Source organism: Microcebus murinus, chromosome 5 (assembly GCF_040939455.1).
Source record: "Microcebus murinus isolate Inina chromosome 5, M.murinus_Inina_mat1.0, whole genome shotgun sequence".
Lineage (NCBI taxonomy): Eukaryota > Metazoa > Chordata > Mammalia > Primates > Cheirogaleidae > Microcebus > Microcebus murinus.
The window spans coordinates 70,155,244-70,285,735 of NC_134108.1; the positions used below are offsets into that span (position 1 = coordinate 70,155,244).

Genomic DNA, 130,492 nt, shown 5'->3' on the forward strand with positions numbered 1-130,492 from the left:
CTCGAGTATTCTCATATCTGCAAGGGGATAATTATGCCTATCTTGCAGGATATTACAAATATTGAGTAAGACAGTAGAGCAGGATAGAGAAGCAGTAGTTCTCTATAGTAGAGAAGCGATAGTAAAAAGCAAATCTACTGCAATAGTTGAGTTATACATTCTGTCAGCTTCAGTTTCGTCATCTGTAAAATGGAAACAACAAAATACCTAATAGCATCCTTGTGAGGATACAGTGAGTTAGTGTATGTAAAAAGCTTCAGCCAGAGTTTGACAAATGTTTATATTATTGGATAATGCACATAAAATATTTAGCAGAACGCTATGCTAAAGTAGAAGCTCAGAAATGACAATGTTATTATGCCTTTATTTTCTGCCTAAACATATCATGAAGAGAAAACTGTAATGTTTATTTCCATTGTCCTACAAATTAGGAATGTTGAGTATCCTTAAAACCACCTGTTTTAAAATGCCTCAAAACTTCTTACATCATGTCCAGATTGTCTCTACCAAACTCAGTCTGTTTCAATTCCCCCAATTTTCTGAGAATATGAAGCACAGGCTAAATTAAACTGATTCAGTGAAAGCTAAAGAAAATATACAAAGAGAGAGTATCAGTCCAGGATCAAAGATTTATAACAGAAAAATTTGGCAATCTCTACCAAAAATATCCTGGTACTTCTTGAAAAATCTCAATAAGGAAAAAAATGTTTTTCTAGTCACCAAATGAAAGATTTGTATAGCATTTTACTCAAAAATTGGAATTTTTATCCTGCAGCCAGGATACATTAAAGAAGAGAAAGCCCAATTGTACACACTACCATGAAAATGATTCCAGGTGCAACGAACCCTCAAGATTTATATAACTCAGCTCTTAATTTATTTCCTTTAATCCGCAAGATTTTTCCCAGCTTCTCAATTGCCAGCCACATGTTTCTCGATAAAGACCGTGGTGGCATCAAACTCCCAAATGAGATGCTGTGAGTGTCCTTCCTGAGAGGCCAACATAAAGTGTTAGTGTTTTTAATAATCATTTCTTTTGTGATATTTCCATGGAACAAAAAATAAGTGTCTAATGCCAAAACCTTGGTCTTCGGGCACAAAACTGCTTAATGTCCACATAGTTACTAGAAAGCTGGATTTTCAAACTTGGTGTTAATTTCATTCCCTGTATTTCAGAACATAGTAAGGAGCAGCCCTGGCATTGATGAGCAGCTACCTCATGGGTGTGACGCATCAAGCATGGGGAGATGGCACCTAATTAAAACGAAAATCCATTGCAATCTCAATATAGAAGCCTCTTTGAAAAAATAAAATACCCAATGAGCAATAGGCTCTTTTTATCTCTGTAATGAAGGAAAACAATATGAATCTGTGTAGATAACCATAAAGAAAAGGTCTATAATATAAAAAGTTTCAGTGAACAAAATGCAAACTCAGTTATTAGAAATCAAACTTTTAATAAACAGAAATAAGATTTTTATCTACCAGAATTTCTATTTTTACACCTGCCTGCTTGCACTCTTTTACATTCAGCCACTAAAGTTAAACAGAGATGACTGTACAAACAGATCGAAAAAATCTCTATTGCAATTGTTTTAAATTATATCCATAAAAAATAAACAATGTGAAAGTTCAACCAGATTGACACCATTAAAGCTTTCCTCTTAGAGATATGAGTAAGAATTCATTAGATTGGAAAGGCAATTTGTGAAATTTCTATATGAAAAACAATGATATAAATTTTCCCTTTAGATATTAAACATTAATTTGTAACATCCTCCTTTAAAATAGAAAAATGTATTTTATACCATCTGTTACTACCGAAAATTCCAGAAAAAGCCATTTTGTTACCTTCTTTGTGATGTTTGAGAGCCTTTAGAAATGTAAGCAGTAGTCATTTCTCATGGTGCAATCTGCGCTGAGAATGTATTTTTTAGACTAGACCATCCATATGAGCAACTTTTCACACGCTATGTGTGCAGCATTCATGTCAACATCAGGCAGAACAAACATGGCTTATGAGCAGACAGATCATTTCATGAGCAACATCCATAAAGCTCTGTAGTCTTCATGTATATTAGTGCCTCAGTATTGTCTTTATCCTTGCTACGGCTTAAGTTCTTTTTCTTTCTTTCTTTTTAATATGATCCCCAGCATTTTGATGTCATGTGTTTTGCCTTATGCAGCCATTTGGAGTACAGGTGTGCCACTGTGTTTTTGATGGAGTGTTGCTATCCCAGAGAGGTCCGTCCAAAACACAACCCCACACATGTAATCCAAATCCGAAGATGAGTCAACCATTGTGTCTTTGCTCTGGTACTTAAGAGAATTCTTTAAATACGTAATTCCACAGAATATAGGATTAGTAAAGCACACAATAGTTAAAGAATAATCTTGAACGTTAAAAGACCTCAGTCTTCCCCTAGGAATTTTCAAGGGAATTTTTTTTTTAATTCTAGTGCATCCTACTAGAGTTACAATCAATGTTGTCATAGTGCAGAAGTCTTACCTTAGTGAATAAACCGTCTTACTCATGCCTTATACCACCTCTAAAATGGGACCATTCCACAATACTGGTTGATTGATTTTCCAGGTCAGAACAAGAAGCTTACAAGAATTTCTTGCAATGAAAATATTCCCTAAAGTGTAGGTCAAGATTCTATCGATCCTGACAGATACACAACAAAATTCTGATTTCTTTGAAAATGTTTTAGTTTCTTATCACATGAAGAAAATGACCACTTTCAAAAAGTTAGCAGCAACAAAGGGAACAGCCTGGTTTTTAGGCTTAATCTGGGTATTATTTTCAAGACACACTTTAGCGAGAGTCTTTGAGGGCTCAGTCAGAGACGGGTCTCTGTCAGTGTTTATTTCTTAAATTGACACAGTTAAAAGGTGATTAGTGGAAAAGATGCTGAAAGAAAGGGTATAAATGGAAGGACAGGTGTCATATTCTTTGTGTTCTCATTTAGAGCTTGCACAGCCAATTCCATGATAGCAAGTTTGGCACTATGTGGGTGGCTGCCTGACTTCAAATGCTCAGCTGCTCTGGCTCCCGGGGCACTGACAGACTGTCTCCTCCACTTCGAAATCTTCAGATGAAGAGTCTGTGACCCTTTAAACAAAAAAAGCCTGAGCACCAGCTGGTGATTTAAAAAGTGCTATCTAAAGATACAAGAACTTTATGAAGAGTATCTGTACTTCACTCCATCGTATGCAGTCAGTTCCTTCTGTTATTCTTCTTGTTAGGAACCACCTTCCAGTCTATATCCTTTAATAGAAGTATACTCACAGACTGATAGAAGTTTAAAGCTGGGAGGAGCTTATAAACCATCTACCCCAAACTTCTTAGAAAATAAAAAAGTGAAAACACTTTCTTTGTAAACTGAAAAATTCTCCCTAAAAGTAGTATATTTTATTTTGTAGATGGGGACACCAATGATCAGAAAATTATGGCTTTTCTTTTATACTTTGGGTTGATAGATAACTGCATAATCAATTTTAACACTTCCATGCAAGGTTTTAATTACAAAGTTCACGTAATGTTTAGAATTAGTTCACGAATTCCATGACTTCTATTGCGAATGTATATTTTGAACTAGGAATTCAGGACTTCTTAGTGCACACAGCCTATAGTACAAGCAACACATGATTATGTTATACTTCAGACAAAGATGTTGTCAACCACAGCTAGAACACTTCACAAAATCTATCCTAATGGAAGAGGAAGTTAGCCACCAATATCATGTATTTTACAAAACGGATGCATTTTTGTCAAAGTGTTTTCTTTGGGTAAAAGTGAGAGTTTGATATAAAATGTTGTATGATATTTTAATACCAGAACTTTCCCAATGCCTTTGCCTAACAGTATCTGCGATCCAAAAAGCAGAAAGGCATAGGTGGCTGCCCAGCGTTGGGGGGGAGGGGTGCTGTCGGAGTTCCATGCCCAACTCCAAGGATCCCTAAACTGACTACAGTGGTACTGAGAGACAAGTGCCAACACCCTTTAACACGTGGTATCACACAGGGGGGCACAGGAAAGAGACAAAACTGCCAAACTAGGTTTGGCATCTCTGCCTCTACACCTTGGGCTTATCCGCAGTGCTCTCAGGTTTGCAGGAATGTAGGTGACACAATTGTTCATTTACTTCTGGAAGCCCATGGCATTTTCAACCACAGAACCTGGGACTGTGCATGAAAAGCCAGCGTGTACATGGGGCACAGCTCACAGAGGGATGGCTAGCAAGTGGAGTCTGGTGGAGTCTCAGGACCTGCTGGGATGTCGACTGAGCCCCCGTACTGTCTCACTCCTCCTCTTCCATTCCCAGAATGTTTCCCACCCTCTGCACAGACTGTAGATTCCCTGGCCCGGGCACACTCCAGCTCCTCTACTAAAACCCTCTCCAGGTCTGCCACAGCACCTCTCAGCTGTCACAACATGATGACATGACACGTTAAAGAAGAATGGGGTTAATTAGTGATCAGGGGTAGATAAGTGAAGAGAGAAGTTGAGAAACTCAGAAAGAAAAGAGGAAGGAAGTTTAACAGGGTTGATTTTACTCATACCTAAAAAACAAATGAAATGTCCTACTATAATTTGAATCTTTGTAGTTCCTCTACAGTTTTAACCATGGACATTGGCAATATTCGGAGGAAATGGATCAGAGTTTGGAGTGATTTTTCAAGTTATCAAATGAATGTGGCATGTAAGACAATCCTACGATTTTAAACAGTGAAACTGGACTATAGGGTACTTCAGTGACTTCCAAGGCACTGAGGATGCCAGATGTCCACTATCTTGTATTTCAGTGCCCAGCCCCCTTTTATTTGTTTTCTTTTACAATGTGGTAATGCTGGGGATGCATTGATGACAACTGTCAGCACATCAGCCATCCCCACCTTCCTGGTTACACTCTGCCTGGCAATTGCCAGGCTAAAATCCGGCAAACAGAACCCAGGAAATCAAGTGGCAGACCGGGGATAGACCTTACTTCTTAACTCTATCTTGTGGACAGAACTTTTACCCACCCTCTCACTCTCATGATTCTCTTTCATTTTATTTTATTTCCCCTTTTTGTTCTTATAATTCACACTTGAGCTGTTGTTTCTCTTCCATTTTAACAACTGAGGGGAAAGGCTGCATTGCATTACTTCAGCATCACATTGAGAAATTTAAAGCAAATATCCATTTTTATAACAAATTTTGTTCCATTTTACCTTCTAAGCCCATAAGGAGGATGAAAACTGGTTAATAGAGAGCCTGGACATTACTAGAGAGTGAATATCTCTCCCAGTGTGGTGCTTAGGATAAACATACATTCACATACTGTTTATTATACTTCAAAAATTTTCTAAAAAGTTTAGCGTGGGGAAAATTTTTCTAGCTGTATTTAGAGAGTGACCTGAGATGTGGGAAAGTTGTCTATTGCTTATGTTATTTTTTTCACCCACTTTTGAATTCTTTGAGGCTCCATTTCCCCGGAGTTCAGCAGAGATTGCCACCCACCTTGGCTCTTCCTGCCTCTGCTCCAACAGAACCTCTTTGTTGTTTTATCTAATCAGATTCAGAGGCCCTGCTATGGTTGGCCTGCTTGGATTTTTCAAGGAGGTTATATTTCTTATTTCCCAGGCTTCAGAAGAACTAAAAATAACTGGGTGAAAATCTGAAAGGCAAAGCTGCTCTATCTGCCAGCATTATAAGGAGATAGGATCAAGTTCAACCAAAAGAGAGTATATATCTGTTCTTCCGTGACAAAGCAAATTGTACCTGATACCAGTGTGGTAGCTAGAGCCTCTGGTTTGTTTATGTCTATATTTAATACACTTATTTTTTCTGATTTGTCTATTAAAAATATCCATACTAGCACCTAGTCTTTTGTGATGATCCTAAAAATGAAACTGCCCTTAAGTCATGTTGGACATCACCTTTGGGTACCTCATACTTTTTTTTAAATAATACATTTTAAATACCACCAACAGAATATGTTCCATCTGAATGGCCACTATCATGATTTGTGTACATAAGGCCACTTTTTACGTTTTAGTCTCATGCTAATTTTTTACCATTCAATGTAGAATCTCATCCAGAAACTTGAATAGTATGTGGCCCAAGACTCACTGTGAAGGATTTGCTAATCAAGTCAAGTAGTCTTTTAATGAGGTTTTGCTGGCAGAAATATCCATCTCCATGTTTTCTAAAGACGGATTATGCCCATGAAACATGGGTGAGGGAACATCTGTCATACATGAAAGATTTTGCTTTTTCATGTTTTATTTTTTAGAGCCATAAAAAATTAAGAGACTAAGTCAGGGGAAAAAGTTCAAAAAAGGAGTTTGTGTCATTAACTTTGCTGCTAGGGCGTCAGAGGGCATATAGGATTTCAGTTCTGAACTTACAAATATGTGAAACTGGAGATAATGAAAATAAATATTTAGTCATATTCCTAGTTGTCTTTTTGTAGAGGTTAACAGTTTCATACTGGAATTAAAGGCAAACAAACAGTGGTGAATTAAGAACTTTGTTCAAACTGCTTTCTTTGTCGTGTTCACAGTGATAATCCTGTCTTACAAAACCAAGCGATAAAAAAAGGTAAAAGACTCTCCAGGATAATACTAAAAAGTGCCATTGTTATTGGAAAGCATTTACACGCAACATGGAAATTTTAATGATAATTAAGTCATCTTAAAAATATAAATAGCTAACTTCAATCACCAGATTTGCCAAACTGCTTCCAATACAGTATCTGAACTAAGTCCCAATCAATGAGTCAGAATAATAAAATTGACTTCTTAAGTGGAAGGTGGGAGAGCAATGAGTTGGACTGTCAGCGCACAAGAACAGGGATCACAAAATCACTGGTAGAGATTCTGTGTTCTCTATGTGGTTTTGCAAACATTTTTCCCAGTTCTGACCATTTTTAAGCTCCATTAGGGAAAGGATGATCTCAATTCATAGCTCTCCTCCAGAGCCTATAAGTTACTGGCACATAATAGGTGCTCACAAAATATTTAAAGAAATGAATGTATGAACAGCCTGAGTAGAGATGGTATCATTTCCAGTGATATTTTAAGTGAGGAAAGTGAGAAATACAAAACTTTTTGTTAGCATTGATAAAATTTTACTTTCCCTCTCATTGTAAAATATTTTCCCAATCTAAAACTTTGTAAACAATGAAATAGAAAAATTAAGCTGTTATCTGCAAAACTGAAACCCTCTGTTACTGAATAGTTATTCAAGGCAACATTTTGTTTGAGAAAAAAGATGAACAGATTAGTAAGGAGCAGGAAATCTCTTAGAGGAATGTTCTGTGTCTGATATAAAGTGGGATAAAGAGAAGAGCATATGGTACAAATAGGCCACAAATAACTGACAAAATTTCAAAAATAAAAATGGTTGACATCTCCATTATTTTGCCTTGTTCAATAGCCCTAGTGCATATTTTCATTCCAAAGGGCTTGTGTTGCTGAAAAATACTTTTAAAGCATAAAAGTTTGTTCCAACCATGTTAGGTGTTTGGGAACAAAAGGCACAAATGCTTTTGCAAAATATTTCCATAGGTCCACCCTTGCTCACAGATTGACAGTTGGGATTATTCTCAAAATATTTTATGCAGTTCAAGTCATTTCAAAATGGGATCTTGCCACACAAAATTTTTAAATGCTTTATTTCCATGTTAAAAAGATGAAATAGTTCCTCAAATGTATTAAATGATTTTACATATTCAAAATTTCTCTTCTGTGTATATATACATAATTCTTCTATAATATATATGTAAACATATACAGAAGTAGTAGATTTTGAATAAAAAGATGACAAAGAGGAAAAAGTAGAAGTTCACTTCAGAAAGCATATGCTAAGTAGACCCATTTGAAATATCTAGGAAAACATATCAGACCCATTTTCTTAATTATTTTCCAAGCAAGTACATTAGCAACATTGTCTTGTATCTTAACAATCCTAAGAGATAAGTATTATAGTTATTTCTACATTACTAATAATAAAATTAATGTTTAATGAGGTAAAGCAACTTAATACCCAAGCCACTTAGCTGTAAATAAGATTTTGACCTTGTTCTGGTGACAAAGACATGGTTATTTCCACAACAGTCCAGTCATTTTTAAGCTTTGTTCCATGTGTAGTAGGGCATTTTGGCACAGATACTAATGGCTTAGATATCACTTGTATCCACTTCCTCCACAAACACACACAAACACACTTTCACAAACATATCTGTTTGACACCATTTATTTCCTTTTGTTTTACATGAGAGTGAGGGACAGAAAAAGTATAGATGGAGAGGATGAATGGTATCCTTTCCATTAGTAGACTGGATTTATCTAAAAGGCAAAGGCTATAGGCCAATGGAAATACTTAAATGTGCTTTGAGGAAAGTATAACATGGGAGAGAAGGCACTTATGCCTACCTGTCTTGGGCATCCATCACTGTTCTGGCATCCAAGGTTAGGGAGCTTTGATGTACCCTGAGACAGTACCTTTGGTCTGGATGTTGGTGTTTTCCTGATGGGCAGTGACAGCTGTGTACATGCTTCCTATGGCTTTGCAAGCAGCTACCAGAGACAAAGCAAAGCCAGGGCAGCAGAGGAGGAACAAGGCAGTGCCATTGGTGAGCATAGGTAAGGAATGTGGGGACAATTTGGAGGGAGGTTGTGTGGATCTACTAGATAGATAGATGATAGATAGATAGGTAGGTAGGTAGGTAGGTAGGTAGATAGATAGATAGATAGATAGATAGATAGATAGATAGATAGATAGATAGATATGTATATTACACTTAGAGCCTTAGGGTTCTCAGGAGGCTGTTTTGGGAATTGAGGAGGAGGCTTAGCAGGTGTATTCTGAACTTCTGTGACTGTTTCCACTAGATCCTCTCTATTTTCAAATGTTTTATAAATTCAGAATCCATGCATTATGTCATTTGAAAAATATTCTCCTGCCAAAAAAATGTAAATTATAAAACTAAACCATGACACCTCTCTTTTTCCAATTAAAATTGAATTTGAATACCCTTTAACAAGTTATTCAACAAAATAACTAGTAATGGATAAAGGAAGTTTTGGTGTAGCTTTGAGAGAGGTTGTTGTTGATAGTTTCATGGATTTTTTTAGCCAATTATTGATCTACAACTCTCAAAGATGCTTCATCTACTCCAACCATCTAAAAGGCAGTGCACAGTTTTTCATCCATGACTTATGTGCTCAAATTCAGATCTGCTTATGCACTTCCCTACTAGACATCTCCAATACACCTAAAATTCAATAATATAATGTATCAAAAATCTCTTTGGCTTATTTGGTCAATGGCCCCCTCCATCCATTCATCCAAGCTACAAAGCTCAATGTTATCATCAACTTCTCCCTCTACACCACCCATAGGTCACCATACCAATGCATTTTGCTTCTGAACAATCTCTCATATCCTCTTTCTCTCTCTCTCAGCCTCACTGTCCCTTCCTTTTAAAGGCTCTCATTATCTCTCGCCTGATCATAGTCGCCTACCTGGACTCCTTGTTGTCATTTCTCTCCTACTTACCAATCTCAACACACACAACAGAATTATTTTTTAAATACAGATATGATCATATCATCCCTCTATTTTTTTTAATCCTTCAGTATGAAAAAAATATTTATCATGGCATATAAAACCCTTCACACTCTACCCTAACTTTTCCAACTGAAACATGAACATCTGTTGACCTAGACAGGCTTGTTAATTGAAAGAAGTATAGCTAAAAAAGCAGGATAGGATATGTTGATTAGCTCACAGAAATCTTGGAAAGGTTGGAAAACAAAACTTATAAAAGGCTTTAAAAAAAAAAAAAGGTTAGGCAGAAAAACCAAAGCCAAAAGCAGACAACAGAACCAAGCCAGTTAAGACCACCGTTACTGCCACAACAAAACAATGCTACTGTGCTTTGGTGCCGCCACCACTGCTCTCTCTGGACACTGGATAAGGCACTGGCCCCCGCCACTACTGCCCCTGGAAACGGCAGTCCCAATGGTACAGTGAACAGCAGAAGAATTCTCTATTTTGTGTGTTTTTTTCCTTCCCTTTCCCCATCAGACTGGCAGAGCCAAAGTTAGATGTTTACTCCCTGCCCATAAAGAAGGTGGTAGGGGTTGCAAAAACAAGAGGCAGACCTTTCAACTTCATGGAGAGAGGCTGATCACAAAAAATGGAATCAGTTTCTGTACAACAGTAACAAAAAAATCAACAGCAATGCAAGCTATGTTTCAGTGTCTCAGGCTGTACAACATTCTCCAAAGAAGACATTCTCCAAAGAAGAGGCTCCCTCTGCCCCTTTCAAATGTTATTCTCAACATTTGTAAAGCTCTCTCCCTCTTTTCTAATAAGGAAGCACCTGTCTCTTCCTGTTCTAATGCTACCTCCTCTGTGAAACACTGGCTGGTACTTTTAGGCAAAGCCGATGCCTCTTTTATGGTGCCAGCACTTTATTGTAGCATTTCTCACAGTGTGTTGTGGTTATGTCATTTCACAATTCTATTTCCATCTCAACAGTAAGTTCCTCTCAACAGGAACTGTATCTTCTATCTCTGTACCTTCAGAGCCAAGCATGGTACCTGGAACAAAATGTGTTGTCAATAAAGTTGTTGAATAATTTTTGTGGCTCTCCTTGGAAGAATGTGTTGGCATCTACGGCTGACCCTAGAACACACTGGCCTCTATTGTCGGCACAGAGGCACCATCTTCCTCTTGTCCGGTGACAAAAACTGATAACTCCAGAACTTTACAAGACAATTGCAAGCCTGATGGCACTCCTGGCATGAACATTGGCCAGAAGCCTCAAAATCAGCTCCTCTCAACTCCATTCTCTGTTTTGAATTTCATTCTGGTGTGGTCTTTGGCATACTGCTACAGTTGCATCTCTACCAGAGTGTATGTACAATTGTGTTATTACCTAAACTAACTATGAGCTGGGTAGCACAGCACTCTTGTGAAAAGTTTTCCATTGTTTCCACAGATGAAGGTTAAAGCAATTTCAAGTCTACTCAAATCCTGTTGGATAATATTCATACACACTTAAATTAATATTGCCCTCTTGGTGCTACAAAGACAGTGAAAAAGCCCATTGTCTCTAACTATTTTTCACAGATTGCAAATGAGATAAAATTATTTAAACTCTTTAATATTGCATAATATGTCATTGTAACAATATAAAGATGTGATCGTTTTCAGCATGTATTATGGTTATTAAATTTCTAAAGAAAATAAATTATATGCAAAGTATTGAATTTTTGATCAATAATATAAGATAACATATAATTTATATGGTTAATAATAACTGAGAGGTAACCAAAAGCATCTGTGAGTAATGTTCATTGGCTTTAGGAGTGAACCTTTTAAAGTAATATAGATTCTTCAATAAACACAATTGTCAGTTGTCAGCTGGATGCCTCTTAGAGACACAGAGAACTATTATTCCTTAGACATTTGAGAGATAAGGGGCATGGTAAATATTCCACCAACATGAACCAAACTTGTTAAAAGGAAATTAAACTGGAACAGCTAACATTGGAAAGAGGAATGATACAATAGTTGAAATGGGGAAATTGTGTGAGAAATAATCATGCATGAATTCAGAGGGAAATGTAATTGTTCTATTGTTGTAAGAGTCAGTGATATATTGTTTTTACACACACTTAAATTCATTACGTCATTGCCCCAGTCACAGCTCTCACCAGTGTGCCTGGGCAGCTTTAGTACTCCTCAGGAAGTTATTGACAAAAGTGTTTAACCTGGGTTTTTGAAAAACTTTAAATTCTATATAGTCTTGCTTGAGTTCTGTCGTGATGTATTCTGCCAGTACAGAAGTGAACAGTATTTTTGTGAAACTGTTAAAGCGTATTATTTTCGTAAGTTCATTAATGATTAATCTAACTCATTTCCCTACTTCTGTCTCTAAATTGCATTCTCATCTTCACCTTGGGCCCCCACATTTGGTCTAGTACACCCCAAAAATCAAATAATACATGAGATTCCAGCCACAGGAAGAAATATTTTGATTCACTATGACCTAGATAAAGAAATAACAACGGAAAGAGGAAATTTTATTACAAATCTCAAACTGCATCTCTGCCATTCCCTATGTTATTATTAATTAGAGCATCATTACTTTGGTCCCCTACACAGCATGAAATCTTTATTGTAAACATAAAATAACTTACTTTATTTCATTTAACGTATAAATGTCCTCATAAGTTTACTGATCATTTCATATTCTGGATTTTTAAATAAAAAACTCTCACATTAGGAACTATCCGTGGAATAGGTGAAAACATGTGAAATGCAACCGTATTGAAAATAACATCTGAGAAAAGTAAAGGCTTCATTGCTTTTTTTCTGACTATAAATGGATTTGGATTTAAAATAGAAATAAAACATAGAAAACTTTAATTTTATCTCCAATAATTTATTTCTTCAAAAATAAATCTCAAGCAAAAATAACAAATTCTAGGCAATGGCAGTGTATACTTTGGTGTTTCATATATTAGTCTTTGTCCTTTCCTTTTATTGTAAACTTCAGAAAAGACTACATGTTTGACACGGATAACTAGAAAATATGATATATAATACTTTAAAGAAAATTTTAAAAAATCAAATATGACTCCTCAACCCAGATAACTTTGATGTATGTCCTGTGCAATTTTTCTACGAGATTATATAAAAATATTTGACAAGGTTTAAATTACAATTCTAAATTTGATAATTGAAATTCTATCATATTCTAAGATTTCAGTCTGTAAAGAAATTTTTAAAAATACTAATTAAAAAAAGGAAAAGGAAATAGCTTTTTGTTATTCAAAAGTTGCCAGAACCAAAAATGCAAAACAAACTCAGATTAGCAGTATATTCTAGTTGTGTTATCCAGACCATAAAAGGCCATTGATCTGAGCCAAAAGTGTACAATTCTCTTCTAATGATCAGATGTGACTATTCTCAGTAGCCTGTTCCCAATTGGTTTTCATTTCATTCTCTGCTAGCCCCTGCCAGCCCTGCATCTCTTCCCATGTGATTCTCCAGGCTGTGGCTCCACCACAGGGAGGGCTGGGAGTTCTCAGACCTCCCAAGTTAATCCTCCATGACGGTAGACATCTCTGGTCGCTGGTCTGCCATATTCCTGGTTTTGAAACAAACCCACTACATGTTTTGGTTCAAACAAAGTATATTCATGATGGTGACATTTCCAAGCTCTATAAAATAAGGTCCACCTCCACAGTTAAACCATAGCTGGGACTCCCTCATGAGAGGTCTTCACTATGAATCAGCCTATTGTCTCTTAGATTTACACAAAAAAAGTGTGTTTTAAACACCCAGGCTTATTCTGCACAACCAAAGAAACAGTCATGAAAGTAAACAGACAACCTACAGAATGGGAGAAAATTTTGCATCCTACTCATCTGATAAGGGGCTGATAACTAGAATATACTTAGAACTCATGAAAATCAGCACAAAAAAATCAAATAACCCTATTAAAAAGTGGGCAAAGGACTTGAACAGAAACTTTTCTAAAGAAGACAGAAGAATGGCCAACAAACATATGAAAAAATGCTCAACATCTCTAATCATCAGGGAAATGCAAATCAAAACCACAATGAGATATCACTTAACTCCAGTGAGAATGGCTTTTATCAAAAAGTCTCCAAACAATAAATGCTGGTGTGGATGCGGAGAGAGAGGAACACTCCTACACTGCTGTTGGGACTGCAAACTAGTTCAACCTCTGTGGAAAGCAATATGGAGATACCTTAAAGCGATACAAGTGAATCTACCATTTGATCCAGCAATCCCATTACTGGGCATCTACCCAAAAGATCCAATGACACTCTACAAAAAAGACACCTGCACTCGAATGTTTATAGCAGCACAATTCATAATTGCAAGGCTGTGGAAATGGCCCAAGTGCTCATCAATCCAAGAATGGATTAATAAAATGTGGTATATGTATACCATGGAATACTATTCAGCTCTAAGAAACAACAGTGATATAGCACATCTTATATTTTCCTGGTTAGAGCTGGAACCCATACTACTAAGTGAAGTATCCCAAGAATGGAAAAACAAGCACCACATATACTCACCAGCAAACTGGTATTAACTGAGCAGCACCTAAGTGGACACACAGGTACTACAGTAATAGGGTATTGGGCAGGGGGAAGGAGGAGGGGTGGGTATATACATACATAATGAGTGAGATGTGCACCATCTGGGGGATGGTCATGCTGGAAACTGAGACTTGTGGGGGGAGGGGGGAAAGGGCATTTATTAAAACCTTAAAATCTGTACCCCCATAATATGCCTTCAGAATTAAGACATACAATGAAAGAATTTTCTCATTGACGCAATATTTCTCCAGATTTAAAAAATCAACTTATTCATCCATTTCCTAGATCCTAGTCTATCTTAGGAGGCAAGAGAACCTGTGGGTTGAGTCTGAGCAACTGCGGAGCTGATGGAGATTTCACAGCTCCCATGTCTTTCATTGTACTACCTTAAGCATTCATCACTGCTATCACTGAAATTAGAGGGCGTAATAATGGATCACCACCTTTCTATTGGAACTATAATTAGCTTTTCCTGGAAATAATGTTCTTGCCCATGCTCAGACCAAAGAATAATCGTTCTACCTAATAAATACACAGGCGTGGATTAGAAGGTGGCAGTGGGTGGAGGTAGAAAATAAAGCATCACCCCCATATGCGCGACATCAATTCAAGATGTACTAACACTCACAAAGGTTTTAAGTTATGACTGAAACTATTAGAAGATAAAATTGGACCAATAGGCAATAATGATTCCAGTAGTTTCGACAACCATACATTGGCGTGATGCAAATGTTAACAACACAACACCCACCCTCAAAGAGTTTATAGTCTGGTAGGGAAAAGGGAGAAAGAGAAAGAGCACATAATAAGTAGATAGACAGATAAATAAATAAATAAAATTGTTAAAAAGTAAATAAAATAACATTTCTACTGGAGATATAAGCAAAGTTAAAAACTGTTGTTTCCAAAACGTGAAAGTATCAGAAGGCCACCAAAGACTTGAGTATGAGCATGAAATAAACCTGAATTGGATTGTTCTTTTGATGTTCTTACAGTTTTCCAAAAGTTAAATGGGTTCCTTCAATAAGGCAGTGGCGTTACAGCACGAATGCTACTCTTAATATTCTTGATTATTAGATGTGGAATAGTGCAGGTGGTAGATTATCCAGGAGATTTTCCTTCCTTTGGCTTTCACTGTTAGAAGCAGCTTGTTGCTCATTAAAACCTCCTGCAGAGGGCAAACGAGGGAGGGGATGGAGCTGAAATTCATTTTGGAACTTGTTAGAAGCATTGGTGAAAGGTTTGGTAGAATTGTAGAAACAGTCCCTATATATTTTCTTTTTTTCTTTCAAAGAACCCTTGTTTTTCATCAATGAGATTTATATGGTGACTAAAAAATGTACATGTGCTTTGACTTTCTGGATTAAGGAGTTCTTCAAAGAAAGACTTCACAAAAAAATCAAATTTTTCTCCCATTTCATATCAAATATCAATTTTTATTTTTCCTGTTAAGATTGATGACACAAGGAAAAACAAAAACAAATGAGTGTAATATTTCTCAACTTAGAGAACACAGTTTTTTGCACATGTAGCAAAACTATTTTTGTGTCTAAATGCCGTGTTTTCAGGTCAAAATTGACAAACCTGAAATATACTAATGCATTGAGCAAGTATGAGCAACGAAAGTCCAAAACTAATTTTTTAAATACCCAAATAATTACTTTAGAATAGTTTTTATTATCAACAAAGGAGCATGAATTGAAATAACAAAATCTCTGGTGAAGACGCTGTCATTGGCCTCCCTCATCCGACACCACACCCCCAAGGTCACTGCAGGTAAAGAGAATGATATTAGGTAGGAGCAGGCTGTACCTACGAGCAGTATGGAGGCTTCCAAAACTTGAGAGCCATTAGAAGATTAGAAAGTAAACCCAGTAAGACAGAACTGCCTTTAAAAATAGGACAGACTTGAAGAGAGGGACAATTGTACGCGGACATTTGTGAAGACTGAGGTTTGACTGTTTAAACAAATAGTCCATAAAAATAAACTATTAACTTAACCACAGAGTTGTGTTTCTATGAGTTTTAAGGCTTTTTCATAGCTGTGATGGCCCCTTCTGGTGTGCCAATAGGCAAATTAAAAATGTATTTTTATACCCTATATTGGAAGAAAGGTGCACACTAATAACAGGTATCAAATTATTGTTCACCACATACACTACAGGATGTGCTTCACAAAGAACAATGCCACAATAGCTAATGTGTATTGAGAATTATTTTGTATGAGGCACCATTAAAAATGTTATGTGTTTTAACCCAGTTAGTCCTCACAACACTATGGTATGGTGTAGACGCTATTACTGTACCTATTGAACCAATGAGGAATTTGGGCTGGGTAGAATCACATTTTAATTTAAACTTTTTGTGTAAGTCAAATATAATTTCTCTCAACCAGGCCCCAGCCTTACAGGGGTCCCTTTTGTCCACTGGTGGTTCCATCGGCTGGACAGAGTTTAGCTGGCCAGACCCACAGTTGAGGAGAGAAAGCACAAGCAGCCCACAGGCACTGGTAGAATTGCACTCCACCTTTAGTGGAGAGGATTTGGGTTGTTCAATGTCAACTCATGTGTTGGAGTATTTTTTATCTCCATGATTTGTCTTTAATTGTGGTAAAATGCACATACAGTAACATAAAATTTACCAGCTTAATCATTTTTAAGTGTACAGTTTAGTGCTAAGTACATTCACATTGCTGTGCAACCAATCTCCAGAAATCTTTTCATCTTGCAAGAGTGAAACTCTACACTCATTAAATAACAACTCCCCGTTCTCCCCTACCCCAGCCCCTGGCAACTACTATTTTACTTTCTGTCTCTATGAATTTGACTATTCTTGGTACCTCATATAAGTGAAATCACAGTATTGTATCTCTTTATGACTCATTTATTTCATGTGCCACAGTATTTTTGAAAACAAAATATGCTAATGCAAGAATATTAACAATCATTTTATAAGGAGGTTTTAAAATTATTATACAGAAAAGAGCAATGACAAGTGATGACTTTGTGTTATAACCCCAAATTATTTTAACTTATTGGGTTCTTGCATGTCTAATAATTTATCTAGAGCAAGAGAAATTTCAAATCAATACATGATACTTATGACTTAGCCAAAATACATATCAAAAATAGATATTTAAAATACAATTTATTATTAATAAGATAATTGATACATTTGAATCATCAGCTCCTGAGATATACAGTTTGTGAGACACATTTTACTATGTTTTATGAAGTATACACTATGTTCACTAAGAAATATACTGCAAGATATCGCTACGTTTTAATTTCATTTATTTCCTTTCTCTTGTTAATAGGTAGAATACTTTGTTGATTATGGACCCCACAAACCCAACTGAAATTAAATATTGTATTTCCAGAACAAGTAGTCAACACTACTTTGATTTTCAATTTTATTCTTAAAATAAAAATTGAGAGCACCAAAGTCAAAGAATAGCCTGATATTCTCACAACCCATCAGATAATTTTATTGTTAAAAATTATTTTTCTTCATTTATAAATGACATTAGGTAGATTGTGACTTTTTTAAAGGCTTTCTAAGAACAGGTTACAGTTCAAATTTTAAACAAATTTATTTTCAACAAAGCTTAAATTTTCTGCTCTACATTGTCCTTTCATGACCTCTGATGGTGAAAGTGTAAACTGACATCACAAATACCAACAGAAATATGCACAAATTCCATTTACCTTACTACTGAGGAACTTTTCCCTTCTTTTTATATTTATTTACTTTGAGAATGTAATAACCTCAATTATTCAACAATACAGAAATAATGTTGGACAATTTCATACTACTTTAAGGTGTTAAAAAAAAAAACCCTTTTATCCACAGCCTGTAAATCTGTAAATATGTTGCACTTTACATAGCAGAATGAACATTTTAGTGATACAGCAGCTTACTACTATGACTACCAGCTCTCAAATATAATTGAATAAAGTTTAGATAAATTGAAGCAATTATTTTAATTTACAAAATCATCACTCTTCCTAAATTCTGTAGGCATAAATAAGGAAGCATAATTGCATATTAAAACCTAAATTATTTCAACTTGTTTATTATTTCAACTTAGCTAATAAGATTATTGTCTAGGCCTGAGTTTCTCCCCAAAAGGCATCTGCATAGGTAATTTATCTGGGAATATGATCCCAAAGAGCAGGAATAGTTAAGGGCGTGTGTGTAAAAATAGGGATCTCTCTTGTGACTATCCAACTGAGGCTTGCCAGGGAATGTTCAAAACACCTTTACTTACCATAGATATTTCTAGCCACCATCAGATCTGCTGGGTCATCCAGCCCAAGCTTCCAGTAAGATTTTACTACTGCCTGGACCTGCTACAGACCGTTTTATTGCTCTGGATAACATTGAAGTCCAATAAATGGGTTGATACAGTACTCTGAAATATAGAATTATGCTGCCTCTAAAAAGACCCATCAATCACCACATGCCTCTTTCTTAGGTGGTAAGTTCAATGTGTAACAATTTTTTCATCTTTATCTTTTTTAATCATCTAAAACTTCACCAATGTGGCAGTACCCTAAAATTGTGTGGTATTTATCTCCACCATGCTCTGATGTGCATGTGCCTAATTAGGACATCTAGAATAATTTCCCCTTCTTATCAAGTTTAACCAGTACGATGCCATCAATATAGTAGACTGTCATTGTGTTCCCTGAAATGTCAAGGCAATCAAGTTTCCTTCAAAGTACATTGGGATCAAGTGCAGGAGAGTTAATACAGCCATGGGGGGAAACAGTGACATGAGCTGTTGTCCTACCCAGGTGCATGCTAACTGCTTTCGATGCCTTTCCAAAGAGGATTTAAAAGACCATATTTGCACTACTAAGTGCTATAAACTATATTGATCTCTTCCAGTTAAGAAAACATATCTAACATCCCAGCTGCAATTTGTGTTAGCACTTGTTTATGTTTACTATAGTCAAGCCATTGTCATCTAAGTTCCATCTATTTTTTGCATGATCCAAGTAGATTTAAAAAGGATATGCAGGGCTTCACTATCCCTACATCCTTTGTGGTGCTAGTCTCTGCCATTCCTCTCAGGAAGTGGTATTGTTTCTGATTTACCCACTTGGATGGGGGCGGGGTGTGTTCAGAGACCTCTACTTAGCCCTTCCTACAATAATGGCTCTACAGATCCAGGAACCAACATAAAAGTTCTTCCAGTTACGAAGTATAGTTAAAAATTTTATATATCCCAATTATTTATTTTGGGACTGGGGAAACAATCACAGGGGGGCCATAGACCCATTGTAACCTCTGTGAGACATACTAGGACTAGAACTCTGATTTTTTACCTGTCCTCCATAGGCTTCCACTCTAACTAGAGACCATAGTAGTTTTTCTGGTCCTCTGGTATTAGTGTTAGCTTCTACTCCTTATTCAACATTTGTCAAAAACTCCAAATATTCTTTCCTCAGTGAAATGTTACCCTGGTAAATGGTCACAGGCCCCTTTGTGGAAAGACAGGTTCACAAAAGACAGAGTGTTTATAATTATTTTTGTGACAATGCAGGGTCCTTCTTTAAGGGCACCCATCCTCTTTTTTAATTAATAAGATCTGTGTCCACCACACCTTTCACCTCTCACAAAAATCAACTAACGCTGGATAACAGACTTAAACCTAAGGTATGAAACTATTAGAATTCTAGAGGAAAATGTTGGAAACACTCTCCTAGACATCAGCCTAGGCAAAGAGTTTATGATGAAGTCCCCAAAGGCAATCACAGCAGCCACAAAAATAAATAAATGGGACATGATCAAACTACAAAGCTTCTGCACAGCCAAAGAAATACTCATGAAAGTAAACAGACAACCTACAGAATGGGAGAAAATTTTTGCATCCTACTCATCCGATAAGGGACTGATAACTAGAATATACTTAGAACTCACGAAAATCAGGAAGAAAAAATCAAATAACCCTATTAAAAAGTGGGCAAAGGACTTGAACAGAAACTTTTCTAAAGAAGACAGAAGAATGGCCAACAAACATATGAAAAAATGCTCAACATCTCTAATCATCAGGGAAATGCAAATCAAAACCACAATGAGATATCACTTAACTCCAGTGAGAATGGCTTTTATCAAAAAGTCTCTAACAAATGCTGGCATGGATGTGGAGAGAGAGGAACATTCCTACACTGCTGTTGGGACTGCAAACTAGTTCAACCTCTGTGGAAAGCAATATGGAGATACCTTAAAGTGATACAATTGAATCTACCATTTGATCCAGCAATCCCATTACTGGGCATCTACCCAAAAGATCCAATGACACTCTACAAAAAAGACACCTGCACTCGAATGTTTATAGCAGCACAATTCATAATTGCAAGGCTATGGAAACAGCCCAAGTGCCCATCAATCCAAGAATGGATTAATAAAATGTGGTATATGTATACCATGGAGTACTATTCAGCTCTAAGAAACAATGGCGATATAGCACATCTTATATTTTCCTGGTTAGAGCTGGAACCCATACTACTAAGTGAAGTATCCCAAGAATGGAAAAACAAGCACCACATATACTCACCAGCAAACTGGTATTAACTGAGCAGCACCTAAGTGGACACACAGGTACTACAGTAACAGGGTATTGGTCAGGGGGGAGAGGTGTGGGTATATACATACATAATGAGTGAGATGTGCACCATCTGGGGGATGGTCATGCTGGAAACTGAGACTTGTGGGGGGAGGGGGGAAAGGGCATTTATTGAAACCTTAAAATCTGTACCCCCATAATATGCCAAAATAAAATTTAAAAAGATCTGGGTCTATGAAATTATATAAATCTAGAAACCAGTTAATCAGTAATTATAACCATCTTGCCCTCTGACAGTTCAGTATCACCACATGGTGATACTTCATAACCCCACGGATACTAGTGAGACTAGTTCCATAGCAGCACCTCTGTGACCAACCCTGATCTGTGGAGGACAGACATCACCAAGCTTCTCAAAGATGCTGATGTCCTTCTCACCAGTGAATTCCTTTTTGCATTACTAAAGGGAATGTCTTCTCTGGGTCTTCTCAGGGAAAATTAAAGTGAGAGGTTCTAGATATCACATAACAAATGCACTCTAACATTTCCATTTCCATGAGCCTTCTCACGTCTTCCTTAATCCTAGGCCACAGCAATTTCAACATTTCTATCTCATTTTTGTGTTGGCCATTATCACATGAAGGCTTCAAGGAAACATCTCAGCAGAATATTAAGACCAACTCCAGGTGTCCTGACTAGGACATTGAGCCCCAAGTCATAGTGCGTGCTTCCATGTCAATAACTTTGTCTCTATACAGCCTTATTTTATTACCCCTACCTGGCAACACTCTCAAAATTCACTCCTACGTGTGTTACCTTGGTTCCTTTCAGTGTATATAATCTAGGACCTGCAATTCCTATAAGCCATTTCCTCTTGGAGAAATAATTATATTTCCATGCTCAGGTGTTTAGAGACCTGACCCACGTACTGGCATGGGGACAATGAATGCTGACAGGGCAGATCTTGAGGAGGACAAGCATTATCATGTGAATTTCCTTCTTCATATGAGGGTCTCCATGTCTTTTCAAGGTCTCCAGGCAAGAGGAGAATATTCTTCTTAGTGAGGAGAAGGGGACTGCCTCTACCATGTAGAGGGCTCAGGAAAATCTTAGAGTTCAAGATTCCTAGACTTATCCACCCAAATGTCCGTATTTTAAGTTCAGGGTTCCACTGTTTTCTACAAGGGCACGGATTCAGTACACCCAAAGAGGTTCAAGCTCAGTGTCCTTTGCAGCTGTTACATTCTTATGATTTGAACCTGGGCCTGATTTTCACCACAGACTCCCTTGCAACTGCAGCTGCAGTAAATGATGATTCCTTCAAATGCTAATAGAGGCTTTTGACTTTTACAATGTGTATTCATTTTGGCCAGCCTGAGTCATTCATTTTGTTTATTTCAAGGCATCCAAAGAAATTAATAAAATTCAGCCACCTTACAATACTAATAATTACCATTGCTACCATACCATTCAAGTTTAACCGTGAGTGTATGCATGAACCCTTCACATTCCACCTGTACTTCTACCCAACCAACCTCATGTGAGAATCTTAGTAATTACATGCCATTGATTATCACCACCCCATTTCCCATCAGCAGTGAGGTCTTCATTTCCATCTTTCTGGTGCATTATTCAGTTCCCAAATCTCATCCTAATGGTCTGCTTTCTAGGGATAATCCTAGTACTATCTATCTTTCCCAGGGTTTTCCTGTATGGAGAACATGAGGCATAGACCTGGATGAAAGTAATTTATTTGGAAATGGGTTGGCAAGTGGTAGAAGTGATGAACAAGAACAGTGATATAAAGGAGGAAAAGGCAATATCAGAATGTGTCATCAAGCCATTGCTGTGAACAACTAGTTCTGAATTATACAGAACATTTTGAGAAGTCTTATGAAATGTGTGTCAATACTGTTCACCCCAGGATCAGAAGGGAGAAGCATTTATTTGTCAGCTTCTCCCCCCATTGATCAAGGGTGGGCCCACAGAGCTTAGGTCCCCTACACTTCCTAGGTGCAAGCGTTGAGTACTGAATGGGTTGGTTCCCTTGAGGATCAGAAATGCCCCAGGGAGCAGAAAGCAAGAGGTTCACATGCAGGCTTAAGGCAGACTCACACCCTTGACTTATACCTGTGTGAAGCTAGTCAAAGCCCGGGTGGAACTGGTACCAGCAGCAGTGGCTAGAGGGCCACAAAGATGAGGCCATGAAGATCTGAATATGACATACAACCAGTCCAATGGAGCATGCAGAAAAATAGAGTATCAAGCATCAGAATCTGAACTAATAAAATATTAATAGCAGAGGTTAGAAAATGACCCTATATATGGTCTAGATGTGCTTAAGTTTACAGATTGTGACTGGATTAAAACTTGTTTCCAGCTAGAAGATATTATATTTATTTATCTTCATTAGAATCTCCTAACACATCAAAAGAGTGCTATTTTTAAATCCAAAACATCTAACTTAGAAAATAATAAATATAATTTCAAATGTTTACTTTGTTAGCATATTTTAATATAGTAAGCCTGAGTTCTAAAAGCTTCATTCAATAAACCAGTGATGTTTCACATGGGTCTGCCAATAAAGCTATTTATAGGCCAACATCCTTAATTTATGAATATTTATTTATAAACCAATACATTTACAGTAATTAGTATACAATATTTGTCAAACTTTAATTTCTTTATTTTGAGATATTAACAAAAATAAATTGGAAAGAAGCTATAATATTTTCTTCTTGCACCCACCTGATCTTGCTCAGACTCACCACCTAAGGTATGTGTATACAACTTTGGAGACTCTAAAAAAAAATAATTTCAGACTAATATTGTTATACTGGCATAGCCTAATAATTTGTTAATAATTAGATGAGTTTAATCCACATTTATATGTGCTAAAATCACATTTGCATATATACAAAGGCAAACATATTAATACTTAACTATTTCTCTAACTTGATGGTAAATTCATATATATATAATATATATTAATATACGTATATAGAAATTATGTGATCACCTGGGTTATGGAGCTATGGTTTAAAACAGCAGTTTTAGACAGCATTCTGAAGTTTTGGGGAGGTCCCTCTGAGGTCAGCAAAAAAGTAAAGGGAAAGGCCTCAAAACCGTCCCTCACCGGCATTCTAACCATAGCATCTCTGCTTTTATCTGTTTTATAGATTTCGCTTCTAAGAGTTTACTAGAAGAAAGAGTTCTGAGCCTAATTATATATTCATAAATTGACATAAAGAAGGCCTGATTTTCAAGAAGCATACTACTACAGATGGGTGGGAAAGCAACCTACTAGGCTATAGAACTGAAATCTCTCATTATTATCTTGTAGCTACACCAAACAAGGGTGAACATTACCTGCGGGCTACAAGGAAGCATTAATTTCACATTACAAATAACAATCAGGTTAGAAAGGCAACAAATCTCTGCAGGGAGTTAGGGGAATTATATGCTCAATCATCACTGTAATGGTACTTTTAGCTCAAGCAGAGGCTAAGAAGCAAAGCCAGCAGAATGCCTTCATAAGATATTAAAAGAACTGGAAAAAATATTTTTTTAAATGAACACATCAAAGATTTTATTCATCTCAGCATTTAAAAAAGAAAACTAATAAAATCATAAGTATTGTTCAAAGAACATTGAGGAGCTAGATATTTGTTTGTTTTTTCTTTTATTTCATCATATTATGGAGGTACAAATATTGTTAGGGTTACAAATATTGCCCCTGCCCTCTCCCTCCCCCCGGTATGTCCAATCCCCTGGTGGTGTGCATCACACACGTTATGGAAGCATACACCCCTTTCCTCCTCCCCACTCCCGCCTGCCCACCACCTGCTAAAAAGTTTTTTTTTTTTTTTTAACATTTTGGTTACATTGTATATCTTTGCCTCTCCCTAAGAAGGGTTAGAGTAATGCCCTTCCCCTCCAAAATGCTCACCACATCCCTAAGATTGGGTCCCCCCCCACACCGAATCTCTGGTGAGCATTGCCACCATTTGAAAACCGTAGTTTAAATCAGTCAGTACCAATTTGATGGTGAGTAGATGAAGAGCCCATTTTCCACGTCTTGTGTCACCTCACTTTGGATAACAGGCTTAAGCTTAATCCAGGATAGCATAAATGGTGCTAGCTCACAGTCATTTGTTAGGATTGAGTAATATTCCATTGTGAGCATATACCACATTTTAATTATCCACTCATGAATTGATGGGCTCTTGGGTTGTTTCCATGACTGTGCAATAGTGAATTGTGCTGCTATAAACGTTCGGGTGCAGATGTCTTTATAATAGAATGTCTTATGCTCTTTTGGGTAGATGCCCAACAATGCTATTGCAGGGTCAAATGGTATTTCTATTTCTAGCTGTTTGAGGTATCTCCAAATTCTTTTCAACAAAGGTTGCACTAATTTGCAGTCCCACCAGCAGTGTAGGAGTGTTCCTGTCTCTCTGCATCCTCACCAGCATTTGTTGTTTTGGGATTTCTTGATATAGGCCATTCTTACTGGGGTTAGGTGGTATCTCATTGTGGTTTTGATTTGCATTTCTCTAATAATTAGAGAAGTTGAGCATTTCTTTATATGTTTGCATGCCATTATTCTGTCTTCTTTGGAGAAGTTTCTTTTCATTTCCGTCGCCCATTTCTTGATGGGATTGTTTGATTTTTTTCTTGTTAATTTTTTTAAGTTCTAGATAGATTCTTGTTATTAAGCCTTTATCAGAGGTGTAGAGAGCAAATATTTTCTCCCACTATGTGGGTTGTCTATTTGCTCTACTGATGGTTTCCTTGGCTCTGCAGAAACTTTTTAATTTGATCAGATCCCATTGTTTATTTTTGATGCTGCGGTGATTGCCTTGGGGGTCTTCCTCAAAAATTCTTTGCCTAGGCCAACGTCTGATAGGGTTTTCCCAATATCTTCTTTTAGGATTCTTAAGGTTTCATGCCTTAAGTTTAAGTCTGTTATCCATCTTGAGTGAATTTTTGTGAGAGGTGAGAGGCAGGATCCTGATTTGCTCTTCTGCATGTAGCTAACCAGTTTTCCCAGCACCATTTATTGATGAGAGATTCTTTTCCCCAATGTATATTTTTGTCAGCTTTAACAAAGATTAGATTGCTGTATACTGATGGTTTCATCTCTGGTATCTCAGATCTATTCCAGATATCTATGTTTCTGTTCTTGTGCCAATACCATGCTGATTTAACTATTATTGCTTTATAGTGCAGCTTGAAGTCAGGAAGACTGATGCCTCCCAGTTTGTTCTTTTTATTTAAGATTGCTTTGGCTATCCGAGGTTTGTTCTGGTTCCATACGAAGTGAAGAATTATTTTTTCTAGATCTGTAAAGAATGCTGATGGTATTTTCATGGGGATTGCATTGATTCTGTAGATCACTTTAGGTAATATTGACATTTTAACTATATTGATTCTACCAATCCATGAACAAGGTAGATTTTTCCATCTGTTTAAATCTTCTGCAATTTCTTTTTTTAGTGTTTCGTAGTTCTCCTTGTATAAATCTTTTATATCTTTCGTTAAGTATACTCCTAGATATTTAATTTTCTTTGGGGCTATAGTAAAGGGTATTGCTTTTTTGATTTGAGTTTCTGCTTGATGGTTCTTGGCATATATGAAAGCTTCTGATTTGTGTATATTGATTTTATAACCTGAAACTTTACCAAATTCGGTTATCAAGTCTAGGAGTCTCTTGGAAGAGTCCATGGGATTTTCTAGGTATAATATCATATCATTGGCAAAGAGCGAGAGTTTGATTTCATCTGCCCCCACTTGAATGCTCTTAATACCCGTCTCCTGCCTAATTGCTATCGCTAGGACTTCAAGCACTATATTGAATAGGAGAGGAGATAGTGGGCACCCTTGTCTAGTTCTGGATTGAAGGGGGAAAGATTTCAATTTTTCTCCAATTAGAATGATATTAGCAGTGGGTTTGTCATAGATGGATTTAATAAGTTTAAGATATGAGCCATCTATGCCTATTTTGTTAAGAGTTTTTATCATAAAGGTGTATTGGACCTTGTCAAATGCTTTTTCTGCATCTATTGACAGAATCATATGGTCTTTGTTCTTGATTTTATGAAGTGAATTGCATTTATAGACTTGCATATGTTGAACCATCCTTGCATCTCTGGAATAAAGCCCACCTGGTCATGGTGAATTATTTTTTTGATGTGCTGGCTGAATCCTATTCACCAAAATTTTATTTAGGATTTTTGCATTTGTATTCATGAGGGATATTATTCTGTAATTTTCTTTTTTTTGTTGTGTCCTTTCCTGGCTTTGGTATCAAGGTGATATTGGCTTCATAGAATGAGTTAGGAAGGATACCATCCTTCTCAATGGTGTGGAATAGTTTCTGTAGTATAGGTATGAGTTCATCTTTGTATGTTTGGTAGAACTCTGAAGTGTAGCCATCTGGCCCAGGACTTTTCTGTTTGGGCAGGTTTTTAATTACAGTTTCAATTTCTGAGCTTGAGATTGATCTGTTTAGGAATTCTGTTGCCTCCTGCATGATCTTAGGGAGGTTGTATGAATCCAAGAATTTGTCCATTGTTTATCTTCGTTTTGTAGTTTTGGGGCATATAGTTTTCTATAATAGTCAAAAATAATGTTTTGTATTTCTTTAGTATCTGTTGTGATCTCTCCTTTTTCATTTCTTAAGTTTATTACAGTCCTTTCCCTGTAGGTCCTTGTCAATCTAGCAAGAGGGCCATCGATTTTGTTTATCTTTTCAAAAAACCAGCTTCTGGTTTTGTTGATTTTTAGTATAGTTCTTTTGTTCTCCATTTCATTCAGTTCTGCTTTGATCTTTGTTATTTCTTTTCTTCTATTAAGATTGGAAATTGTTTTCTCTTCTTTTTCCAATTCCTTGAGTTTATTCATTAGGTTGTCAGTATCTAAGCTTACTGTTTTTTGGATGTGAGCGTTAATTGCTATTAGTTTTCCTCTCAGGTAAGCTTTTTCTGTATCCCACAGGTTTTTGGTAAGAGGTATCACCATTATCATTTTGTTCGAAGAAATTCTCAATTTCCCTCTGAATTTCTTCCTTTACCCAATAATTTTTCAATAATAGATTGTTTAGTTTCTGGAAAATTTTAAATGTAGTGGATTAAAGGAAATATACTATTACCAAGATAATTTTCTAATGTACTTTTAGTATTAACTTTTGTATTCTAAATTTATATACAATTAACAAACTAAATTTGTATAAAATTAGCTATTGTATACTGTATTTATGTAAAATAAGGAATTGGGTTATAGGTTAAAACATGATTTTAAAAGAAGTTATTTTTCTTTAATTTTTCATTACTATATCAAACTTGACACATGGATGGGTAATCCTATAGATAAAAATCAAAGATTACTTTTTTGGTTTTAATTGAGGAAACACAGGATCTCCATTACAGTATTTTGCAATTTTCTTTTACTTTTTATTTTTAAATAGTAATAGATTTGCAGAAAGTTGAGGGAAATTGTACAGAAGTTATTCAGATTTCATCAATTTTACATGTGGTCACGTGTTTGTATTTCTTTGAAATTTAATCATAGATGTAGCTTGCTGTAACTGCTACCATATCAAGATACAGAGCAAAGATTTCCTATCTCTTCATAGCTACACTACCCCAGTGATATTTCATTGTGGTTTTAATTTGCATTTCCCTAATGGCTTGTGCTGTTGAGCATCTTTTCATGTGCTTATTTCCATTTTCATATCCTCTTTAATGAAATGCTTGTTCATATCTTTGGCTTATTTTCTAATTGTATTATTTTCATTCTTTACTATTATTTTGAGTATTCTTTATATATTCTAGATAGCAGCCCTTTATTAGCTATGTGGTGTGCAAATATTTTCTCCTAATCTTTAGCTTGTGTTTTCATCCTCTTACAGTGTCTATCACAGAGCAATAGTTTTTCTTTAATTTGATATATCAATTTTCGTGTTTTTCCATTTATATAATAATTATAAAACCACGTTGTTAATCACCTTCTTTAGAGACATAGCCAAATTCTTAATTACTGACATCCTCAGTGGCCATTGACTAAATTATTCAAGAATTATTTGAAAAACAGTTTCATAAGCTAAATCATCATCCATGGCCTCATGATATAATTGTAAACTAGCAGCTATGCATAGCCTAGGGAGAGAACATCTGTCTGTATTTCAGAAACATTTAAATCCTTATAAAGATGATTGTATAATTTCTCAATATTTTATTATGAATCATTATTCTTATTTTTCTTGGGAAAAAATATAACAGCTGAACCTTTGAACATTAGATTCTATATGAAAAAAAATTAGCAAAAATTTTAAATAATCAAAATAAAAGCAGTCAGGATATGGACAAATGGGTGAAAGCAAGCAATAACAATGACAAATGAAAAACAACAAAATAAATCGTTACATTTAATTTTCTTATTGCTAGAATACAATTTCTTCAGTGTCTTCCTTATTATCTATATCAGTGAAGAAAATCTCCCCTTCTGAAATAAAAAGTAAAGAAAAATGATTTTGTTAAATGGAACTATGTGTAACTAAATATGATTCAGTTCTCCTTAATCCAATTCCATAATGTTCTAGGTTTACACTCCATTTAACATTGCAGGTCTTGGCTGCAGCTATGTTGTCAATGTTGACTGAGTTCCCACCACTGTACTATTTGTTATGAAAAAAAATGCAGTATAAGGCTGAGGTATAATCTCACCACCTCCCAACCCACAAACCTCACTGGGGAGCTAGACAAACATCAAAAGTATATCAATATCAAGTTTCATATCATTCCAGGAAATACAAAAACACATGAGAAACCTGTAACAGTTATGAAGAGCTATCAAAGTAGGAATCTTTGATCCTATCCAGAATGATTTCACTACAGAACTAGCCAACTTATTTTGCCATTTCATTGACATTTTAGCTAGATACACATTTATCACAAGAGTTAGTATTACACAGTGTTTAAAATTATGGGTCATTAGGTCAATTTGTCAGAGTTGGAATCTTGGACATTTTCAAGAACAAGAGTAGAAGTAGAGAATTGTGTTAGGAGGCTAATGAAGCAGTTCAGGCAAGAGGAAATAATGCCTTGGACTTGGACATTAGTAATTAAGATGTAAAGAGGTGAACAGTGTAGAGACATATTTTGGAGGTAGCATAGATAAGTCTTAATTATGGACAAAATATGGAAGAGACGGAACTCCTAGATTTCTGTTTTGGTGACTGAGTGAGTGAAGGTACCACATAATGCAATAGGAAGTGTTGGAAGAGAAAGAAATCAGTGTTTGAGGAGGGCAGTAACATAAGACTTCCACGGAGTTAGAGATGCTTGTGAGATATCAAGTGGAGATGTGCTTTGGATAAGTTGGATAGGACCCCAGAGTTCAAAAGAGAAGTTAGAATTGAAGGCATATACTTGAGAGTTTTAAATACATACATGATATTTAAAGCCATGAGGATCAAACTGCCTAGAATAAGAATGTAAAAGATAACGAGAAGATATGAGTCTAGAAATGAGCCCTAACATTTCTAACATTTAGAAGTCAAGTAGAATAGATAGAGGAACAGTGAAAGACTCCCAAGGAGAGGCCATAAAAGTAGAAGAAAAATCAAGAAAGGGAGAGTGGACAACTGTATCAATTACAGATCAGGTAAGTTGATGGTGATGGTGTGTGTGTGTGTGTGTGTGTATGTATGTGTTGGATTTAGCAATGTGGAGAAAATTGATGACACTATCAAGAAAGGTTTTAGTACCTTGGTGTGGGTGGATTAGAAGGATTAGAAAGTCTGATGAAAGAGAAGTAAAGTGGAAATAATTCCTCAGAAAAGATTGGCAGGCAGGATTAAGAGAGGGAGAGAGAATTCCAATCCTTGGAAATACAGAACGAAGAGTGTTTTGAAAGTGGTATTTTAGGTGGGGATCTCAGGGCATGTTCCAATTCTGTTAGTTAGGAAGAGTCCTACAAATAGCCAGAAGTTGAAGATATAGTGAGACAGGCAAATGACCAGTGGAACAAGATCATTGAGAAGAAGAATGGGTTAAGGCTGCAGATCCTATGTGGGAAGATGAGTCTTTGGTAGAAGGTGGTACACTTCCTCCATTATGACACATGACAGATTAGGATGAGTGTAGATGCAGACACAGTTTATAGATATAGTGGAAAAATGATGAAGAAATTCCAGCCTCATGGGATCTATATTTTTTATTGAGGTATAAGCCCAGACCGTCTGTTCATAATGGATGTGGGATGTCAGGTGAGGGACAATGAAGGAAGAAGGGGCAAAGGTGACCAACTATCCCAGTTGACATGAGACTGAGAGGGTTCCTATGACTCCAGACTTTCAGTGAAAAAACCAGGGAAGTCTCAGGCAAGACGGGAAAGGTTACTCATTCTGGAATCATAGTAGGGTGGAGGAGTTATGAAATAGTCTCTGTATAGCATAAGAGTAGAATTTACTAGAGAAGCAAGTAAGATTGCAAGTGTTGAATGCCCAGTCTAAGTTGGTGACTATGAATTTAAAGGGTTAACTGTATACTGAGCAAGACTTTGACTTTACAAATTGTGGCTCAAGTGGAAAGGCTCCCAAACTTTCTTGGTTCATGGTACACTAAGTGCCACGGTAATATGTGTTATTATTCATATTTGTACTGTGGGGCACAGCTCCTGTCCTGTACACATTTGGATCGCAATAAACACTTGTCAAATGAAATGTTCAGGCTGGAAATAAGGTCCTGAACTATGTCTACCAGAAACAAACCCTTCAACTGTTGCAGATTTTACTTTCACTGTCCTAAATCTGTCCTCTGAAATTCCAGCTCATGTTGTGAGAAAGAAGAAAGAAGAAGAGTAGGTGGAAGGAAGAAAGGAAGAAGAAACAGAAAACAAAATCCAAGAAAGTAGTAAAATGCCACTAACAGAATGCGGTTTTGAAAAGTAGGGGTAGCGAGAAACCACAAAGATGTTCCAAGATGAGAAGCGATATCTTTCATAGGAATCTTGGGCTGGGCCAGGTGGCTCACCTGTAACCCTACCACTTTGGGAGGCCCAGGCAGGAAGATCACTTGAGTACAGGAGTTCAAGCTCAGCTGGAGCAATATAGCAAGACACCACCTCTAAAAAAAAAAAAAATCCTAAAAATTAGTCCAGCGTGGTGGTGCGTGCCTGTACTCCCAGCTTAGGGAGGCTGAAGCAGGAGGATTGCTTGAATCCAGGAGTTCAAAGTTGCAGTGAGCTACGATGACACCATGCCCTCTAGTTTGGGCAAACCCTGGCTCTAAACAAACAAACAAACAAAAGAATCTTGGTGTTTGTGTATTTTCAATTCCTCGTCCACTAGGTGGTGGAACAGAGTCGTTATCCTGACAACAAAGTTCTTTCTCAAAGGTTTGTGCTTCTCTCTCAACACCCACAGAGGGCTCTTTGCACCTGAAGGAAATCCAATGAATTCAATTTCTTCAAAGCTTCCGCTTGAAAAGCAGAGCGCTCAAATAACAATAGCCGGGAAGGCGGTAAGAAGCGAGGTGGACTACAGAAATGCAAGGACTAGAGGAGCTAAACTACATTTCCCGGAAGCCGTGGGCGGGGCGTACAACCCCCATGACGCCTCCCTACGGGTTCTCCAGCAACCGATTCGCTGTAGCCCACTTTTCTAAGCAGCGCAGAGAAAGCCAGAGGGCGTAACAGTGCAGCAGCAATGCTCTTATCCACCACAATATCCACCTGAGCCCTGGTTGTTCCAACCTTGTAAAGGGATTGGGAAACTAATGGCGGCCCTGTTGGCCCACGAGCCACGTGACCGTCCTGGATCATGTGACTCCGGAGGCTGCAGCCTGTTCCCCTGGCAACTGGCGGGCCGCACAGACCTTCCGGGAAAGCGCGGAATTCAGAGGCAGAGGTAGGTCCGAACTGGTCCTTTGCTTCCTACGCATATCACCATGGCCAAGGCCGTGCCTCTGATCCAATCCGACGGCTTTGGTTTTCGGGGTATATGTCTACGTCCAGACTCCACTGCAAATGTGTCTGTCTTCCCGCCAGTCCCCGAACGCGCGCTTCCCGGGGCCGGGCGCCGCCAGGCCGAGGACCTTTTAGTGGAGTCTGCCTCTGACCAAGACCTTCGGGCCAATTTCTCCATATCTTTGCCAACAGTGTTATTATCTGAGGACCTTAACCGCACCCACCCTGAACTGATCGAAAGTGCTAATGAGGGGAGGAGCTGTTATTCGGGGAAGGTATTGTCCCAGTCTCCAACCCCACCCCACCCCCACTCCCACCTTTGCAAAAGAAAGTTGGGGTTTAGCTGCCTCTAAGGGGTTAAAAGTCTAGAAGCTGCTGCAGACCTAAGGTTGGGTTCATTAAGGGAATAGAGGAGAGGTTTCGTTGCAAATCACTGGATACCACTTAAGATGTTAAGTGCATGCTTTTTGTTGGCTCCCCCCGCTTCAAAAGAAACTTAATTAGTGCTGATCTGTATACTCTGTTAACTAAGTATTTTTTATTTTAAGTATTCTGAATCTTAATAAATACTATTTGTGTATGTTTGGAAGCAACGCAATGTATGGAAACTGTCTTAACAAAACTATTAATATGGATTGGTAAAATAACAGGCTGAATGATAAGGCAGCACACACTTTGTGCTTTGCAAGAAAGAAACGGTCCTTTGGATTTGCTAATTTATAATTTTTAAGATTCTCTGGGAGGACCTGGTGTGTGTTTGAGAAGTATTAAGTAGCATACAAACACACAAATACAGGTTTAGGAAATATTGTAGAGACCACCCTTTAAAAATTGGATATGAACAGATGAAAATGTGATTCTGGACCCTGAATACAAGGCAGACTCTCAAAGATGCTTTTCCAAGTCAGTTTTCTTAATGATTTAAGAATCTCTTGACTAGTTTACTGGTTTATAATTGTGCATATATACTAAATCATAACAGAAATGTTTAAAGTTTGCTTGTTTCATGATGTGATGAATTTCCTCAAAAGATATTTTTATATCTCTTGTCATTTAGTGTTGCCAATGTTGTAAATACTTTAGCATGTTAACTTTGGAAAGTGAAAATTATTGATTATGGCCCGCTTTTCCAAAAAAGAGATGGATGAAGAGTTTGAACAGTTTATAAAAGAGGTAAGTTTGTGTTTTTAAAAGTGGTGTTGTTAATTTGTCTCAAAAACCTCATCCTTTAATTCTCTCTTTCACTTCAAAGATAAAGTTAATCCATCACCACACTGGGTCAGCACTGCCACCAGTTTATACCTGCATCCCCTCTAGCTTTCTCTCTTTTTTCTACTACCTGCTAGTTCAATACTACCAGGTCTTCTGGGCTACTACAACGTTTCCCAACTAATGTCCCAGCATTTCTCTCACCACACTTACCTGTTACATAAGTCTGACTGTGTTCCTCCCCAGTGCAAAATTCAATAGGTCTCCCATCACATGTAGAATAAAATCCAAGTTCCTTACCATGGTTAATAAAGCCTTTCATGATTTTGCTCATGTATACCTCACTGACTTTATATCACTCTTCCCCCTTATCCATTTTATTTATGCTACAGTGGTTTTTTTTCTCCCCCAGGCATTTTAAGCTCTTTTACCTTAGGGGCTTTGCACTGGCTGTTCCCTCTGCCAGTAATGCTGTTCCCTTATTCACCTGGCTGGTGCAGATCCTATCTTACATATCACAACTTCAGAGAGGTCTTTTCTGTTTATCCAGTAAAGAGTAACCACCAAGTCACTTATCAGTATACCATATATTTAATTCTTGTTATGGCACTAACATATTCATTACTTTTTCCTGTAGGTCTATTTTCTGCTTCCCATTATAAGGATGCATATGGTCTGTGTCCCAATGGCTGTGGATGTTTATTGCTGTATCTGCAGTACCTAATAGATGCTTAATAAATATATGCTGAATGAACAAATTAAATGGTTACACCACATTCTATGTATAGTTAGCTGTGCACCACATAAAGTCGTTTTTATCAATGATGGACCACATATACAACAGTGGTCACATAGGATTATAATGGGTCTGCCCTATGTAGGTGTACCTTTTTAAAAAATCTTTTGTACCATGTTTACCATACCATACCTTTTATGTGTTTAGATACACAAATACTTGCCATTGTGTTACAGTTGCCTACAGTATTCAATACAGTAACATGCTGTAGGGGTTTGTCATCGAGGATCAATAGGCTATACCATATAGCCTAGGTGTGTAGTTGGAGGCTGTACCAACTTGGTTTATATAAATACACTCTGATGTTCTCACAACAGTGAAATTGTCTGAGAAGGCATTTCTCAGAACATATCCCCATCATTAAGTGACTCATGACTATATTTACATAAAGGATGCTTATAGAGCATTCAAGAGAATCACATTTTAAACTATTATACTAACATTCTTATTCGTAAAAGGGACTTTAGTGTAGTAGGAAAAAACCCTCAGTTTCATCATTTAATAGGAAAAGTAACACCTACTTTATAGGATTGTTTTAAGGATTTAAAAAAGCATCTAGGCCGGGCGCGGTGGCTCACGCCTGTAATCCTAGCACTCTGGGAGGCCGAGGCGGGCGGATTGCTCAAGGTCAGGAGTTCAAAACCAGCCTGAGCGAGACCCCGTCTCTACCATAAAAATAGAAAGAAATTAATTGGCCAACTAATATATATAATATAAAAATCAGCCGAGCATGGTGGCGCATGCCTGTAGTCCCAGCTACTCGGGAGGCTGAGGCAGGAGGATTGCTTGAGCCCAGGAGTTTGAGGTTGCTGTGAGCTAAGCTGACGCCACGGCACTCACTCTAGCCTAGGCAAGAAAGTGAGACTCTTGTCTCAAAAAAAAAAAAATAAATAAAAAAATAAAAAAGCATCTACCAATTGCCAGGATGTAATAGGAACTCAGAATGAGTCTCACTTCCCATTTGAAGGTTAAGTTTTTTATTTCAAATACAGACGCATTTGAAAATTAAACTTATAGGAAGTATGTTTGTTGTGAAAAATAGATGGCAGTACAGGCCTTTTGGAAAATGTTTTTTCTACCCCTCATTTACCACCCCCAACACACACACCCCTACACTCTCCCTCCCCTGCCCATCCCTCCCTGTCTCCCTTTCTCCTTCCCTTCATGTCCATCCTCAACTTATAAAAGCTCTTATCTCAAGATAGAGATTCGGGTAAAGCCGTGTTTCATTCTTAACAATGAAAATCATGATTTAGAGTCATAGTAACTTCTTTGGTCATTTTGATGAATTATCATTCAAACAGTTTGTTCAAAGATGTAGTTTACATGTCTTTGTGTTTAGGAGAGTGGTGGGACCAACTTTTTAAATATATATAGCTTTATTGAGATAAAATTCACACACCATATAATTCACCATTTGAAGTGTACAATATAGAGTTGTACCTTGTAGTTTTAGAGATAATGTAACCATCACCACAGTCAATTTTAGAATATTTTTATCACCCCAGAAAGAAACCCCTTATCTGTTAGCAATTACCCCCATCTCCTTTTCCTCCCTTCCCCAGCCTTAGGCAACCAGTAATCTACTTCTGTCTCTAAAGATTTGCCTGTTATAGACATTTCATAGAATTGGAATTGTATAGTATGCGCCTTTTGGATCTGGCTTCTTAGGATAATGTTTTCAAGGCTCGTCTCTGTTGTAGCATGTAGTAATACTTCATTTCTTTTTATAGTTGAATAATATTTAATTGTATAGATATACCACATTTTGTTTTTCCACTTATCAGTTGATGAACATTTGGGTTCCTTTCACTTTTTAGCAATTATGAATAATGCCGCTATGAAAATCATGTAAGAGTTTTTGTGTGGATGTGTGTTCTCATTTCTCTTGTGTATAGGCCTAGGAGTGTAATTGCTGGGTCATATGGTAACTCTGTTTACCCTTTAAGGAACTACCAGACTATTTTCTAAAGTGTCTTTGACATTTTATATTCCCGCAAGCAGTGCGGTTAGTTTATTAGGGTTCCAATTTCCAACACTGTTATTATCTGAGAACTGGCTTTTTTGATTTGTTCTGCTTTTAATGACAGTAATCTGAATAGCACTGTGGAAGGTTGTTGAAAGTGAGAACACCTACTATGTGTTAGACAGTAGAGTGGGTATTCTTCATTTCTTTTTCTGCTCTTTGCCATAGCTTTGCAAGGTCAGTGGTACTATGCCTGTGTTACAAATAAATAAACTGAGAACATGTGGGGAGGAGAGAGAAATGGAACATTTCAAGGTGATAGTAAAGTTCCAAGACTAAGTGGAAAGTGATGTGACTAATTTCAGAAACTTGGATGGAATAAAGAATATTTTTTCTCCACTCCTTCCCTCTTGCTACCTGGTTGTCAGTGAAGACAATGAGTTCTTTTGAACATTTTAAAATTGACACTCTTACAAGTCATTGAAGTAGAGGGTTTTTGTTTGGCAGGTGGAAATGTGTGTGTGTGTGTTGTCATCTTGGAAGTTTAAAAGGTCACACAGATAATAGTATTCTAGTTGGGGGGCTACATAGCATAGTGGAAAGTGGATGGGTTTAGACAGACACCCAAGTTTAAATCCCACACTTACTAACAGTAGCAACTTGGGCAAGCTGTTTAATCTCTCAGGGTTTCAGTTTTCTCATCAGTAAATCTCTGCAGGATTATTCAAAGATTAAGTGAGATAATCTGAGTGTAGATCCAGGAAAGTAATAAATCTTGGTTTCTGCCCCAGATAAATATATAGAATGAAATTGAAAAGGATCAAGAGCATAGTCCCAGAGAAGTCTTATGTAAAGAAATGGACAAAAAGCCAAAAGTTATTAACATAGATGGGTGGGAGTGGCCACAGAGCTTGGCCAAGGCTAACTTGGAGAAAGTGATGCTGCTAAAGTTAGGGGTAGAGAGTCTCAAGAAGTGAGAGCTGGTCACCAGTATCAAATTCCATGATGTGTCAGGGAGGATAACTGACAGTGGTACTTTATTTGTGGCATTTAGGAAGCCTATGGTGCCTGGAGAAGCACTGTTTTGGATGGGAACCAGATTTTAAGGGTTGAACGGTGAACTCAAGAAGTTGGTATATAAAGGAAAAGTAATGGGTAGAGTAAAAGGGAGATAGGAATAAGGAATATTTTTTTGTTGTTTTATTTTGCTTTGTTTTATTCCAAAGTAGAGCTGACTTTTCATTCTTTACTTCCACAGTTGTGCCAGGTGCTGTGCTAGGCACTGGATGGTACAGTGCTGAGTGCTAAAGTGCATTTATAATCTAAGAGAAGGGAAGAGAGGAGAGAGAGAAAATACAGAAATAAAATGGGATAAACAGGGAAGGGAGAACCTGGGGAGATGGAAAATGACCTTTCTGTAGGTTGGAGTAGAGGAAAGAATGGTCTCTTCTGAGAGAGAAAGAAAAAGAAAGTGCCTTAACAGGTAAGTTTTGTGGTGTGGTGAGGGGAAAGAGGATGGTGGTGTTTGATCGAAGGTCTTTATTTTCTCAGTGAACAAGGAGACCAAGTTAATTAGCTAAGAGTGAGGATATTGTGGGTAGATTAGGTAATTTAGAATTATCATTAAATTTGGATTAGAAGAGTTAAAAAGGGCAAATAAAAGTTTATTAATCACTGTAACAGAATGCTGATTTCTCTGGTCAACTCTATCATCTTTTCTACCCCCTGAAACTCAGTTCTTCCTTGTCTTGGAATTCTGTGTTCTTCTAGAGTGATGCTATATAATTTTGCTCAGCCATGGTTTATTCTTAGACACTAGAGAGTGTCTTGAAAATAGGATTATATCCTTCTTTTTTCTTTACTGAACAAGTTTCTTGATCAGTTTTCTTTATTTCTTTGTTGTTATTCTCCTAGTTTACTTAAGTATAAAATTGGTGCTCAGAGGTGTATGCTTGTTTTTTAAGTTTATTTTGGTAACATACATTGACAAATAGGAAATTATACATTATTGTTAAGCATATTGTTTGTCTATGTGTTAGTTGAACTGTGAGAGAACTAATAGAAACATTTTTAGTGATAAATCTGGGTTTCTCGAATTCACAACGTATTTTAAAATTCAATAACTTGCATCTGATTCAGCTTTCAGATGATTCCTTTGAAAATTCAAATATAACACCTAGACAACCTAAAAAAGAAATGAAGAAGAAAGATACAGTGCCTTGGTGGATAACAGAAGATGATTTTGAAGATGGTGGTAAATATTGCTGACTTTTAGTTTCAAATTATTTGACCACAAGGGGTCAGTCAAGACTTTTAAATCTGGATTTTTTGTTACTGTACTATGAATATATAAAGAAAATAATATTAATAGTTTGGGTTTCTGATATTTGATTTGATTTTCATATAACCTGTGTTTAAATTTATTATGTGAGAATCTGTAGTTTTGCATTTTTAAGTTATTTCACATTGAGATAATTTATATTTACTCAAATTAAGGCGCTTGAGTAATTCAGGCATATTTATATATTGTCACCATGTTTAATGATAAATTGAATTAAAGTGATTTAATAAAATATTGTGGCAGTATATTAATGTCATTGTATTGGGAAGATTTTAACAAATCTGTAGATATTGCTATTACAGTTTGTTAATAACAGTAGTAGAAAAAAATAATTTACTGCCTCAATGGTAAAGAACTCATTATCGAACCTTTCTGACACACATTTATACCTTTTCTAGAACTATTCCTAGTCACATCTTTATAAATGCAAATTTACTTTCTTGAGTGTTTTTTTACACTGGCTGTACTTACTATATAGAATATATATGCATATTATATATTCTATATAGTATCTATCTTTTATGATATATATTATATATTTACTATATATTATATATTTACTATATATGATACTGCTATAATCCATAAAGAACCCAGACTATTTCTATTTAAGTTCCTACATTCTTGCTATTTGTGGATCCGTATTAAACTCAATTTTGTAAACTGATATAATTTCTAGCTATTTTCACTAGGGGAAAAATTTACCCATGGCTTTTGTTTTCTCCATGAAATTGAGCCTGAATTCTTCAGTGTGACAGTTAAGGCTTTACATAATCTGACTGGAACCCTCCCTTCTAGCTTCATGTGCTCCAGCCACACTTAATTATTCTTTATCTCCTGGAAACACCATTGGCCTCCATGCCTCTGTGCATTAGTTCATGCTTCCTTGCCATTAGAATGCTTTTCTTCTCAGTCTTCTTGTCCAATAGTGCTTGACATAACCACTTTTTGCAGTCCTTCACTAGTTCTCTACAAGTTCTCTACTAGTGATAAGGTCCCTTATCACAATTATCTTCTTTGTTTTGATGTCATAGCACCATAATAGCACTTATACATTGTTTTGATGGTTGTAACCTATAGGACTACTCCTAAAGTTGGGGAGTGAGGGTAGGAAGCACTTGTTTTTTCTTGTATTCCCTGTCCCTCAACACTAAATGATAAATGTGTTTAATAAATGAATGTTGCAGTAGATTTGACAGTCATTTCTCTGTTCTTCTTCATACTGTATGTTAAGAAAATGCCTTATTGAAAAATTCTGTGCCATTTTTTTCATAATTTCCCAAACCATGCAACAAGGCAAAAGTTTACATGTGAAGAGTTCTTTTTTAGAATATTCTCCCCTTTTGGTACTTGGAAAGGGTATTATAGGATGACATACTATTAGAATTGTTGACAAAGATTTGGGACTTCATTAACATTAAATCTTTTTTTCTAGAAGATAATGAATCAGAACAGAAATATACAAACTCACCCTAAAGGGAAAGAATAGCTCCCATACCAAATATACTTGCATGTAACCTGACTAAAGGTATTAATGTTTTTTAAAAGAATGTATCAATCAAAAATATTTTGTTAAAATAAGCAAAGAAGGATAGTTAAGAAGCAAATTTTGACAATGTACACTTAAACACAGGAGGGTTTCTCTGCCCCAGGGGACAACCTGGTCCCTGGTTCAATCACAAATGTATATTGAGTTCATATTATATTCTGAATAGTAGGCACTAGTGTATAAAGACAGGATATGATTTCCTGTTATTGAGTGTAGAAGCTTCTCAGGGAGAATTGAACACCTCTCTTGAAGAGAGGAATGCATTACCATTCTTAAATACATACCATCAAACATTAATGTTGAGCAACTTCTACATCACAATTGCTTTTTTTTCCCAGTTGGCATAAGGATAAAATGTTCTGCTTAGAGAGTGAAACTATTTCATTGCCTTGCCGGGTATACTCTTCATTATAAATAACTAAACTGGATCTTGGTTTCTGTTACATTAGTTGCTTGCAAGCTTGGTTGTTTTGAGTCACATCCCTGAGTCCAGCTGTGGAGCCAGGGTGAGACCCTGGACAAGTTGCCACAATAGAACCCTACCCTTGGCATGCACTTTTTCATTTGAATTATCTATGGATATATGCCTTGATTTTCTGCAAGCTGTGTGGAAGTTAGTATTTGATGCAATAGAACCATAATTCACACAAAGCCATAAAATAACTTGATTCTGAACTCTTTCCAAGAGGACACTAATTAGAAAATTGAAGTCAGAATTTATGACTTCTTAAAAAGGCTTCCTTCTAGCCAAAATTAATATCTTTTCTAATCTTAATATTTATATCACACATTATAATTACTTACCTTTTCCATGTATCAGTTTTTACAACAAATAGGTAAGAGTAAAAGAATTTTGATATTGTATACCTTTTCCAGTGTTTTCTAGTGCTCTTGGAATAAAGAGCAAAACCCTACCCCCGGCCTGTGAGGACAGCTCGGTCAGAACATTGACTTCCTGCTCTAGGATTATTTCCTCCCAGACTGACCCCTACTCTCAGGGTACAGCCTCACTGGCCTTTTGTGCCCTCAAATGTGGCCTGCCCTTCCCATTGTCCAGCCTTTGTAGTTGTCTCCCTGGCAATTCCTCCCTCCCAGTTCACCTAGTAGGTCATTAAATATGAAATGTCCAATTTTGAATCAACAGTGTAGTTTAGGATGTCTCAAACAAGAAGCAGTACAATTAATCAAAGTATGCACCTAAACTGTTGACATGGTTTTGCCATTGTAATGGTAGCGTGTTTATGCCAGCAGCAAAAATGTCTGGATAGCGAGTGGCAATGAAATCATGAAATGCGTTTTCTACACTTTATTGAGAATTGAACGTTTCTTTGCAAGAAGTGGTCCAAAGCCTGGCAGAAGTGGTAGTCAGTTGGTACAAGGTCTGGTGAAAATGGTGGATGATAGAGTTTCCAAGTCCAGCTTCTGTAGTTTGAGCAGAGTTGTTTGTGCAACATGTGGTTGAGCGTTGTCTCATAAGACAATTGGCCTGTCAGTGGACCAATCTCGGCTGCTTAATCACAAGCATCCTCATAATTTTGTCCAGTGGGTTGCTGTAGACATCTGCTGTAATCGATTGACCAGTTTTCATAAAACTGTAGTGGATAATACCTGTGCTAGACCACCAAATAGACACAGTTAGCTTTTTTTGATGAATATTCAGTTTTGGACTGTGTTTTAGCACTTCATCTTTATCCAGCCATTATGTGGAACGCTTGTGATTACCAAAAAAGAATCCACTTTTCATCACATGTCACAATACAGTGTAGAAATGGTTCACCTTTATGTCATGAAAGTAAAGGCAAGCTTCGAGATGATTTCTCTTTTGATACTTTTTTTTTTTTTTTTTTTTTTGAGACAGAGTCTAGCTTTCTTGCCTAGGCTAGAGTGAGTGCCGTGGCGTCAGCCTAGCTCACAGCAACCTCAAACTCCTGGGCTCAAGCGATCCTCCTGTCTCAGCCTCCCAAGTAGCTGGGACTACAGGCACGAGCCACCATGCCCGGCTAATTTTTATATATATATATATTAGTTGGCCAATTAGTTTCTTTCTATTTTTTTTATAGTGGAGACGGGGTCTCGCTCAGGCTGGTTTTGAACTCCTGACCTTGAGCAATCCGCCCGCCTCGGCCTCCCAGAGTGCTAGGATTACAAGCGTGAGCCACCGCGCCCAGCCTGATACTTATTTAATTCTTGTGAAACCCATCTATCCAGCTTCTTTACCTTGCCTATTTCAAATGCTTCAGTATTGTTGAAACAGTAACATCAAACCTTGCTGCTAATTCTTGTGTAGGTTGAGATGGATTCACTTCCACTACGGCTTTCAGCTCATCATCATCTACCTTGGTCTCAGATCACCCATGTGGCTCATTTTCAAGATTAACATCATCAGAACAGAACTTCTCAAACCATCAATGTACTGTGCATTCATTAGCTACTTTCTTCTCAAATGCTTCATTGATATTTTGAGCTGTCTGTGCTGCATTGGTTCCACGATGGAACTCATATTCGAAAATAACACACATTTTTGACTTATCCATGGTTTCACAAAAATTGCTGTAAAAAAACGTGAAAGATAATCACAAGCCAAAACGTGCCTTTTAAAGACTGAGGATGTACCTTCACGGTAAAAATAAAACAGTGTCAAAGTGAAATGTCAGATATAAACTGTCAAACTTAGTACTTAAGGAAATCAGACATTTCATATTTCATAACCTAATTTTTTTTTTCTACTCTTCTTTCACATCTTAGCACAAGTGTGACTTCCTTACAGATATATGCTTGGATTTACCAGGCTTGGCATGCCCTACCCCACAATTAATATCTCATATATTTCCTTCAAAGCACTAAGAGTTGTAATTCACATTTAGTGCGCCTCTGTGGACACTGCTGCTTCTCTAGTAATCGCTAGTGATTACTGTTTTCTTTCCCACATCTCTTGTTCTATTAGACTTGGAAAAGAGGTAGACTGCTTTTCATTGCTGCTTCCAGACCTTTCTCCATTAGATCTTCTTATGATCTATGTCATCAGATCACCTCTCTTTCTTGAAATTATCTATGATCTCCTGGCTATTCCTCCTCATTACTGAAAAGATTTTATCTCCTGTTTCACTGGCAGTCTCCATTTCTTCTAATTCTTGGTGACTTCATTAACCATATAGCTAATCCCTTTAGTAACCTGACTTTTGAGTTCCTTGAACTTCTTTACACCAAAGATCTTGTTGACTTCCACATCATAGCCACATACTCCCTCTAATATCTTATTATTTCACTCATCATAAAAGCCAATGACCTACAAGCCACTACCCCACTCTAGCCCTGCACTCTGACTTCTCTGATCTCTCAACTTGTACAACCTTTCCCTTGCTCATGCCAATATAACTACACTGGCATGCTGACTTTTTATAGATGCCTGGCATTTTCTTGGCCTAGAGGCTTTACACTTATTTCTTCTTCCTTAAACATTCATCCTGCAAGTATCCACATGGATTGGTCCCTCACCTCCATCAAATAAATCATAGCTCAAGTATTAACTTCTCAGTGAAGGCATTCCTGACTGTCCTGTTTAAAGTTCCAATGCTCTCCACTTCTGCATTCCCTATTCTTCTTTCTTGTTTTATTTTTCTTCTAGGCACATTTTCTAATGTACTATTTAATTGTAATCTTCTTACTTATTTTACTTACTGCCTGTTTCTATCCACATGAATGTAAGGTTCACAAGGGCAGGAATTTTTGTCCTTTTTGAAGTCACTGATAAATGTCAGCATTTATGCTAGACAGATGTCTACCATTTATGCTAACAATGCCTGGCATATGGTAGGCACCAGTAAATATTTGTCATTGATTGCTTCTTCTATTAGAATTTAACCCTCACGATGGTAAGGGCCTTCATTATGGCCAGCACTAACACTGTTCTAGGCACATAGTTTGTCAAAAAGTTTGAATAAAATAGATAGTATTCAAAACCTTTGCAATATAAACATAAATTATACTTTCCCAGGATTCATGGAACATTTTTTAAACTTTTTATTATAAAACATTTCAGACATATGCAGAAAGAAATAGAATGTACCCCTGTGTATCCTTTGCCTAGCTACAACAGTTAACTCATGGCCAATCATGTTTCTTCTATATCCCGTCTTATTCTCCACCCCCCACACACACTGGATTATACTGAAAAGAAATCCCCAACAGTGTATCACTTCTATCTGCAGATACTTCAAAGTGTCTCTTAAAATAAGGACTTTAAAAAATATAACTATAATAATACTATCTAAGAAATATATCAATAATAATTCCTTAATGTCATTTAATACCTAATCAGTCATAAAACACTTTTAATATGTTTAATATATATTAGCCTTAGTGAAAATTTCAAATTCAAAAATACAATGAGAGATTATGATAGCTTCCCCTCCCCCAACAATACACATATATCAGTGTGAGAAGCCCTTCTTCAGAGAGCTACTGATTCCAGTGTTTTAAAAATAGTGACTTTGAAAGATCTTTTAATATTTCCATCTATTTTCTTGAAATGATATTTATATGAACAAAGGATCTTATTTAACCCCTGTTATTGTTTTTAATTGTACCTAGTTTTTCCTCTTTGTGTTTTATTATACTGGTTCTTGCCATCCACAGTCTATTTCTGTGAGGGTTAAGATTTAGGCAACAAAAGCACCCTAAGTAAAGAACAGAGGGAATAAGGCAGAAGATTTTTCTTATGATTTCAAAGAATCTCTTTATTTTACCATGTTTAAGTTTTTAAGTCCTGAGATACAATTTTTTAAATTATTATGGGTACATAATAATTGTATATCTTTATAGGTTACATGTAATATTTTGATACAGGCATACAATGTGAATTAATCCAATCAGGGTATTTGGGGTATCCAACTCAGGCATTTAACTTTTCTTTGCGTTAGGAACATTCCAGTTCTACTCTTAGTTATTTTAAAGTATACCCTAACTTATGTTGATTATAGTCACTTTGGTGTGCTATCAGATATTGTTCATTCTGTCTATTAATAACTATATTTTTGTACCCATTAACCATCTCCACTTTACTTCTCCCTCCCTGCTACCATTCCTAGTCTCTGGTAACCACCACTATCTGTTTCCATGAATCAATATTTTTTAGCATTTAGCTCCCACATATGAGTGAGAACATGCAAGATTTGTCTTTCTGTGCTTGGCTAATTCCACTTAATATAATGTTCTCCAGCTCCACAGATGTTGTTGCAAATAACAGGATTTCATTTGTTTTTATGGCTTCATATAATTTTTTTATGTCATGAAATACTATCCTTTCGATTTTTTCCAACCATTTAAAATGGTTAAAAATTATTAAAAAACATTTTTCGTTTGGAATCTGTACAAGAACACAGGTAGTGGGCCAGATTTGCTAGCCACTGGTCCAAGATGAGAGGATGCCGGGAAGAGGGGTGGTTTTGTGCTTTGGGGGTATTAGTCAAGAAGTTGTGCAGACCAATGTCCTAAAGGATTCCCCAGTGTTGTCTTTTAGTAGTTTTCACAGTTTCAGGTCTTAGGTTTAAGTCTTTAACCTGTTATCGTTTGATTTTTGTATATGGCAAGAGATAAGGGTCTAGTTTCATTCTTCTGCATATGGATATCCATTTTTCCCAGAACCATTTATTGAAAAGACTGTCCATTTCCCTGCCCCCAAGGTGTTCTTGTCACCTTTGTCAAAGATAAATTCATTATAGATGTGTGGATTTATTTCTGGGTTCTTTATTCTGTTCCTTTGGTCTATGTATCTGTTCAAGCTGTTTTGGTTACCACAGACTTGTCGTAAAACTTGAAATCAGGTTATGTGATTCCTCCAGTTTTGTTCTTTTTGCTTAAGATGGCTTTGGCTCTTCTGGGTCTTTTGTGGTTCTGTATAAATTGTAGGATTAATTTTTCTATTTCTGTGAAGAACATCATTGATATTTTGATGGGGATTACATTGAATCTGTAGATTGCTTTGGGTGGTATGGACATTTTAATAATATTTGATCTTCCAATCTATGAGCATAGAATATCTTTCCATTTTTGTGTGTCCTCTTCAGTTTCTTTCATCAGTATTTTTATAGTTTTCTTTATGGAAATCTTTCACTTCTTTGGTTAAGTTTATTCCCAGGTATTTTATGTTATTTATAGCCATTGAAATGGGATTACTTTCTGGATTTATTTTTCAGATCATTTACTCTTGGCATATAGAAATGCTACTGATTTTTGTATGTTGATTTTGTATTCTGCAGCCTTACTGAATTCGTTTATCAGTTCTAATAGGCTTTTTGGTGTGTGTGGAATCTTTAGGTTTCTCTAGGTATGAGATCATATTGTCTGCAAAGAAGGATAATTTGACTTTTTCCTTTCCAGTTTGGTTGCCATTTATTTATTTCTCTTGTCTGATTGCTTTACTTAGAATTTCCAGTACTATGTTGAGTAACAGTGGTGAAAATGAACATCCTTATCTTGTTCCATATGTTAGAGAAAAGGCTTTCAGTTTTTCCCCATTTAGTATGATACTAGCTGTGGGTCTGTCATATATGGCTTTTATCATGTTGAGGTATGTTCTTTCTATACCCATTTTCTTTTTTTTTTTTTTTTGCAAGTTTTTATCATGGAATGTTAATGAATTTTATTGAATGCTTTTTCAGCATCAGTTGAGATGATCATAGGTTTTCGTCCTTCATTCTTTTGTAATGATGTGTCATACTGATTGATTTATATACATTGAACCATCAATGTATATAACCAACCAATGATTTATATACAGTGCATCCCTGGGATGAATCCCACATTACCATTTTGGATAATCTTTTAAATGTGTTGTCGAATTCAGTTTTCTAGTATTTTGTTGAGAATTTTTGCATCTATGTTTATCAGAGATACTGACCTATAGTTTTCTTTTTTTTGTTGGGTCTTTGTCTGGTTTTGGTATCAGGGTGACACAGGCCTCATAGAAGAAGTTTGGGTGTATTCCCTCCTTCTCGATTTTTTGGAATAGTTTAAGTAGCATCGATATTAGATCTTTGAATGCTTGGTAGAATTCAGTAGTGAAGCCATCAGGTCTTGGGCTTTTCTTTGATGGGAGACTTTTTATTGCTGCTTCTATCTTGTTACTTGTTATTGGTTTATTCAGGTTTTGGATTTCTTCCTGGTTCAATCTTGGTAGGTTGTGTGTGTCTAGGAATTTATCTATTTCCCTAGGTTTTCTAATTTATTGGCATATAATTTGTCATAGTAGTCTCTAATGATCCTTTGGATCTCTGCACCATCAGTTGTAATGTCTCCTTTTTCATCTCTGATTTTATTTATTTGAATCTTCTCTCTTCTTAGTCTGGCTAAAGTTGTCAATTTTATCTTTTCAAAAAACCAACTTTTCATTTTGTGCTCTTTTGTGAGGTTTTTTGTTTCAATTTCATTTATCTCTGCTCCTATTATTTTCTTATACTAATTTGGGGTTTGGTTTGCTCTTGTTTTTCTAGTTCTTTGAGATGTGTCGTTAGGTTGTTTATTTGAAGCTTTTCTTTTTTTTTTTTTTGATATAGGCATTTATTACTATAAACTTTCTTCTTATTACTGCTTTTACTAAGGCTTGTTTTATGGCCTAGCATATGCTCTATGCTTGAGAATGATCCATGAGCTAAAGAGAAGAATGTGAGTTCTGCAGCTGTTGGATGAAATGTTCTGTAAGTATCTCTTAGGTCCATTTGGTTTGTAGTGCAGATTAAGTCCAGTGTTTCTTCGTTGATTTTCTGTCTGGATGATCTGTCCAATGCTGAAAGTGGTTCCAATGATTATTGTATTGGGGTCTATCTTTCTCTTTAGCTCTGATAATATTTGTTGTATATATCTGGGTACTCCAGGGTTGGGTACATATATATTTAGAATTATTATCTCTTTTTGCTGAATTATAATTCATCATTATATAATAACCTTCTTTGTCTCTTTTTATGGTTTTTGTCTTGAAATCTATTTTATCTGATAGAAGTATTGCTACTCCTGCTCTTTTTTGGTTTCCATTTGCATGGAATATCTTTTTCCATCCGTTTATTTTCAGTCTATGTGTGTCTTTATAGGTGAAGTGGATTTCTTGCAGACAATGTATAGTTGGCTCTTGTTTTTTTTTATCCATTCAGCCACTCTCTGTCTTTTGCTTGGAAAGTTTAGTCCATTCACATTCACTGTTATTATTGATAGATAAGGACTTAACTACTGCCATGTCATTATTTGATTTCTGGTTGTTTTGTGGTCCTCTCTTCCTTCCTATCTTCCTTTGTTAAAAGTGATTTTCTCTGGTAATGTGTTTGAATTTCTTTTTATTTTTTGTGTATCTGTTGTAGGTTTTTTTGATTTAAGGTTACCATGAGGCTTGCAAGAAACATTTTATAAGTAATTATTTTAAACATGTGATAACTCTGCTTACAAACAAATAAACAAGCAAAGAGAAATCTAACAAATTCCCCCCGCTTTTTAACATTTTGTTGTTTCCATCCATCTTTTTATACTATCTCTCAGAAAGTTGTTATAGTCATTTTTTTTGTTTGTTTGTTTGTTTGTTTTTTAATTTTTTTTTTATTTTGGCATATTATGGGGGTACAGATTTTAAGGTTTCAATAAATGCCCCATTTCCCCCCCTCCCCCCAAAAGTCTGAGTCTCCATCATGACCATCCCCCAGATGGTGCACATCTCACTCATTATGTATATATATACCCACCCCCCTCCCCCCTCCCCCCTCCCACCTGCCCAATACCCTATTACTGTAGTACCTATGTGTCCACTTAGGTGCTACTCAGTTAATACCAGTTTTCTGGAGAATAATCTGGTGCTTGTTTTTCCATTCTTGGGATACTTCACTTAGTAGTATGGGTTCCAGCTCTAACCAGGAAAATATAAGATGTGTTATATCACCATTGTTTCTTAGAGCTGAATAGTACTCCATGGTATACATATACCACATTTTATTAATCCATTCTTGGATTGATGGGCACTTGGGCTGTTTCCACAGCCTTGCAATTATGAATTGTGCTGCTATAAACATTCGAGTGCAGGTGTCTTTTTTGTAGAGTGTCACTGGATCATTTGGGTAGATGCCCAGCAATGGGATTGCTGGATCAAATGGTAGATTCAGTTGTATCGCTTTAAGGTATCTCCATATTGCTTTCCACAGAGGTTGAACTAGTTTGCAGTCCCACCAGCAGTGTAGGAGTGTTCCTCTCTCTCCGCAACCACGCCAGCATTTATTGTTTGGAGATTTTTTGATAAAGGCCATTCTCACTGGGGTTAAGTGATATCTCATTGTGGTTTTGATTTGCATTTCCCTGATGATTAGAGATGTTGAGCATTTCTTCATATGTTTGTTGGCCATTCTTCTGTCTTCTTTAGAAAAATTTCTGTTCAAGTCTTTTGCCCACTTTTTAATGGGGTTATTTGATTTTTTCTTCCTAATTTTCGTGAGTTCTAAGTATATTCTAGTTATCAGTCCCTTATCGGATGCATAGGATGCAAAAATTTTCTCCCATTCTGTAGGTTGTCTGTTTACTTTCATGACTATTTCTTTGGCTGTGCAGAAGCTTTGTAGTTTCATCATGTCCCATTTATTTATTTTTGTTGCTGCTGTGATTGCCTTTGGGGACTTCTTCATAAACTCTTTGCCCAGGCCGATGTCTAGGAGAGTGTTTCCAACTTTTTCCTCTAGAGTTCTAATAGTTTCATATCTTAGGTTTAAGTCTGTTATCCAGCGTGAGTTGGTTTTTGTGAGAGGTGAAAGGTGTGGGTCCTGTTTTAGCCTTCTACAGGTGGCTATCCAGTTTTCCCAGCACCATTTATTGAAGAGAGATTCTTTTCCCCAGCGTATGTTTTTGTCTGCTTTGTCAAAGATTAGATGGTTATATGAGGATGGTTTTATATCAGGATTCTCACATCTGTTCCACTGGTCAATATTCCTGTTTTTGTGCCAATACCATATTGTTTTAATTACTACAGCTTTGTAGTATAGTTTGATATCTGGCATATTAATGCCTCCCATTTTGTTTTTGTTGCCTAGAATTGCTCTTGATATTCGGGGTCTTCTTTGGTTCCATACGAAGCGTAAAATTATTTTTTCTATATCTGTGAAGAATGCTGATGGGATTTTAATAGGTATTGCATTGAATCTGTAGATCAGTTTGGGTAGTATAGACATTTTGATGATATTGAGTCTGCCGATCCACGAGCATGGTATGGATTTCCATCTGTTTACATCCTCTGCTATTTCCTTCCTCAGTGTTTCATAGTTCTCCCTGTAGAGGTCTTTTACCTCTTTGGTTAAATATATTCCTAGGTACTTTAATTTCTTTGTTGCTATTGTGAAGGGAATTGAGTCTTTGATTTGGTTCTCAATTAGATTGTTGTTGGCGTATATGAATGCCTCTGATTTCTGTGTATTGATTTTGTATCCTGAGACTTTACTAAATTCATTGATCAGTTCCAGGAGTTTCTTGGTTGAATCCTTGGGGTTTTCTAGATACAATATCATATCATCAGCAAACAGTGAAAGTTTGATCTCTTCTGCCCCTATTTGGATACCTTTGATTCCATTTTCCTGTCTGATTGCTGTAGCCAAGACTTCCAGCACTATGTTGAACAGAAGTGGAGATAGTGGGCAGCCTTGTCTGGTTCCAGTTCTAAGTGGGAATGATTTCAATCTTTCCCCATTCAGTATGATGTTGGCTATGGGTCTGTCATATATGGCTTGTATCATTTTTAGGTATGTCCCTTCTATGCCTATTTTCTTAAGTGTTCGTATCATGAAAGGGTGTTGAATTTTGTCAAAAGCTTTTTCTGCATCTATTGAAAGAATCATGTGGTCTTTGTTTTTGCTTCTGTTGATGTGGTGAATTGCATTTATAGATTTACGTATGTTGAACCATCCCTGCATCCCTGGGATGAAGCCCACTTGGTCGTGGTGGATTATTTTTTTGATAAGTGTCTGTATTCGGTTAGCTAAGATTTTGTTGAAAATTTTTGCATCTATATTCATTAGGGATATTGGTCTGTAGTTTTCTTTTTTTGTTGCATCCTTTCCTGGTTTTGGTATCAGAGTAATATTCGCTTCATAAAAGGTGTCGGGGAGGTTTCCGTTCTTCTCGATGTTGTGGAATAGTTTCTGCAAGATAGGTACTAGTTCTTCTTTGTAAGTATGGTAAAATTCAGGTGTGAAGCCATCTGGACCAGGACTTTTCTTTTTAGGGAGATTTTTAATTGCTGTTTCTATTTCAGCTGTTGAGATTGGTCTGTTCAGGGAATCTATTTCTTCCTGGTTGAGCCTAGGGAGGCTGTGTGTTTCTAGAAATTTGTCCATTTCCTCCACATTTTCCAGTTTGTGTGCATAAAGATTTTTGTAGTATTCATAAATTGTATCTTGTATCTCTTTGGGATCAGTTGTGATATCTCCTTTTTTATTCCTGATGGAGCTTATTAGAGATTTCTCTTTTCTGCTTTTCGTTAGCTTAGCCAATGGTGTGTCAATTTTGTTTATTTTTTCAAAGAACCAACTTTTTGTTTTATTAATCTCCTGAATAGCTTTCCTGTTTTCAATTTCGTTTAGTTCTGATTTGATCTTGTTGATTTCACTTCTTCTGCTGGGTTTGGGGTTGGTCTGTTCTTCTTTTTCCAGCTCTTTGAGTCGTTTCATTAGATTGTCTATTTGTGATCTTCTTGTCTTTTGGTTATAGGCATTTATGGAGATAAACTTTCCTCTCAGAACTGCTTTAGCTGTGTCCCAGAGGAGTTGATAACTTGTCTCTCCATTGTCGTTTTCTTCATAGAAGTTTTTTATTTCTGTCTTGATTTCTTCATTTACGAAGTAATCATTTAGTAGGAGGTTGTTTAATTTCCACGTTTTTGTGTAGAAATGTGAGTTTCTGTTAGGGTTGATTTCTAGTTTTATTCCACTGTGATCTGAGAAGGTACATGGTATGATTTCTATTTTTTTAAATTTCTTGAGATTTTCTTTGTGTCCTAGGATATGGTCAATCTTAGAGAATGTCCCGTGAGCTGATGAGAAGAACGTATATTCAGTGGATTTTGGGTAGAATGTTCTGTAGATGTCTGTCAGACCCAATTGTTCTAGAGTTTTGTTTAAGTCCATTATTTCTTTATTAATTTTCTGTTTGGAGGATCTGTCTCGTGCCGTCAGTGCGGTGTTGAAATCTCCGGCGATTATGGAGTTGCTATTAATCCATTTGCTTAGCTCCAGTAAGGTTTGCTTTATGAATCTGGGTGCACCTAAGTTGGGTGCATATATATTTAAAATTGTTATCTCTTCTTGTTGGACTGTGCCCTTCACCATTATATAATGACCCTCTTTGTCTTTTACTACTTTTGTTGGTTTAAAAACTAAATCGTCTGAAATTAGAACTGCCACACCAGCCTTCTTTTGGCTTCTATTTGCTTGGAATATTGATCTCCACCCTTTTATTTTTAGTCTATATGCATCCTTGCAGGTTAGATGTGTTTCCTGAAGACAGCATATACTTGGCCTGTATTTTCTTATCCATTCAGCCAGCCTATGTCTCTTGAGTGGAGAGTTTAAGCCATTCACATTTATTGAGAGAACTGATAGGTAAGGTAGATTACTGATCATTCTGTTGGGTTGGATGTTGTTGCTATGATTTCTGTCTTGAGCCATTGTAATATCTGGCCTTTAATATCTTTGGGTTTTGGTTGTTTTTATATTCGTGGGTTATTTTTATGATGTTCCGTGCATAACGCTGTTTTAAGTACTTCTTGTAGGGCTGGTCTTGTCTTGGTGAATTCTCTGAGCCTTTGCTTGTCTGAGAATGTTTTTATTTCTCCTTCATATATGAAGCTTAGTTTTGCAGGGAATAATATTCTAGGCTGGGCATTGTTTTGTTTCAAAAGAGTGAGAATGGGGCCCCAGTCTCTCCTTGCTTGTAAAGTCTCATTAGAGAAGTCTGATGTTATTCGAATTGGCTTTCCCTTGTATGTTACTTGCTTCTTTTGTCTTACAGCTCTTAGAAGGGCCTCTTTAGTTGATACTTTGGTTAGTCTGATGACTGCATGTCGTGACGTCTTCCTGTTTGCGTTGAATCTCCCAGGGGTCCTCTGAGCTTCTTGAACTTGTATATCAAGATTTTGAGCAAGGCCTGGGAAATTTTCCTCTATTATATCTTCAAACAGCTTGTCCAACCCTTGAGTGTTGTCTTCTTCCCCTTCCTGTAACCCTATGACCCTCACATTAGGTTTCTTCACATAATCCCACAGCTCTTGTAGGCTTTGCTCTTTTCTCTTGTTTCTCTGCTCTATTTCTGTGACTGATTTATTTAATTGGAGGGTGTTATCTTCAAGCTCTGAGATTCTTTCTTCTGCTTCATCTACCCTGTTCTTGAGACTTTCCACTGTATTTTGTAGTTCCTTGAATTGATTCTTCATTTCCAGGAGTTCGGTTACACTTTTCTTCAATGTGTCTATTTCTTTTCTCATATCCTGGAGACTTTTTGTGGTTTCTTGGTGTTGGTTGTTGAGTTGTTGTTGCAGCTGGGTGAGTGTTCTTATGTTCCACATACGAAATTCCTCTTCTGTCATATTGGTTGCCTGATTTTGGTCGGTGTCCGTTTCTAGGGGGCTGGTGCTCCTCTTTGGGGGTGTTTTTTCCGTTTGGTTCTTCATATTTCCTGAGTTCTTTCGCTGATTTCTTCCCATGTCGATCAGTTGTTGTTTCTTTCCTTAGTTTATTGTTTGGGTATTCACACACCTTGTTTAGTTTCTGAGGCGTTAGGTGGTGCCTGTGGGTGAAATTGGACCACTCCCTGTATATTGAGTCAGTGGGTGCCGTGGAAAGGCTGTGCAAGATGCCGTCCCTGTCAGTAGGTGGCGTTTGCTTGGAGGAACAGGCTATGGTGTTGATTTTGAGTCCTGTTATCAGCTCTCGTTCTGGGCGGAGCTGGGTTGGGTAAGGCTGCCCTCAGGCCGTTAGCAGGGGTCAAAGTTCTGTTCTCTGCTGTCAGGGCGGGGCTGGAATGGTCCCGCTCAGCCAGAAAGTCTGGGAGTGGGGGTTGGGGCTGTCTGAGACCCGCAGTCTGCAGCAGGCCTGGCTTCTTTCCACCCTCCCCAACTCCGCAGCTACTCCTGGGCCTCTGCCAGCAGGCCAGACCACAAGCTACCAGGCCTCCCCGGACTGTGATGCCGGCGGGGAGGTTCCCTGCACAGGAACGCCACTTGGGTTGGGTGCACGGCCTCCTCCTGGGAGGAAGGTTGCCCTCTAGGATGCCAATCCGCCCCTGGAGGCACACAGACCTCAGTAGGCTGTTCACGTATAACCCTTCTGTGCCCCGGGCAATGCTAGCCCTTGGTGCAGGGGATCTGGTCTGCAGGTCCGACCTCTGGGTCCCAGAGTTCAAACTGTATTCCCACCAGGGAGAGGATTTCCGGTCCTAATTCACCCACAGGGAGCCCAAGCTGGGTCTATGTCTCTCAGCCTCTGAGTCGGCACCGTTTTCCTGGGAACACGGTGCCAGCAGCACCTGGGAGGGCGGGCGGGGTCCCAAACGGGAAGGTCACATTCCCTGGAGGTGCCTCTGGCTGGTGGCTGTATTGTCTCTCTGGGCAGCCGCGGGTAGGGTCGGCGGAGCGGGGGAGGAGGCAATATGGCGCCTGCCGCGCGGCTCGGGTCTGTGCACACGGAGGTGCCCGGAGGAAGTTGGGAACCTGGTGCCACGTCTGCTACAGGCTCACTGTTGGCAGGCGGCGGCAGTCTCTGGGCTGGTGTCCGCAGGTCTCTCCACCCGCTGGGGAGCCCACCAGCAGTCCCGAATGCAGGGGCGGGGAAACAGCAGATCCACCTACCCTTGCTGCTGGTCTCCGGGCTGCTCCGGTGGTCTCAGCCTCCAGTTCTCCTCCGCAGCCTCCTCCCGTGGAGTCTCCCGGGGTCTCAGGTACCCCTCCTTCTGGCCCTTGTCCGCTGTATGCTCGTCTTCTTGCTTCTTTCCTCTAGTTTCTGCTAGAATCTGTCTTTTTTGCAGAGACCCTCTGTCTGGCGGTGTTATTCGTCCGCCATCTTGCTCCGCCCCCCCTTATAGTCATTTTTGATAGGTTTTGTCTTTTAGTCTTTTTACTCAAGATATAAGTGGCTATACACTGCAATTACAGCATAGAGTATTCTGTGTTTTTGTATTCATGGTTACCAGTGAGTTGTGTACCTTCAGATGATGCCTTATTGTTCATTAACATCCTTTTCTTTCAGATTAAAGAACTCCTTTTAGCATTTCTAATAGGCCAGGTTTGGTGTTGATAAAATCCTTCAGCTTTTGTTTGTCTGGGAAAGTCTTTATTTCTCCATATTTGAAGGAGATTTTTTTTTGAAAGATATAACATTTTAGGGTTAAGGTTTTTTTCCTTCAGCACTTTGAATATGTCATACCACTCTTTTCTGGCTCATAAGTTTGCTGCCACACGTATCAGACCTCCCTTATATGTTGTTTTTTTCTTTTTTCTTTCTTCCCTTAGGACCTTTCTTTATCCATGACCTTTGGGAGCTTGATTGTTAAATGCCTTCAGGTAGTCTTGTTGGGTTAAATCTGCTTAAAGGTGTTCCGTGACCTTCTTATACCTGAATATTGATATCTTTCTCTAGGTTGGAAAGTTCTGTTATTATTTCTTTGAATAAACTTTCTATCTCAATCTCAGAAGATATTATTTAAGGTAGCATAGTATAATGTATTAAGTACTTGTGCTTCAAAGTAACTTTTAAAAATCGTGTCTCATTATGCAAATTTTTGAAATACTCTAATAAGATGCGCTGCAATAAAATCGAATTTTAATCTTTCTTTTATAGATTTGTCTTATGGATTTTTATTTAATAGAGCAGATTTCTTTTGTATCTATTACACACAAAATTAGTATAACAGTATTATTGTGTTGTCATACTGGTCAAAACAATTCTCTTAAAATAAATATTCAACTATATTATATCCTATTCCTAGGACAGCTTGGAACAAATGTAAGCTTTTTGAAAACAAAGAAGATTTCTCAGCCTGCTATGGAAATAGAAGAGGACTCTACTGAAAAGATTCAACTTCTTAAAAGCAGTGGAACCTCTATCTTAAGTATTGACAGCTTAGAAGCAAATGGTAAGATATGTGGAGGGATATGAGTTGATAAGTTATTAATTATTAATACAATGCTTATATTTAGAACTATAAAAATTAACTATCTTGGAGCCTCCTTTACTAAAGCATGTAGACAAATTTAATATCTTCCTAGAGGCTTAGAATTACAACTCTAGAGAAGCCTAAACCTTACATATTTATTAAGAATATGAATCTATATTTGGTGTATAAGAGATTAAAGTATTTGTAAAAAATTTTTTAATTTACTATATAGTATCAATAAATACATCATTAAAATGAATTTTACCAAAATTCTATATGTTAATAACATATATTTGTGCTTTCCATTTAGAACTAGCAGTTTCTGAGCTCAATCATAGTATTCTTGGATTGGGATTGGACACATTAGAAGAACAAGAGGAGAAAGAGCAATTTTTTGCCAGGCTTGAGAAAGGCTTAACATCTTCCATTGATTATTCAAGGTTAAATAAGGAATTGGATTCTAATGACTCCATACATTTTAAAGCTTTACATAGGTAAAGTAAATATACTATAAACTCTTAAATGATTTCTGTGTTTTCTGAATTTTCAGAAGATTGGTGTATGCATGGGCTTGATTAGGTAAATAGTATAACAAGCAAAATTAAATCTTATTTTTTAACTGTGTTCTCTGTTCATTGTTAGGGTTTTTCTTATCTTTGAATAGAAAATGCTCATTTGTATTTTAGAGCTCAGACTGCCTCCAGAATCTGAAATTTCATACCTAAAATACTATTGAGACTAATAGTACATTGCCAGTAAGTCCTTACTAGGAAAGTGATTTATTAAGGGACTTTCTATAGATAAAATTAGTAAGAAAGTCCCAAGTTATTGATACTGTTACAAACTTCCGGGATAAAAGGAACAAAAAGGGAAGTAAGAACCAAGGAGCAAAGATAAATTTGGTCTGTGTCTTACCTCTGTGTTTTGATTCTGATGATAATCAGGAAACCTCACTTATCCTAGAAATCCTACTAGTTGACTGAGCTGTTCCTGTCGTATGTACAGTAAACCAGGGGTGGGAAACCTTTTTATGTTGGAAGCCTGCAATAATTTAGCTGTATTCAAATAAGGCTGCAATCAAGAAACTTCAATTAGATATACTCGAAAATGTACATTATTTTGTAAAAATCTAACTATTATGTACTTAATAATTTCAAAAAACGAAAATATTTGGTAATTTTAAAGTTAACCTTTTCATGACTTTGCTGCGTCTGTTCTTTGTTGGAAAGCATTTGAATATTTGATTGTAGCATGAAGGTCCATAGTTTCAGTTGTTTATCTACATGAGTATTAGTCATTTATGACCTTAAGGGCATCTTGATTTGGGTTAGGTAGGAGAATATAGATTTGCAGCAATAAGTGGTTGAAAAGCAAGAAAGCATTTTTGGGGCATGTTGCTGAGGGCATGGGTATTTTGCATTTTTCCATATTACAATTGGCTCTTTCTTGGCATCAAACAATGACTTTAAAATGTCATTTACTGAGAGCTCAATCAGTTTCACCTATAGTTCTGTAGGTGAACTAATATGAACTAAGTGAGGCTGAAATGCTAATTTGAGTGTGACATCATGATTCTCAGAGTCAGTGAACCTTTCATTGTATTCTCCAATTAATAGGTCTATAGCAGCTCCATGTTCTTCAAATGGTTTGCATTTATCATCCTGCTCATCACTAACCTTTGCTAACTGGGGAAAATGTTCATCCAGAATTTCCTTTTGAAGAAGTGTTTTGAAAAAAGATAGCTTTTTTTGAAATGCTTGGATTTTTTTTGTCACATACATAGACTTATGTACAATACATAGACTTAGTTTTACCTTGAAAAGAAATATTCCAGTCATTTTGATGAAATGATACCACACAAAAATGCTGCCTTCCTATAGAAATCGTCTTTCAATAATTCATATTGTTGATTCTGTTCTTCATAAAATTTAACTATTCTTGCAGAAATCAAATTTTGGCTAACACCTGACCCCATGATAGCCAACATACTTTAGAATGTTATGGCAAATCCACACTGAATACCTCATCTTTCAACTTTAACATGTTATGAAGCTGACCATGCCATGTTGCATTTGCATGAATGTAGTTAACAATACTTACAACTTGTTGCAAAGTGTCACTTAAACTAGCAGCTTTAGCACAGAGATTTTGCTGGTGCAAGATACAATGAAAAGAAATGAGAGCATCTGGAACTGTTAATATTTTTTTTAATCTGTGCAATAAACCCTTCATGTTTTCCTGTCATGGAAGGTATGCCGTCTGTACGTACACTCACTAAATTTACCAAATTCAGTCCAACTTCACAACATTTATCTTGAAAGTTGTTGAAGATATCTATTCTGCATGTTCTGTTCATAAGAAGATATCTATTCTGCATGTTCTGTTCATAAGAGTGCCCAAAGCAAGTAACTCCACATAGCAAAGAAAATCCTCTGTTATGACCCAAATGAGGTATAAAACCTGTGCTGAGTCAGTAGTATCAGTTGATTCATCCAAAATGATTGAATAATATGTATTTTCCTTTTGAAGTATCACATGAAGTTGTTCTGTTAAGTTGAAGGCTAATTCATGCTGCCATCAGTTATGGTTCTCCTTGAAAGAGGCAGTTGTTTATACTTTTAAACGTTATCAGGGTCTAAGCATCCTACAGTTTCGACGATGCATTCTTTCACAATTTCTACATCTCTAAATGGCTTCCCTTTTTTCCTTGAGTACATTAGCTACTTTATAAGTTGCTTTATTGGTGTTATTTCCAGGTCTTATTGCTGATTGAAAGAATTGTCTTTGCTTTTGCTTTTCATCTTTTAATTTTTATAGTATGACCTTTTGTGCCTCTCTCTCTAATTTAAAATATTTGTGGTCTTTATGAGTGTTATAATGCTGATGAGCATTGAATTTCTTTCATGTTGATATTGCAGTATCACAAAGCAAGAAAATAATCTTATATTTAGCAGAACAAGATAATATTGCAATTCCCAATCTTCAGTAAAAAATCTGTTTACTTCAGCATTCTCTTGGTCTTCTTTGACATGATGGGCTGTTAAGAAGACAATTAAAAAAATACTGTCGATCTGTGCAATTATTCACAAATTCCACTTCAAAGAGAAACACAGTGCACTGTTGTCAAAAGCTGATAAAAGAGTGGAGTACTCACCCCTGTAAACTCTAGCCAACCAGCCTTGTGCAACTGGGGTGCCAACCAGGGAGGGGAAGTTAGAACTAAATCATGGGTATAGCAGCTGTCAGTTTTGCCCTTATGGCTTACTAATGTTCTAATTGTTCTGGTCAATCTGAGAGGATTATTTCATTGAAACTTATTTTATTCTTTGGCATTTTAAATATGTTCATTTTAAAAATAAAATAAAATGTAAAAGATAAGCAAAAGTGTATTAATAGAAATAAAAATGTGTGTTCTGTAAAATTTGGATTCAGTCCAAAAGGCTGCACTTAAGGACCTAGAAGGCCACACGTGTGATCTTAAGGCTGCAGGTTCCCCACCCCTGCAGCAAACCATTGCCATTCTCAAGATATTTGTGAAACCTGAGGTCTTTAATCTTCTTGGTTAGTTATCCATATAATTTTTTAATTATAAATAGAAAGCAGATTATAATTTTATTTAGAATTTTGAGAACACAAAAGTATAATAAAGTTAAGGGTCAGAAGAATCGTACCTCTGATTATTATAGTGCCTAGTCTCCTCAAGATGATTAGTTTCTGATAAACAGTAGATAAAGTGGTACATTTAATATCATAAATTATGCAAGATCTAAAATTTTTCCCTATCTATAAGGTAAAAAGTTAGCCTTTTGGTTTTATGGATGTTGACAATAGACATGAGATTTCTGGGTCAGAACCAAAGACCTTATTTCTCAAAGTAAAAGCAGTACCCGAGTGTCAATGTTTGTTGGCATCAGCTCTCCATGCCCCAGGAGACCCATGGGGGCAAAGCAAAGGATCCATGAGGTTGTCTGCATGTGCATTGGGTGAGTTATGGAAGGGGAACACTGAGCTTTCCTTTATAGTAAGTGGAAGCAAGCCTATTATTTGGACAGAAACATTACCTCATCTCTCAAGATTGCTCACTGCAAAGCACAACCCTGAGAAATGGCTCGGTGAAAAATGGTCAGGCTTTTGCATTCTTGGCATACTCAGCAAGAACGTGCAGGGACATTCAGGGTCCTTGGTGATTACCTCTTACAATGGTGACAACACAGATTAAGCATGCACAGGTTTTGGGGCCACAACTTTTTGCCACTTTGCAACATTTCTTAACTTTTTCCTATTTCTTAATAGTATTCTTAACTATTAATATTTTTCTCTATAACAGGCTGGTCAAAGTGCAGGATAACATGCATTATGCAATATCAGGTGTTTGCCCCTATTATTATTATAATAGTCTTACAGTTTCTCTGGTCTATTGATGATATCACTAAAGACAGGGTTGACGACTGAAAAAGTAGAACTGATTTCTTGATTTGAAAAAAAGCAGTATGTGAACTAATATATTCAATATAACTAAAACATGCTCAAGCTCCTTTGTCCCCTTGCTGAGTTTTCCTTGGTTTAAGGCTCCTTTTCAGCTTTCTTCAGGATTAAATTGCTTATTAGCATGTAAATTTCTGACTTCAGCATTTTTTTTCTGGCCTCTATGTAAATTAAACTAGTTCTCAATTGCGAATCTTTAGTAAAGAAGGGCTATCTGGGTCATAATATAATATGTGTATATGCAAATACATACATTTCTGTATAAAATTATGTGTATTTCAGAAATATGGCATTTTTTCCCTTTGTATTGCTTTTGCAACCACAATTAGTCTTATGCTTTAAAAATCCTTTATTGTCAAAACATTTTCCTTATGGCTCCCAAATTTTTAGCTTTTTAAATTTTTTTTAATTTTTATTTTATTTCATTGATTTTTCTAAGACAAGGTCTTGCTCTGTAGCCCAAGGTAGAGTGCAGAAGCATCATCATAGCTCACTACAACCTCAAACTTCTGGGCTAGCCTCCTGAGCAGCTAGACATATAGGTGTACACCGCCACACTGGGCTTATTTTTCTATTTTTTGTAGAGTTGGGGTCTTGCTGTTGCCCAGGCTGGTCTTGAATTCCTGGCCTCAAGGGATTGTCTTGCTTCTGCCTCTTAAAATGTTAAGATTACAGGCTTGAGCCACTGTGCCTGGCCTCACATTTTTAATTTTTGACAGAATAAGAGTACTTAAGAGAAAATAAATAATTTTAGAGATTTTTTTTAAATATGCAAAGGATTGCATGAGAATATATTTTTAACATATAATATTAAATATTTTTTTCAGCAGTCAAGCCAATATAGAACTAACTGAAGATGAACATGAGAATGAATCAAAACATGAAGAACTGGCAGGTAATTTCATTGGTTTTAAAATTTAATATAGCTTTTAGTTAAGACATTGATAGGGGAACAATAATTAAAAGAAAAATCATATTGTCTTAGAAATAGCTTTGAACAGGTAGAGCTGGGTTGCTTATATTGTAATCTGAGCTACTAAAAAATTGTTTTAAGTAAACTGCTTGATTTGTTGAGAGTGGGGAGCGGACCAATTGTGAAGACAGAGAAAAGGAATTTTGTGCTAGGATTGTGGAAATCTTTGAAACCTGAACAAAACCCACAAAGCATACCTTTTTTCATCTTTTAACTTTTAATATATCTGTGTTTTTATATATAAAAGATTTTTCTTGTAGACTGCATATAGCTGGATTTTACATTTTTGTCCAGTCTGGCACTCTCTGACTTTTAATTAAAGTGTTTCTACCCTTTTTAAAAATGTATTTATTGATACGACGGTTTACTGTTTTGCCATTTGTTTTCTATCTTTCCATCTTTTTTTGTTGTTGCTTTTATCCTGCATTCTATTGGATTGACTATTTACAGTATTCTATTTTATTCCAACTTTTGGCTTTTTAGTTATACCTCCTTATTTTTTTCTTAGTTGCCCTGATTCACAATATATGTCTTTACCTTATTAGATTCTACTTTTAAATAACACGTCACTTTATTTCTATGAACTCTAACAAACGGTAAACTCCACTCGACCATTTACCTGGTTTTGTCATATATTTCTTTTCTACATGCCTTTAAAACCCCACAATGGATTATTATCATTATTATTATTAAAACAATCAGTTAACATTTAAAAGTATTTTTAATAAATAAAAAAGTCGTCGGGCGCGGTGGCTCACGCTTGTAATCCTAGCACTTTGGGAGGCCGAGGCGGGCGGATTGCTCAAGGTCAGGAGTTCGAAACCAGCCTGAGCGAGACCCCGTCTCTACCAAAAATAGAAAGAAACTAATTGACCAACTAAAAATATATATACAAAAAATTAGCCGGGCATGGTGGCGCATGCCTGTAGTCCCAGCTACTCGGGAGGCTGAGGCAGTAGGATCGCTGAGCCCAGGAGATTGAGGTTGCTGTGAGCCAGGCTGACGCCACGGCACTCACTCTAGCCTGGGCAACAAAGTGAGACTCTGTCTCAAAAAAAAAAAAAAAAAAGTGAATATTTATGTAAAATTTATATTTATCAACATATTTATCATTCCCAGTGCTTTATTTTGCCCCCCCTCCCCTTTTTTTCTTCAGTTAGAGGTTTCTTAGCTTTTTTTTTAAGGGACAGAGACTTGCTCTGTCCCTGAGGCTAGAGTTCAGTGGTGCAAACATAGCTCACTTATCTTGAACTCCTGGGCTCCAGCAGTCCTCCCAGCTCGGTTTTCTGAATGGCTAGAACTACAGGTGTGCGCTCCTTGAGCACTTAAATGATTTCATTTTATTGTTTTCTGACCTTATTTTTCATGAGAAGTTACTGGTAATTCCTATTGTTTTTTTCCCCATTTTCAAGATTTTCTCTTTATCCTTGTTTTTGGCATTTGTGATGCATATTGGTGTGCTTTTGTATTTATCCTGTTTGGAGTTGATTGAGCATCATTGATCTGTGGATTTATAGTTTCCATCAAAATAAAAAATATTTTGGCTATTCTTAAAACACAATTCTGCTTTCTATCTTCTGCCATTTGACCCTAATTATATGTTAGAATGCTAAGTTTTGTCCTACAGGTCACTAAGATGTTTCCATTTTTTTAAAGCTATTTTTTCTTTCCATGCTTCAGTTTCTATTGCTATGCCTTCACAATACTGATCTTTTTCTTTAATCTAGAAGTTCCTTTTGGATCTTTTCTTAAATCTCCTTAATATCTTTCCTCATTATGTTCTTGCTTTTCAAGTCCTTACTATTAAGCCTATTTTATAGATCCCAGTATTTGTTCATTTCTGAATCTCTTTATATTAGCTGTTTTTTCTCTGGGTTATGAGACACTTTTTCCTGCTTCTTAGATGTCTAGTAATTTTTTTTATTGGATGTTGAGTATTGTGAATTTGCATTGATGAATGTCTGGGTTTAGCTTTCTTATTCTAAAAAGTGTTGAGCTTTGTTCTGGTAAATAGTTGATCCTACCATTTGATCCTTTTGAGGCTTTTCTTATGCTTTGTTAGGGGAAGTCTAGATTAACCACTCTAGGTATCATTTAACACTACTATTAAGGCATACCTCTTTTGAAATTTCTACTAAATGGCCCCTAGTGATCAGTGACCATTTTACATTCAAGCAGGTTAGAGTTCAAAAGTCTTCTTGCTCTATATGAACTCTGAGAATAGTCCAGCCTGCAGCTTCCCAACCTCCCACCTTCTCCATAAGCAGACTGATGGCATCAGTTAACATGGAGACACCTTTTCCTTCTGCAAAGCCACTTACATATAATTTGGAGGCTTTAGCCAAGAAGTGCCCAGGACTGGGGAAACAGCAAAGGTCATCTAGGGACCAGTATTTACCTGATTGGAAGGGTCAGAGATAAGTCTTGCATAAGTAGTATTTTAAGGTTTACAGTAGAGATACCTATAGAAACCAAAAAAAAAAAAAAAATCAATCAACTTGAAATGAGCAAAATCCAGCCTTTTTAAGAGTTTCAAGATTTCACAAAAATCCCTCCTTTTATAAGTAAGCAATTGGAGATTTTTGTCTTTACAAGAACAAATATTGGCCAGGTGCAGTGGCTCATACCTATAATCCTAGCATTTTGGGAGGCCAAGGCAGGAAGATTGCTTGAGGTCTGGAGTTCAACACCGGCTTGAGCAATAGCAAGACCCTGTCTCTACAAAAAAATAGAAAAATTAGCCAGGCATGTTGCATGTACCTGTAGTCCAGCTACTCAAGAGGCTAAGGCAGGAGGATCACTTGCACCCAGGAATATGAGGTTGCAGTGAGCTATAATGATGCCACTGTACTCTAGCCTAGGTGACAGCAAGACCCTGTCTTCAAAAAAGGGAAATAAATAAATAAATATTAAAGTTTTACTTTAAATGTAATATAAAATCCTTTGGACAGCTCTAGAAATTTTTAGTTGGTTAATAATATAGAAGATTACAAGTATAAAACTCTCAGAATTATTTGAAAGTATAAAAAAATGAAGTAAACCTAAGATAGTCTTATAGATTGAATTCTCATTAAATCTTTACAAAAATATATGTTCTTTAAAGGTATCTTCATGTTACTATTTCAATAAATTATTCTTATATAATCTTCTTCCTTTAGAAAACATCAGTCTTTTCCTGAAATTTGACTTTTTTGACAGTGTGATCTTGTACTTTTTAAAATTATTTTTTTCAGAAAATTATAGTGATGATTTTGAGGATGAAGAGGATATTGATGCACCTTTGACTACTAAAGATGAAAAGACTCATTGCAAAGAGAATCTCAAATCAGAAAAAATAAATGCACCCAAACAGGTATACATCAATTATATATTTGACAGTTTTGCAACTTCTTTCATGAACTTGGCTGACTATTACCATATGAAGAGCTCAAAATATGAAGTTCTTGATAGTCTTGCTTGTTGTAAACTTACAGGTCTCTTAACACTCAGTTAAACATTTTCTTAACTCAGGATATCAATTTAATATATAATTGATAAGCGGTTTCTCTTGGCAAATAATTTCCTTCAGTTAAGCTTTAGAAATTGAAAACTTAATTAAAAATTTCAGAACTAATTTTTAAATAAGTATATTAAATTACACTTTTCTTCGGTGTATAACTTGCCTTGTGAAGTCCAATAAATACTTCTCCCCAGTATTAGTGGTAACATTAGTGTCTGAAATGTATTTGACTAAAATAAGGAATTACATTATTCCATTCACATTTAGCAGTACTATATTCTAATTTTCTCATTTCTCAATTTTTACCAGTACTACTCCATATTGCGTGCCACATAGAACAAATACTATTTGTTATTTTGGTTTTGATCTGGACACAGTCTCTTTTAGGACTGTATGTTAGAACTAGATGTTTCAAACATGTATGAAACCATTGATTCTCTAAATAGAAGAGAGAAATACTTTGTGGGTATACATAAATATTTTTATTTTCAAATTCGCTTAGTACTTTGTCCTTGGGTATTTATATATTCAGTTTGGAGGGGAAAACCAAGGTGACCTTAGAAATAACACAAAGATTAATGTGACCTGATGAGTATCCTTAGAAATTTAGTGAGATTTACACTTGGAATATGGTAATTACAATATTTTGTGAAAAAATTAATAGGTCAGTAGAAGGCATGGTAGTGCAGTATATTAAAGGAAAGGTCATTTAGAGAAACTCAACACAACAACTATTCACAAGAAAGTCATTATGGTCAGGCCAATAATAATCTTATTTTTTCTACCCATGAAAATTCACAAAAAAAAAAATCTAGAAACTTGAAAAAGGAAATGGGAATTAATATGTCATATGTAACTTTGATCTTCATTAATCTTTCTGATTTCAAGCTTTGTCTTTGTTTCTTCCTTAAACTCTGTAAACTAATATTGTGGTTTCAAGAAGGACGTCATTGAATAAAATTTTAATGTAACAAAAAAAAAAAGTATACCCTGAATAAAAATGTGTCAACCGAAATGTGGAAACCTTGTAGAGAGCTGTCTGAGTAAGAATCCAAATAGAAAGGAATTAAGCTCTGTTTTTATGGAAGGACCCTACATACTGCCTAGCCAGGTCGGGGATATAGGGAATACTACTTAGGTAACTTACTCTAAGGGAACCTATAATATTAAAGAACTTCATGTATCTTGCCAATTCGGTGACTTGCTGCCTTTCTGAAAGTTGTATCTTTCAAAATGTAGATGAAATGAGTGTAAGGTATATTTGGTCATTAATTTTGAACAATAAGGGAAAATCAGTTGGTGATGTTATAATTGTAGGACTCTTATATGAAGTAGCCCTGTTACCTTGAAGTTTGAAAAACAGGAGAATTTTTGAGCAAGGTAGATGAGCAGATGGCACCTAGATACTTTAAGTTAAGCAAGGCGTTTTAAAACCTAATTAAATTTGGTAATTGTCAGAAAGTTCAAAGAGAATCTTAAAAGTTCTTTCAGAGCTATAGTCTCTGTCTAGTCTTGAAGAATTACTAATGAATGAGAGTGGTGAAGGAAACCTAGAAAGCACTTTCCTGATCTTTTCATAACGGAATAAAGCACTGGCTTTCAAATTTTGCTACTATTCACACTGTGGTCATTTTACATAATTTTGGTTTCAAAACATAAGCATTTTCTTCTTTTAATTTAGGAAGAAGAGAAAACTGGCATGCTGGCTAATGGTAAATATTATGTAGATTCATATATTTTAGCTGGCAAAAACTAGTCTGTTCAGAATTTCATCTAAATAATTCCAAATAAATCACTCTGTCTTTTAAATATCTTTAAGGAATTAAAGTTCTAGCATTTCTCAGTAATGTATCCCTTGTGCCTATCTTGAATTTATTCTGTTACATTTGAGAATATTTCTTTTTTGTTGTTTTTCTCAGGCCCTTTGCCTTCCACATATAAATGTACATTAAACTTGCATATAAGCATAGTTATGTGTTAGATGTTAGCCATAGGAAGAAAATCATATTTGTTATATATATCATGCTTATTAAGATTATATACCATTTTATATAAATATTCCTTTGTTTTTATATGTATTACATATGATTAAAATAATTTTATTAGATCCAAGGAACCACAGAATTTCTCTACATTCCTTATATTTTTTTCTTTTATATTTTTCCAGTTGTGTTGCTTGATTCGTTAGATTCTGTTGTAGAGGTCAACCTTGATGAACAAGATAAGATGACAACTAAGCCGAAAGCCCTACCAGAAATGACTGATAATGAAATGACAGGAACAGGTAAAAGTGTTTGAAAGACTAGCAATTCTATAAAATATGGAATACTTTATAAATAATTGACTGCATTTCTAGGGAAACATATATACTAACCATATTAATAATAAAAACTTTAAATCTCAGTTTTCATTTTTCTGCCATATTTAATAATTTAAATAATCAGAACTTGCTAATGGTGACACTTAATGCTAATAGGACAAGTAATATATGGTCTTAAATAAATACTTAATAAATTAATGAATGCTGTTGATAGGAATTGTAGCACTGTAAGTAATTATTAACTAATTTTCTATGCCTTTCTAGAGTACTCAGTTAAATTTGCCATGTGTAGGAGAAATGAGAGTTTGGTCTTATTGTGCTTTTCCATAGTTCCTTCTCTGTAGGAAAAAGCTAGATCACATCTCAAAATTCCGTAATACCGTGCTGGGCACGGTGGCTCATGTCTGTAATCCTAGCACTCTGGGAGGCGGAGGCGGGTGGATTGCTCAAGGTCAGGAGTTCGAAACCAGCCTGAGCAAGAGTGAGACCCCATCTCTACCATAAATAGAAAGAAATTAATTGGCCAACTAACACATATATACAAAAAATTAGCCGGGCATGGTGGCACATGCCTGTAGTCCCAGCTACTTGGGAGGCTGAGGCAGGAGGATTGCTTAAGTCCAGGAGTTTGAGGTTGCTGTGAGCTAGGCTGACGCCATGGCACTCACTCTAGCCTGGGCAACAAAGTGAGACTCTGTTTCAAAAAAAAAAAAAAAAAATTCCATAATACCTAGGACTAACTAGAGTTTGCTAAAGCTGATAAAGGTCTTTGAGACAGTGCCTTTTCAAACATTTTTAAAGCAATGGAAGCCTTATCTCCAATTAAAATCTTATGTAGAACCCTCTATATAGGTAAAAATGGTATTTTATCAGTATAAATATATATAAGCTCACATTTGTAACATTTACCTATAAAATTAATGAGAGCAAAAATGGTCTTTTGAAAATTTTAAAAACAGAAACTATTATAGAAGATCTGTTACATTCTCATATAGCCGTCAGCCTTCCAATGTGTTTTTATATTTTGTTTTTGTAGTACAGTATAAAATTATTCTTGTTTTAACACATAAATAGTTGCAAATGGGAACTTTTTAATCAGCTTGCTTTATAGTATGGATACTGGCCAACTAAACCAATTCAGACACTGGGGAAAAAAAAGAGTAATAAATCACTAACCAAAAAAAAAAAAAAAAAAAATCACTAACCAACTCCAAATACTAGTTTGTATTTTATTTTTACTTATTTTTACTTTTTTATTGATGTATAATATACATATAGATAAGTTTATGTGTCATGATACTGCAACTCAAAGTACTGGACATACCATTGTAATCAGCAAGTAGATCAAAAAACAAGGACCCAAACCACAATGTCTCATCATGTATCTCTTATTTCACCGTCTTTCCTTAGAAAGACAGTGACTCACCACTATTTTGAGTCACCACTATTTTGGCTTATTGCATCCACTTCCATTTTAAAATATAAAAGTTAAAAAATTACAACTATAAGAATTTGCCCAAGACCTGTTACTCACTTCTTGTTGCCTAACTGAATATTCCACTGTGATGAAGCACATGTCCTTCAGCCTTACTGCTGTGACATAAGTAACTATGTCACATATGTGCCATGATAGTCTGTCCATTTGCACAGTTATCAGTGAGCAGACATGAATTCTTTTAAAAGACCAAAGTGAAACTACAACTTTTCTAATCAACAGTATTTTAGAGGAAGTTCATATATATGCTGGATGGCCAGAGAAACTTTATTATGACATGTGTAGGAAAACAAGTAAAAGAGAAGGCATAAGTTATCAAAAATATAATTACATAATACCTTCAAAATATTGCAGTTACATAAATTGTACATTTGAGTGTGCAGATTTTAGTTTTAAAGCATGATTTAAAATGGAATTTCAGTCAAACATCTATGGAACCCATGATTTTCTCTGAAAAACTATTAGTATGATTTTGTAAAACATAGTGCGAAAATCCCTGCTGCTATACATTATAAGAAAAACTCAGAAATAAAAAATGTATTACTAAAAATAAAAATTCTGTTAAGATAATCCAAGCAATTATATAAAGCTATCATGTTTTGGTCCTGTTTCTTAAATGTTCTTGACTCTGAAATAATTCGATTAGTTAATTACTAGAAGGTAGTACAGCATGAACTTACTGTCACATAGACTTGGCTTCATACTCCCAGCCTTGCCACTTATCAGCTATATGACATTGGATAATTAATGCCTGTAAGCCTGTTTCCTCTTCTTAAAGGACTTGTGATGGTCAGCTGAGATAGTGCATACTGTATAATACATTACTTCAGATTCAGTGAGCAGTAGCAGCTATGTGGTTATTATTATTTATATCAACCCTCTGTTAATAATAGCACAAGCTATAATAATAACCTGAAGTCATACCATATAAATATTTATTGGCTGTGGGATACTGAATTTCCTAGCATTTCAAAAATGCACTTGGAAGTCTTCAAATGAGCATCTGAACTTGGTTTAAGAACTGAAAAATTCAGTGGGTTTTTTGTTTTGTTTTACTGTGTTCTAATAATAAGCTGACTAGGTATAGGTAAATCATTGTTAAAGATTATCTTTTGTTAATAATATTCATGAAATTCTTTGTGCTTTGTTGTATTAAAGAGGTTAGTAAATATAAAAGTTAGGTTTTCCTGACCCTAAGCCATATCTAGCCCTTCACTTGTTTTTATCTGTCTCAGGAAAGTGCCATTTTGTGCTGTGGCTGCATGACGGGAATAGTCACAGAATGACATTATTGCTCCATGAAACTAGACCCTGTCCTCTGCAAAATAGGATTAGACACTTCTCAGCATTCTAAATTTGAAAAATATAGGGACATTTTATCTTGTAGTAATATATAAAATAACTATAGAGTGCTCTCTTTTTAATTAAGGAAGATAAGTAAGCCCTTTTCAAAAAATGCATGGAAAAAGTTAACTTACGTGACTATGGCATTATTTTTAATATGACTTAGGTTAATGGCTCAAGTTAGGAGACAAGTACCTTTCCCTGCTCTGTTTTCTGAGCAGCTCTGAATGCCTCTTCATCCTCCATTTCTAATTTCTAACTTTTAGATCATTTGTTTTTCTGCATATTTGCTCTGTTGTTGCTTTAAGTCATAGAACTTCCTCCTTGTAACATCTTATACCTCTTAAGTTAGATATGAGCAAGCATTCAATACTACTCTGTTATTTGCCATTGAAATCATTTGTTTTTAATTTCAGGATATTATGATGGTACAAACATTTTAGTTACATTTTATGTGCTCTCTCTAGGAAAATATAAGTCATGCTAGATCACTGTCATTTCTTATTATTGAGTAGTATTCCATTGTGTGTGTGTGTGTGTGTACATATATATATATACCAAATTGAAATCATTTCTTTTATGTATACTCAAAAAATACTTGCACATCCTGATATTTTTATAAAGAAAAAAATACCTTGTGTTTACCTTTTTTCCTAAAATTTAATTCTCTCTTTCAGTCATGCTACTCTGAGCCTGGATGGTGGTTTAGGGGGAAAGGCAGGCTCACCTTAATAGGCAAGATCTTTTTCCTCATGTCCACTTGGAGAATCCCTACCCATTAATTGTTGGCAGTTCTGCTCTAACAGTATCCCCCTCTTGTTTTTGTTTTTAGTTTATTTAACCAAATTTGTTATTGTGTGTATTCTAAATGACCATTGTGACCTGAAGCATTAGCTTGAAAGCCATCTCATTGTAAGGCATTCTTACAGATAGACAATCTTATATGCAGTACTCATCTCTTATGTTTAGTGTTGAAAATAGCCCCTCAGAGTTGTGCACTGTACAACTTATAGCATATATACATACATATATATATATATATATATGCACACACACACACACACACACACACACACACACACATAGAGGTGGGGCTGTATATACTGTTTGAGTTTTAAGCATTAATTAACCATGGGTATCCAGAGAAGGGATTGGTCACCCTATTTCTCCTCTTTCTTTTCCCCATTCTTTTATGACTCATTATTTTGTCTAATTTTGAAAATTCTGCTTGTTAGTAATGAAACTTACAAAGTGAGTAAGAAAATACTCATAAAAATCTGAGATCATTATTGTCCTTAGATCCTTTGAATTCTTTTTGCTAGAATTTATTTGTCAAATGGTGGAAAGAAGTTTATAGGGAAGGAAGAGTGAATAATGACATCGAGGTTTCTATGTTGGGTGACTGAGTAAATAGCGATGCCTTTAGCTTAAATAGGAAATACTGGTAGTGGAACAAGGTTTGTTGGGGAATATAATGAATTCATTTGGGGATATGTAAGATGTGATTTACTTACAGGACAATCTAAATGCCTGTCAGGAAAAAGTTATATGGACAAAAGGCATAGATTTGGGAGTCATGAGCATATGGGTAATAGATGAAGCTAAGCGTCTTGATGAAGTGTCTTTTTTACACCAAAAAAATAGTGAGAGGTTCAAAAAAGAGGGTTAAGTTGTAGCCCTGAGATGAGCCATAGACTGTAAGAGATTGAAAAGTAGCCAATCAGAATGGTGGAGATAACAAAAAGAAGAAGGGATGCAGAAGAAATGGGTACCAGGAAAAGGATAACGACAAATGTCTCATAAAGTTGTAGAGAACTAAAGATGGAAGGATTTGGCTATTAGGAAATTGCTTTTGATTACAGCAGCTTTAGCAGAATATTGGAACATACTGGATTACAAAGTTAGAGGAGTGAATTGTGGTTAAATAAAAAATGCACACTGCAAGATGCTTGTTGATACAGGAAAGCAGAGAGAGTTAAGAGAGCAGTAGTGGTAAGGGAAAGATAGAATCCTTCAAAGGAATGTGTCAGATTTAGAAATTTAAAAATAGTTTTTTTCCAGTGCAGAGTTGTTGATTAAGAAGAGTAGGAAGAGAGGGCAGTGACTAGTGAAGTCACGTTTTACAGTGACTACATGAGTACAAATCTTAACTTGCTGAGTAGAGTTGTTGAGCCTGGTATGATTTCATACTGGTAGGCAACAGCTACAGAGTACCTGTTTGTGCTTAATTCTACTTTTATAATTCTGCTATTGTTCTACAGCCTTGTTCACCATTCAGAACAGATTAAGGAATGATATTAGTGTTTTATATTTCTCATGTATTTGTGATATAATTATTCCTGTGGATTACATTTATTTCAACAGGTGTTTCTTATGGACAAAGCAGTAGTGACATTGAAGCCCTACATCGGGCTTATTGTCATGTAGCCCATTCTTTGGAAGATGCAGATGAACAAAGAATTGAGAGTAATGTGATGGAAAATGTCAAGAGCTCAGTGAAAGATCATCCTCAAGAAAATGAAGAGTCTTCGAAAAACATCTCTACTACTGAATCTGGTAAAAGCTGATAGATATAAATAGATATACTTTTCAGTTATTTAAGATGCTCTCTAAAGAATTTGTAGTATAGTGTAATTTAAATACAGTTTGCTGTGGTGAATGTTTCTCAGTCTCTCAACTTAATTAAGGAGTTGTTTAAATGAAGTACAGGAATCATTGGTTTAACTAAAATTAGAGCCAAACACAGAATAAAATTACATTTCCTCTAATACGCCTGGACCAGATTAAGATATCACTTAAGCTCTCATTTTTTTACACTTTTCGCATGTACATATGTTAAAGTTATTGAGTTTTTTTTGAATAGCAAACAGTATTTTGAGATCGACTAAATGCATACTTAGCAAATGTATATGTAGATATTCTTTGATATTTACTTGATATCGATATTTGAGATATATATTCAATATATCTGATATTTGATGAATATCAAAGGAGGTTTTTCTAGTATGAGCAAATTTACTATGGGAAATTAGGTTTATTGCCTATGCCATTTTGTCAACTATGTCAGTTAAAAAAAAGTGTAATTTTGGTGGTATTAGACATGTAAGTTAAGTAATTTATATACTATTTTCAGTTTCTACTTTAATTTTTTTCCCCTCTTAGATCTGCCCACAGTAGAGGAGCTGATGAAACCTATCAGAATTGATTCCTTTGGGATCAGTGGTTTTGATTTACAACCTGTCAGGTATGAGTTTTTTGGAATATATTGTACATGTTGATTAGTTGGTTGAGTTTTTATTTGTTCATTGTTTTGTCGTTGGAAACTTTTATAATCATTTGTTAGATGTAATGATTCCTACTGAATGATTAGTAACTAATATTAGCTTATATGAGTCTATCTGTGAGTCATTGCTCTCTCCTTTCTATGTTTGCCTGCTCTCTCCTTTCTATGTTTGCTGCACTCAATTAATTCGTCAAAATTCTTCTAGAGCTAAAAGAAAAAAAAAAAATAGATGCTACTAAAAAAGTTACTGCCATTACATAGACCTAAAGCTTTTCACTGAAAAATACAGTCTCTTCAGTTTTAAATAATAGCACAGGGACAGTTGATTCACAATGAGGAGGAAGGTGAATTTTATTCTGTATATGAGTCATAGATTTGCTTATTTAGAAACCAGTTAGTTATAACTTAGTCCCAGACTGGCTATCATCTCACAGAGTGAGTACTCTGTCACTAAGAGAAATGAGCTTCATGAAAATGGTCCACTTCCAATGTAATTTAGTGGCAGTATGTATAATCCACTGTCATTCTTCAACACACAGAGTAACACATCACAGTAACCTTGTCATAAGACAACTTTGCATTTGTGTAGCACTTAGAATGTCATGTTCAGCATCTCAGGTGATCTTTATAACAAGTGGGACAGGCATCTTTATTCTCATAATTCAAGAGATGAAACTGAAGTAAACCCAGTTTAGTGGTGGATATTAACAGCTAACATTTATTACCTTTACAGTGGGCAATAACTGTGCAAAGTTCTTGATGTATATTATTTCATTTAATAGCAACTCCATGGGGTGTAGTCCATTATTATTCCTATTTCATAGACAAGAAAACTGATGTTTAAAAAAGGTTAAAATAAAGCCATTGCCAAAAGTCACATGGCTATAACAAGGGAACACAGGTAGTCCATGTGTTTAACCATTTATGTTGTCAGATCTTTGATATCCATGAAATATTTCTGTGAAATACTCTGTCATCCATTCATGTAGTCATTTGTTCAATTGTTTTTTCAAGAGACATGTTTTGAGCTCTTCCTTGGACTACATTGTCATCATGTAAATCTACTTGCAGTGATTTCTTGTTTCTGCATTTGTGATAGTTGAGAGAAAATGATACAATGCAGCTGACACTAAAGTCCATCCACTTGAATTCTAAGTCTAGTATTCTTCCTCTGATCTGTAGTGCTAGTTAGTATTTTTAAAGGTAGATGAGCTCTTATTACTGCTGTTTGGGAATATGTTAGTGTTACTAAAGAGATTTTCTTAAACATCTTGTGTCTTTGCTGTTATAGGTAAAACCATTTTAGCAATATGAATTCTAAAACATAGATTTTTACAATTGTGTTTAAAGGCTGAAAACAAATATACTTACATTAAAGATATAATAATAATAATGGAAATGTCAGTAATATTACCTTTAGTACACATATCTAAAAAATCTTTAGTAAGCTGTAGGGTAAATAATCCTAGCTGCCGTAACAGATAATCTTTGAAATCTTAATAGCTAAACATCATACAGACTTATTTCTTGCTCATATTACCATCCCCTGTGGGTCAGTGGAATTGAGGTGGGGTTGTGCTTCACACAGTAATTTAGGAACCCAGCCTGCTTCTGTCAGTAGCACATGGTTTTAAGGTTGTTATAACATCATCCAACTAGTCAGTAAGGAAAGAAAGAGAATGGGTTAGCCTACTTTCTTTTAACTGCTTCAACACAGAAAGAAAAGTAAATGAATTTGATAGGTACCGTGTTTCCCTGAAAATAAAACAGGGTCTTATGTTTATTTTTTCTCAAAAAGACACCCTAGGGCTTATTTTCAGGGAATGGGTTATTTTTTTTTTTTTTTAGTACGGTACAACAGTCTACATTTATTCAAATATAATTAAGTCATCTTCTTCTGGAACATCATCATAACTCTCCAAACCCTGAATTCCATCCTGAATTTCTTGCGACTCTATTTCCTTTAGAACCATTGGCCCCAGTCTCATGTCGAGCAACAGAGCTCTCATGGGGCAGATGAAGGGCTGCTCGTCTTCTTTACCACTCTATGACGAAATGCATGGGTTGTGCAGATATGCTGCGTAGCCAAGCCCATCACTAGGTCTTATTTTCAGGCTGGGGCTTATATTGCACAAATGTTTAGAAATCCTGCTAGGGCTTATTTTATGAGTAGGCCTTATTTTCAGGGAAACATGGTATCTGGTCAGCCTCTGCCAGGATATACCCTTATAATAACTAAATATCCATTTCACTGTTCTTCATACCCAGCCCAGCCTATCCCCTCCCAAAGCAGACAGCCCCAAAGTCCCATTCAGGACTATATGCATCTGAAAGGCCAGGATTTCCAGGGAAGCACAGTCCTCTCCATCAGGTATTGGTGGGGCTCCTTATCAATTACCAGTGGATGAATTAAAAAGACAAGTTCTATCCTTCCTTACCTCCACCCAATAAATATAATGGTGGAACTACAACTGATAATCCCATTTGGGAAGGAAAGGTATGAGGAAAATAACAGCAATCAGTGTTTCAAACCACTAGAAAGACCTTGTAAAGATACCCTCCTACCTTGGGGATAGGGATTTTCCTTAATTAGGCCATTATTCTGTTCTTAAGGAAGAACTACCTTATAAATATATTATTCTCTATAGTGTCTGGTTTAGAAATGTATTATTTTCTTATACAAAAGCAATCTAATGTTTAGTTTGGTCTCTCTTTAAAGTAGGTCTCAGAGTCACTTGTGTAATCCTTTGTATTATACTGCATTAAAATTATGTGAAGTTAAAAACAAATATACTATTGAGTTACTGTGTTAACCAGAATTATAATTTATTTAACATTAGTAACTTAATTTGAATTGTTACAACTCGTGTGTGTGCGTGTTCGTATGGTGTATCATGCATATATAACTGATATTTGAGGAGTCATTATATAGAGTTTGTTATCTGTGTCCTGTTTTGTTTTATAGCTCTAAGAAAGTGGCTGATAATAAAGAAACTGAATTTGTTAGCCCTTTACCTCTTAATATGAACCCAAATGTTATATCTCAAGACCCACAACATGTGAACCAATTTTTTGACAAAAATGATCAGAAGGTGATTTCACAAAAGGCAACAAATGAGGGTATGGAAAATAGCCATCCAAGAGTATCTGCTACAGAAGAACATATTGATAAAATGTACCTTGATATTCTGAGGAAAAAAACATCTGTTAATCCTTCATTATTAATTCAAGATGACAAAATTAATAAAGTAAGTATTTATAATCTAAATTGATTTGATATCTTCAGAACTGAAGTTATGTAAAGTATATGGGTACTATTAATAGGTGTGTGCTTCTTAAACTAGTGGGATTAGTTATATACTGACCTCCCCAGTAGATCTTGGATGTTTGTTGGTGATACTTATAAAACACCCTCAATCCTCAAATTCCACTATAACATTAGCTTTCTTTCAGAAGCCATTCTTTACACTTCTTTTTTTTGAAGTAAATATGGTTCAGAATTTGAATAGTATAAGAAAGTAAAGTTCATTTGTCACTGTAGTGCTCATTGTTCAATCTTTCCAATAGTTGGTATTATAGGTAAGTTGGCATTTTGTAGGAATACTATTAGCAACTGTGAAGACAATTATATTTCACTGTGTCTTTCTTTTTCCTCTATTCTTGATCTCTTCTGCTTTAAGGTTCCCATGATCTGAATGTTCTATTTGTTATATTTTTGAATTAGGTGTTTACTTTAAGTCATCTCCGGTTTTTTTTAGGAAAGACAAGGTATTAATAAGTTTTTAAAAGCATCTTGAGAAGTCCAGAGGAAAAAAGATATGATTTTATGTCATTTCAAAATACGTTCTTCTTTGCTCTCTTCCATGTTCATTCTGATAATTATACATTTTGTTTTCTGACAAGCTTATTTTGCTTTATAGTTTTGCTTTACTTTGTTTCAGTGATAACTTGGAAGATGTGCTTCAAATAAATTCTGATGCATTAGACTTAAGAACCTGACTGTAGTAGTTTGCCTTTTATAAACTACATTGTTTGATAATCACTGTTGTTTTGCCATCTGCTAAATCTTCATTTACAATAATAATTGAAGTTCCTTTAGGTACTAAAGAGTTTGTGCTTGTTGTGTGCAGACTTACAGATCTCAACTCAGTTCTGGAGAAGAAGGGACTGTAGTTGGCAAACAGGCACCATACAAGAAGGTCAGAAGTACACCTCCTTTACTTAAAAAGAAACCCCAGAGTGGATTATATGCATCAGTCAGGAGCTCAGGCTATGGCAAACCCAGTTCGCCACTCAACTTGTCCACTCTTGAAAAGAAAACTTCAAAGGATGTTACAAAAAGCAAAAATTTGAGATCCATACCCACCTCAAATCAAGCTAGGAAAAAAGGTAATCATATACTCTTCATAATAGAATACTGTGTATATAGTACATTATTTTACTGTCTTCACTTTTAGGGAAGAGAATTAATCTTAAAATACTGCGTTCCATTTCTGAAAGATGCAATTTATAGACAGTGACAGGGCTTAACCCAGGGCGGTGGCAGTGTAGGTGATGAAAAGTGGTTGGATAAAGATATATTTAGAAGGTAGAACCAAAAATCTATAGAATTAATTTTGGGTTGCTAACGTTTTTGGCTTGAGCAACTGGAAGAATGGAGTTACTATCAGATGAGATGGGGAAAAGCACAGTAGAATAGATTTGGGGGTTGAAGGAAGACTGAGAGTTTAGTTTTGGAGATAATTTTGAGATCTATTCAACATGCAAATGGAGATGACAAAGAGGCAGTTAGATATGAAAGTCTGAACTAAATATCATTCGGGAGTTGTTAAAAACTAATAAAGGTGTTTTTTAAAGCCATGAAGCTGAGAGTACCAAGAAAGTTAGCATAGCTAGGGGAAAAAAGCAAACCAAGGCCTGAGTCCTGGGCATCCTAAGCTTTAGAGGTCAGGCAGAAAAGGATGAACCTGCAAAGGAGACAGACTGAGGTTGGAGGAAACCTGTGAGCATGTGGAATCCTAAAAACTAAGTGAAGAAAGTATATTAAGAAGAAGCCACTCTGCCATTTGCTGCTGTAGAAGAAGAGTGAGGACCGAGAACTGCCCTTTGGGTTTAGCAAGGAGGAGGTCATCATAAAAGTAGATAGCATTTTCCATGGAGAGGTGGCTGTAAAAGGCAAATTTAATGGGAGTGGAAGGAAATAGGAGGAGTGGAATTGGTGCTTCAAGTGATAGACCACCCTGGAACTGAAAGGTTGCTGTAAAAGGCAGCAAAATAATGGGGCAGTAGTAAACATGAGAGGTGGATCAAGAGAAGTTTTTTGCTTTGCTTTGTTTTTAATGGGGGAAATCATAGTATGTATGTTGTTAAAAAGATTCAGTAGAGAGGAAAATAATTGATGATGTAGGAGAGAGGGAAGAACAAGGTGGAACAAGGTCCTTGAGAGGAACAGTTGTGGGGTCTGGTGCACTGTAGAATGGTTGGCATTAGATAGGAATCTAGACAGTTCCTATGTTCTAGGAGCAGTGGAGGTGGATAGGAAGGGAGAGTTTACGCTGGTAGGTGAATAGATGATGTGGAGATAGAATGTTGATGCTTTCTTCTGTTTGCTTCAGTTTTCTCTGAGAAATAGAAAGAAATATCATTAGATGAGAGTGAGGGTGAGCAGAGGTGTTAGAGGTTACAGGAGAGAAGAGAAGGTGTGACGTAGCAATCCAGGAGGGTTAGACTGCCAGCAGCCAAAAGCGTCTACGTGAAGTAACTGATCATGAGTTTACACTGAGTTGTATAGTTGGATTTACCAGAAAGTATGGGTTTTATCAAGTGAGGACAATGAACTGAGGTAGAAGCAAGAAGGGAGCCAATGATTAAAATGGTTGACCATGAATTTAAGTCGAGTAATGAAGGAAGAAAGGTCATCAGGGGATATTGTACAAAGTGAAACAGGTAAATCCACAGCCTGTGAGTCCTAGTAGGGGTCAAAGGACTGTTGGAATCCAGGTAACAGAGGGAGGTACAGAGATAGAGATGTGATTGTCAGAGAGAAAGAACCTAAGGCTGGGGTTAGGGAGTGGTTATGTTACTGGCAGTAGAAAGACCTAGACTATGCCAATGGGAAGGAGCAGCTGAGGTGGAGGTAAGTTCAAGGAACCAAAAGCCAGAGCATTAAAAGGATCACCCATCAGAACATTGAAATTGCCAAGGATGAAAACAGTAATGTCATAGTGAGTGAAAAAGAAACAAGGGAAATTTTGTGGAGGTTGATAAATGAAGGCAAGAATATTTTTATGAGTAAAGTGAAGTAATATTCTTAAACTTATTTTTCATATTTCAAAATTTTATAGTATTTGTGACTACCAAAATGAAAATAAAACACATTACTAAAATTTATATTAAAGTGTAATGATAAACTATGATTGTTCTTATACTGGACTTTTTCTCATTAGACTACCTGTTAAGTTTGATATTTTTAGCTCTGTTTTTTTGTTGAAGAATTACCGAGAGCAGTTTTAGTTTTTTATTTTGGTTTTTGTTTTGTTTTTTATTTTTTTATGAGACAGAGTCTCACTCTGTTACACTGGCTAGAGTGCCATGGCGTTAGCCTAACTCACAGCAACCTCAAACTCCTGGACTCCAGAGATCCATCCTCCTGCCTCAAGCCTCCCGAGTAGCTGGGACTACTGGCATGCACCACCATGCCCAGCTAATTTTTTTTATATATTTTTAGTTGGCCAATTAATTTCTTTCTATTTTAGTAGAAATGGGGTCTCGCTGTTGCTCAGGCTGGTCTTGAACTCCTGACCTCAAGCAATCCTCCCGCCTCAGCCTCCCAGAGTGCTGGGATTACAGGCGTGAGCCACCACGCTCAGCTAGTTTTATTCAAAAGAATTGTAATTCCTTTGGGATGGTTGTTACTTGTAATCGGTTTGGTTCTTTGGGAGGTGCACTCTGAGATAGAGATTAGTGTACAGAAAGTACAGAGAATGTAATTGGGATCAACACTGGTTAGGTTAGGATGACAAAGAGGCCCAGCTACTGGGGCTTAAAAAAATAAAAGACGTCTCTTTTTCATGTTACAGAGTCCAGAGATAGGCAGTTCAAAGAAACCAAAATTTCTTCTTTCCTGATGTAAAATTCTTAGTATGTGACTTTTGCCTTCACTTTCACACTATGGCTACTCAACCTCCAGGGCCTCTCTATGAGGTAGGGTAAAAGGTAAAATGTAGATGCCAGCCAACTTGCCAACTTCCTAATCAGGAAAGTAATCACTTTTCTAGAAACACCATGTAGGAAACTTTTATTTCCATCTTATTGACCAGAACATTGATTTTGTGGCCACCCTCAGTTGCATGGAGTTCAGGGATTGAGTTTGTTTAAGTGAGCATGTTACCGAAAGCTCAGCACTTGTCTAACTGAAGGCCATATCAGAAGAACAAGTAGTTTGAGGAGAAGAAACCAGAAGTTTATTACTTCGCTGGCAAAAGAAGGAAAATCGTAGAATTTCTAGCCTCAAAATCCAAATTACCTGAACATAGCAAAAATACAGAGCTTTTAAAAGGAGTGCCCCTCTGTACTAGGCTATTGTGGTTAACTCTTCTAGTTGTCACATCTCTGCCAAAGACAAAGCCCCACCTGGGGGGCTGGGGCTGGTGCTGGCCTAGGATGACTGAGTTATCTCTTATAACAAAATACTTAACCTGCCTCAGAATGCTGGCCAGGCTGCAGTTTCCAAAAAGAATGGGGCAAGTTTTAAAGAGACAGGAAATATTTTTGCCATTTTTTTTCAGGCCATTCCCTTTGTTACAAGCACATAGCTGCTCAGGTCAAAATTAGATCTCTTTAATAGGGAGGAAGACGAGGTTGGTAGCTAACAGCACCACAACATAGTTGTCTTCCTTTTTATTCTAGATAGATTTTTTTTGGCTCTAACTCTTGTGTTTTTATTTTTTAGACTAATAATTTTATTGTCATGAAAGGAATGCTTGCTCATTATTTAAAATTTAAAATGCAGAAAAATAAAAAGAAAGCAATAATTGAGCCATAAACACGGGTATCACACTGAGTGTCATGCTGGGTAAGCATGATTCCATGCTTCTCGCTATTTATGTACTGATAGAAGGGAGCATGAATGAATGGATGGAAGGAAAGAGAAGGCATACGTGGATAAGTGGACAAAACATTTTATGAGAATAGGATCGCTTTGCAAGTTCTTTATAAGTGAAATATTAGATTTAGTTTTACTTTAATCTGTAAGAAGAAAAGAAACTTTATACCAAAAAAATTGTATGTCCCAAAAGATCCCTTTAAGAAAATAGATTATGAAAACAACTCAAAGGTTGCCATAACCATGGTGTTCTTAACTGTATTTTTCAATTTTATATATTATCAATCATTTCCTTCCCTTTTGTGAGATTTAAAGTAATATATCCCCCAGTTACATGCCTCCTACCCATTTTTGTGGGTTTTGTTTTTACTTGTTCAAGGTATATTTTTATATTCTCTATTGCAACTATAATTCCCCTCACCTTTTTGATTAGTTCTTAGTTCTGATTATCAAAGAGATTGAATGCTTTTCACCTGTCTTTTAGCCAGTGTTTCTCCATTCTGGAATTATTTTGATTGGTTTCTTTTTTGACTGAATTTTCTTAATGTATTGTTTTTCAAGAAGGCTTCATGAGTTCCAAATTCTGCCATGTTTTCATGTTTAAATTTTATATTCAACAAATTACCTCCCCCCCCCCCCCAGAGATGAGGTCTCACACTGTCACCCAGGCTATTCTCAAACTCCTAGGCTCAAGGCAATTCTCCTACCTTCCAAGTAGCTAGGAATACAGGCGCATACCACCACACCTGGCTAATTTTTTATAAAGGCAAGGTCTTGCTTTGTCGCTCAGCTCAGGATGGTCTCGAACTCTTTGCCTCAAATGATCCTCTCGCTTTGGCTTCCCAAAGTGCTGAGATTACAGGCATACACTACCACACCCAGGCCAGATTTTCTTTTATGTGTAAAAGGAGAAGATACTTCCCATGTTCCATTATTGAAAATAATTATTTAAGATACTTTAGTCCACTAAGTGAGAAATCAAAATTAAGAATTCAGGACAGGCAAATTCTAGTATAAAAGGACTAGGAGACTATAGCTTATGAACAAGAACATGTTACAGGTTGAGTATCCCTTACTTAAAAATTTTGAGACCAATCAGAAATGTTTCAGATTTCAGATTTTTTTTGGATTTTGGAATATTTGCATTTTACTTACCAGTTGGCATTCCAAATCCAAAAATCCAAAATTTGAAATGTTCCAATAAGTATTTCCTTTGAATTTCATGTTGGTACTCAAAAAAGTTTTGGATTTTGGTACTGTTCAGATTTTGTGTTTTCAGATTTGAGATGTTCAACCTGGACTGCTTCATCCTAAGGAGACTCATATACTAGCATATCCCCCATTCATTTGTTATAGTAATGAACTTCCAATGATTTAGAAGGATTAGATGCCTGCGTTTACAATGACTCAAACAATCTCTTTATGTATGGTGTAAGAAATTTCTCCAGAAAACCTACATTAGTCTAATTAAATGTGATCATAACTCTGTAAAGAAAACTTTTGAATGCCTAGAAAAAATATTGAAATTAATCTTTTGGTGAGGAACTTTTGGTGATTTCTTTTTTCTTTTAACTTTTGTATATTTTCCAAATCTTTAATGATCTATAACATCTTTAATGAAAAAGTAAACTCTACATGTAAAAAGTTAGCATCTTAAAGAAATTATCTTAAAAATATAAATTTCAAAGTTCTTCATTTACCTCTATGGCAATAAGATAATGTTTCATGAGTGTTCAGCTCAGGTCCTATAATATTTGAATATATCCCTTGATATCCCTTCTAACTGTTTCCCCTAAACATTGTTTATTATTAACTGAGTAATGTATTGGCATTAGAATTATTCTACTGTTCGGGGATTTACAGCTTAAGAGCTGAAAATTGGACCAGAATATACATTAATTACATTTTTTCTAATTTAATACATACATATTACCGGGGTTTATTATAGTAGTATTATTAATCTTTTAAAATCAGGTTTAGATTAGCTGTTATAGAGTCCTCCATGCAATTCATTATTATTGCACTGATACTATAATATCTTGGAATACATTGTTTATAAAGTGTTTTTTGAAAGCACACTTAATCTGACCTAAAATGCTTTATAAAGTTATCAGCTGCTCTTTGATTTGTCACTTAGAAATTCTTATTTATTCTGTGAACATTTAAAAGAATATTTAAAAGTAAAAAGCTTGCTTGAAGTTATCCCAATTCCACATTCTCTTCACATTTATTTAGCTCCATTTGTCATTTGACATAAGTCTAGGGTCAATTAGCCATCTGTGTCAAATTGAGTAGAATGTTGATTATGGGTGGCATTTCTTCTGAGTGCAGTTAATTATCATAGTGAAACAGTGAAACAGCTGTGTAATAATGTTGTACATCAGCCTATTTTGAGATCCTCATTTTATCTAAGTGTTCCTATTGTATTTGTACTTATTGTTATTTAAACTGTTGAATACACATTCAACTTTATATTTGTGGTGCTTTTATTCATTGTTTACAATATTTAGAAATCTTATCTGGAACAAAACTCATCAAACCTGCAGCTTTGAGTAATCCAGTTCCTAGAACTGAAAGTTGCCTGGCTACTCCTAAGAAGTCTGAAGATCCTACAGAAACTGATCCTTGCATTCAGTTTAAAACTGTAAGTATTAAATTTCAAATTCATGTTCATAATTTTTATGTTCTAAAATATTAAAACTAAATTATAAACAAAATATAATAAATATATGACATTTCCTTTCCTTCAAGAGAACACTTACAGATTTTCTTATATAGTAGAACATATTTAACCGTGTCATTTTTATTCTTTTTATGTTTTGTTTTGTTTTTTAATCACCTGTGTTTGAATCTTGACTGTGATGAAATAATGCTTTTCCTTTAAAGGATTCTTCAGGATACTGTGGGGGGAATGAAGAGAAAGAATTATTTATGTTTAAAAGAGTTCAGGAAGCAGAGGAGAAATGGAGGGGTGCACAAGCCCTAATTGAGCAAATTAAAGTCACATTCTCAGAAAAAGAAAAAGAACTGGAAAATAAGTTGGAAGAACTAAAAAGACAACAGGAAAAAGAACTCTTCAGATTGAATCAAGACAATTATATCCTTCAAACCAAGGTACTAGACACATTGTTGTATTTTTCCTTTTATTAATTAAAAAAAAAAGAAACTTAACACTCCCTGCTAAATGCATTGTCATCTGGGTTCCTAGAGTATTTGACTTGATGTATTTGCTGTATAAAATATGGACATGGTTTTGAGAGTGCCTCCTTACCTGAGAGCCTAATCAAACCCTCTAGGGGGAAATCTAAGTTTAAATTGGCTCATTTTGATGGATAGAAGACTGTCACTGTGTAGCATTTCTGAGTTACTTCACTCACCAGAACCATCAGCACAAAACCTCATTGCTGATTTAACTGTAGTTATGGGACATTCCAGTGTGGTTAATATTGTAAGATAGTTCTGGGTTTAAACACCTTAAGTTTTCTATTATTCTTCCTCATTTCTCACTTCATCGTTTTCTTCCCCAAGTAAAACAATTTCTGCATTTTCTCAAAGTTAAGTAGCTTTGAAGAAACAAACAAAAAACAAAGGTGGTTACATATTGGAGAAACAACTGATCCTGTCACTGGAGAAAAATTGAAGCAAATCCGAAAGGAAATACAAGAACAAGAGACACTTCTTCAAGGATATCAACAGGTATGGCAATTCTTCAGCACATGGCAAATTTGCTCTTCATCCTTTAATTATAAAAATAAGGCATATTAAATAACAGGTAATGAGAATTCTGGCAAATAGAGGAAGTAATAATTTGACTAGTCTGCACATTTCTCATGAGCAGAATTAAAGTGGCTAAGAGCATGGGTTCTAGATTCAAAGAATCTGGCTTTAGAGCCTTAGCTTTACCACCTGCTGGTAATCACTTCACTTTCAAGCCAGTTTCTTCATCTGTGAAATGGAGATAATAATACAGATAGGAGCATCTAGACTTACAATGGTTAAACTTACTTTTTTTGAGTAAACCCCTGCGGTGGGTTTACCAGGGTATTAAATGCATTTTTGACTTAGGATATTTTTGACTTGTGCTGGGTTTATCAGGACATAGTCCCACCCCACCGTTAATTCAAGGAGCATCTGTACCCTCTTAGCCTGGCACACAGTAAGCAATCAATGAATGTTACCAGTTTTTATTTTTAATAGCCATGTTACTTAGAAACTACCCTATTTTTTATTTTTTTTAGTTTTCTGTAATGCTTTTCAGCAGATAATATTGACTAGTTTTGCTATTGTATTTAAAAATATGAATCTGGAATCAATTGCTAATGCCTTGAGTGTAAAAAAAAAATTTTGAATGTAATGTAAGAAGATCTGTGTGTTTGCAGATACTTACAATATATGATAGAGTCTTGGTGAGGCTGGCCTGTCAGCCTGGACAGGTTTAATGATCTGCAGCATAAGACTTTCTCCTTGTTCTCTGCCTCTCATCTTCTTTTTTCTTACTTCTCTTCCTTCTCCTTTTCTTTCATTACATTCTTCTCTTTTGACAACTATAGCCTGAGCATTGAGCCTACTAGTAACATGCATTGTCAACCAGGGACATTCAGAGAAATCATTGCCACATCAATGATTACCTTTGCTCTAAAATGAAACAGACTGATTTTGCAGGATGCACTGCCCTTGAGTTAGTGAGAACCTTTCACTCTTCTCCTGCCAGTCTAATCTTGCCATATAAAACAAGAGTTTTTAAGGAGATTTCACAGAACCATAAGTATGCTACCCACCCCCTCCCACAAAGATAATACAAAATGTATCTGAGTACTTGGGGTCAGGGAGTTCATTAATTCTGCGTGTATTTAATCACAGACCATCTGCCAGGCACTATTCCAGATACAGTGAAACAGTCCAGAGTGTTCATTAGATCCTCAAAAACCCTTCATTTTTATCAGATTCTTAACTTTAAAGAGGTTAATAAACCAGAGCATCTAAGTGCAGATTGGTACCTTCTCTTCTACCTCCAATCTCAACTAGTTTGAGTCACACTTTAGCTCAAGCCTTGTGGTGAGCTGGGTCTATGCTCTGCCTTGTCCTGACAGCTTTCAAAAACACCCAGTCTTTTTTTTTTTTCTTTTTCCTTTTTTTTTTTTTTTTATTTCGGCATATGATGGGGGTACAGATTTTAAGGTTTCAATGAATGCCCTTTCTCCCCTCCCCCCACAAGTCTTTACCTCACTGCTGGAAGGCAGGCTTCTAGAATCTTCCTCCAGCAGTGATTTTTATCCCTCTCCAAGGCCAGAAACAGAAGAGAGTGTAAAAATTCCCACTGGGCCTTTCTGCCCCTGGTCCACACAGTCGGAATATGATGATTTCTTCAGCCACTCTCTCACTTACTGAAATGCTGTGCCTTATGCAGACGTGAGACTCTTTGGCTTTGGGAATTTTTGCAAATTGTTTTTTCAAGTAAGCATTTGAAGCATTTTGGAAAGAATTGTTTTTAGATACTAGATTTTCTTCTGAGGTAATATAAAAAGTTTGAAAAAGATTTTGCATACTCAAAAAAAATTTAAAAGACCTTAAAAATGTTTAAAGGAGCCAAGTTCAGTGGCTCACACCTGTAATCCCAGCACTTTGGGAGGCTAAGGTGAGAGGATCCGCTTGAGGCCAGGAGTTTAAGACTAGCCTGAGCAACATAGCAAGACCCTATCTTTACAAAAAAATAAAATAAGAAGAAAAATTAGGTGGGTGTGGTGGCGTGCTCCTGTTGTCCCAGCTACTCAAGAGTCTGAGGTGGGAGGATCGCTTGACCCCAAGAGTTTGAGAAAGCAGTGAACTATAATTGTACCACTGTCATCCTGGGTGACAGAGTGAGACCCTGTCTCAAAAAAAAAAAAAAAATGTTTAAAGGATTTATCTACTATGAGCATATATATTATGATAGTGTGTTATCTAAGTACTACTGACTTAATTAAAATAAATTTTCTATTTTTAAAAAGGAAAATGAAAAATTGTACTATCAAGTGAAAGATCTCCAAGAACAAAACAAGAAAAATGAAGAGCGAATGTTTAAGGAAAACCAAAGTTTATTCAGTGAGTTAGCTTCCTTAAAGTAAGTCCTTTTGAAATTCTTAACATCAAATATACTTAAGACTATTTCAAGCATTTTATTGTTATATTAATAACACATTTATTGTCACTTAGAAATTGTAGAACTTTATTTTTACATTTATTTATTTTCATTTATACACTGATTTCTAGTTTTGTAACTTTTATGTATTTAATATTGAATGGATTTTTCCTTTAGTGTTAGATGACTAGTACATACTTTATAGTATTTTCAGCATAGTTATATTTGAACTCATATGAATTTATATTTGTAACTGATTCAAACATCTATTTCAGGAAATTGAGTATAAAGTGTTTCTTTTTGATTAGTCATTAAGCCTGACTTGCTTAACTATTTCCTAAGGTACCATGTGATTAATAAAACTAAAAATATATATATACAGTATCATGTACTATCTTAGGTAAGGTTCCATAGACTCAGAGCCTGAGATGGGGACCCTGTGGAGGTGATCCACTTCAGGATACTCAGGAGAAGTGGGCAAGCAAAGCAGGATGGAGGAGAGGACAGGATGGGGGAGGCAAGTAAATAGGAATGTGGTCTCAGCTAGAGACTGGCTTCATTCTGCCCCCTCCAGGAAGTTCTGGAGGATAGATTGTACCAGAGTTGGTACCCCTTTGAGGCAAAGGAGCAGCCTCAGTCACTGAGGTGTGCCCTGAGAAGGGGCCGGGGGTGTCCTCCAGGCCAGAGGGCAGTGGCTGCTGTTTGGCTGAGGGCACTTCTCCAGAGATGGAGATTTTTCAGCTTCAGTGTGTTTTAGCCAGTACTCACCACAGCAGGCAGGATGATGGAGCACCAGCACCTACTTAGAAACCATATTGCAGACTTATGAGGTCTTTTGTATATTACTATTTCCAACATTAGCATATTAAGTGAAAAAGCTGAATGTAAAATATGGACAAACTAGGGTACTGTCTTTTTGTAGGAAATGACTACTATATTTGTGCATTGTTACATAAACACCTAATCACTCAGGTAGCAGTATTACCAGAAGAAGTTTCTTTGACTATGAATTTCATGAATGATGTTACCATATTTATTTACATTATTTACATGCTTCTTCCTTTTTGTTTTTGTTTTTATTTTTTTTTTGGAGACTGGGAGTTGCTCTGTTGCCTGAGCTAGAGTGGCTCACTGCAGCCTCAATCTGCTGGGCTCAGGCAAGCTTCAGCCTCCCAAGTAGCTGAGTCTATAGGCACGTGCCACCATGCCTAGCTAACTTTTCTATTTTTTTGTAGAGAAAGGGTCTCACTCTTACTTAGGCTGGTCTCAAACTCCTGGCTTCAAGCAGTCCTCCCACATCAGTCTCCCAAAGTGCTAGAGTTACAGCTATGAGCCACTGTGCCTGCCCTCTTCCATTATTTTTGTCATATAACCTAGGGCCTAAGAGTCAGCGGCTGCTGATAACTCATATTACATCTTTCATGCAAAATAGAGAAAGGCATACCCTATAGCAGACAAATCTAGCACCCTACACAGGTTGGCAGGTAGAGGGCATCTTTGTGTAAATTTTCTTTTTTAATTATTCCTTTCTCCTGGTAGGTATAACGCCAGACCAAGTATGGTAATCTGCACAGTTCTAATGCATGAAAGCATGTAAATATCTACTTTCTTTCCAGATGCTTCAATAAAATATTTTAAAAATCACTTCTTATATACTATCTGACTTCTAAAAGAGATCTATTTCAGAATCCAAAACTGAAGTTCTAAATTAACTTTCATGTTGAAATAAAGTACATTAAGGTTAGATGATCTTGTGTAGTTTCCTAAACTCCTTGTATAATGTCTCTGAAAAACAGAAAAATCAAATCTAAGGTCCAAATAGTAGACTGTGTTTGGCTTTGTTAGTTTCCATGCGTAAGATTGGCAATTTGTGTTTCTCAGAGGGGAGACAAGAACAATGTGACAAGGAGTACACTAACACTACAGGAAAAATCCAGCACATCTTTCTGGGCCATTGATTTTTTTTTCTCTGAAAATTGGAAGGAAATATTTTTATATCATAAATAAACCAATAATCTTGGGTTTCAATTCTTTTAGATCAAATGTAAGCGATTTCCTTAAAGTATACTTCTCTTTTAGTATAGTATTTAATCTTTAGATTAAATAAAATTTTTACCTTCAGTTACTCATATAGTTACATTTATTAGTTATTTTTAATTTTAAGAATTGAATATTAAAAGGAATAACTTGTTAAAAAAATACCTCCTTTTTATTTTCAAAATAAATCAGAGAACAGATGCACAAAAGTCGTTCCCTGTCTCAAGCAGTTGAAGATTCAGAGCCCACCAGAAACCAGAGTTTTACAGATCTGTTAGCAGAACTACGGGTGGCACAGGTAAGTTGCATAAGGATTTTACCTGTTAGGGATGGTAAAGATTATTACAAAAATCCCCATATGTGTAAAAAAAAGTTTTCATAATACTGTATATGAATAAGATGTTTATAAATTTCATACCATTTAACAATTAAGAAGAAATATCTAAGATTAGCATTTATTGTATGTGTGACCTTAATGTAGAGGAAAAAATATAATACTGGTTTTAGATGGCATCCTCTTTATAATTCAACCTCTCATCAGGCATTGATCATGTGGAGCTTTGTCAGAGGCATAACTATTTAGGATATGTATACCTTATTATGTCAAACAAATTCCTAATTGGAAAGCATACACCTATAATAGGATAATTTAGAGGTAATTGTTCACCTTAAAAAGTTAGTTGGTTTTTTAGCTGTCTTCTGACTGCACTTCTAAAGAGCAGAGAGACTGTACATCTTGTAAATATTTGTATCCCAGATCATAACACAAGGGTGAAATACAATGCTGTTTCATAGTTTTTTCTTTATTTTTATTAAATTATATTATAAAGAATATGACCTGGAATTTTCTAAAGCGGTAATTATCAATGGGAGAAGTTTTAGCAGAAATAACCCATGCATTGGGTTATTATATCTGTCCCCAGGAACTATGTACTCCTACCACACACCATTTATTGTAAACATCAAAATGACTCTGCCACATTTCCACACATCCCCTGTGGAGGACTGTTACTTCTCCTCACCCCCTCCTATCAAGAGCCATAGCAGTAAACTAAAAAGCCCTTCTGATCTGTTTGAATGATTATGTAGATTAGAAAAATTCCAATTACATACTACCTTTAATAAGAAATTTACTGTACAAAGTTAGGTTACATGGAAATCCTAACATACTATAGTTTAATAGTTAATGTTTAACATGTTTTTGTATATAAAATGCAGCTTTACATAGGAATTCATGAGGGAACTTTCTTTGTATGCAAGTATTATGTATGTATATATAGAATGATTGGGCACATAGGTTGGCAGATAGGTAGAACGAATGAAAGAATAAATGAATGATTGTATCCTCCTTTATCAATGGACCTCAAAAATTAGCAAGTTAAAACCAATTTTCCATATTTTATGAAGCTTTGGGAGAACATGGTAAGCTTTCAAGTATAGTATTAGTTCTATTCACAGGTTGTAAGTGACTTTTTGAAAGTTCTATTTTGAACATACTTTTATGACAAATCAAAAATTTGAAAACTTCCATTAAAACACACAAAAAAACTGGATAAAATATACTAAATATCTTGTAAATGGATAACTGAGCTCTTGAGAAAATAAGGAAAATCTTTAGGAGCCAAAAATAAGAAAGGATAAAAACAGTAATAAGTGTCTTCCACTCAGTCCACCAGTTTAGTAAGCACAAGGCCTAGCTTTAACAGCGTAACAGCAAAGTGTAGACAGGGCACCTTCAAAGGACTGCATCTTTCAGTAAAATAGTAGATCAGGGAAAACTCCGTCCACCTTCATAAGAGAGGATGAAGATGTCAAGATGGCTTTTCTGTCTTAACTTAGTCTCTGGGTGGGGAAGGGAAAAAAGTGTCTTCTGTTCAGTGCACATGCTTTACCAGTTCAATGTAAATGTCACCTCTTATGCCTTCATTTGTGTTTTAGTGTTTGGATTGATAGTACCTACAATGCTCAAACTAAAAATAAATAAATAAATAACATAAACAGTGGTCCTGGCTGGGGGTGGGGAACCTATGACCGTGGGGCCACATGTGGCCCTCCAGATCCAAGTGCAGCCTCTTGACCAAATCCAAATTTCCCAAACAAATCCTTTTAATAAAATCCTTTTGTAAAATTTGGATTCAGTCAAAAGGTCACTTTCAAGGATCCAGAAGGCCACATGTTCCCCAATTCTTAGAGGTATGCAGCCTTAACCCACCTCACACAGTATTTCCACAGATAAAATCCTGGTGATAACATGCTCACAGTACAAATTACAAGACCAGAGAAACAATCCATCAGCAGCAGACATGAGATGATTTACAGCAGGATTAGAACCTCAACAGGATTACTGAATAGAGACTATAAAGTAAAGACACTTAAAATGGTTAAATATACAAAATAAATGAGAAAATGTGAGAAAACAAAACAAATCAGGCAAATTCAAGAGAACAGTAAACAGAGCTCTGGAAATGAAATATAATTCTGGAACTTAAAAACTAAGTAGAAAAATTAAATAGATGATCTTAAACAACTAAAAATGTTTCAGTAAACTGAAAGATCTTAGAAACTTAGAGTGAAACACAGGAAAATAAAGAAATGGAAACTATCAGAAATATTAAGAAATACATATCCTAATATTTATTAAATATTTCAATAGATAATGGCTGAGAATTTTCTAGAGGTGATAAAAGAGGTGAATTCTCATATTAAGGAAGCACAGTAAGTCCTCTCACCTTAAATAAGTAAAAATCCACATCTAGGCCCATCACAGTGAAGCTACCAAAGGCAGGGAAAACCTGAAAGAAATCAGAAAAAAGAACAAGTGTTAATTTAAAATAATAGTAAAAATTATTTGGAGGTTTTTTTGTACACATACTGAAAGATAGAATAAATATACCTTTCTGGTCATTTACTTTGATATTCTGAATTTAAATAGTTTTAGATGGAAAATTATTCATACTGGGATAAATCTATAAAATAATCATATCAAGTATATTTGTGTACAGCCTAATAAACCTTAAAAATTAGTAGCAATTAGTATAGTCTTAAAATTGGTTCTTTATAAAGTATGGATGGAAACATAATAGAAACTAAGGTCCTGAGCCCAGTTCTTTTAGTATTCCAGAGTTGGGAGGAGAATGGGCTGACTACAGTTCATTCATTCAGTCAGCCTTTATTAAGCACCTGCCATGTGCCTGGCACTCACCTCAGAACTGGAAATACAGTAGGTAAGTAAGACAGATACAGATCTCACTTGTTGGGAACATTATATTCAAGTGGGGAAAACAGACAATAGGTAAACAAATACATATTTACAGATAGAAGTGCTTTGAAGAAAATAAAAATTGAAAATAATGGGAGGCAAGGTGGAGATTTAAGGTGGAGCATGTAACAGATGGATCAAAGAAGCTCTTTCTGAGAAAGAGATGTTTGAGATAAGAGCTGAAGAAAAGTAGCAGCCAACTGTGCAAAGATCAAGTCTTCCAGCCAGGGGGCAGAGCAAATGTAGAAGTCCTGAATCAGGAATGTGTTTGTTACCTTCCCAGAGCAGAGGCCTCTGAGGCAGAAGTGGATCAAGAGAAGCGTGGTGGAAGATAAGGTCAAAGAGGCAGGCAGAGACCTATCTGAATGTCTGCACAGTGACTTACAAGGGAGGGAAAGTACTTGCCAGCCAAAACCCCTGTGGCCCACAGGATTGACACGGGGCATACTAGCTTTCTTAAAGGTGGACAGTCTCGATCCCTGGACATATGCAAGCCTATAGTGGACATCCATTTAAGCATTGATTGCATGATTGAACTCAAGATGTTGAAAGTTCCTTTGAATATGAAAATTCTGTACTTTCTTAAAGTAGGCACTGCTGGAGAGAGCATTTCTAAATGGATTGCATTAATTAAACAAAAGGTACTTGCAAAAAGATACCTGAGCATTCAAAAACTAGAAAGTCAGTACTGTCCTGAAAAAGACATCTACAGAAGATCACACAGATTAAATAACGAAATGATGCAGTTAAATCTGTGATCCAGCTAGAAACCAAGATTAGACAATGCTTTATGAATGCACTTGTTTTCTTTGTAAGACTGAATTTTAAATTGTAAAGTAGTATAATACAGAATTTGTCATTTTGAAACTTAACTATACCAAATGTACTGCCATGAGTCCAATGGTTTCTTCAGCAGTTCTGAGTTCAGTTCAGTGTACATTTATTGAGTACATGCTATGTGCTTAATGCCACAAAGTAAACAGAAAGTAATAATCAGTCTTGGTCCCCATAGAGCTTTCAACCTAATAAAGAGAAGAGAAATGTACACAAATCAGTATCATATGAAACAGAAAGTAATAAATGCTATACACTAGAGGTATAACAGAAGTCTGGGAGCACAGAAGAGGGAATTAACAGGAATAGCTTAGCTTAATTTGAACTGAGCTTTGAAGGATGAGTTTTGTCAAGCAGAAGAATAGGGCACAGTGTTTCAAGCTATTGAGAATAGTGTGGAATGTAGGGCATATTGAGAAATCCTTTATTTTTTTTTTGTTTTTGGATGTCCCAAGGATTTTTTATGTATTTATGATACAAGGGTTAGTGAATTGAATCCTGCTTTCAAATAAATAGGTAATATATTAGGTGGTGATGAGTGCTGTGAGAAGAAAATGAAACAATGTGCCTGGGGATCAGGATGGGGCTTGCTGTTTTAATTAGGGTGGTTAGGAAGGCCTTCCTGGGTTTCATTTGAGCAAAAACCCTGATGAAGGGAAGGAGTGAACTACCTGGTTACCTGGGGGCTGAGCACTGAAGGCGAAGGAGACAGGACAAACCACTTGATACAGTAGTATGCTAGGGGAATTCAATGAACAGCAGAGAGATCTCTGGCTAAAATGGAATGGAGGGATAAGATTTATAGTAGATGTGGTCAGTCATGGGCAAGGCTGGGTTATATGACACTGAAGGTCATGGTAAGGACTTTGGGTTAACCCTGAGAGAAGCCAACAGAGTTTCAGAAAGGGGAGTAATATTAACTGACTCTCTACAACAATTCCTCTGTTGTGAGGAGAATAGACTATAAGGGCTAAGAGTAGAAGAAACTAGTTAGAGGAGGTATTGCAGCTAAATTACTGTAGAAGAATTAGTGAATCATCAATATGGTTACTATATAGAAGAATTTAGAACAATGGATTGGAAGGTCCTTAATGCTGTGCTGAGATTATTAGAACTGATTCTAACAGGCTATGGGGAGCCATTAATGATTCTGGGGTAAGGCTGGTGGTAATAAATAATATCAGAGCTAAAATTTAGGAAAACTATTTCACAGCAGTATTTTTTGATAGATTGGGTAAAAGAGAGACTATACCACAATTTATTGTAGTTGGAAATAACTTGCTTTTGCATTTCTTTGAATTTCAAGAAAGAGAAAAACAGTTTATTGGAAGAAATCAAAAGACTGAAACAAGACAAACAAGCTCTTGAAGTAGACTTGGAAAAAATGAAGAAAGAGAGGGACCAAGCCAAAGATCAGATTGCTTATGCCACAGGTAAAACACAGAGACAGTTTAACTTTATACTCATGATTGGTCTAATATTCAATTTAAGTAATTGAACAGTATAGTCAAAATGCTATTCCTTGAAGTACATTGTGACCTTAGAAATATTTTCAATTAATTATTAAAAGGTATGTATATTTGATTGGTTTTAACAGGAATAATTGCAAGGCTAAAGAACATCAAGAATTATTTTGATTCATTGCATTTGATGTTTAATTGTTCACATGACTGTCACCCCAGCTAGACTATAACCTTCCTGAGGGCAAAACCTATCTTTTTATCCCTGGGTCTGAAACACTGTTGATTCTTAAGTATTTGTCAAATGAACAAATACCACTGCACTGTGATTTACAGAGAATACAAAGATAAATATGGCATGGTCCCCACCAGGAGAAACAAAGGTGGGGGAAGTAAGATAAGAATGCAGAAAACTTAAGAAACAAATTACAAACAAATAGGAGAGGAGGAGATAAGGGGCTAAATAAGGTTTCAGGGAAGGGTGGCATGTGAGTTGGGCCTTCCCAAATAGTAAGATTTGAAAGTGAAGGAATGGAAAGAGGCCACTGCAAGTGTCCCATGACTTCAGATGGCAAAACACAAGGCTAGAAAGGTAATGAGAGGAGCCCTTGTGTGCCAAAGTAAGTATCTTTCCTCTAAGTATTATGAGCTTCAGTGTAAGATATATGCAGAGAAATTCATTCTTGCCTACTTGTAAAAAAGATGACATTTGCTTTCCTCATCTGTAAAATAGAATAATAACAGTACCCATCATAAAAGTTTGTCATGGTAAATAAAATAATACATGGAGATAAATATTCATGAATGTTTGCCATTGTTACTTTTTAATATAATTATAGCCATTCTTCATTTTTATCATCTCTTGAATTCAACATTTTCCCATGGAAACAATGTTTATAATGAAAGTCAGTGGAAAAACAATTGATTTATCAAAAGTTTTCTATGTGGCCAGCTTTGCTACAAGGTTGAGGATTTGGGTTGTGAACACAGTCTCATTTCTTTTGACTAACTGATAAAACTAGATGCTATGTTCTATGTATCATTTGTTTTATGCCACTTATTTTTTCATAATGCTTTCATTAGATATTGATTTTCATTTAAAATCTTGTAATTTGGTTTATTTCCATATTTTGAAAAATTACAAATTAAATTTTCTTATAGGTGAAAAATTATATGAAATAAAAATTTTAGAAGAAACACATAAACAAGAAATCTGTCGTCTACAAAAAAGATTACGGTGGTATGCTGAAAATCAGGAACTTCTGGATAAAGATGCAGTTCGGCTTAAAGAAGCAAATGAAGAAATTGAGAAGCTCAAACTTGAAGTAATAGATCATTTCAGAATGTATTTCTATAGATGAACTTCAATAACAATTCTATATAACCTTATGTCATTGCATCATTCCTCTAAACTCTATTAATTAAAATAACTTAGTTTGGTTTTGGTATGCATTTAGATATACAGTCCATTTGAGATTAGACTGAGAATAAATGCAAGCTCCTTATGACCTGTTAGACCCCCATGGGATCTTCACCCTGCCTGCTGCTTTAGCCTCATCCAATACCCTCTGAGTCTCCTCCTCCAGCCACACCAGAGCTCCTCTGATTCTTGAACATCCTAAGCTCAATCCACTTGTTCCTTTGGCCTGGAATACTCTGACCTTGGTTCTTCCCATGTCTCCTTCCGGAGTCTCAGCTCAAATGTCTACTTCTCAGAAAGACCTTCCATGACTCCCTTATGTAATGTAGCTGCCAATCCTGCCCCTTCTGGCTCTTTGTTCCTATTCCTTCCTTCTGTTTTATTTTCTTCCTAGCACTTGTCACCTTCTGAAGTTATTTACTTATTGATTTACTTTATCTATTAGCTTATCAATGTTCTCCCTCCACTAGAGCATAAGCACCCTGGGAGCAGGGACCTAGTTTGTCTTGTCTGTCCTCCATATCTCCAGCCTTGAGCCAGGACTGGGAAGTGCCTGGAACTTTGGAGGAGCTTGGTCAGTGTTTGCTGAGGGATTAATAAAGAAATGAATGAACTACCATATGCTCCCTCTTCATGCTTTTCTATTATTTTTTATTATGTGTGCATAATAATTACATGTATTTATGGGGATATATGTGATGTTTTGATATAATGTGTAATACTCAAATCAGGGTAATTGGGGTATTCATTTATTTGTTACCTCAAGCATTTATCGTTTCTTTGTGTTAGGAACATTCCAGTTCCATTCTTTTAGCTGTTTTTAAATATATAGTCACTTATTGTTGACTATAGTCACCCTGTTGTGCTATCACATATTAGATCTTGTTCATTTTATCTGCCTATATTTTTGCACCCACTAACCATCCCACTTTATCCTCCACCTCCCCACTACCCATCCCAGCCTATTAACTATTGTGTCTATCTCCATGAGATCAATTTTTTGAATTTTTGGCTCCCATATATGAGTGAGAAAATGTGAAATTTGCTTTATGTTTTAAATGTGCTTCTTAACATGTTATTTGTTTATTGATAGATAGAGAAACTAAAAGCTGAATCTGGGAATCCATCTATTCAGCAGAAGATACGCTTAAAAGATAAAGCAGTTGATGCCAAAAAAATTCAAGACCTGGAGCGACAAGTATGTGTTAAGAGTAAATTTTCATTAAGGTATTTTATATACAGCACATTTTCATTTTCAGAGTTCACACAAGATATAGTCAATCTTGTTTTAAAGGAATGTTAATAAAAAGTAAAAAACATCTTATGTAATCTACAGGTTCATAAATAATTTTTAGATTAATTTGCCTCATTTATAAGATGGTAGACCTACTAATGAAAGGTTATTTTGTACCCTAGCTCTATTAGACATCTAGGAAGAAAAAAGTAAAATTTTGAAACTCTGGGTATAAAGTTGGGATTCCTCCTACTGGCCAAAGATGGGTGAGAGAGAAGTATAAGAAGGGAGATCCTTGAATTGGGAACATGTCGATAACGCTTGGGAAATGTTACAAAACACCTCATAAACCGAACGTTCAGTCTCCCAAAGAGCAGGCCATCACCTTGGGCTCTTGCATACTTGAATATTTAAAAATATTCATTTTGTGGTCAGTGTGGCTGGGAGACTTTTACTAAAACGATAAAGTGAAGCTTATTAGAATAAAGATGTTTTCATTGAAATAGTTGTTTTGGGAAGTGGAATTGTAATTAATTTTTCCTTCTGTTTTTAAAACTTTCTGTATTGTAGCATTTGTATTCATAATTACATACTAAAACAAAATAATTTCCATTTCATAAGAGAGCATGATTCTGTAGTCAAGTTATGATACTTAAACATATGACTATTATTTCATCACAAATCCAAAACTGTGAGGTCATCACTGGGATGAATATTATCCCAGTTTTATGAGAAGAAGGAAAACTAAGCCAAAAAATAACTTTGTTACTTTTACAAGGGTTGTTTTTATATTAAAAGGTATAACTTAGTAGTTTGCTTCATGGGCCAAGAAAGGAACAGGATAAAGGTGGTTTGAAAAGCCAGAAATATTCTAAAGTGAGTGTAGTCTAGAATTGCTTAGCTTTTCTTCAGTGTTTAAGATTAAGATTAGCCGATCTAAGAAGGCATCCAGCATTGTCAGAGAAAGATAAACCAAAGGAACCACTTTTCCATTAGATAACTTTAAGAGAAATCATGTAAAACTGAACATCTGAAAGTAAAAAGTATGCTTTATTAAGGGCAAAATTAAAACTTCAAATGGTAGTCCATATTGACCAGAAATACACCATTTTGTGAAAGTAAACTTCCCTCTTTTATTGACACTTTTATTAAACATTTATTGGTTTATCATCTTAGATTATATCTTTCTAATATAGTATTCATCATATAATAGTATTTTGTATAGTTGTATTGCTACATGTACATTTTAGATCTTATCCTGTTTCTATGAGCATTTCTATCCTAATAGTTTTAAACCTTATTATATATTTTATAATCAAGGTATGTTACAATATATTCAGAATCATTTTGTAGCCATGTTCTGAAATATATTAATTATAAATAAAATATCTCTTTCTAAATAGAACATAAGTAAAAATGGGGCTAATTAGATGAATAGTATAATGAAAATTTCAGACTGTGGATTTGTTCATGCTTTTTTTTATTTAATGGAATATTTCATAGTTTAATTTTCAATTAGAGTTAAAAAATGTACTTTCTATACCAGTCACACTGGTATCATTGACCAAAGGATAATATTAAAAGGGGAAGTTAAAGAAGATAGAAATAAAATCTATTTCTTTTCCTAAAAATGTAATATATATTTCAGAATATCAAAATTATATTGAAAATACTTCTTAAATTTTAAATTAATGCATTAATTAAAAATATGTTAAAATAAATTTTTTTAAATCTAGTTCTTTTTAATATATGTGGTGTTGTAAAATGTGCATATGCTTTCATATACTTACAACTAACTCATATAACTAGATTTTTAATACCAGAGGAAAATAAGCTTTAAAAATTTTCCAAGTAAAAAAAAATTAATATTTATATCTGGATATTTCCCAATTTATGGTTACATCACTGAATGTCCAGTTTACACAAATGAAATATTAATATTTACTGTTAACTTAGCAAATGATGTGACTCTTACATACCTAACATGAATAATGTTCAGTCTATTAATAGGATTTTGAGTACCAGCAACCTATTTTGCCTTAGGGAATACAGTTTTTAAGATAAAATTATAATAAAAGCCAACACGTATCAAGTCCTCATTCTATCTTGGGCACTCACTGAGTACTTACCAAGATCAAAGTCATTGCACCTTAATTATATCAACCTTTTGAAGTTGATACCATTATCATCTCCATCTTACCCATGGGCAAAGAGATATAAATTGAGAACACAAGGTCCTAAAGCTGGAGGCATAGTCGAACATAACATGCTCTTAACCACTGCATTAGCCTGCCTCTCAGGTGCTATTTTTTTGCATGCCCATAGGCTACAAAACTGTTTAACAAAGAATTTAGTGTTTGTATATATGTTTTTCAAAGGTATCTTCACCATAATATTTTTTTTTCTTTTTAGCCTCAACGTCAGCCTTGAAAGACCATAATATTTTTTAAAAAGCAAGTATACACACATAGGTGTATATAATATAATGCTGTAATTTATGTGGACCCTGGTGCATTTCTGTCTTGCAGAAAGATTATATGTCATTTTTATAGACCAAATGAGAAGTATTTAATCTTTTACAAAGATTTCATTAAGTGCCATCTAATCCTCCCTGCTTCCCAATTGAAAGAAGTCATTTTAAAGTAGATTAAACTTCATTTCAAGGAGTTCTTTTGTGGAGGGTTTGGTAGAGGTGGAAATTGTTGCAGGCAAAGACAGGTGCTTAGGAAGCTGCTGTATATTTATTGCAAAAAATTTGTACATTCATGTACATCTGATAGATAGTCCAAAGATATATTTCAAATGAATTTAAGAGGATTTCTGTAAATTAACCAGGAGTTTATCAGACATTATACTGTAAGGTTTTTTAATCAGGTAATCTAGGGGTGTAAAATTTGAAATTTATTTGTGCTTCTATGCATTCGATTCAGTCTGGGGACATGCTATAAACATTTCCGAAATCTAGACATGACTAATGTAGCATAATCTAAGTTTATACATTAAGCTGATTTTAGGTATGTTTGTGACCTTACATACATTCAAAAATATTTTACTAGGTTAAAGAAATGGAAGGAATTCTAAAGAGAAGATATCCCAATTCATTACCTGCTTTAATATTGGCCGCATCAGCAGCGGGTGATACAGTGGATAGAAATACAGTGGAATTTATGGAAAAAAGGATAAAAAAGCTGGAAGCTGATCTGGAGGGCAAAGATGAAGAAGCAAAGAAAAGTCTTCGTACCATGGAACAAGAGTTTCAGAAAATGAAAGTAAGTGCAAAGAGTAGCCCAAGCATTGCTTGCCCAGTGAGAACTTTCTGGTAGTCCCTGGTAGATGAATGACCTCTTTGGGCTCTCTCAGCACCCCCCCCCCATATACCTCTCCTTCATGGAATTCACCACAGCTGCAGCCATATTGATTGGATCGTCAGTGGTGTCTCTCTTTCTCTCTCCTCTCTCTCCCCATCTAGACCAGGACTCCGTGATGGCTGGATTGTTCTGCTTTTACTCACCATTGACTCACCATTGTATTCCATCAATCAGCAAGGTGCCTAGCACAAAGTAGACACTCAATAAATAATCCCTAATTCATAGGATATTGGAAGGATTGAGTGTCGAAGTACATATAAAGCCCTAGTACTGTGCCTGGAGTATAGCAAACACTCAATATATGCTTATAATTATTGTTAGTATTCCACTGACCAAATAGAGGCATGAACTCCAACCCCCATCCCATTTTTATGTATCTAAATCTACCCACTCCACTTTGTTCCTTTTTGTAGTCCCCTGCCCCTGCTCACTACCTGCCACTTCCTCCTTTCATTTCTGATTCCCAGTACACACCAAGCATTCAGTCGTCTTTGCATATACTCCGCCTACTTCCAAAATGCTCCTACCTCCACTTATTCCCAAATTTACACTCATACCTCAAGACCAAACTTAGATGTGCTTGCTATCTCTGTGCAGTCTTCCCTCAAGGCCCCCCCAGACCTTCAGGGCTGCTTCACCTTCTCTGCAACCCCCCATGCCATGTTCACAGGCCCATTATCATTGTTATCATAGGACATTGTAACTATTGCCCTGTTGCTCTCCTCACCAGGCTGTGAGCTATTTAAAAGCAAGAACTGGGTCTCTATCTCTAGAACCTAACATAGTGACCAGGGAAGCTATAGAGCTCAATAAATATCCATTGAATGAACAAGCAAATGCTACTGGTGCTTCCCTTCATAGGGGAAATGATTTATTCATTTACTAAATACTAAATGATATAGTAAAGCCCCAGTAGACAAATTCCAAGCTGTTTTACTCTGTGAGATTAATAAATTGGTCTTAGAAGGTTGAGAACGGGCTGTTTCTCAAAGACCCTCAGTAGCCTTGGTTGTTTTGCCTGTTTATCCTCAAAGAGTATGTTTGACAGTTTGCATAGAAAAGGGTGCATAATAAGAAGTTTGGCTTATGAGGTTTAAATAAATATGGGATTTATAAGAACATGTATAAGTTAATATTTATGAAGCAATATATCAATTATGAAATCAGATAACATATATCAAGAATATATAATGTTATGCCCTTCAGAGAGTCAAAGAGTAGGACTCTAATACATTTGACTCACTCAAGGAACACAGAAGGTTGGAAACATCAGAGTGTATGAGTGCCTGAATGAAGGACTAGGTAGGACGCCAAAGAATACATGGCTTCATCAACTTCTGAAATGTTTACCAGGAGGTTAGCATTACATGGATTCTTTTCTTTTCAGATTCAGTATGAACAGAGACTAGAGGAACAGGAGAAGCTACTTGCCTACAAATTGAAGGAAGCACCCCAAAACCAACATGACAGCTCCTCCAAGGTTAAAACATTAGAGAAGGAACTCAGCGCCATTAAGGAAGTCCACCAGATCACTGTAAGAAACCTTGAAGCTGAAATAGACATTCTTAAACGTCAGAATACTGAATTAGAACTCAAGAAAAATAATAAAGATGACAAAGATTTTCATTCTATAGAATTCCAGGTGGAACAGGCACATGCTAAAGCTAAACTGGTGAGACTCAATGAAGAACTGGCTGCAAAAAAGAGAGAAATACAAGACCTTTCAAAAACTGTGGAAAGGCTTCAGAAGGAAAGAAGAATGATGCTGTCTAATCAGAACTCTAAGGGCAGAGAGGATGTGTCTGCCAAAAAGGCAAAGAAAGATGTTTTGCACCCAAGTAAAGTAAATGCTAACTCATACCCTGCGACCCCGGACAGCAAGCTTTATCAACCACATACTTTTACTGATTCTCACATTTCAGAGGTTTTACAAGAAAACTACAGATTGAAAAATGAGCTAGAGGGATTAATTTTGGAGAAGGATGAGTTGAAGATGAAATCTGAAGCAGCAGTGAACCAATTCGAAAACTCCATGAAAAGGTAAAATGTTATATTATTTATAAATATATGGGGAAATAAAAAGATAAAAATTGAAAAATTGTAAGATGTATTTCCTCCAGATAATTAGTTTGACCCTGAACTGAATTCATAAGTGAATTTTAAGAATTTATACCACATTGCTGAGCATAGATCTGTTTCAGAGTAGGGTCCTTTATTTGCAAGAGGCCCAAATTCGGATGAATCTAAACCTCTAAGTCAAACTAAACCAGGTCCTCAAGTTCACCAGTCTTGTCTTTCTGCATGTACCCACGTGGTTCCAATAAGCTGATTCATTGGGCCCTTCTTGCAAATGAATGTCATCATTTCTAATTGCTGTAGGCAGATTGCTGTTAGAAAACTATTATTAAAACTATTCCAATAGGAAAAGGTCCTCTTTCAAAAATAACACTTTAAACTGACCTTGTGATCACATCCATTCATGCCTTGCGGAACTTTTATACTCATCCCTTTCCTCCTCAGAATCTCCAACTGTTACTACTATCTACTGTCTCTTTCCTCTGAGTCTTAACATCCTCAGATCTTTTTCTCACCTGCTCAAACCAAGTTCCAGTCTTCTTTCTGTCTTACAGTGCCAGTTTTTCACAAGAAGCCTCTTCTTTTATTTCCATCTCACTTCCTTTAAATATGACTTTCACCATCGCCACTTTGAAACCTGGTCTCTTAATAAGGACTTTTGCCAGTCTCGTGGCATTTTCATGTTGACCACACTGCCTTTCCTGAAATGGTTTCCTCCCTTAACACGGCAGCTCTGACCAAAACTCCTTTTGTTTCTTTTGCTGACTTCTTATTTCTCTTCCTTCTCACTCACCAAAAATCTGGCTTTCTACCAGTGTTTGTTTCTTGGCTTCCTGTTTATTCTCTATTCTTTCCCCATTGCTAAACTCATCCATTCTTATCACTTCTACGAACCCGTGACTCCTAGGTTCACTTTTAAAGGCTTGTTCTCTTCCCAGAGTTCAGATGTTAAACCTACAACTATTTATTGGATTGCCTCTCTTGGAACCAACAATACCTCTAGTTCTCTCTCTTTTTTACCCATAAACTTATTTCCTTCCCAAGTTCCCCAGCCCTATCTATGACCTCATGTGTTTTAATTGCCAGGCCCAGCTTTACCTCCTTTATTCCTTGGGTTCACAGCCTATAGGCTGCTTCCTTATAAATATTTCTCATTTTGCTTTTTTCCTTACTATAATAAGTCATTGCAGCCTACCTGGTATACTGTAGTTTTCCCACTCCAATCTTTCCTTTGTTTCTACTGCCCCCAGTCATCTTGCGTAAAAACCATTAATATTCTTTAAATGCTATATCTGAGTCATTCTGCCTTCCAGTGATTCCCAACTTCCTTAAATATCAAGACTGAATTTCTCTGCCTGGCATCTCAAGTCCCATCCCTATTCTAATACTAGTCTACATACCTAATCTGCCAAATTTCTTCATACCTTTTGCTCATTCGTGTTTTAAGTCCTACTTCCTCCACAAAGCGTTTCTTGAAGCTTCCTAGGAAAGTGCCTGCTCCTATCCCCAACTCCTACAGAATTTATAATATAATATGTACCAAGCAAGCAAATCATAAACAGCCTTATAGGTCCTTGAGAATTGATATAAGATTGTGCTGCTTTTGTATCCTCACCACAATCTGATATGAGAGCAGAACGAGCATGGGAAGCACCCAACAATGTTTATTGATTAATTGGCAGCCATGGCAGTGATTGAATCATCATGGCAACCATATTGCTTCCATATTGAAACTTTGTTTCTTTAGTAGTGAATATATCAGTAGTATGAAGCTATTTGGGGAGGATCACATTTTTTTCCTAGAAATAATTTAAAATTCAAGTTTGTCCTATAATTATATATATAATTTTAAATTTTCTAGTACTGTCAGTCTGTTTCTTAGATAGCTCTAGGCTTGAGAAGTAAACTTTCCTAGTTCCAGATTTAGGCTGTTTTTTTACTATAATTCAGATATGGGTGCTTTTGGTTTTTATGCTTTTCCTAGGACCCTAATCACACTGTTTCCATGGAGAAAATTTATATAGTGAAATAAGCAACTGACAAATTTGTGTATTGTTTGGGATCTGCCATATTAATATGTATCAAGAGTGATTTATGAAAATATCTTCTTTGAATGAAATCCTGTCATTTTTGAATAGTCCTTCCAATAAGAGAGAAATATCTATCTAAAATGTATCAAATCTTTATTCATAATTTTATCATTTACTAAACTGCCTGCTGAATACATAAATTTTATCCCAGAGACAAATGAATAGTCTTTCATACTTAGAATCCAAATTAATTAGTTGCAGATTACCCTTATGTCCTGAGAATTACTGTAAAAATCATTTTATTCTCACAACATGCAACTAGCGCTGGAATAATATGCATGGATCAAAATAGAGGTGAATGCTGCCTAGGCATGAAGCATTAATGGTTCTAAAAGGAGCAGCTGTGATTACCCAAATAAGAATCTGGGCAAAATGTCTGAGTTTATCTTAAAAGATAAAATGTCAAGCACTATGCCTTAAATTCAAAGAGATATGCTGGAACCTTAGATTCCCTCAGAAAGTATAGCCATAGGCTGGAGATAGAGTGGAAGGCCTGGACCTTGAAGTCCATCTCTGCTGGGCTTGAACCCCAGCTTTACAACTTACTGATGTGGGACCCTGGATGTATTAATATCATTCTTTTGTCAACTCAGGTTTGCCCATATAAGATTCAATAAATATAGCTCATGGATTGGTTGTGAGAACTCATAGGCAATAATGTATAAAGCACGTAACATAATGCAGTTTAATATCAATGTCCTCTGTTTGCATCTTTAATGTCCAGGCTTCTTACACTGTTTTTGTGCTCTTAGAGGTTGAAGAGCCACTTTTAAATGTGATTTTCTTTCATTTGCTCTGTAGGGTCAAGGAAGATACTGCAGCACACATTGCATCCCTCAAAGCATTTCATCAGAGAGAAGTAGAGAAACTCCTTTGCCAAAATGCAGTAGAAAATTCTTCTTCCAAAATAGCTGAACTGAATCGTAAAATAGCAACTCAAGAGGTAGATAACAAATCTGTTTTGATCTTTGATTTTAATGAATTTTTTTTTTTTCAGGACTTTTAACTGAATGTTAATTTGGAAATATTTTTTAACTTTTTCAGGTTGGTGATAGAAGTGGGAAATTATTGGCTTGCTTTTTATGTTTTTAATAGAAGATAACATTACCATATATTTAACTTTTCCACTTTAAAACTATACCATGTAAATAAGCATTTTACAGTTGTTCCCTATCCTTCTCAAATCTTCCTCTATACATTATAACAGATGATTAAAGTATATGTTTAATGTGATTAAGAGCTTTGTACTCATCTCCTTTAATTTACCCCAAGTCCCAACTGACAAGCAATTATCCCCATTCTTCCTGCCCATTACCTTTCATTCATTGAAAAAATAATGATTCAGGTCTACAGACAGGGACCCTGAATAAAATAATGAGCCAAGATACATAGCTCTAGCCCTTATGAAGCATAGTCTTCTAAGAATTATGGAGAATGCTGACATCTCATCAGCATTTCCTCAAATAAATGTGTCTTCCTTCTTGAATAATAGGTATATCCTCCTTGGAATATCTGGACCTCTACTATGTGGCCTGTCTTCTGTGGTGTTAGTAGTTTGAAAAGACAGCATTAAAATAGAACTTTTTACCTGCAACTTATTTTCAAATCTGATGATTACTTCAAGAAGTAATTATCTCACCACCATCTCTCCTACTGATAATTATTTAATACCATCTTAATTAAAAACAAATCCTTCAATGCTTGAGGTGATACCCCATTTACTCTGATTTCATTATTATGCATTGTATGCCTGTATCAAAATGTCACATATACCCCATAAATATATGAAACTATTATGTATCCATACTAAATTTTTCTTAAGTCTCTCAGTTGAGGAAGTTTGAATATGCACTATTAGATACTAAGAAATTATAATTCTTACGTGTAAAATGGTATTGTGGTTTTGTGAGAAATGCCCTTATAAAGATAATGCATATTGACATATTTAAAGGGTAAAATATAATGAACTGTAACAATTTCAAATCGCTCAGAAAAATGTTACTACTTTAATGAAAAATATTCAAAGTGCTTTTCAAAAATAACAACTCATACAGCTTTACAGATAATCTGTTCAGCCTTTTCCCTCATAGGGATAGGGTGTCAGAGGGCAGTTGTAAGCATTGTATCAAGTGATTTTGTAATAAGGAATAATCTAGGAGAGGTGGGTAAATCTTATTTTCCCAGAGTTATAAATGTAATATTATAAAATTCTGAGTTAGTTGGAAGTCAGTATAGTCTGATCTTTAAAACAGTAGATGTAACAGCATTAGAGATGAATTTTCCCCAAGTTCGTTTAGTTTGATGGAAGTATCTGCTCATGTATTTCAATTTCTTTGTCTAAAAATATGAGACCGACATTTCAGACGTTATGAGGCTTGTGTTATATTTATTTAGTCAATAGTTTAATAAAAACTTATTGTACTAATCAAAGTATAAAGATAATATTGTCTTTTTCCCAAATGCCCAGACTTTATAAAGGTTTATCTTAAAAGGAATTTTGCAGTCTTGAGTTGGCTTCCTTATATTTTCCAAATAGTGTTCAAGGAGGAGCTTTACTAACTCAGTACTTCTGACAATTTCTCAGGTACTTATAAAACATTTCCAAAGTCAAGTTAATGAGCTGCAACGTAAACAAGCGTCTCTTGAACTTTCTGAAGTTCGAGAAGAAATCCTACAGAAACAGGTAAGAAATAACCAAAATATTGTGGTAAAATAAGCTTTTCTTAGGCATTTCAATCATATTCATATGTCTGTATAAATTTAACTTAAATGTACATAACTTGAAAGTATCACATCATGAAAATATTAGTAACTTGCTTATGTAGTCTGCTTTCACCAGATGACGTTCAAACGTTAAATTATTTGTATGTTTTATTTGCTATTGAGATTTTGTTGGCAGTGGGGATAATGGGATGGGAGATGTTTGCATTTTTGTTTGTCGGAATTTTTTTAGAAATATTGAATAGTTAAGGCCATTTCTGTGTTAAGTACTGTCAGGGAAGAAAACTATTTTCCTCAAGCCTTAAGAGTTTTCAGTTGGGTTAACCACTTTGAGACCGCGCTCACCAGCACGAAGCCTTGCCCACAGCTGCACTCATAGTCTGCACGATATTTTGTGCTGTGCATTGACAACGAATCCATTTTGCTCTTGCGTGATGAGGAAAGCTTTAAAGCACTGAAAGCTTGTTTTACTTTACAGGCAGCTTTACTTGTAATGTAAATCAGAGTAGGTAACATGTACATTTTCATTACGTTATTTTTAAATATTCACAATTTTAGTTTGATAAATGAAAAATTAGAAAAGCCATATCATGTCTATAGACATATCATAGTCGACTATAGTTGACGCTGGGCTGTGCACATTCATCTGTGGCTATCGACTATAGTCGACTCTGGTACCGAAGTGGTTAAACCCCATGACAAGAGAAGAACAAGTTTGTTAACACATGTAGCATACAACACAAAGTAACTCAAAGTGGTACCTTAGAACTTTCTGAGTGGGGAGCTGTAGGGAGAGATTTGGGTTACAGGTCACAAGATAAGAGATTGGCAAAGGGAGAGAAAAACATACATGGAACAAGTAGAAAAGAACAAATTTAAGTACATTGTTCCATATCTTATTGAATCCTTGTCTTAGTCCTGAAAATAGGTTGGTTTGGTTAAATAGTTGTCTCATTTCAGGAGTTGTTAGAGGTGGGCTCTCATTAAAGTTAGGCTCTGTATGGTGATTTAACAAGAGGCATTTCTATGGAAACAAAACAACAACAAAAGTTAATGGTTGGAGCACTCAGGATTTCTAGATTGGGCTCAAAGTATCTTTTGCAGTTTGGTCCATATTGCAATAAGCACGAAGGTTGTCTATACATGAGCTGTTGTGGTTATTCTCTGAAGTTTGTGTCAGGTCATTCTGCTTCAGCTTGTTAGGGTTTCAGGGGAAAAGGCAGTTTTAATTTTTAGTGATTGCAAGCTAGAAGGGTGGGACAAAATTTGAAAATACTAGTTTGGAGAATTATGGCCAGATATTGGAAGAAACTAGAATAATGTCAGATTACAGATAAATAACAAAACCTCAGAGATAATGGACAGAGCTAGAAATGATATCCACAAAGATGTATTATAGTGTTCCTTCTGAGACAGTTTTTTTTCTCTATAGTCACTCCCATTTTTATCAAAGATAATCACAATAAGATCAATTTGTTTGCAAAACTAAGTCTAGCCTCATTAAAATTGGCTTGATTATTTACATAAGTGCAGCATGAATAGTGATTGATTGTATAGGTCCTTTTGTAAGTCTGCTTTACTGGAACTTTTAATAAGAACCTCAGTTTGGACCTTTAAAAGCCTCTCTAAACTAGGAAGACAAGGCAACAACTCGCTATCAGATTTTGCTTGCAATATCCATAGATTTAAGTGAATTCCTCTTTTCCAAAGGCCCACAGAATATCCTGAGTTTCTTGGGCTGGCCAGGAAGTGACACATGTAAGGGAACCAAGTATATGGAGGTACCAAGCCAGTTTTTTCCCCAAGAAGATTTATTGGCTTCATAAAGTCAACAGTTTGTCTCAAAAAAAGAGTCTCACTCTGTTGCCCTGTCAAGAGTGCTGTGGCATCAGCCTAGCTCACAGCAACCTCAAACTCCTGGGCTCAAGCAATCCTTCTGCCTCAGCCTCCCAAGTAGCTGGGACTACAGACATGCACCACCATGCCTGGCTAATTTTTTCTTTCTATTTGAGTATAGACGGGGTCTCACTCTTGCTCAGGCTGGTCTGGAATTCCTGACCTCGAGCAGTCGTCCCGCCTCGGCCTCCCAGAGTGCTAGGATTACAGGCGTGAGCCACCATGCCCAGCCAGCATTAGTTTTTTAAATCTGTCTGGTCATATCTGATTCTGTACACATCCTCAAGTATTACATTCTAGTCAAAGCCTTGGTAATATAATCAGTGCTTTCAGTTGTGTCCTGCTACAAAGAGAACAGATGCATATTGACATTATGCCAATAACTATATTGCTATGAAAATAAGAATACTCATTAAGTTTCTGGAAGGATAAGTAGACAGAAGATGATAAATATTTCGATTCTGTTTACAAAAATATAATTTACCAAATTGCTGTAAGATATAGATAGCTTAAAAGAAAAAGTTTCCTTAATAATAAACCAGCAATATTTCAAACAAAAAGGGCATAAGGTCCCATGTGTAATTCTTGTTCTGCTTGATGTTAGGTTAGCAGTTTTATGAGCCAATCAGTTTCTTCATTCGAGTTTTGGAAATTCTTACCCAGCCCAGTGATATAATCTTAAACTTATCAGAAACCTGTACTTGTCAGAGTTCTTTCCATAAATCTCCTTGAAGATGATACAGTTGCTTGCAAAAGCTTTCAGGAAAGTATCAGAGCAAAACAATTAACTATCTGGAAGATAAAAGACTTAAAAATAGCTCTGACTAAACATCTCATAAGAGTTCATTATAATACAATTGACATGGAAATTTGGTTATTTCTATAATATATAACATTTTAAGATAACTGGAATTATTACTGATACAAAGACACCAGATTTCTGAGAATTTTATTTGACTTCTGGAACATTTAATAACATATCCATACAAATAAAATTAAACATCTTTGACAATGATTCCCATACAGTTTAACATATCGAATAAAACTAATTAGTTAAAAAAAAAAATGTTTAAGGAGAGAGAACAGATTCTTTTTAGATATTCCAGGGGCCCTCTGGAACATCCCAAAGTTAGTTTGAGGTAAAAAGAACTTAATTTAGAATTTGATTTTGGGAAGTTGTCAAAAATGTCAAAAAGTTTAAAATATTCAATTAAATAGATTCACAGGTCACTATGAAACAATAGTTATCTGAAGTGACAAAAGATTCTAAAGGCAAATGCAGAAGATTGATTACTTAGGAAAATTGAGAGACCTATTGATAAAAGACTACATAAAACAGGAAATTATTTTGGTAAAACACAAAATCTTTGTTTTCTAAGCAGATTACTTAAAAGAGAAAGAAAATCTTTCACAATCTCTTATCAAGAGCAGACCCAGTGCTCCAAGAAAGCTTTGTTGTTTTAACAGGTTCTAGTTTTGTATTATTGTACTTTTGATATTAAAGCTCATTTTTAAAAACCCTGTAATTACTCAATTTTAGCCAGCTTAGGTACCCAAGATAAGCATTCATTCTCTTTCTCTACCAGCTTTGTCTTTTTCATTTTAAACAATATGTCATTCTACTTTTGTATAGAATTTAGCATCGAATTGCTCCTTTTCCTGTCACAAAAATGCATCCTCTTACCTCACAGCTTTTTTTACCAAAAATACATCTTATTTTCCTTGTATATTTTATACAGAGTTGTTTCTCTTATCATTTCTAGTAGTATTCCTTGTGAAAACTATAGACTATCCAATTGTAACCTATCAATATACCAACATTCTGTAGATTAACATCATTTTATAATTTCTAGAAGCGTTTTTTATAGTTTTTTTAATGTGGCAAGAACATGTGATTAATAGACACGAACATAATGTTTCAGTATATTTGGAAATGATCTAGATATTCAGTGAATGTCTGTCATTCAACTTAGCAAAACCCTAAGGATGTAAGTTACCAAAGAGATTTGGGAAACTTTTTTTGTAAACATTATAAAACATAAATCATTGAAAATTTCATTTATAAACTTTTATCCCAGTAATAGGTTCTTAATTCACTTGTTCCTAATTTTTCTTAGATTACTATGAAAATTTCATGAGCCATTAAACAGCCACCATGTTATTTTACTATTAGAAACTATTTTTACAGCATGTGTATGTTAGGCAGGTATCACAAAAGCAAGAACCAAAACTTTAAATATATGTTTTTCTTTACTACTGTGCTTGATGTACATAGAATAATAGATGTTGCACTTGTACTTGCACTTTTGATCTTAGGTTGAACTTCTAGTTGTATAGTCGATCTTAAATATCTAGTAGAAATAAACTTGACTAGTGAACCCAGATAGAATAAAAGTTGTGTGTATGCATTATATTTAATGTTGACAACTCTAAAGACGTGCCTGTTTTTATTAAACTAATCTTACATAACAAAAATTTACCTGAGTCACATGAACTTGTATCTGGGCTAGTTTCTATACTTTTGGGTTTTCGGAATTCTTAAGTTATGTAAGTGCTTTTTCTTTATGCCAATTAGATCTCTTTCACAAATTACTTTTAGCAGCACCATCCAAAGGTAGAAAAAACACATATACCTGCATAGTTGTACATAGACAGATGCAAACAGAGATCCTGTAGCATTCATTTAAAAATTTTAGCCATCAGATAGGTACAATATAAAACTTATTAGTTTATAAAAGAACAGTTGGATGCAAATTGTGGTTTTGTCAGATGGAATAGCTTAAGGGTGTCACCTGCTCAGATGGCTGACTTATCAATATTTGTGGAGAAGACACAGTTTTTCATTTGCCTTTTGTTAGCAATCTTATGGAGGCTGTGGACTAAATTTTGGGGGTTCTGTGGGTTTTTTTAAAGCTTCTCCTTCCTCCCCTTTTTTCTTTAGTCTCAAATGGTTACAGTTGTTTTAGTTAACTCCTTTGATGTTTCCATTTCAAAGATGTGGTAAGATATATATCTCCACAGGACTGAGAAAGGAAGTAAGTTTTCTCCAAGGAGTTTTAGGGCACATTTGCCTATTATGAGAAATCTAGGCTTTTAAGTTTTTCTTTTCCTAAAGCATAGGGCAGCTTAAGGAATTTTTTGCAGTGGGAGCCCAAATATGGGAAGGCCTGGGGCTGATATGGAGTTTGATGATAGCGCCCTAGGAAGTAGAAGTTGTAAGGTACAGCAAAGCAGGCCTGGCTGTGAGTTCCCTGAGCGTGTGTCCAATTTATTTCCTGGTTGTCAGCATTTACAAAAGAAATTTGTATACTCCGGGCCTGGAGATCAGGCTAGAGTGCTTTTTGTAAATCTTCCTGAAGAAGTTAAAGCAAGCAGCCGGGCATGTAAAGGATTTCCTGGAGAAATTGAAAGCGTTTTAGGACTTAAAGGAATTTGTTCAGATGTTGAGACTGGATTTTGAAGGAAGGGAATTTAAGCTAGGGGCCCAGAGATCCAAAAGATTTTCTGGAGAATCAGAGTCAGAGAGTTGGAGGTAAAGAAGACTATAGCTGGGTGAGGAAAAAAGTTGTAGATATAAAAGTCCAAATCTTTGAAGATTTACTCATTTTAATGTGACTCTAGACCAATAAGCCTTTTGTTGCTTAAGCATAGATGGGAAAGGCTTCCTCACAAAGGCTACAAAAGATGAAGTCCCCCTCAAGATCCAGTTTCTCCCAAAGATGCCCTAGGAAAGCAGAGACCTTTCTTGCTATTCAGGCAGTAAGAATCGTGTTTAGGAAAATGGCCTTTCAAGTCTCCCACAGAATGTGAAACACCCCCCGTCACAAACCTGCAAATCTGCGACAGCAGGCATGTCCTAGCAGGATGGACTTACCCAGCACTAACTAAGCAGTGAAGTTGGAGGCGCCAAAGTCCCCTTATTAAAACAGTTCCTCTGAGAGCTGGCACAGTCAGACAAAGGGAATACTGCTTGTCACTTGGTTCCCACCTTATTCAACTAGCCACCTTATGCAAGTTGACACTTGTGCCCTTCAGCTGGCAGAGACCAGCTGGTCCCAAAAGCCAAGTGCTCAGGACAATAAGATGAAGTAAGAACCTTATCCTTTTGTTTTTTTTTATTGGGCACCCACAGCGAAGTTTGTCTAAACAGAGACACATCTGATGAGAACTGGAGTCACCAGTCTGTGAGGCTGGCTGGAACAACAGGCTTATAAGACCTATATCTTTTCTCCCCTATGATTCTCTGTCTCATGACAAATGATGCAAAAGACAAGGGAAAACAATGACTATCTCTGGAAGGCTAAAGATCAATAACCAAAAAGTACCCAAAACCAAATCCGCAAGAGTCACAATTCAGAGTTTTTACAAATTTCTCTCTCCTGCCAATCTGAATTTGGAAGGAAAAGGACAAGGAAAAATTTTACCTTCCTCTATTGACTGGATACTACAAATGGGTATCTAGGAGAGCTGATTTTGATAAGAATGCTTACCTTTTCCCAGCTTCTATCAGTTTTCCTAGGATCCCATCTTCAGGCTCTGGAGTGAGTGGGGTGTCCCAGAAAGTCCCATGTGGGTTGCCAGAAACTATTGAGAAGGAAAAAAAATTTTGTCAACCTTCATGAGTTCTTATTTGGGATGGACTGCTATAACAAAATAGACAGATTAATGAGAAAAACAAACAAGTGTATTAACCCATGCTGCACACATCACCCAGAAGATACCTCAGTGCAGAGTAACTCAAAACAGTGGCTTAGAACGCTGGCTCACATAGCATCTGCAAAACAAAGAATAATAAATTCATAGATAAATGACAGGACAAAGGAAGGCAGTTTCAGGCTTCAAAGGTGGGAAACTGCAGATTGCTCTGGTACCATCTCTGGGCTAATAAAAGTCTAGAGTTGTCTCCAGTAAAGGATAATTTACACCCTGCCTTTGGGTAGGAAATGGGAAAGATAGATCTTTTCCCTCCATGTGCTGTTTCTTACTCCCTTTAGCTCAAAACTAATTTTATGGCAAGTTAAGCATATTTTGGGGCAACATGTTCCTATTTCCCTTAGTACTAAATACTATTTAATTTGATTATTAAGGGCCAGGTGCAGTGGCTCACGCTTGTAATCGTAGCTCTGGGAGACTGAAGCAGGAGGATAGATTGAGGAGTCAGGAGTTCGAGACCAGCCCGAGCAAGACGACCCCGTCTCTACAAAAAAAATATATTTATATATATAGAAAAATTAGCCAGGTGTGGTAGCCACACACCTCTAGTCCCAGCTACTTAGGAGGCTGAAGCAGGAGGGTCACTGAGCCCAAGAGTTTGAGAGGTTGCAGTGAGCTATGATGGTGCCACTGCACTCCAGCCCAGGCAACAGGGCAAGACCCTGTTTGAAAAAGAAATGGGTAGTGCCATCATGACAGTCACGCTAGATCACCAAAAACAATACCATTACTGGAGGTAGATCTTTCTAGAAACTCACCATTTTTATTTCTAGAATCTTTATTCTGGAAAGTGAAAAACCAGTGCAGCTCACCTTATTTCCCTTCTCCCAGAAATTACAGTCCTGCAGTGCTGTTACCCAGTGTGCGAAAATAGTTTCTTCATATATTTTGTCTTGTTCTCTAATTGTGTAAAGAATGAAGATAAATCCATCCCTTTAATTCCACATGGCCACAAGTGAAAAGCACATCATACATTTTAAAGCAAAGATGAATTCTGTTACATTTTTTGATTGCTTGTTTTTAAAATAATGGTTTAGAGCCATAAGAAAACTGAGTAACGATTTAGAAATTTTCAACAGTTAAAACAAACACCCTCAACATCATTAGAAAGTAAACCATCTCCGGACTTAGCATGTTAATCATAGAAATCTGAAAAGATTTTTCTGCATTTTGCATTTTGTTCTATGCCTTTGTTACCTAAAATGTTTTCAAACCACAGCTCTTTAAAATCGTATCTGATTCAATGGGGTGAAAATCTTAAGCATCTAGCATATCTTTATTCAGTTGATGCTAACTCAGGCATGTATTCCTTAAATCTTTTGTCTTGTTAGTACTCTAATGAATTTAATCTTCCATGTTTTAGCACTCATTTTTTTTTTTTTTGAGACAGAGTCTCGCTGTGTTGCCCAGGCTAGAGTGAGTGCCATGGCGTCAGCCTAGCTCACAGCAACCTCAAACTCCTGGGCTCAAGCAATCCTTCTGCCTCAGCCTCCCGAGTAGCTGGGACTACAGGCATGCACCACCATGCCTGGCTAATTTTTTCTATATATATTACTTGGCCAATTAATTTCTTTCTATTCATAGTAGAGACAGGGTCTCACTCTTGCTCAGGCTGGTTTTGAACTCCTGACCTTGAGCAATCCGCCCGCCTCGGTCTCCCAGAGAGCTAGGATTACAGGCGTTTCAATGTTATTATTCCCACTTCTATTAATAGTTGATTGCAAAAAATTTTTATTTAGATTCCTTAGAGACAGCTGTGAGAGGGTTGTTACTATTGTTGCTTATTATTTTCATGTTTTGCAGCTGGTATATACATTTTACTAGTCATAGGTTTTTCATTAATGGTTTTACTTTGTTTTTCCATCTGTATAAGTATTTTATAAATAAAAATGTTAGAAACCACTTAAGGCTGACCTCTAACACTACCCCGGGGACTATTGTGGCCCAGTCATAAAAATTACGAAAATTTTTATTGTAACTTATCTCAAACATTATATAACTAGCTGCTGTTATTTTATAAGGGAATGGTGGAACGATCATGGGGTTTATGATCTAGGTTTAAATTATTGGCTTGCTACTGTAAGCTTAACTGGCAGGTTTAAGTAAACATGTAGAGTCACGAAATGACATTGGCCACAGCCTACGCCTCCCAATCAATTATATTTTTCAAGGTGTTTTTAGGGAGATACAAACAAAAGGAAATTTTCTCTTAGTGTATAACCATATTTCTAAATTTATACAATTTACCATTGAATGTTTATATTTAATCATTAAATGATTACATTGATTCATGAGTAATTGATAAACATCTACTCTCTTTTGTGCACAGTTCTAGGTGCTAGAAATACTGAGAAGTAGTAGACAAAATTCCTTACTCTTATGGAGCTTACATTTTATTTGAGGGAGTCGGACAATAAACAAAAGATTTAATAAGATTAAATGAGGCAACATCTGTAAAGTGTTTAGCATAGTGCCTAGCCAAGAAGCTCAAAATCATTTCTCAGCCATTATAAAAAGTTTATAGAAATTGAAATATTTGACCATTCTGTATATGACTATGCCTCAGTCAACTTTCCTAGTTCAGTAATCATTATTGGATTTTTAAAAAAATTTTTAGTAATCACTGTTCTAACACATAAGATTTTTATGGCCAGCACCCATTGCCGCAGCATGCTCTTTAAGGCCTTTCTATAAACTACCCAGTCATAGTCTGCATAGTTCTTTTGTCAATGATGATATCATCAGGGATGTTCCACATTTAAAATATTTAGCTTGCCTCTTATTTAATTTGCTTGTATTTTTACTTTTTTCCAGCCAATTTAAGGTATGGGTTTTTATTATTATTAAGTAATGGGTGTTTCCAGATACAACATGATTGAATTTGTTAATTTTATCAATTTTTATTTGTTTTTTATTTTTGCCTTTTGATGTTAATTTAGCAAAATCTGATTCCTGATGGAATTTCTTTTCATGATTATATGGTATAAAGAAAATTCAATTAATTTTTTCACCAAGCCCAATATAAAGGTTCCTCAAATCCCCTCCAAAAGATACATATTAACTGAATTTTTTCCATGCATTGGGCAGTATATTGTATTGGGTGCCTTAAATGTATTTTTTTAATCCTTAAAGTAATCACTTTATTAAATACATTGTAGCAAAGCTGAGTACATTAAAGAAAGTGCCCAACTATATTTTAATGCACCCCATAACCAGACTGGCATACATGGGAGGGAACAGGTAGGTGGTTCATTCATTTGGAACCCCCAGAATATGAGGTCAACTCAGAGCTAGGATGCATCTTTACTTGGCACTGAAAGCTATTAATTACTCTAACAATCCAAGGTGCCTCTAATCTAGAGCAATTTTATATAGATAATCTTTATTTTTAGGATTACCTGTTAAAGAATTATTTCCTCGTGATCATAGTTTTTCATTCACTTCATACTTCAATTTTAGATTACAAAACTCTTAGAAGAATTGAAAAAAGCCAAGGAAAACCATACTCCAGAGATGAAACATTTCATGGACCTAGAAAAGAAAATTGAACAGATGGAAATGAGACACGAGCAAAGAGAACAGGAGCTTCAACAGGTACAGTATTAAATCACATTTATATATTTATATAATTTAACTTTTAAGTGCCTTAATTTGCTGTAGTTTTGTCATAGCAAATTTCTTAAAGTGTTTCCAGTGTATTTTGATCTTGTTAAATTTATAGCTTTATAAGAGAAAATATTTAAAATATTAATTTTTAAAATATTTTTTAAAAAATTTTTTAAATATTTTTAAATCTCAACTTGAAGATTGGTTACCCTTAAATCTAGAAGAAATTTTTGTCATATTCTTAATTATTGCTGGGTGCCTAAAAAGTTATATATCTTACTCTGGGAACAGAGCTTTGGGAATAATGTTTCATATCTAAGTCACTTCAGTAAGTATTTATAAGAAATTTATATTAAACTGTCATCTAATACATACCTAGCACTAATATTATACTTAATTACAAACAGATAAATTAATAGAAATTAAAAGGAGATGTAAGGACATGATGTGTTTTTAGGCACTTACCTTGGTGTTGAGGCTTGGGCAGCCGTAACAAAATGTCATAGCTTGGGTGGCTAAAACAACAGAAGTTTTCTCATAATTCTGGAGGCTAGAAGTCCAAAATCAAAAGCTCTGGTCAATTTGATTTCTGGTGAGGGCTTTCTTCCTGGCTTGCAGATGGCCACATTCTCTCTAATTCTCATGCAGCCTTTCCTCAGTACATGTGCTCAGAGAAGAGAGAGTGAGGGGAAGAGATCTCTCTGGCATCTCTTCCTATGAGGATACTAATCCTACCAGATCAGGCCCCCACCCTTATGCCTTCATGAGCTCATTCAGAGTTAATTATTTCTTTACTCCACATACAGCCATACGGAGGGTTAGGGCTTCAACATATGAATGGGGGGGAGGGCGGAGGCACAAACACTCAGTCCATAACAAACAGTTGGATTCATATACTCTCTGAAGACAGAAAATACTACATACATGCAGACCTTTATGGTTGACCCGAGTTCCCCAAAGCAGCCCCAGGTTTGCCTCCTCGGTATTGTCCCACTGTAGCTCTTTGAGATTAAATGTTCTTTACCCCCACTACAAACTTTAACAGCACTGTGGAATTTTTGTATCTGCAGATAATACAGCAAACACAACTAGTAGTAGAAACCGAACAAAACAAAGAAATTGAGAAGTGGAAAAGACTCGCACAGTTAAAGAATCGTGAGGTGGACAAGTTTCGCACGGAATTAGACTCAATATTAGATGTTCTGCGAGAGCTGCACCGGCAGGGGGTGGTTGTGCCAGTTGCTTTTGCAGATGAACTGAACGCACCAGAGTACTAGAAACTCGGACTTCATAGGACGTCATCAAAAGGCCTGAAGATGGGATTGTGCCCCTGTGAAAAAGAACAGTTTTTGAAAACCAGGTCTTCTAGTATGTTGCCGGAAGGCAAACACCAACATTTCAAAATAAACCAACATTTCCTTAACCAATGAGGAAAAAAGGCCTCATGGCATATTTTACTGAATATCATCAACCAGTCACATTTTAAATGATTTATGGACAGGTTCCTTTGTGTCAGATGATTATAACTAGTAAGATTTATCATATAAGGTCTCACTTGTATGCTAGAAGTAAAAAGAATATTGCACATACTCTACCACCTTACTTATTGACTAAGTGTGTATTCTTAATTTGCTTTGTGACAAACACAGCTTCTCTTTCTTATGGAAATGGGTAGAGGAATGCGAGCACAGTGCTGTAGACAGTGGCACTGTCGGTGAGTAGGAGAGCCTCCTCAGTAATTTAGGTGAGAATTGTAACTTCCTGTACAAGTAAACAGTGAATTCTCTTGTGTTCGCCCAGTTTTCCACTCCTTCCTCTAGGTGGCTCATTTTTGCACCTGATGTAAGATGAAAAATACATTTTACAAGTAATAGGGGAATTTGATTTATCCAGTTTTAATCTTTTAAACTGCATCTCTTAAATCCCAATCCTACTGTTTTTTGTAACTGTAAAATTATACAGAATATAATAACCTTTTTTCTTGTTTTATTTAAAAAGTAATATTAGGTCCATTAGAAAAAATTACAAATATGCATAAAAGTAGCTGGATTAATTTTCTAGTAGCTACAAAAAAGAAACGAATTTTGACAATTGTTATAATCTAATATACCTAAAATAATAGTATCAATATAAAAATTGAGTTTTTGCATTTTTCATACTAGGTCATCAAACTATTTTACATTTACAGCACATCACAAGTTAGACTAGCCACATTCCAAGTGCTCAATAACCAAATGCCAATAAAGTAAAATTCTAGGATAATCACAAAGTAAAATACTTCATAAAGGACAGGTGAACTAGATCTTGGTGAAATTATGGGCAGCAAGTATGAGATGTAGCAGTTGTTAAAATAAAAAATGCAATTATTGTTTTAATTTCCAGCATTTTTTAATGTACCTTTCCTAAAGATGGTAGTAAAAGCATTATAGTTTGCTATTTTTTTACATGAAAGAAATTCTAAATTATATAATTTATTTTGGTTATTATTTGAGTGTGTTGTGTATTTTTTATATCTGTTCATATGTAGCTACACCCATGAGCCATTCATGCCAGACACAAATATGGCTGGTTCTAAAACACAGGGAAGTACAAACATTAAATAATTACTTACAGAAAAGGTACAGTCCTATTTTGATGAAGATTCTGTATTTCTATTTTGGTATAAAGTGTGCACATGGCAGGTCTTCACTTCTGTTCACAGATTAAAGATCCAAAAGTATCATCAGAGCTATATTTGTTAAAAATAAAAACCTCAGGAACCATACCTCATTCCTAAGTCCACCGTTAGGGGCCAGGATGAGAACAAAGAATATGGTTACCTTTCGGCTATTTTAAATAGGAAGGTTTGTGTAAAGATTTAAGCTCCAGAAATGATGGCTCCTTACCCACTGTGATGGTTAATTTTACGTGTCAATTAAGTACCCAGACAGCTGGGTAAAGCATTATTTCTGGGTATGTCTGTGAGGTTGTTTCCAGAAGAGATTGGCATTTGAATCAGTGAATATGGAAGATGTGCCCTCAGCCAACATGGGTGGGCACCATCTAAATTGTTGAGGGTCTAGATAGAACAAAAAGGCAGAGGAAAGGCAAAATGTGCCCTTTTTTCTGGAGCTAGAATCCCATCTTCTTCTGCCTATGGACATCAGAACTCTAAGTTCTCTGGCCTTAAGATCCCAGAACTTGCACCAGTGGCCCACAAAGTTCTCAGGCCTTTGCACTTGAACTCAGACATACAGCTCCCCTGGTTTTTAGGCCATTGGAATTGGACTGAGCTACACCACTGGCTTCCCTGGTTCTCCAGCTTGCAAACAGCATATCAAGGGACTTGATAACTCCCTCTGCCTTTATAACTCCATGAGCCAATTCTCATAATATATCCCCTCTCATATCTATATACCCTATTTGTTTTGTTTCTCCAGAGAGCCCTAATATACCCACCAAGTTCTTCCCCACCATAAACTCCTAATATACCCATATCCACAGTACTTCCTTTCAGGAGCCTTATCAGGGTAGATGGCTTACTGCTGACACCTGTTGTGCAGACACTGCTGATTTGATCTACTTGTGAGGACAGAGCATTCTATAGCCAGCATCTACTCTTAACCCTAAGAAGTCCAGATTTTAGCACTTGGATCCTATTCCACCTTGAAAAAATCCTAAATATATTACTTGCTATGGTTTGAATGTTTTTCCTCTTCAAAACTTTTGAAATTTAATCCCCAGTGTGTCAATATCGAGAGGTGGGAGCTTGAAGAGGTGATTATGTCATGAGGGCTCAGCCTCGTGAATGATTTAATGGTTCATCATGGGAGTGGGACTGGTGGATTGATAAGAAGGGGAAGAGAGACCAGAGCTAGCAAATTCTGTCAGAAATAATTTATTTTCCTTTATAAGTTACCCAGTTTTGGATATTCAGTTATAAGCAACAAAAAAACAGACATTACTAAATACCAAGTATGTGAGAATAGATATTCTCCATTCCCAACCATATCTACTAAAGGGCTCTAATTAGGTCCAAGGTCTGCAGGCATATTGATCAGAGATAAATCACTCAGAAAAAGATAAACTTTTTGTAGTTATATGGCTATTCAGTAGCCATCCTGCTTTGAAGAAGTCCTTTGCAATGAATGACAGAAAGTTTGAGTTTTCTAATCCGTCCAAGTTAATAATTCTATTTTAGTATTTGGAACCATTAATAGCCTTCCCTTTCAGTTTCTATAGAAGAGTCTTTAAAACACATGATTTTTCCTAGTGCCAGTCCAACTTGATAAGGAATTAGGTCCTATCCCTAATTAACTAACCCATTGCCTCACACTCTAAACCACAGAAGCGCCATTTTTCTTTCGAGATTTTCTGAAAGCTTCAATTACAACCACCTGAATAGTACAAATGGGGGATGGAACACTTCTTTCCCACCTGTATCTACTTTATAGGATGTTGTTAAGTTGTAATTAAGTTTGTTGAGATACAGATTTCCCCTCTGATTAATACTGTAGGAGAAGAAGAGGCATCAAGTTTCATTAGTAGAATAAAATGAGTTGTTAGTGAATTCGGGGAAGAAGGAAATGGAATAGACTTTGTAGAGAAGTAGACAAAAAATGGAAAAGGTAATTGCAGAAGGTATGCATTCTTGGAGCACAAAGTGAAGAGGCTAAGAACATAGCAAGAGTCTGACCAAATGGAATCAGTCTCAGTAAAGCATGCCCTGCACGTGAACCCCTCCTGGCCACCCTACCATGGTTCCCACCTTACGGTATACTTCTATTGCAATCAGAAAACCGTTATGCAGATGCAGAGGACAACAGAGATAGAGCTACACATGATCTATGTAACTCCTTGCAGAAAAGTCTAAAAAGGATGTGGGGGAAGTCATGAGGGAAAGAATTTGAATTATTTACAAAAAGGATAAAATGGAGCCTACTTCTTAGAGGAAACCAGATGAAATGAAGCATCTTGAATTTTTCTCTCTCCAGCTCTGGGTTGTCAGGGCAAATCAATCATACACTTGCAAGTTTATGCCTTCTCCCCTGTATTGCTCATTATCACGAATGGGTTCACGTTCACAGAGCCCTAGTGAGAAGTACTCACTGCCCTGGTTTGGGATCAGACCCTCCCAGCAGTCCAGCCTCTCACACTTAGCAGGGGCTCAGAACATTAAGCCTTTCTTTGTGCCCTGACTTGCTTCTACAAATATTAATACAACCCTCTCCTCCTGCCCATCCCCAGAGATCATATCTACTCTCATCGCACAACCACTTTTACCAGCAGAATAACAACCGTATGACATTGATTGGATCTATAGCTCTAACCTTCTTCTCTCCTGAATGCTAGTCCCTATTTCCAATGTGTGCCAGAATAATCCATTTTTCTCCTAAAATGCAAAATGTTTACAGCCAGTTCCTTATTTTTCTCCTAAAACTAGGTGCCCACTCTCCTGTGACTCAACATCTCTGGTCAGCCAGTTTATTTTTGTTTTTTTGAGACAGAGTCTCGCTCTGTTGCCCGGGCTAGAGTGCTGTGGCGTCAGCCTAGCTCACAGCAACCTCAAACTCCTGGGCTCAAGCGATCCTTCTGCCTCAGCCTCCTGAGTAGCTAGGACTACAGGCATGTGCCACCATGCCCGGGTAATGTTTTCTACATATGTTTAGTTGGCCAATTAATTTCTTTATATTTTTAGTAGACACAGGGGTCTCTTGCTCAGCCTGGTTGACCTTGAGCGATCCTCCCGCCTTGGCCTCCCAGAGTGCTAGGATTACAGGCGTGAGCCACCACGCCCGGCCAAGGTCAGCCAGTTTTAAGCTTCGAAGCATCCTTGACTTAGTTTCCGAAACATGGACTCATCAAACCTGTAGCGATTTCTTCAAAATAATGCACATACTTGACTGTCTCTCCATAGCCATAGCTACCAAAACAACTGAAGCCCTGGCACCGTCTCAGGTCTTGCTTTTTTAGTAAAGGCTTAACCGATTCTTCTACCCCAATACTGCCCTCACTCCAAATGGTTTGCAACAGCACTGCCAGGTGGTTCTTCCCAAACCTCTGCTTGACATGTCCCACCTGCCCACTTCCCTCTGTTGTTTTGAGGTGTGGATGCCAAGATACTTGCCCCAGCCTTCTTCTCCACACTCCAAACCAGACCTCTCGTCTCTTACATGCATCCTCCCTATATTAGTTTTCTGCTGATGCTGTAACAAGTTTCCACACACTTAACGCCTAAAAGCAACACAAATTTACCATCTTAACAGTTCTATAGGTCAGAAGTCCAGCACAATTCCTACTAGGCTAAAATTGAAGTCTCAGCAGGACTGCTCTTTTCTGGAGGCTCCAGGGGAGAAAATTTCCTTGCCTTTTCCAGCTTCTAGGGGACACTCGCATCCTTTGGCTTGTGGTTCCCTTCCGCCATCTTCATACCCAGCAACTTTGCCTCTCTCTGAGCGGTTCTTCTGTAGTCACGTCTCCTCTGATTTTAAACTCAATGTCTCTGATTTCAATGGCCCACCCATGTGAGGCCCACCTGGAGAATTCACCCATGTGATTGGGCCCACCTGGAGAATTCAGAGTCCTTTTTCCATCTCCCCATCTCAAGGTCTTGAGCTTACTCAATCTGCAAAAACGCTGTTGCTGTCTGTGTACAGTAACATCTTCCCAGGTGGCCGTCTGGGGGGTAAGGTAGCATTAATCTGCCTATCACATTCCCCTTCCTTCTCATCAATCTATGAATCTCCTAACCGTGCCATCTCTGCTATCACCTCGCTATGCCCTCCCCTTTCCACTTGACCATATCACTCCTACCACTTTCTTTTTTCACCACACAGGTTTTTATGATCACAATCTTCTCTGGGACGTGTGGCATCTAATGTCTGATCATTGTCTCATTGTATACACACGTGCACACATTCACATGCACACCTCCCTTGTGTGTCCGCCTCTTTATTTCTTAGGATATTCCAGAGGAATCAAGTCCGTGATGGATGCTCTGATGATGATGGCGATGATGATAAGGACACAGGCCTTTCATGGACTCTGAGAAAGAAGGAATCATTGCAAAGCCACCGGAGAAATAGCCTTCAAGGCAAATGACCACTATCGTGTTTAATAGAACCAACTAATAGTTAATCATTATTGAATTTTATATCACTATATTTTATATTTTAATGTGAGTTTTCTTTACTAATCAAAATTGAACTTTAGGACAAAAATCTAAGAGCATTTCTATCTTCTAAGAAACTGTCTACTGGCCGGGCGAGGTGGCTCACACCTGTAATCCTAACACTCTGGGAGGCCGAGGCTAGCAGATTGCTCGAGGTCAGGAGTTCGAAACCAGCCTGAGCAAAAGCGAGACCCCCATATCTACTATAAATAGAAATAAATTAATTGGCCAACAAATATATATATATAAAAAAAATCAGCCAGGCATGGTGGCGCACGCCTGTAGTCCCAGCTACTCGGGAGGCTGAGGCAGGAGTTTGAGCCCAGGAGTTTGAGGTTGCTGTAAACTAGGCTGACGCGATGGTACTCACTCTAGCCTGGGCAACAAAGCAAGATTCTGTCTCAAAAAAAAAAAAAGAAAAAGAAAAATTATATGTAAATAAAAAGAAACTGTCTACTAGCTTTTAAACAAACAGTACTTTGATAAAAATAAGTGCTGCGGTGCAAATAAACAGGATTTGTATAATCTCACCAGCTCTCATAAATGTGGAAAGACTAAGACAAAAAACCATTCATAAGTGTCCTGAGCCTTAAACTGCTCACAGGAGAAACCTGCCCAAGGTGAGTGTCACATGGGCATGATGCCCAAGTGTGATGGGGAAGCTGGTGTCCCTACTGATTTGGACATGCTGCTCATTTGCTAGGCGCTACAGCAATTATCTCATTGTATTTCTTCCCAATAAGTAGGAAAGATTTACACAAGCAGGCAAAATATTTACAAAAAGATTTGTAAATATTTACAAAAGATTTACAAAAAGCAGGCAAAATATATTTCCATACTCCCAGTCACTGGGCTGAATTCTCCCCTTAGGAAGGACATGATTACACTCCATACAAAGTTCTTGCTGAGAATAATAGGCTTTTAGAGGGCCAGGGCACAACAGCAGTTGCCTCGAATGGAGGGCTAGGATAGGGCTGCAGAGGACTAGTGGAAAGAAATACAGTAGGTCTGAGTTGGGGTACTGCTGCTCTGGTAGCCAAACATGTCATTGCTATCTTTAAGGACATGACAGTCCCCCAAGAGTTCAGTGATGAGAGAGGATGTGAACAACAAATAGATTTTTAAGACAGCTGCATATAATTATCATCACAAGTCAATTAGATGATTAGAGTATTTTTAGGGGGTTGGGAAAATAAAAATCCCATTGTTCTTTGAAAGTACAGTGGTATCAACAGAAATTAATAAAGACTGAGAGATCTTGAAGATACCAAACAGTAAGATAAACAATTTTGACTCTGTTGGTTTCCTTGACAATTTGCAGGAAATGAGCTTGGTAGATGTCTCCTGCAGGTGTCTTTTAATGCAGGGCTCACTCCTGCAAAGTATAAAACTATTTTTTTTTCAGCAGACAGAGGGAAAGGGACAAGCTTCCTGATCTTGAGAAGTTTACTCTAGGGCAGGAACAATCAGACAAGTATACATAGCTAAATATGAATAAATGCAATGAGAATATTATGAAGTGTGAACAGAGCACTAGGATCTTGATCCCAGAGCACCTGGGATTCTTTTTTTTTTATTTTTTTGGAAAATGTGGCTTTGGGATTTGACTCTTAAAAAATGTGTGGAATTTTGGGAGAACAGGATGTAAGAAAGGGAATTTTAAAACTGATTTTAGCATTCAGATACAAACACAAAGGATGCCAAATAGCCTAAACAGCTATAAATAAAAAGGAGAAGGATAGAGGACCTACAGTATTTGATTTCAAGACTTGGTGTAAAGCTATAGTAATCAAGAAATATGGAATTAGTGAAAAACAGGCAAATAGAACAATGGAACAGAATAGAAAATGTCCAGAAAGAATACAACACATATATGGTAAACTGATTTTCAAAAAAGATGCAAAGGCAATTTTGTAGAGAAAGTAACTTTTCAACAATTAGATATTTACATGCAAAAAAAGATCTTTGATCCATATTTCACACTATATACCAAAAAAAAAAAACCCTCAAAATGAATCATAAATGTTAATGGAAAACCTGAAACTATAAAACTTCTAGAAAAATGCATAGGATTGTACCTTTATGACCTTGGGCTTAGCAAAGTTTTCTTTGAAAAGACACTCAAAGCAAGATCTATTAAAAAAAGAAATTATGGATTGGAATTCATCAAAATGAACAATTTCTGCTCTTCAAGACACTGATAAGCAAATAAAAAGACAAGCCACAAACAGAGAAACTATTTGTAGATCGGGTATCTGATAAAGGACTTATATCCAGAATATAAAGAACCCTCAAAACTCAATAATAAAACAAATATCCTAATAAAACACTGGGCATAAGACTGGAAAAGACCCTTCACCAAAGAAAATAAGCATATGAAAAGATGCTGAATACCTTTACACAGATGCAATCCCCACTTTTCACCTCTGAGAAAAATCAGCTCAAACAAATGATTCTTAAAATAATCGTTATTTCAAAGGTTCTAATACCTACTTCTTGGAAATATCCACTTAGCTGGGCCTAAACATAGGCTCTGCCTATGTTTTTGCTCTGCCAAAACCAGTACCTGTTCCGAAGAAGACTGACACAGGATCCACACCTCTCACCTCTCACAAAAATCAGCTCCAACCAATGATCCTTAAAATAATGGTGAAAAGTCCTACAGTTCTTCATGGTGAAATAATAGTGAAAATGAAGGTGAAATGATTCTTAAAATAATGGTGAAAAGTGGTACAGTTCTTAAAATGATGGTGTAATAATGGTGAAATAATTCTTAAATTCAGTCTTCCTAGAAGACTGAAAAAGGATCAGTACTTTTCACTTTTACACTTCCAGCCTTGGCTTGGGTAAGGCAAAGTCATAACTTGTAACCAAAATGTTTTTACCCCCATAATATCCTGAAATAAAAAACAAAAAAGAAAAAGAAGCATATGAAAAGATGCTGAATACTGTTAGAGAAATGCAATTGAAATCCACAATGAGATACTAATACACATGCATATTAGAATGGATACAATTTAAAAGATTGATATTACAACATGTTAGCAAAGAAACAGAATTCATATACACTGTGAGGAATTTAAAATGGTGCGATTTTGGAAAACAATTTAGCAGTTTCTTAAAAAGGTAAACACCTATCTACCATATGACCCAGATGTTCCTCTTCTATGTACTTAAAAAATAAAAGTGGCCAGGCGCAGTGACTCACGCCTGTAATCCTAGCACTCTGGGAGGCCAAGGCAGGCAGATAGCTAGGTCAGGAGTTCGAAACCAGCCTGAGCAAGAGCGAGACCCCGTCTCTACTATAAATAGAAAGAAATTAATTGGCCAACTAAACATACATAGAAAAAATTAGCCAAGCATGGTGGTGCATGCCTATAGTTCCAGCTACTCAGGAGGCTGAGGCAGTAGGATCGCTTGAGCCCAGGAGTTTGAGGTTGCTGTGAGCTAGGCTGACGCCACGGCACTCTAGCCTGGGCAACAGAGTGAGACTCTGTCTCAAAAAAAAAAAAAAAAAAAAAGACCATAGGATTGATAATGTCAGAACAAGAAACATTAAACAATAGATGCAAACCCAGAAATGATCCAGGTATTAGAGTTAGCACTATCTTTTATAAAGTCTATAAAATAATTACTTTCAGTATGTTGAAGAATATAGATGAAATGATGGACAAAATAAATGAAAAGATAAGATTTTCAACAGAGAAATGTTCCAAATATATTTTTAAGAGGAATCAAATGGATATTCTAGAATCGAAGAAATAAGTATGCTTCCAGTTCCAGAAACATGATGAACTGAGCTAATTTGAATCCCTTTTGGATAAAACTTTTATTAATGATGGATAAAATACAACAACAACAACAAAAATAATATAGAACTAAATATGAAGAAAATAGATGTTCCCAGGTGACAAAAATAAAGAGGAAACTTAAAGCCAGCATGGCAAGCTTGCGATCTGATGCATGTCACAGTGCCCTGGAGGGGTAGGGGTCATAATAATATCAGTTCGGAAAAAGGGATCATCCTAGATGGAGAGACTGTCTTGGTTTACTGAGACCCCTGCGTAAAAGTTACTGGAAGGTCAGGAGGCTGAGGCAGGAGGATCGCTTGAGCCCAGGAGTCTGAGGTTGCTGTGAGTTAGGCTGATGCCACGGCATTCTAGCCCGGGCAACAGAGGGAGACTCTGTCTCAAAAAAAAAAAGTTACTGGAAGGGCTACCTCTGCTGTGATGCAAAGGGGAGGTGGCGCAGGTCACGTAGAGCTTTGAGGTCATGGCTGCTTCACTGAGTGAAACGGGAAGT

The 130,492-nt window shown here is 36.2% G+C and overlaps 1 protein-coding gene across 2 annotated transcripts; it reads left to right on the plus strand.

Annotated features, from left to right (window-relative positions):
- Positions 1 to 32,396: 32,396 nt before the first annotated feature.
- Positions 32,397 to 121,579, plus strand: CEP162 (centrosomal protein 162). 2 transcript variants are annotated; one of them, XM_012769161.3, is made up of 27 exons: positions 32,397 to 32,627; positions 33,744 to 33,859; positions 38,797 to 38,911; positions 56,538 to 56,684; positions 57,016 to 57,199; positions 62,018 to 62,085; positions 65,397 to 65,515; positions 67,344 to 67,374; positions 67,830 to 67,946; positions 73,186 to 73,377; positions 73,984 to 74,065; positions 77,070 to 77,352; positions 78,235 to 78,493; positions 84,719 to 84,852; positions 85,095 to 85,322; positions 85,764 to 85,904; positions 88,196 to 88,308; positions 90,556 to 90,661; positions 95,763 to 95,889; positions 97,078 to 97,241; positions 98,430 to 98,534; positions 101,627 to 101,839; positions 103,326 to 103,978; positions 106,906 to 107,047; positions 108,689 to 108,787; positions 118,894 to 119,028; positions 120,111 to 121,578. In XM_012769161.3, the coding sequence occupies exons 2-27, from the start codon at positions 33,803 to 33,805 to the stop codon at positions 120,315 to 120,317; spliced, it is 4,221 nt and encodes a 1,406-aa protein (XP_012624615.1). In that variant the 5' UTR covers positions 32,397 to 32,627; positions 33,744 to 33,802; the 3' UTR covers positions 120,318 to 121,578. The 2 variants fall into 2 exon arrangements, with proteins under 2 accessions (XP_012624615.1, XP_012624616.1); XM_012769162.3 differs by lacking the exon at positions 32,397 to 32,627 and adding an exon at positions 32,649 to 32,961 and having other exon boundaries at positions 120,111 to 121,579.
- The last annotated feature ends 8,913 nt before the right edge of the window (positions 121,580 to 130,492 follow it).

Excerpts from the sequence above, each read along its gene's own strand:
- CEP162 (XM_012769161.3), top strand. The coding sequence starts at position 33,803 with ATGGCCCGCTTTTCCAAAAAAGAGATGGATGAAGAGTTTGAACAGTTT. Across the intron at positions 88,309-90,555 it reads AGTGAGTTAGCTTCCTTAAA|AGAACAGATGCACAAAAGTC; the intron begins GTAAGTCCTTTT and ends AAAATAAATCAG. Across the intron at positions 98,535-101,626 it reads TTCAAGACCTGGAGCGACAA|GTTAAAGAAATGGAAGGAAT; the intron begins GTATGTGTTAAG and ends ATATTTTACTAG.